The sequence below is a fragment of the Vanellus vanellus genome (assembly GCF_965231255.1).
Source record: "Vanellus vanellus genome assembly, chromosome: 1".
Taxonomy (NCBI): domain Eukaryota; kingdom Metazoa; phylum Chordata; class Aves; order Charadriiformes; family Charadriidae; genus Vanellus; species Vanellus vanellus.
The window spans coordinates 162512786-162656964 of NC_138905.1; the positions used below are offsets into that span (position 1 = coordinate 162512786).

Sequence of the window (144179 nt, forward strand, 5' to 3'; positions counted from 1 at the left end):
TTTGTTGAGTCGCTCACACCGAAATCACAAGAGATGCGTTTTTCCAAATGACTCGAGCTGTGTGCTGCCAGGGGGGTGGCAGGGAGCAGGGGACGGGCCTTTCACAGGCCCTACGGGTGCTGCTCCTGCTATCGATAAGCTGCAAGTTTCACGTCTGTTTTTATTCCAAGGGAGAGGGCGCGAGCTCGTGAGGTGCCGCGGAAATGGCTGTTGCGGAGGCCGTGTTCCCGCCCGTCAACCTCACCTCCAGCAACCAGAGCAGCTGCAACGTGCACAACCACCACTTCTCTGCCAAAGTCACCTTCTCCCTCTTCTACACCGCTCTGCTGCTGTTCGGCGCCTGCGGGAACATCCTGGCGCTCTGCATCACCTTCCAGCGCAGGAAGAAGAAACTCAACTCCACTGACCTCTACCTGGTGAACTTGGCCCTCTCTGATGCCCTCTTCACCCTGGCACTGCCGGGCAGGATCGCCTACTACATCTTGGAGTTTGACTGGCCCTTCGGGGACTGGTTCTGCCGGGTCACAGCCTTCATTTTCTACATGAACACCTATGTGGGCATCTACTTCATGACCTGCGTGAGCGTGGATCGCTACATCGCTGTGGTACGCACCAGGCACCCCGGCAGGATCCGGAAGATGAGCCGTGCCAGGGGCGTCTGTGTCCTCATCTGGTCCTTGGTGTTCCTGCAGACAGCGCCGCTGCTTCTGCGGCCCATGACGCGGAGGATGGGGGACAAGCTGACGTGCATGGAATACTTCAACTTCGAGGAGATCCCCAAGCTGCCCTATCTGCTCCTGGGGGCCTGCGTGCTCGGCTTCTTCCTGCCCGTGGGCATCATCTTGGTGTGTTACGTGAGGATCAACCTCAAGCTCTGTCAGACGGCCAAAGAGAACCCACTGACGGTGAAGAATGGGCACCACCGCCGAGCCTTCACTGTCATCCTGGTGGTATTGCTGGCTGTCCTTCTCTGCTTCAGCCCCTACCACCTCAACATCGTCCAGTTCATGGTCAGGAAGATCCTTTACCAGCCATCCTGCCGCGAGCAGCAAGCCTTCAAGATGTCCCTGCAAGTCACCGTGGCATTCATGAACCTCAACTGCTGCATCGACCCCATCATCTACTTCTTTGCCTTCCGGGGCTACAAGCGGAGGCTGCTCCGCATCTTCAGGAACAGCGGCTCCATGGCCACCTCCTCCACTGCCAAGACCCCCTCCGAGAGCAACAGCAACAGCCAGCCTCCTGGCTCCGTCTCTGTCTAGTGGTACGACCTCCTTGCTTTTGCTCCGGCCTGCAGCTTATGGACCATCCCCGACGGCAGGAGCTGGAGCCGGGCTGCAGAGCCGGACCAGCACCTCCAACAGGCTTCATCGCTCCCCTGCCTGGAGCTGGGGCCTCTCGCAAAGCCAACCCGACCAGGACACAGCCCCTGCCTGGCTCTGCACGCCTGGCTCTGTGCTCAGCACTGCTGGACCCGCTGTCCTGGAGCACGGAGGGACTCATTTTCATCCCAACCCCAGAGCAGGCAGCTCGTGCAACCACTCTGGCTGGCGAACACTGCTGGGGGTTTCCCAGCACTGCACCGCACCGGCCTCCCACGCCTGTCCTGCATCACTTGCGGGGCCGGTGGTGGCTGTTGGTAACCACTGTGCCTATCCCTGTCTCCCTGTTCCCATCCCCTGCGCTGCCCCCGGAGCGCTGGGGCAGTATCCCTGTGGGGCTTGGGGTGTCTGGCACGGAGCGCACAGACTCAGGGCATTTCAGGAACTGGCTGGGATGCTACTTCCATGCAGAAAGTCACCTACAGCTCTTTCCTGGCACTGACAAACGCAGCTCCGCTCTCCCCCTGCCCAGCATCCTGCTCCTGCGCCCGGGCACCGTGCGGGCCCGTGTGCGGTAAGCGCGGGGTGCGTGGAGACTGCTGGAAAAGCTGTTCTTCAAGGGAGGAGGACGAGGACATGAATCTGCAAAGCTCCCAGGAGTGCCGCTGCCTGCCTCAGCCACTTGGGTGGCTGCTCCTTCCCCAGGGTGCCCTTCCTCACAGCCGATGGCGCTGTGGTCACGCCGGGACCTCTCACCAGGAAGGGGATGCTGGGGCTGGCCTGGCTCGCAGCTTGGCTGGAAGGCTGCAAACCCGCCCTGAGGGCGAAACCTTCCCATCCCTCATTTACTTGAAAGGAGTGGAGGAAAGGGGACAAGGGGACAAGGACTGAGGGTGGCCTTATGTGACCTTGACTGACCTTTGCTTGAACCCAGCGCCCTGATGAGTCTGGGAGCATCGCTAAGGGCACGTTATGCGTGATGATCACCAGAGCGAGAGAAGGAGCCCTGAGACTGTTGGGTTCCCGTTGACGTTTGAGCCTGTGCAATGAGGAGAAAATTGGCAGGAGCGAGGACCTCCTTGGCTCTTTTCTGAAGTCACTGGGACTACGATAAAAAAACACACGTGGGATTTCCTGGGATGGCTGCTCTTACATTTGAGGTCGGAAGGGACAGAGACACTCACAGAGACATGAAGAGTAGAAAAAAAGCAGCTTTATTTTGCCAAAAAGTATAACTGAAGAAGTTTCATGAACTGACACTTTTGATTCTTACAAATCATTCTTTAAGATAATAACCTTTCTTTATGGCTAGAAAGTTAGTAATAGCGTCACGTGCAGCCCTTTACTGTTCAAATACGCATGAATGAGCTTTTGGGTGACGATGGTTTTACTTATGGTACGGGTAACTGTAGTATCCTGAAGGCTGACTATGAGGGATGCCTAAAATAATTCAAGTGGGAAAGGGACTCCAGTAGGTCCTTTCAGGAGGTTATCTGAGCCCTCCTCAAAGCAGGTCTAACCTCAGTGCTGTCCTGAAGAGTGCCTGTGTCCTAAAAAGCATGTTACAACGGACAAGGAGGAGCTGGTGTGCAATAATATTAGGATATAAATGGTGTGAACACCCTACAGGAGCCTGGCCTGGCTGGCAGGTGCTGTACAGTTCTGGTGCACTGTTAATTTACCAAAGAAGTGTTGGCTGGAAGGGACTTCTCTGCATCGTCTCATCTGACAGTTTACTCAAAGCAGGACTGTGGCTGGCACGATGTCAGGCTGGCCATGGCTTCGTCTAGCTCAGGCTTGGAAACTCCAGGCAAGGAGGTTCCCCCCACTGAGGTGACGGTTCCCATGCTGCATCGCCCTCCGGATGTAAACCTTTCCCCCACTCTTCAGTCTGAACCTCCCCATCCACAGCCGGCGGCTGTCGCCCCTAATATCACCCGCGTGTGCCAAGAACAGCTTGGCTCCGCCATCATCCCATTGCCATATGACTGTGGTGGGGGCTGCCAGGAGAGCCATGGTACGGAGCCACGGGTCTTGGGGTGAGCCTCCACCTGAATGCTGGATCTGCAGCGGTGGCCAACCCTCCTTCTCAACATCAAGGCGCAGAGATGCTCTACCAGGCTGGAGCCTACGGCAGAGGCAAAGACAAACACGTGATAAAGGCTTCTCGGGGAAAGAGGGAGTACATACACAGCCACACAAACATAAATGGGGGGCTCGGCGCAGCCTCCGCGGCGCAGCTCTGCACAGAAGAGAGGGGCAACGCCGGTTCCCGCCGAAAGAGGGAGCTGAAACCTTTACTTGGGGTTAAAAATAACGCCCACGAATCTAAAAAAACAAAACTAGATGCAGCTGGTGCTTCCCCCCCCCCTCCCCCCCCCATCTCCTGCCACATAGGAACACGGTGCATTCGAGAAGGAGGGTGGTTGTGAAGCGTACGGTGAGCACACGCCAGCGCGCCGGGATCCCCGATGGCGTTCCAGGTAGAGAGTTATTACTGCACGGTACACAGGTATTTCGTATTTCTTACTTCACCCTGGACTGCAGCCTATTGCCATACTGTCTTCTAAGAAGGGAAAAAAATCATTTTTATCCAAGGGCAGCAGGTACATTTCTTACGGTCACACACTACTACTGTTCCTGTGTACAGACTATATATGTCTGTGGTGCCAACTGAGATTTCCTTAGCAAACTCCTGCTGTGTGACCCTTGTGGCCCAAAACCTCTTGCAAGACAAACGCCTCTAACACTGTGTATTTCAGGTTTCCCCTCAGCTTCTGCGAAAGGGTGATCAGCTCATGCACAGAATCACAGAATGGTCAGGGTCGGAAGGGACCTCTGGAGATCATCTAGTCCAACCCCCCTGCCAGAGCAGGGTCACCTACAGCAGGTTGCACAGGACGGCATCCAGGCAGGTTTTGAGTGTCTCCAGAGTGGGAGACTCCACCACCTCTCTGAGCAGCTTGTGCCAGTGCTCTGCCACCCTCAAAGTAAAGAAGTTCCTCCTCATGTTTAGATGGAACTTCCTATGCTCAAGTTTGTGCCCGTTATCTCTTGTTCTATCCCTGGGCACCACTGAAAAATGACTGTTCCCATCCCCCTGGCACCCTCCCTTTAAGTATCTATAAGCATTGATAAGATCCCCCCTCAGTCTTCTTTCCTCCAGACTAAAAAGCCCCAAGTCTCTCAGCCTTTCCTCATAAGAAAGAAAGAAATCGCATGGAGTGCAGAAAGCGGGCAGAGTCTCTGCAGAGGACCTGCCTATCCGACAAGCCAGATCTTGATGGCGAGTGCATGGAGCTCGAACAGCACCGCCTCTTTCCCTTAGCAGTGGTTCCAAACTTCATGCTTTCAACTAAAAGCATACATTTCCAGGAGAGTGCTGGGGGACAACAGCTCCTAGCTGCAGTTAGACATCACCAGTTGGTAAACTCCCTGCGCTGTACAACACACCTCTTCAGCCTGTGCTTCAAATTGTCCTCAGTTGAAGCTATTGCATGTCGCGACATCCATCTTTGTAAGCCAGTAAAATATTGTCATGTAAAAATGCACGTATCTACTTAAAATAAAAGCTTCTCACTGCCAAGTAACAAGCCCCGGTGTGACTGTTCGGGCCAGGTGATGTGGGCAACTGTTTTCTTCTCGGAGGAGCACGCGTGCCTCTCCCCCCCCAAAAGCAACACCAATGCTCAGAAGCGATGAGAGGCGAGCTCTCCACCCACCTCCTTTACGCAGGACACTTGTTTCCCCAGGAAGGTGGTGTGCTCCCATGGCACCATGGAGATTTATAAATAACCTTGCATGGGAAGAGTGATGAGACCTGTGAGGAGCTGCGTCCTTTTTTGGAGTGGGTCTCTCTGCTGTTGGGATGGGGTGCCAGGAGACGAGTCAGGTTGGTAGGACTGACTGTGCTTTGAAAACCAGAAACATACGCTTTCTTGCATACTCTGCTGACTCCAGGGTTTGCTGCACCGCCGAGTCGCTTGGGATTACAGTTTTCTTTCTCACTTACATGTACCATCTCGTGCAAAACTGACCAAATAAAATGGCAGGATTCCTCTATCAGACACCCCTGGAAGAAGAGTGGCGTTTCAGTACAAGATTAGCCACGATATTGCCTATTTGCATTTTCTGCACAGAACCTCTCTGAATTCTTTCAAAACCGAACAAGGCACAATGTAACATCCCGTCCCCCTCCTCTCACCCTGTCTTTTCTTTCTGCCCTCTGCAGTCTATCTTCTACTTTGCTCCTTTTCTCTAAACCCTTTGTTCCACTCGGTTCCACCTCCCCAATCTCCCTCAAGTCCTCTCCTTTGCTAATCTTACATTTATGATCCCGACTTAACTCCAGGCCAAATCCTGCTTTTGGTTCAGCCTCAATCCTGAAATTTTTCACCCGCTTTTGAAGTACGTATATTCCTGCTTTCTCCAACGCTGCCGTTCAAGTTTGCAAACAGTCCTCCAGAAACACGCGTGAACCCAGCTAACTTATCGTTTCCTCTTAGAACTCTCCTTTGCAAAAAATCAAATGGCAGCAGCTGACCGACCCATATGCTGACATTCTCCCCAGTTGCACCCATTCATCACCAGGTGGTACTGTTCCTCTGCTCCCATCATCGGTTCCTTGTCTTAGATTTGGGCTGAAAACTATTGGTAGCACGTATCCTCCTTGAGTTTCAATTAAGAGCAGACTTTCTATGGTGAAAGCATCCTTTTATATATGGAAACAGGAGGAATGTAATCCTACCAAAAATCAAATGAAATCCAGTATGTCTTAAATAAGCACATATACAGTAAAATATGCATATATGTGTGCATATATAAACACATAAATGCTTGTGTGTTCATAGAATCAGAGAATGGTTTAGGTTGGAAAGGACCTTGAAAATCATCGAGTTCCAACCCCCCTGCCATGGGCAGGGACAGCTTCCACTAGACCAGGTTGCCCAAGGCCACATCCAGCCTGGCCTCGAACACCTCCAGGGATGGGGCCTCAACAACCTCTCTGGGCAACCTGTTCCAGTGCCTTACCACCCTCAAAGGGAAAAACTTCTTCCTAATGTTCAATCTGAACCTGCCCTCTTCCAGTTTATAGCCATTCCCCCTCGTCCTATCGCTACATGCCCTAGTAAAAAGTCCTTCCCCAGCTCTCCTGTAGGCCCCCTTTAGGGACTGGAAGGCCGCAATAAGATCTCCGCAGAGCCTTCTCTTCTCCAGGCTGAACAGCCCTGACTCTTTCAGCCTCTCCTCATAGGAGAGGTGCTCCAGCCCTTGGATCATCCTTGTGGCTCTCCTCTGGACACGCTCCAGCTGGTCCATGTCCTTCTTCTGTTGGGGACTCCAGAGCTGGATTCAGTACTCCAGGTGGGGTCTCACGAGAGTGGAGTAGAGGGGCAGAATCACCTCCTTTGACCTGGTGGCCATGCTTCTCCTGATGCAGCCCAGGATACGGTTGGCCTTCTGGGCTGCGATCGCACACTGCTGGGTCATGTTGAGCTTCTCGTCAATCAGCACCCCCAGGTCCTTCTCCTCAGGAGTGCCCTCCAGCCATTCCCTGCCGAGCCTGTATTTGTGCTTGGGATTGCCCCGACCCAGATGTAAGACCTTGCACTTGGTCTTGTTGAACTGCATGAGGTTGGCTTGGGCCCACCTCTCCAGCCTGTCCAGGTCCCTCTGGATGGCATCCCTCCCCTCCAGTGTGTCTACCTCCCCAAACAGCTCGGTATCATTGGCAAACTTGCTGAGGGTGCATTCGACCCCACTGTCCATGTTGTCGACAAAGACGTTGAACAGTACAGGCCCCAGTACCGACCCCTGAGGAACGCCACTCGTCACTGCTCTCCACTTGGACATCGAGCCGTTGACTGCAACTCTTTGAGCGTGACCGTCCAGCCAGTTCTTTATCCACCGAGTGGTCCATTTGTCAAATCCATGTCTCTTCAATTTAGAGACCAGGATATCGTGTGGGACAGTGTCAAACGCTTTGCACAAATCCAAGTAGATGACATCAGTTGGTCTTCCCTTGTCCACTGCCACTGTAAACCCTTCGTAGAAGGCCACCAAATTTGTCAGGCATGACTTGCCCTTGGTGAAGCCATGTTGGCTGTCACCAATCACCTCCTTTTTTTCTACGCGCCTCAGCAGAGTTTCCAGGAGGATCTGCTCCATCATCTTGCCAGGCACAGAGGTGAGACTGACTGGCCTGTAGTTCCCTGGGTCTTCCTTGTTTCCTTTTTTGAAAATAGGGATTATGTTTCCCCTTTTCCAGTCAGCAGGAACCTCGCCAGACCACCACGACTTCTCAAATATGATGGCTAGCGGCTTAGCGATCTCATCTGCTAGCTCCCTCAGGACCAGCAGATGTATCTCATCAGGTCCCATGGACTTGTGCACCTTCAGATTCCTCAGGTGGTCTCGCACTTGATCTTCATCTACAGTGGGTGGTTCTCCATTTTCCCAATCCTCGCCTTTGCATTCTGTGTCAAGGGTAGTGTGGCTGCATCTTTTGTCCTTGCCAGTGAAGACTGAAGCAAAAAAGTCATTGAGTACCTCAGCTCTGCCTCTGTTCTGGGTAACCAGTTCTTGTGTTTCCTTCTGGAGAGGGCCCACAGTTTCCCTAGTCTTTCTTTTCTCGCTGCCATACTTAAAGAAGGATTTTTTGTTTGTCTTAATGTCCCTGGCCAGATTTAATTCTATCTGGGCTTTAGCTTGTCTAACCCGATCCCTGGCTGCTCAAACTATTCCTCTGTATTCCTCCCAGGCTACCCAGCCCTGTTTCCACTCCCTATAGGCCTCCTTTTTCCTTTTGGTCATGTCCAGGAGCTCTTTGTTCATCCATGCAGGCCTCCTGGCTTTTCTGCCTTCCTTCCTCTTTGTAGGGATGCATTGTTCCTGAGCTTGGAGGAGGCAGTCCTTGAATATTAACCAACTTTCTTGGGCCCCTCTTCCCTCCAGCGCTTCATCCCATGGCACCGCACCAAGCAGATTCTTCAAGAGGCCAAAGTTAGCTCTCCCAAAGTCAAGGGTGGTCACCCTGCTGCGCACCTTCCTCAGTGCCTCAAGGATCTTGAACTCGACCATTTCATGGTCGCTACAGCCCAGGCTACCCTTGAGTTTGACACTGTCTACCAGTCCCTCCTTGGTAAGAACAAGGTCCAGCATAGCTCCTCTCCTCGTTGGCTCCTCAACCACTTGGAGAAGGAAGTTGTCCTCAATGCAATCCAAGAACCTCCTGGATTGTCTATGCCTGTCTGTGTTACCCTTCCAACAGATGTCGGGGTGGTTGAAGTCACCCATGAGAACCAGGGTCTGTGAATGTGATGCTGTCCCTATCTGTTTATAGAGGACTTCATCCACTTGGTCTTCTTGGTCAGGTGGCCTGTAGCAGACCCCTACTGTAATGCCCCCTGCTCCCGACTTCCCTTTAATCCCGACCCATGTGACTCTCCTAATTAAACAGTATTTAGACTCGTTTATATAAAATACTTAGGATTATGGCTACCCAGTTAAAGACAGCTAATCTCATTTAGGCTTTTCTTGTGGAAGAACACATGCAATAAATTAATTGCACTTATGTATCAAGAATCCCCATTGGTTGAAATTAATACTGTGCATTTATTTATCCTCAAACAGATGCAGTTCCCCTACAACATGGCAGCTGGAGTTCTGAGTATTTCAAATTTGTGTGCCTTTGCAACTGCATGTACTCCAAATACACGTCTTTGAGACATGGGAGTCTTTGAATACAGACTTTTAATTTTCTTCAACAAACTCTTTGCTCCAGTTAAATTCATCAAACGAACACAAATATTCTCACTCACTCTCTGTATATATACATATGCATACACACATATATATGCATATACATATATACGCACGCAAACAGGAGCCAAACATGTTGCCATTCGCCCTGTACCTTGCAATATGTTTTGCTTGCTTGTTCTTCTGTTTCACACAAAAATAACGAGACCTTTTCTCCATCACATGTTCACAAAGGCACTGACAAGTGTTAGATAGCGCAGGCTGATACATGAACCAACAGTGACAGTCTGTGTACTCACATGAGTAGCACGCAACCTTTAACACTTGTTTTGGGAGAGGAAAACTGTTTTGGTAGGTACGGAGCCCCATCATTTCTGCATCTCAGCAAAAAGTTAAGGCTGGAGAACCCGGTGGCTTATCAGGCAGGTTTCCACAAATACAAACCTCCCTGTGGGTGTATTTCAAAGTGTCACATAACCGTCTAGGAAAGTCCCCAATAAATTACTCCAATGTTGTCTCAAAAGACAACATTCCCAGTCTAGTAGACAAAATCTAATAGCAGAACTACTTTTACCTCAAAACACCAGATCTTAGCTTTACCAAAACCAGCATGAATTTCCTAGACACTTAAAATCCTCTCTGGAGAAAAGTATTCTGTATTCCCTCACTGCCTAAAAAATATTGTTGGGTCATACACAAAATAGAGACCATGTGATGAGACATTCAAAACCATATTGGACAAACACTGCGTAGGCTGTAAAAAACATGCTCCTCACATTCACAGAAATAGTCCATGAAAGTTTCACCGTCAAGTGGAAACCAATTTGTTTTCCAGCTCTAACATGTCAATCTTTCTTCTATGGTTCTTGCACGAAACAGGAACTGTGTTCAATGGCATCCGAGACCCCTCCTTTTACCACTTCTTTTTTTTTTTTTTTTTAATTGGAAATCACAACCCTGGAAGCATTTTCAGCACAAACCGTTCTCACGGATGTCAAGGGGAGTTTTCAACTGATATCACCAAGACCTGAATTTTACCCTTTATGTTTGACCACGTTTTGTGAAATGCCCAGCAAAATGGGGTTTTCCAAACAACTGTGACATTTGGATACCCCTTTCTCAGATAATAGTGAGAAAGGATTTAGACTTGGAGAATATCCACTTACATGTCCTCGATGCCACTCGACATGTTTTAAAATTCCAAGGAATAAATGCTCTTTCTGCTTGTCCCTAGAGCAGGGCAATGTCTGAAAGGGCAGAGGTCATATTTCATTTACCTTGGGCTAGGTGGACCTTTATTTCCTACAGACAAAATTTGACTTCTGAAGTAATTCACTAGTCTTTATTGCTATTTTTGAGAAAATATTTGTGAAGGAAGAATCTGTATGTTTCAAAATTAAAACCTGTACTTGTTTCAAAACATTTAACTAGTTTACAAATACAAATTATTGTAGGGCTTTTATTCTTACATACACCCTTTCCTTTGTAAGACAGCAGGTTTCCAGAGTTCTCTGGGTACAGAAATGCCTCTAGCCTACACACACACAGAACCACTCAGCTTCACACAAACAAAACCTTTCAATTAAAAAGCAGACCCAGCCTAAATAATGTGGTCATAGCAGCAAGCCAAACCCTGAAGGAGGTTATCAAAGCCCAGGAAAACACACAGTCATTCCAAAACCCCCTAATTTCACCCATTGGAAAATACTAAAAAATACATACAGGACATTGACTTTATTAAAAATTATGCCATGTGCCAAAAGGTGCACTAATTTGATGTCATTTCTGGGTAAGGAACTTAATGCCTGAAGGACTTTTTTCAGTTTTATCAGTCAATTAAAAGAAAAAAAAAAAAAAAAACAAACCGTATCTTCCTCTCCCTAAATCTTGTCCTGCAATTTCCAAGTATAATTTCCAGGCCAAGTGAGACTGTGCAGGTCAGTACTTTGGTACACACACATTCATCTGGATGTTCAAAACATCCTACTCTCTCCTGTATTCTTTCACCTCCTCCCCTTTGCATCTGCTATTGCTTTTGTTATGCTTTTGATGACCTATATCTTATTCTAAATATACGTATGTATTAAATATGCCTGCATGTATATAAATAGACACATACATACACACAATGTACAAACAAAAGTACGTACAGAAACATACATTCAATGCTTGAGATACGTGTAGATTGGTTTCATGGAGTCACAGTTTGGAATCTTGTATTACTTCAGCTTGGTTTTATAGTGATGTTCACCTCTCTCCAGCCCACCTCCTCAAACTCCAAAGGTGCTAATACTGAGCACTTCTGAGAGTCAAGCCAAGTAAGCTTATTTATCAATCTAAACTTCAAAACCAATATTGTATTACCTTGGTGTTAGAGTCCTGTTACCTCCTGTGTTAGCCTGAATCACCCTTAAGGTTAATATTCCAGTCTGTGATCAACAGTAAGTTGCTTCCGACAGTAAGGGTTCAGCAAATGCAGGGTCATCCACATCTCTGACAGTAGAAAACTAGAACTATATATATAAAAGTTAGCTTTTTGTCATTTTCTTTTAAGACAGTATGTAGCCCGCTCAAAAAATGAAACCAGCCCTTAGGACACTAAGCATACACCCATCGTTACATTCTGTGTGAATTAGACATGGAAGTCATTCAAATCATTTCAGTTCTGATCTTATTGTATCATTTGATTCACCTTTATTGCTTCTAGTGAATATCTTCATTACCTGTATCTGAACAGCAATTCACTCAATTTGTAAAAATTTAAATTTACAGTGGTCACTTACCACAGCTTGCAATATGCACATGAATTTTCTTGCACCCTATCTGTGTATTATGTGCTGAATGACAACTTTTATTTAAAAAGAAATTCAAGAAATAAAATATTACAGACATTAATAAAACTTTCTGAAGAATGACATAATAGTCCCATAAACCTTTACTGAGTTGAAAATGAAGTGATCTTCAAACCTCTTATTACTGTAATCAAAAATCAAGTACTGTAAAATAACATGTAAGCTAGGGAAATTAGGCTGGTAAATGAAGAAAATGCGATTTTTCTTGACAGGTAAATCTAGTTGTTGTGGTTGTTGGAGCTTCTTCTCCTACTCATTAAGTCTGATAATATGTGTAACAAGGATTTACAAGAAAAAAAACCCACCTACTTTATTTTTAAAATAAATTTAGGTGATATCCAGTAATATGTAGAAACTAAAGTTACTTTGAAAAGGATAACTAGATTAGAAACCACCAAGTGATCTGAAGGCTCGGGAACAGTTCACGTCATTCATTAACATCACTCTGAATCACCAGTCACACGGAGCCAGTTTCTTTTTTCTGACGCTCTTGCAGGGACGACCTTCATAAGTCTGTCCAGCAGGTGGCTTTGATCCCCTTTCAGACGTGTACAAACCCATCAAGTGAAGTCCCTTCACACAGAAAACCATCAGTGCTGCAGTAGAAAATTAGTGGCTACATTTAAGTCATTATTTGAAGCTCTCAGAGCTTCTAGAGCATCTCCCCTGGAAAATCCCATTTCCATAAGTCGTGCAACCTGGAAAAGAAATAACACCTCTTTAAAACCAGAGCTTTATTCACACTATGTGAGTGTTAGTCATGTTAACAGTGTCAGAGATCACTTTTCCACTGATCAGGCTGTTCAAAAGCTTACCTTTCCAGACAGTAAGCAAGCACAGCTACGCACCGCCACAAAGACTTATCTGGGACAGCATGCTTGAAAACATTTCCACAGACAAGAGATGACTGCTAGTTAATTCAAAACGCACTGTTTGCTGAAAATGCCACACCTGTATTTTCCTAGCTGGCCTAGTTTTGGAAAAAGATTAAAATAGAAAGTATGGCACCACACATGACAACTACAATCTAAATATTCTCAAAACAGTGTGAGTCAATGACATTTGATGGAAGAATTACCTGGAAAAGGGCATATTAAGACAGTGATTTTGGTAATCATTAATCACTTGACTGTCCCTCTTTATAATATCATGTACTCGGCACCTAACCTTTTTCCTCTGTGCTAACAGATACTCAAATTACCATACGTAAAAAGCAACGTAGGTATAACCAGATTTAATCTAAATTGACTAAATTCCAATCTGAAGTATATTTAACATATACAATTCTCAACTACGTATGACTGAAAATCACCATATAACTAATTCCATTTTATAGTTAATCTTCCAGAGAGGGGAAAAACAAGGCGTGGGAGGGGGGAGGAGGAGGGCAGCAGACAGCAGCACGTAAAATTAACTGTGGCCATCGGTAGCATAAAGCATTCCCCATCCTGCTCCAAATGGCCTGTGACCGGACACCACAGATCCTGAACCTTGAAGTTCTGGGCTACAGAAGCTGTCTGGGAGCTACCACTGCTCCTCTTCTGCTTGTACAGACTCTGCAGCAGCAGAACGCAGCTGAGCAGGAACGCATCAGAGGCTGTTTACATCTCAGGAGGCCTCTTCCCAGGGTGCAAGAGCAACGTGCGATAGTGTTGAAAGTACTTCAAATGCCTTTTAAAAGAAAGGTGCCATTAAAAGCAACCTCCCTTTCCTCTAAGACACCTCCAGAACTTTCAGGATTTTTCATCTTCTCTGCTTTGGCAGCTTACTGAGAAATACACTACTGCCAAATATGCCCAGAGGTGGGTGTCCCCATTCTCTTAATCTAAATACAATGTTACAAAATGTTTGAAAATGTTTGCCTTGGCTGTCACAGTATCAAATACAGTACCGATCATTTTGTGCATTTCCCTCTTTCCCCCCCTTACAACCCAATGTTGGTTTCTCACCTTCTTGTAGAGAGGAATGAATTGCTATGTTTGACACCGCTGCAACAATAGTGCAACTTCAAATAGGATGTCATAACCCGTAACTTTCTAAAGTTTCCTCTGTCTGATTTTTCATCTAAGACTCTGTTTCTTATGAGAAAAAGGGCACGCAGTGGAATAAAAGCTAACCACAGAAATAAATTTCAGAAGAAAGTTTTTTACTGTAGTTGCCATGAATTCTAACCTTAAGAAGTGGTGGATGGAATTGTAATGTTGCCAGTGAGCATCATGGGAAACAGACTGTAACAATAAAAAGCTCTTTTCATCTGAGTGTATTTTAACCACAGGAACTGAATCCAGCTCCAGGAAACAGAGATGTATACTGGTAACGGTAATTTAAGGTGCCAAAAAGCCCACAAGAAATGCAGAGATTTTTGTACCAAAAGCATTGCAACTGCTTGCAAATTTTAATCTGAAGAGTGGAAGAAAACCTTTTATTTCTGCCATTCTAAGACAGCTTGTGCAGGTATTAGCGTAGTACTGAGAAATCAAAGGTGCTTAGATTACTTTTTTCTTTGCAGGGTAACTAGACAGCATTGCAAATGACAGCAATCGGGTGAGCTGTACAACTTCAATGCATGAGGAGATATAAGCATATATTGCTTTCATAAATCTGGGCCTAAAGGCTTTGGGTAAGAATCCAGCACAAGTCAGACTAATAACCATTTCATTAGTTCCAGCCCAACAATAAAAGTTCCCACAAGCAGAATCTGTCAATACAACAAACAAACAAATCAACCCAGCAGGTAAACCTTTCATTCACCCCATACCTGGCACTGCGTGGCTTTCAGGCTGGCCAAAACTAAGTTTCTGTGTTTCTGGGTCTCAGAAGGTGTTCTTTTGTGGGGGGTTGTTTTGCTTTGGGTTGGTTTTTTTTTTTTGGTTTTTTTTTTTTTTGGTTGGGTTTTGTGCTTTTTTTTTGTTGTTTGTTTGGTTTTTTCTACTTTTTGGATGTACCCCAGCAGGTTTGCAGTTAAAACCACCAGTGCAGTTACAGTTTTGAACATTTTGAAAATAATCTAACACTGAAATAAAACTAGATATCAGATCATAGCAAAGATTTGTTTGGGATGATCTCATTTTAAACTAACTAGAAATGACAGCATGGTGCTACCAAGTGTTGATTTATCTCCCAGAAAAAAGGAAAGAAAAAATCACCCTTGAAAGCTACTCTCGTTCAAGGGTAGCAGAGACCTCAGACTGTAATATGGCCAAATGTAGCTGACTGCAGACAGGCTACAAGCTGGAGAACCTCGTTGCATGCAATAAATCCTGAATACAGAAATAAAACTAATCTTGAATTCTTAAATTTCCTATTAAATCATCCTCTCTTTTGAGAATAAAACTATCAACAAAAGTCTAAAAGACTACAACTATACAGTAAGTCTAAATGTCTAGTTGGTAGAAAAGACACAATCTTCTCTGTGGCATCAGTATGTGAAATCAGTGAACCCCATTATTGAGGGAAATATCCAAGTTTTACACCAAGTGTGTGTTGCAGTCTACAGCTGGCATAACATTTTTATTTCCAAAAAATTACATGACTGAATTGGAAACTTAAGCTGGAGACCTCAGTGAAAGAAAACTTGCATGTCTACAAGACAAATAATGAAATCTGTCATTCTTGCTTCTTTGAAACATTTATTTTATCAGATTTTAATAGCCCCCACTAGTGAAACTAATCTTTAAATACAAAAGACAGTTACACATAAAAGCAGAAACTCCCAAGTTTATCTGTAAGTCTGATTTAGATGGCAATGACAATTCGCTGTCTGTATTGTGACTGTTATCTGATATTCTAATTTATGCTGCTACAGAGAATGTTTAAGAAATTGTGTCAACAGATGATAAAATAACAGTAGAGGTAATTCCTAACCATTTTTTTAATGCTATTTTAAAATAGAGAAAAGTTTACCTGCTCTTCAGAAACCTCGGTAGGTGGAGGTGTGTCTTGTTCAGATGGGCGATGATCTTGATAATTTGCATTATGTCTATGACGTAAAGGAGGAAACAGTCTATTCCAGTTAATCATCCCACCCTGAAACCAGACATTGCTGTCAGACTTTGCAAAAAGAACTACAGATATTTTTAAAGACAAAGGTCATCCATCCCACATAATGTGAAAGGCAAAAGTTGAGTAAACTACATTTTAAAAAACAAAAACTGCTGCACAGTCTCTTATGAAGTCAAAACTGGGACTGGTTACTGCTTTATTAGTTATTAGAAGTAATCACTGTAAATTAAGGAAGAGTGCTAATAGGAGGAGGAAAGGATGTTTCACACCCATTGTGAAAGATTTGATTTAGTAGAGGGCTAGATTTCTGAGGCTGAAGGTGCTGCTCTCTCTGCCAAGAGGGATTTGCCTGGCAAGAGACGCAACAGCGGGTCCCGCAAGTGCTTTGCAAGACTGCCGCAGGAGTCAACCAGGGAAAAAAAAAATGAAAAAAAATAAGTTGAGGGGAAAAGCAAAAAAGGATTCTCAGTGCATCAGCAAAACCACATCAGGAAACTCGGAACAAGTCCAACCTTCAGGATTGTGATTTCCATGTAAGTCATTAATTCTGTGACATCAATGTGACTGTTACAGACACACAGACCACCTCACCTAACTTCTGCATATTCAATACCATTGCAAAATCTGGCCATATTCCAGTGTCAAAACATTTTGTAACTACATAGTAATAATACAGATACACAGCAGTAACGTATGGTATAAATCACAGAACTGAAACTTCCCTTCCAACAGCCAAGCTGCAAGTCTTGTAATAATAAGATGTTTACAACATAAAGTACAAATACTAAAGTACAAGCTTTATAATAAACCAGAAATAATCCACCTTCATTTTATCATCTTAAACAAACATTTTTTAAGGGATTTCGTATCACACCAAAACCACAGGCCCTGCAAGCAGGAAAGAAGGGCAAACCCCAAATCTCTCTTTTCTGTACAATTTGTTCAAACATCTTTTGCAGCTTGTATTGCCCTTTTCCTCCTCCCCTACTCCCTCTGTTACTATGGAGAAGATCTCCCCTCCCTTTCTGTATATATAGGACATGGACTTCCTTCCTCTAGTTGCTCTATTTTAGTTATATATTGTCGTTTCTCAGAAGACCTTCCTCTTAAGAGAGTTTTTTCTTTTCTCTCTCTGTGAAGGCTCTTCCTGCCTTTATGTACCCCTAGAGCATTAAACGCTGTCTGCTCAATCACAACAGCAGCAACTAAACCTGTTCCTAGACAAAAAAAAAAAATAATTTATTTAGTTTTCTTGCCCTTTCCTTTGTTTTCTTCCTTTCTCTCCAGAGTAGACCCAACCACCCCAGACACCACAGGGGGCAGTACAATAGCACATTTTAAAAACAAAGCATTTGGGGAGTCATGAGATTTGGAACGCTAGCTTGTAAAGTATCCCAGTTCCTTATATACTACAGCCCATTTTTCCCTGTGAAGATGTGCAATAGCTAGGAGTCATCATCGGTTTTCAAGACAATGTCCACTCTTAGTGATTTCGAATTTTAAAAAATGATTACGTATCTACATTTCTATTTTTTGCACGGTATACAACATTTGATTACAAGTCATGAGGTTTTAACCAAAAGATTCTGTATAACCTTGCGTTAGCCAAACAGCATAGTGTAGTAAAAAGGAGAAACATAGAGAGGGATCTCGGACCTACTGACACTACCGCACTACTCTGTGGTCTCGGAAAATCACAAGTCCTGTACTTCTCCATCTATAATTTCCCCCAGCTCAGAATTACTTTAAGTTTTAATTAATTAACTTTGAATTTCCAAAAGTCTACTAAGTTCTATAGTTCAGCAAGAACGCTGCACTAATGCTGCTTTGCCTGTTTTTATTCTTTTGAAAAGACCTGAGGGGGAGAAAATAATGCTTCCAAGGGTCATTCATATTAAATTGGCAAACTGAAAAATGCTTACAGGACTATGACGCATTTTTTTTGTCAGAAGTCATATAGAATAGTGTGCATGAAATATAAATTCTACAATAAATGAATTAATTTAGCAGTATTCCAGTGTATCTCGACTGAAATAAACACACTTTTCCAGCTGTGCCCTCAGCTTCACTACTGAACCAAACTATTCCAGTTTGGTTTGGCATCTTCTCTGTCATGTGCGTTGGCACATAACAATACGAAGAGACTTGTTTACCTCCTTACCCTAAACTGACAATGCATTTTAACTTAATGCATACAGAATGCATTACTTCAGTAGAAAAAAACGCAGATTCCTTACTAAGTTAACTATTTAGTTTCGAAGGTTTACAGCAGGTATCTTGATAAACTATAGATACAGACTGATGTATTCAGAAGAGTTCCATGTGAAGACTACTAACCCCTTCCCAGAAATAAGAAACTAGGCAAATTAGATCAAAATAGTTGTGAAGAGATTTTTTTCAGATGCCCTCAAAATATTTCAATTACCTTTGAAAACTGTGACAAACATCACCCGTCAGTTCTTAACTATATGAATGAAGTAACAATATCCAACATACAACAAGTATTAAAGGCTGAAACCCTTAATGGTATTTGAACACTGATGATTAAGACTAATCCTAACATTATGGTCCACTTCTCATCTGTATATTACCTTACAAACTGCACCAAAACCAGGCACATCAGGCTTCTTTACCTTGACTGTAAGAAAATTGTTTCCCCTCACAGACTTGCCTCTAACTACATGATGGACACGCACAAAGTCAGGCTCAAAAAAGCAGAGATTCAGGGAACTGCAGCAGGAACTATGAGACTGGTACTGGGGCCAATCCCATAGAATAAAGGTACGGAAGAATTAGGAAGTGTAGCTAATGTCTTGGATCCACAGAAGATGGAGAGCAAGGCTATGGATTTCCAGTATGGATGGTGACTGCGTAAAGACTTTCAGACAACCTTAACTATCACAGCAGAAATAATTTTAATTTGACCCAAAGCAAACAGCAAAAAATGTTTTAAACTAAGTAAACATTGCAGATTCCAGTTAAAAAAATGTGCAGAAGGAGATTTCCAGACCAGTATTCCACCTTGCTTATGGAAATTATTTTGCAGACCTCCCCTTTGTAATTTTATGACTGTGCTAACACACTTACGCTGTGAGAAGTCAGGAAGATTTCACATGAAGATATCCAATCTGACGAATTTATTTACGTGATGCCTCTAAACCATCTGAGAGTCCCTCCCGGGGAATCAACAAACAATATTTATGCATTTTAGAATATACTTGAGGCCTGCCACCAGCACCCACCAGCACAGATGAGCTCATACCCATCTCCTTAGCCTCCACAGGGGCCTTGTCTCAGGTAACACAGCTCTCTGGAATGGTTCAAAACAGAGGCAGAAAAGGAGACAATAATTAAGCAGTGAGGATGATCCAGGGTCCAGTATGTAAGCTCCTTTCCTGCGCAGCACCTTCAGTGATAACTGTCTGCCAGTTTAATCTGTTAAATGAAATCCAGGCAGTTCTTCCACGATTCTGGTTTGTTGTAAAAAGAATTAAGTTTAATACTAAGTGGTTTGGGGGCTGAGACTTAACATGACTCAGGACTAGGTAAGGAGGATTCATGAAACCTCTTACGTCCAGAGCCAGTCTTAACAACTGACAGACTCAGGCTATCTTGCACCTAGATTCTCTCAGGTGACATTTTTCTTGGTCCTGATCCTTAGTTGTCGGGGAGCAGCAAGAGCAAGTGCTGCTCCAAGAGGTTTCTGTCCACAACACAGTCTTCCACACGTCATCAGGAAAAACACTTGACAAAAAGACTGCTTCATTAATTAGTTGACTAGAAGGGTGATGAACAAACCTAAGAAAGGCCTATAAGCCTTTCCCTCTCCATTACTCCTAAGTTTGTAATTTTTTAATAGAAGAAAAATTCAGTTTCCTCTGGTTTTAGCAGTGCAAAGACTGGCTGAAGTGGTTGATTGTAAATTCTTTGTTACTGCCTGATAGGAGACAAAAATACCAAGGAGACCATTTTATTGGTCTCCAATAAATCACTACTAGAAATGGACTAGAAGAACACCAGGGATGTTGGAACATCTGTTACAGGAAGACAACAAACTAGTCACAAGTTTAGACAACCAAAGAATGAGATTTAAGAACAGACTGGATTAAAGAAATGGGAAAATGGCAGCTCTTCCTGACAGAAAAGGTTCTAAGGAAATGCCATATTGATGACTTATTCTTGGATAGCTGCCAGGGCTTTACGTACTGAAGTTGTGCCTTATGAGGTCACATCCTTGATGTCTTTTTTTTGGTTTGGGTTGTGGTTTGGTTTTGTTTGGTTTTTTTTTTTTTTTATGGTGTCTGGAACAATACTGTTTAGAAGGAAAGGAGTAGCCTCCTTCCCTACAGAATAAGGAAGAGATATTCATACCAGTCTAGAGCTAGTAAATGTCTCTGATTGTAGAGCTTGTTAAAACCCCAGTTATGCCATTTCTTTTCACGTAATCTCCTTCCTCTCTTTTTGAAAAGGCATCTCTACCTGCTTCCTATATATATACCTGCTCCATGGCATATTTTGTAAAAGCACTTCTTATCCAAAGCTTGACAATTAAGAATGTTGTATTATGGACAATTAACAAATATCCAGTTAAATAGCCGTCACATCTGCATGTATTTTAATTAGACTAATTTAAAAAGAAATGAAATAAAATGCTTCACAAAAGTCCTCTTGAAAGTGATGCATGTGGTTAAGATATTTTGATAATGTTATCTCATATATATGGTTAATGCCAACTTGCCATCTGTTTGCACAAACAGGAAGCACCTCCTGATATCTGTCCTGTTCACCTTTTCTTAACATAACAACCACAAAGAAAAAAAAAAAAAAAGGAAATTGCTTCGCATTTCACCTTTTAAAGTAACATTTTTAAAGTTTGCTACTATGCATAGGAGCCATTACTTAGTACAGACATAAATATTGTCTTGCTTCTTTCATATAAAGCTTCATTTAAAAAAATGCACTGAAAGCAAGAAACACATTTACTTTTCAGAGATAATTTTTTATACATATTATTGACTGCAAAGTACACATACTGATGATATAAACAAAGAAAAAGCATAACTATGAATGACACAACAATATCTCCTGCCCTGAACATTGCGTAAGACAGATCAGTGGCAATGGTGAAATCTCCAGTAGACTTATTCAAATGTCCAGCCTGCCTCTTTTCTGCAAGGACAAAACTTTTCATTTTTTTTTGGTTGGGCTTTTTTTTTTTTTTTTTCACTTTAATAACTTCCTTCTTTTGAAAGGGGGTAGAAAGGTAACAGTATTAGCGTTGTGAGCATCATTCTTAATGACGGAAAGAATTTTTCATCAAGTAAAGCACTCCAGCAATTTCTAATGATATTCCAATTTCCTCTGGAAATTTATCCTACAGACAAGTCTCTTCAGCCAAAAGTCTCTGTCTCCAACTCTTAGTTGTTGCATCCTGAACTTTGATGCCTGCACCGTCCCAGAGGAGCTCACGTGTCACAGAAGTTCAGAAATCCACATGTGGTCTTTTCTGAAGCCTGATCAGCTACTTCCTTTGAAATCTAGAAGGAACACCTTAATCTCGCTTCTGAAGATGCCTGAGAGACAATGGAAGGAATTTCAGCACAGGCATGATGCTTTCATAGTAGCAGAAGCAGAAATGCCAAGGGGCCGGCAGTATCTGCTCCTTGGAGGTGAGGTGGGAATGGCCGCTTCTGCTACAAGGGAGGTGCAGAGAGTTGTGAACGCTTCCTTGCATACTCATGCATACCCAAGCACTTGGCCTTGCAGACCACTGCTTGTCACACAACAGGAACGGGTGCTGTTATTTGACTCAGACACAGGACTGGCTGGCAGCAAGTGAAGAGCTGCGTAGGGGCTCCCAAAAACTGGCGGTTGGCTCAGAACACTGAAAGAGTTGGACTACTCTGCATTTAACCTGTTACAGTAAGGGTAAATACTTATTCTGTACCAAACTGTGCATCACAGTAACACTCACTTTTCAGCACTGTTGTGACGCAGTAATTCAGCCAGAAAGCGATGGATCACTGTGCCAAGAAAAAAGTTGAAAGATGGCATTTTTGAGAACTGATGTTATTAATTTTTCTAACGTTAGGGAAGTGTGGATCAGGATTCTCAGACTTTATTTGCACTAATAAGCGGGAATTTGGATCTTCCCTAGACAGTAAAGGCAGGTCTTCCACCACCTTTTCAAAGCACTTCCTTTTCCAACTTCCCAGCTTCACTCTTGCTCTTCATCCAAACTGGGCTCTTGCTGGCACTGTGACATCACAGATATGGTCATGGATACATCAGCTGTGAAAACGCATCAATGTCATGCTATTGGCAGTGGGGCTTGTCAGTTTTTCCCCACAGAAATCTCAGGTATATATTGGAAACTAAGTTCCCATTATTAGAAATGAATCTTTATAAGCGAGTGCATTCTCAGACGTGAAGCTGTCAACTGTAATCACCACCTGAATTGTAGAGCTGTTTTTATGTTGGGCACTCAACACTTGCTAAGTGAGATAATTGGTTTGCAAATGAGATAATCAGTATGTGAAATACTGAAGGCAGGTCCACCAGCATGAACACTAAGTGTGTAGTTGAAAAAATAACGTTAGCTCCATTTTAGACATTTTATACAAAACAGAGACAGTTCTAACCCTCTTTGGATGTTGACTGGTGACAGCGAACTGTTATTAAAGCATGATGATTAGATAATCCTTCAATTCACCTCCTGTGCACAAACCTTTTCAAAGAGGAATAAGTAGAGGCTGAAACAAAAGTGAGAAACCAGAGTTCCAAAATTGTTTTGATTTGACAAGCTGAGATAACAATCACTGGGCACAAAGACAACTCAAACCCAAATTCTCCAACATACTAGCATAAACAGATACTTGGGTATATAAAGGGCTAGTCTATGATGATGCAGGGGAAAAAACAGATTAGCATCCCATTTTGGGAGGTAAAGATTCAAGTTCTGTCTTAGGTTGCAAATAGGAGGGGCTTCCACTTGTTGACATCCCAAAGTCAATAAACAAGGTGTTTCAACCACTGCAACACTATTTGGCAAAACTTTTGTATCTATTGTGCCTCTTAAAATAGTGCATTAGGGAACAATTGGTGACCTGGACTGCAATTGTTATGTGCTAATATCAGAGTTCTAATCAGAAAACCTGAAGAGTGAGATGGACCACTTAATATCTGAACTACATGCTTCTTGGTTACTATTTCCATGCTATGGAAGATGACATAAGGAAGAAGAAATGGCCTCCCATCAAGACTCTTGCAGTGCAGACTGGAAAGACAACAGAAGCAGTCCTGGAATCCAATAACCGACCAGCCCCCAAGCTGGATGCTTTGTTTACCCCATGGTCAATGCTAGAAATCAACAGACAGGTACAGCTAAAAAGAAACTTGCCTTCTGTAAAAAGGAATTGATCAGGCAACAGAGAATTAAATACTCTGGAAATGCTTGGGGAGATTTGTACTCCAAGAGCTTTCTTATGGGGAACTACCTCAAGTTAAATTGTCAGAGGAAGAGAATATAGAACAATCACATAGGAGAATAAACACTCTATTTCTCAAAAAAAATATTTGCTTTGAAATATAAAATAGTATTGAGTCTGAACTCAAAGAACTTCTTTATCCTATTGTTACCCTACATATAGTTGTCTTTGGAGTCTATGGCAAGGTTGCTAAAGGCTGTTTCTATTCAGTTATGTCACAAAATCCCAAAGTAGCCTTAGATAACAGACTAGTTGGCATGGAAACCTAATTAGAGAAAAAGACTGCATAACACTTGGCTGAAAATCTCAGCCATTTATTCAGGTAAAGCAATCTGGTAGATTCCTTCTTGACAATAATATCTATGTATGTGGAACAATATGAACAAGCTGCTTCTATCCAAAGTCCTGGCTGTGACAGTAAGAGCTGATATGGACCCAGCAATGTATAAAGGTTGCAGGTGGTCTTCAAGGTTCACAATGTCTGTTTGAAGGACCTGTTGCTGGTAGTCAAACTTCTGAAATTGTTCAAGAAGACTTTCACAAAGTGGCATCTCTCAGTGCCAGTGGAAGAGCTAAAGAAAATGCTGAGGTCTGGTTCTTAAACTTCTTTGAGAGGGCAGAAATGGACTGCCTGGGAGTATATGCACCCAGGGATTTTTTTCTTCTACCATTGTGAATGAGGATAACACTCCTGAGGAGGAATTCTTGTGGCAGGAAAGTCTTTGCACCATTAATTATTTTTTTTTTTCCCCAAGGACAGGAGCTTACCACTTAGATATAACCAGAAAGTAAATCAGCAATCTAGTCTTACAGTCCTTAGTTGACAAAACGTGAAACTTGCACATTTCTCAGGATATGAGACTCCCCATAACAATAAAGACCCTCAGTATGCCTACTCACAGAGCACCTCTCCAGTGTCCCAGGAGAAAGACATCTAATGAATGAACAATTAAAGGAAGTCACATTGTTATAGAAGTCTGGTCTCTGCAAGTAGAAAAATCTTATATAGAGATACCATGTGATATGAATCAAAAAGAGAGTCTGGCCTCACTGAAAAGTAATGGCAGCTGGAATAGAAGAACAAAAAGACAGGAGGGAAAAGACAAAGTAAGCTTAAAGTGGAAGATGGGGCAGAAAAGAGCTAACGAAGTGAAGGTTTTCATATATGGCAGTAGACATCACATGTTTTGGAGCTACCTGGTAAAGCTCTTTTCTGAGCCAAGAAACATAAGAGAAACAAAGCAGCAGCCAATACAGTGTCTTTAACACAGCACAAATGAAGGAGTAAACGCCCTGTGGATACACAAAGCATTTTTTAAAGATGAAGGGACTGAGGTTCATAGATGCCGAATGGGCACTCATCTGAGTGCTCAAAGGAGAAGTGGTATTTAGTTGTCAACAGAAGGCACTGACCACCTTTTCTGCAACTTCCCACCACATTCCACATACTCATCTTTAGTGACTACAGTGTTGTCAACAATACCTAGGCATGAACTCCTCATTTATCTATTTGTAATTTGGTTATCTGCCAGACTCCCTCCAAGTTTCTCAACAGGAAGTGAACGTCAAGTTGACTCCCTGCTACCACACAGATGCAGCAGTTGCTTCCCTTTTCCCAGCGGGCCTTTCATTTGGGTTACAGAAAGATAAACTTTAGAAAAATGCTGAGAAACGAAAGAGATCAAGAAATAGAAAATTCAGGAGAGGAAGACCAAAAATATTCATTGATACTACAGTATCAAAAGGATAAAATAGTACCCAAAGACCTCAACTATGTCTTGTCTCAACGAGAAAAAGGCAAGAGGCATCTATCCCTAAAATCCTCTGAGCTTCATTATGCATCAGCAAATGATTACTGGTGGTGAGACACGATGGGAAAGAACTTCCCCTGAAGTGAAGAAGGAATTTTTACAGGAGCAAACACAAAGTATGGGAACAATGGAGATGAAGGAGAAGAGATTACGAAAATGTGGGAGGAAAATATCATAGCAGGGAATGAAAATATGAAAGTGATACGAAGGGGAAAAAGAAATCAGATTAATAGGAAAAAAAGAAAAACTGGATAAATTATTTAAATTATAAAAGAGGACAGACAAAAGAGTTGGAAAAAAAAGATCAAAGAAACTACAGGTGTAAAAGCAGGAACAAAACAGCAAGCTGATATTTTTTGAGGGAATGAATACATATGGCATGCATTTTATTCTGCTGCCTCAAAAGGTGCATGGAGGTGATGCTCAGTAATTCTCCATTTGTGGCAAGTTCATCATTTCTCAGGATTGTCCGTGGAAAAAAAAAAAAGAACAGAAAGTTTTCAATATGCACACTAGCATCTGTTTAAGGGCTGTATCCATGGCAACTAAAAACCAAGACAAAAATCAGTCACCATGTAACCACACACCCGAGAAACTAGCAACATAAGATTTTTTCAGTTTCTAACAACATATTCAGACACAGTACCACTGAACATTTAAGGGCTAAAATAAGGTACATCAGGTAATGAAGTTTGTGGTTTATGTTCAAATTCTACCACATACTCAATCTGCTCCTCGAAGTTATGGGTATCTGACAATCCAGCACTCACACCCCCAGCTTTGTGCTTCAGTCTTCTCCAGACCAGCACATTTCAGCTAGAGAAAGACTGGGAAAGATAAAGCTCAGAGTTGTCAGCAAAGAAATTCTGGGGAGGTGGTTGTTTTTTTTGTTTTGTTTTGTTTTGGGTTGGTTTTTTTTGTTGTTGTTGTTTTGGGGGTTTTTTGCAGAAAGCATCCAAAGTTAATTCTGCTTTGGATAAAAGAGCTCACTGAACAGCAGAAAAATAAAAGAGATAAAATTATTTACATTACAGTATCTTGGATACTATAGTATCCAAGTATTGTTTTACTACAGTAAAAACAACTCATGAAAAATGTTTTTTCTTCAGTTACTTTCCCTGGGTTTTAAATTTTTTTTTTTAAACTTTTACTCTTTTTGTGTTATCTTGCCTAACTTGTCTGGCTCACATTCCTCAGAATTTCTTGCAAAGACTTGAAGAATAAACTTACTATGAAAAGCATCTATTTAAGAAAGGGGCCTCCTTATGGCCAGAAGTTTCCCACATTGCACAGGCAACAGAGCACCGTTAAAACCACCTGTCATGTTCTCGTGTTCTCCTTCCATACACTACCAATACGCAGAGAACCTGCATTGTGTTTTCTCAAATGATGAACTGAAGAGTAAAGGAATGGGAGGAATGAGCAGAGCACCTTCTCAAGGGGCTACTAAACAAAATTGTTGCACTACAGCGTACAGAGGAAAGTTAAAGTTCATTTCCCTCGTCAAACAAAAGCAGGAGAGAAAATATAAATTTGTCTCACTTACAGCACATTACCTATGGAAAGCATATTGTGTATCCAGAAATCTGCACAACATTCTCCTGGAATATAATTCAAAGCCATATTTGATGACTGATACATACTTCACAGCTTTTACTATTTTCAGTTTCACAAAAAAACCCTCCCTAAGAAACTGATCTTCATTCCTTACCAGCTTCACTCCAACAGGTAAATTATCATCTAGATTCTGTAATATGATCTGTCCAGCTGCACTATCTTCAAATTATACCTTTCCAATTCTCTAAAGGCAAACCAACTGCCTGAGTACAACAACCCGGAAAACTGTTTTCAATTTTTGTAATCCTGAGATGGAAATCGGTCTGCTTTTCATTTTTACCACTATATCTCAACATTTGCAAATGATGCTTTTTATGATTTAGTCGATGGCCAGTAAATTCTGTGAGTGAATCATTAAAAAAAAGGCTGGTCAAAAGCTTTCGTGACACATCTTTTCTGAAGAGTGTCTCTGAAATGTTCATACATTGAGCTCATCGCCTTCCAATCACTGGTTTCACACTATTTCACTACTATTTTCACACTATTGAGTTAACTAAATGCTGCACTCAAGTTAAATGGCAAACACGAAGGTAACTTGAAAGTGTTTCAGCAACTTGTAAAGGGAAGCATCTTACTGACGTTCAAACAATGTTCATTTATTTTACTTAAACCCCTCCACCTTTTTTTAAAACTCTATTTGAAGTCAAACATGAAAAGATGTTTTTCCACTTTCATTGTTCATAGCCTAAGGAAAGGAGATGAAAAAGTTATCAACTCTTCTTTTATTATTTACCATTCTGAACTTATTTACTACTCCTTGCAATTAAAGATATATTCTAAAGATTGTCTTTTGTAACTGGAAATGGCTTCTTCCTCCTATCTGAAGAAACTTGGCTGCACTCTTCCCAGCAGCTTGTAGCCCAACAGACACTTTCAATTCATTTTCTATTACAACGGCAACATTCAAGAATTGAGTAACTGTTAGTTCAGTTCTTATATGAAATGTTCTAATGGGAATAGACAAAAGGAGATTAGGATCTTCTACCTGAAGAACAATTGAATCAGATCGAAATGTTAAGAAATCAAGGAAAACAGAATTATGTTAGCAGGGACTGGAAACAAGGATTCATCCTCCAGTTGTTGGTCAAAGCTTTATGCTTTCACACCTTTAATTCTGGCAACATATTAATGGTAGCGTAGCTATACCTACTTGCACCGCACTATCTCAAAGACAATGAGAACTTGTGTATCAGTAGAGCTGTGTTACAGGCAGAGGAAACTCAGTAAAGATCTCAAATTGGTAAGCTGCAATTAAATTATGAGCAATATATCTTCACAAAGAGCAACACAAGGCCTGTGTTGTCCACTAGGTTTGATAGAGTAGTAACACATACATCTAAGATACTAGAAAAAGTGAATTGAGACCCAATCTGCCTTGTTTTACTGCCCTACAATGCAAAGTATGTGAACATCTGCATTTGCTGGTTTGACTAAAACAGAGAAAATAAACAAGCTCTGCTATTCTATTCAATAAGGAAATAAAACAAGAGCATTAAATGTGGCAAACAGAAAGTCCCTGTGGTTGACCTCTGTAAGAAAGTTAGAGAATTTAATATCTGCACTTTCTTAAAAGAAACAAGCCTTATTCAAAGTACATCTGCAAACAAAGGAGTTACAAAGACAATTTTCAACCTCTCTGAAAAGGATGATAACAATACAAATACTCAGACCTCCTAACTTTCCGCAATGGCTCTTACTAAGGACCACCAACAGGCAATCACTTTATCTTTGAGCCTCATTTTCGGTAAAAGAATGCCAGAAGTGTTGATATCCTAACAGGATTGTCTGATATTCTGCTTACATCTTGTGAAGCAGTTTTAATACTATATAAAACACTTAAATGTAGCAGTATAAGTGTAGGAAAGGCTGATGGAGAAGAATAAAGAAATGCATTATTTTTAAGAAACAGGAGCCACAAAAGGCATATGAATCAAAAACGTATTTTTCCCATAACTTAATATAAGCCTTACAGAATGTATATCAATACCTGCTGCTGCCTTTGCCGCCTCATTTGGGCAACTTGAGACATCATGATTTGACGATCCAGTAACTCCATTCTCTGCTGCCTCTGAATGTCAACTGTTGCTCCCATTCCTACTCGAACTTCATTTGTTGGTTCCGCAGATGAGAAGATTGGTTCAAGAGTCCAAGAAAATATCTTTGCTACCCAGCTGGGTACACAAAGAATTCGATGAACTTTTAATATATTGCTATTGTAGCAAATCCCAGAAACCTAAAACCAAAAAATTAAAAGGTTAAAAAACCACACCCAAACCAAAAAACTTAAATACACCAAATCTACTTTGTATTTAGCTGCAGATAGCAGTTGGTCTTTCTGTTTTTTAAAGCACTTTTTATTGTATTGACCCAGAGTTCTCAGTCAAGAATCAGAGAAAGACTAGGGGATTTCTTTACTTCCAACTTCCCCACAACTACAGACTACTACTTGTCTAAATCTGTGTACTGCATTGCCTGTGACTCAGAAAGCTGCTTGGGGGTTTTTGTTTGTTTCAGAGTTTGAGCCCAAACCAAGCGACTCTTTCTCAAACATGTCAAAATTCAAACAAAATTTTCCTTTCTAGTCAGGGTACGCTGCATGCTGACCCGAGAAGATTAAGGCTTCCCTTGAGGATGCTGAAGCATTGTAAATAATCCTCAAAAAACCAACTCCCTTAAGGCTTCTGCCCCACCACCAAAGTCTCTCCTTCCAGTAAAAATAAACACAAACCATCTGATTTGAAGTTAAATCTAAGAGTATGCACAGACTTATTCCAAAAGGATCCCATCTACCTTCTAGGAGAAGAAAAAAAAAAAAGGTTCAAAACCCAGTTAATTAAAAACTGCAATATTGAAAAAGCCTTTGTGATGCATTTCTGCCACCTATAAGAAAAAAAAAAAATGTTCCCTGCACTCACAACTCATGCTTGCCTCGGGGCTTGATTTCATTTCAGATTCAGGAGGAGCAACAGAAATCCACAAGTCCCATAAATGATCTACAGTCATCACTCAACCACCATTTTAAATCCCATTGCGAAGCTCTAGCACTTGAGCCCGAAGTGGTCCAGCAGGAAGGCCAAAGTTCTTGCACAAATTCTGAGTCTGCCATTCTGCTTTATGCCACATTTCAGTATTTGTTGACTATTTATCATCTGTTATGCCACAAGATTTATGCTATGACAACAGAGTGAAATGAACAGGAAGAGATACGAACCCCAAACCATCTGTAAACATACCCAAACAATGCAATTATGCTAGAAACAATGTAGAAACTCCAAATCTGGGCTATTTATTTGGGGATATTTATTTTGTCTCACTGACATTTGTATAAACCTACCAAATGCATTGCTGCATATACAAAGGGAGACAGTATAGGAAAATACAACATTCTTTGGGAGGGGGCTATTTTTCAGACTATTTACAAGGTTATTGTTAATTGCCCAGTGAGATAATGAGACTTCTAGCAAAAATACATCCTGCTTTGGGAAACAGTGATTTTCATTTTATTCTACTTTCATTTTATGACTGCTGTCAGGGTTGGATGTAACACCAAATAAAGGCTACCATTCTAAAATGAGAAAGAACAGTTTTAAACTGCCCTAACCCCTTCAATCTTTTCATGCTATGAGGAAGGAGGTAAATGGGATGGGCTGAGAGTAAGGCCATAATCTGTGGCACCATAGTGAAGGCTGCCTTTAAGAAAAATTCTGTATTCAAAGAAAGGTCCTGACCAGACTCCAGGAATGACAGGGCTCTGGAACAGAAGCTTCTTCGTGACCTCAGAAATTCTTTCCTCAGCTCTAGTGAAACCGTTCCAGATGACTGTAAGCCCATGACCAAAACTTGTGCACATCAACTAGAAACTAAGATAGAACTATAATCGCCAAAGAGTAAGTGGAGGAAAATTCACATCACTTCTACAATTTATCTACTTTTGGTATGTAGTGTTTGAGGTATCTGCTTAGCAAGAAGGTCCCTCAGAAGCTAACCACCTGGCCCCACGAGAGTTATGTAGATAGGCTTCTCGATCAAGAAAACGTAGATTACAGGGCTACAGGAAGGTCACTTTTTTGGGAGGAACAATTACTGAACCAGGTTGCAAATATTATGTATACATTTAATCAGATGATTTCTTAGACACAAAACGCACAAGCAGCACCAGAACCTACAAATTATCTTCCCTCCTCCCATCTCATATCTTTAGGCTATGGAGCCAGGCCCCCTCTTTGGTCCCAGGGATTTTGCGTTACTGGTTGCACAGGTATAACCAGGCAGTGAAATGGTGATCCAGCTCAGAATACGCTGCCCAACATCACACCACGATCCCCTCACTTCTTCCAAATTTCCCTCCCAGATACTGCTCTCTGATACTCTTATCACCTACAGTCCTTTGTTAAGGTCTGATGTTTTCAGGACACCCTAAAACAGGTTCAAAAAGTCACAAGAACAAAACAAAGCAAGTGGTGATAGGAAAATCTACATCTCCCTGAATGTATGACAAATCTTGACACGTGTCTGAATACATTAACCACAAACAGAATCATTCTTTTATCAACTCAAGATAGAAAATACAGCAAAGAGATAGCAGCAGCATGTCTTTAGTGTCAGTATTTTGGGACTTGTTTGTCTCAGAAGGGAAAGTGTACCGCAAGCACCAACTAGTAACTGCATCAGTAGAAGCATTCCCATATTTTTCTAAGTAGAGACAGCTAGTCATAGAACTGTATAAACATTTAGGTTGGAAAAGACCCTTAAGATCATCAAGTCCAACTGTAATGCAACACTGCCAAGTCCACCACTAAACCATATCCCTAAGCACCACATCTACACGTCTTTTAAATACCTCCAGCAACGGTGACTCCACCACTCCCTTGTTCCAGGGCTTGATAACCCTTTTGGTGAAGAAATTTTTCCTAATATTCAATCTAAACCTTCCCTAGCACAACTTGAGGCCATTGACTCTTGTCCTATTTCGGACAAGAGACTGACATCCACCTTCTTACCACCTTTCAGGTAGTTGTAGAAAGCAAGTAATTCCAGAGCATTTAATCAGAAGAGAAGGCTTCATAAGGCTAAAAGTTTATGGACACTGCTAAAATGGAGAATGGCACATAGCACTGCGTGTGACTCATACATGTGGCTCCTACCTGTCTTCCTAGCTTTACTGAGTAGTATGCCTGGTCTATAGCCAATGCACCAGTTGCAGTGGGCTGTCTTCTCTCTCCTTGCTGCTCCTCAACAGCAGACTAGTGTCTTGGCCCTTCCTTATCCTGCCTTAGAGAGAAACTCATTGTGTAACTCAAACGTGTGGACTTCTGTGCTCACAGTGCAGGAGGTCACGAACTCTGACAATATAAAGTTCACAGTAAAATCTAAAATGAAAAGCACCTGGTGAGGGAACAAGACAAAACTGTGTGAGACTAGAAGAGAAGTATACTTCCTACATATAGTTGCCAAGAAACTTACTGTGGACCAGTAAGTGTCCAGAGCAATCGTGTGAGACTGCAGTTCTTCACAAGTATAAACAGATGGAACGATAGACTCAGCTGTGAAGAGCACAAAGTGTACACTGGCAATCCACCTTGTTACCTCTACATCTCTTAGGATTTCAGTGACACTCCCCTTCTTCTCTGCCTTGATTTACTACTCCAATTATAAAGCTCTTAGATGGAAGCATAAGAAACTTTAAACGCTGTGCTCAGTTGTAACAAAATTTCAAGAAGTTTCACTGAGTAAGGAAGAGATACCTATTTGCATATTTCCAATAAACCCAGAATGGAGACATTTGTAGTTAAAAAAAGGTCTTGTGATTCAGTCTGCTTTAGTGTCATACACCCATCTTAATGTCAAGTATTTTCAAAGAACTTCCTCTTTGGCTGGTTCATATGCAGGACTTGATATATATCGTCTTTAAAAAAACAAGAGTTTTGACAAAGTATAAAGTAACTTTTACACCATTTTTGTTACAGACACGCAGTGAATTTCTCACGTTTAGGAAAGTAAAACAACTTTGTTTATTCAATGAAGATAAGATGATCTCATTATATCCCAACTTCATCACTGTACATCAGGTTAAAGGGCTACTTTGCCCAAACAGACGAGCCTCCTGAGTATTCTGGGTTCTAAAAAGTCACCACAGAAAAATGCTGCAGTTAAGTTCACATTGTTAGAATGGAGAATTTTTGGCTGGCAACATAAGAAGTATCTTCACTGTTTTCTTGTCGTCACACTATCATAACCTACAACCTCATCAACCATATCATATCAGGCAAAATGCTAAGTAGAGGAAACAGAGTATGCTGGAAATTGTCTGGCATGCTGCAGAAAAAAGTGTGCTCATAGTTTTTCAGTTTCTTAACATCATGGCTTACTACTGGTCCTTCACATAGAGTTTCCTAAGCTCTTCCCACTCCTGTAGTAAGCCCAACTTCCTCTTCCCTTCCCTTATGTCCCTCCAAAGCTGTACAACTTTTTAGAAAAAGGAAGTAGCTGTAGTTTCTCTTTTAGATGAGGTAAACCAAACACGGAAGCTCATATTTTATATGACAAAGACACATATGCTCCACTACTAACTGAAATATTTAAAATCTCTGTACTTGATTAACACTAAAAAAAGAAAATCAAACAAAAAAACAGTAGGCAGATTGCTGTAGAAAATTATGTTGAAAATTATTTTGCCTAACGGTGACAACTTGACAGAATTAAATATCAGCAAATACTCAGTTATTTTGTTCTGAATAATTTAAACATATTCATCATGTGTATTCAAGACTGCTGTTTTCAGATATCAACAAACTGAAAACAAAAAGCAGTATTACTAAGATGAAGTGGCATTTTTATACCTATTTTATCTGCTTTATCCTTGGTCCGTTCTGAATTCTACACAACTAGAATCAAAACAAGGGGTTAAGGTTTGTGTTGAGATTCTGTACTTACCTTAATTAGACAAACACAGTTACAAACCAAAAGAGATCGTGTGAAAACCACCAATAAATAAAATCACTACACATGTACCTTCAACTTGTAGTTATAACCTCCAACGTAATTGTAACACAACAGATTATTTTGTTTGGGTTTTATTTGAGGAAATAGTCACTAACAGTATAAACAGCCTTTTGCAATAGTTAGCTTGACAGAAAAATAAGTTTATAATAACAATAATAATAAACTAATTCTCTTCAATTTCCTTCCTAGTTGACTGGGCTTACCAATTTCCCGGATTTTTTTTTTCTTTGGAGCCCATCAATGCTATCTTCAGTGGTCAGGTACAATCATTATTAGATCTCAATCATTCTTTGTGTATCTGCAAGTACCAGTGTACTTCTACTTCAGCACAGTACATCTATTCTTAACATGTACTTGTGACCTAAGGATAGGTTCCCTTGGGTCTCTGCTAGAGCTCTGCAGGCAATTGTCATCTTATTGTTAACCAAACCTCTTCACACAGAAGGTCATGATTAGATTTATCTGCCCCAGTGTAGACATCTAACTTTAAAGCCTACATATCAGCTGCTTGCTTAAAGTTTGTTTCATAGTCAACAGAGAGAAACGGGCACTGTTAAGATGTGACTCATCCTATGGCAGATATCTCCAAAGTACACACACAGCTGAATCACTCTCACGGATTCCCTCTCTAAACAATGGTAACATTGCAGCCATGATGGCATTTGTGTACAGGCTAGAAAAGCTTTATAGAAGCAATCTACCTCTGAAACAGCTGGCACAATTGACAAAGCAGACCAGATTTTGGGCACACAAACTCTTCCTCAGATCTGAGAGAAAAACTGAAAACTTTGAAGTGAAATACAGACAGAAAACTAAAATCCATTTTTCTACAGGATCTCAGAAGCTGTGGATATAGAAGAGAAAGTATCTTCTGACACATTATTACCCTCTCCCCTGCTTTACCACTACTTTCTTTCTCCTCCTTCCAGAACTGGAAATAGCTGCATCTCTCTCCTACCCAAACACTTACAACCTCACTTCCACACTAACATCCCGTGTATACCAGATGAATCAACTACTTTTCTTCCTAGATGCTTTACCTGATATAGGAGCAAGTGTTGTCAGCTTAGTCAGTTGTCATGTGTCTACACGTAGCTGTCTAGATATATGCAAGGTGTCTAAGCTTCCACCACAGAGGAGATCAAGTCAATACAGTCAGTAGAATGTAGACACTCATCTCAAATTAAGCCACCTACAGCCACTCGACTGAATATTGACCATTGCCCACATGCAGATACCTCATGTTAGTTTTGGGTGGGATTCAGCACATCTCCTAGCTTACATACGGGTACCTGCCCCTGTCCTAAAGTTAGGACAAAGAAACAATGCTTCTTTTTCATTCCCCAATCTCTGTTCTTCTATTGCTTTTCCATTTCTTATCTCAGACTATGCACTTCACAACCTATGTGCTGAGGTTGCCCAGAGAGGTGGTATGGAGATACTCAAAAGCCCTCTGGACTTAGTCCTGGGCAACCAGCTCTAGGTGGCCCTGCTTTAGCAGGGCGTTGGACTAGATGTCAACCTCAGTGATTCTATGATTCTGTGAACTGCCTTACTACTTGGACTTCTGCGGGCAGTATTACCAGCAAAGGGGAATCACATCAGTCACACGTAAAATATACGTTTTCATTTAGGAAGATACTTCAGCATATGCAGAATTTTTAATAAGTGAGTAGTCTCACTAGTATTAGCAATACTACTGATGCATATATTGTAAAACCAATGTCAAATATTCAAAAATTGCAAGTCAAGATCTGAAAAGTCACTAGCTAGATTCTCTTAAAATCATAAATGTTTTTTTGTTTTTTGTTTGTTGGTTTGGGTTTTTTTTTGTGGTGGTTTTTATTATTATTATTAAAAAAGTTTCCTTTGTTATTTCTAAGACTTTGAGATATTATTTTGGATTTTGAAGCAGTAGTTTGTCAAGGATTAAAAGCTTATTTTACTACTAGGAAAGCTGACATTCCCCCAAAACTCCTGACTCCTTGAGGACTTCAAGAAACACTAACAAGAGAAAGAAGAAAAAAAGAAAACAAATCAAAAGTCTTGGTAATACTTTCTGCACCTTTACAAACCGTCCCGAAAAAAAGCTGAGGTTATCCATATAATCCAAAGAGGACTAGTTCTTTAATTTGAACATTAGGTCTTGTAGTCGTATCCTGGTCAATATTTTCATTCACTTCTTTTGCCAATAAAATCTTTTGCTGCCGTATTTAGAACATAATCCACAGTAATGTGCAGTATGATCCAGCTGTAGAATAAAGACCTCTATAGCACTTTGTTACATGGGTAGGTGTGTGTATATAGGACCTTTGCTGACAGGTGAAACAGGACCCATGCAAGTCCTCTAGTGTGGAGCTTGAGCCTGAGCTAGAAAGCCCAGCCCACAAAGTAGGCACAGCAAGCACAGCTCTATACAGAGCAGCCCAGTGTATCTACAGAGCAACACCTGTCGGGTGTTTAATGGGATTTCCCAATGCTGTGGTCAATGACACCGGGTAATTAAAGACAAGACAACAGCAGGAAACCTTTAAATAATATACATTCTTAGATTTATTTAAATTTTCTTAGTTATCTTTTCTAAAAGTGATGTTTCTTGCCACCGAAAATGATAAAAATATGTTTCCCTGTGATCATCCAATGTTTCCTCAAAACTAAAGACTTAAATAAAACAAAAAAAATAAAAAAAATGAATGAGAAGGCTACAACATACTTATAAAACTAAAGTTTAAAAGATACCGTTATGAATACCCTCCCTTTTGTGTCAATTTTTCAAGTCAGAAATGCACCATGAAGTAGTCTATTATCAGGCATTTGGGTGAAAACAAGCTGAAAATGACAAAATAGCAATGAGAGTTTCTTTAAAGTACTATTAATGTTATTGTGAGTGTACTAGATTTTACTTCACGCAGTAACAATATTCAAAACAGTAACACATCTTTAAATTATTTCTTAATACTGTTTTATTTAAATTGCATACTTGTAATAAGTTTTGCCTTCACCATGGCTTTTCATAACTCCAAATTTAAAAGAATTAATTAAAAATACGATTTCAGTTACTGCAAATAATTAACTTCTATCTACCCTGAACTTCAATTCACTTTATAGCCAATACTTGGCTATAAATCAACAACACAAAAAACAATTAAGGCATAGGTTTCATCTATTTTTTTTAAATTATCCAAACTCATTCTGATTAGACGGAGCCTCTTCTGTGTCACCAAAGCACTACAACAAGACATTTAACTAGATGTAAGTAGACTTATCTGAATCACCATTTGTAATTACAAAATTACAATTACAAAGGATTCAAAGAATATCATACTTTGACATTGACTACAGATCTACATAAGACTAAATGTAAGACTGGAAAATGTCCTCCAGATTAACTGGGGGATGAAGAAGGACGCATGGCAGGACACAAATGTGAAAATAACTGCATGCTACATTATCAGGCTCTGATCAAAGATTCTCTTCAATAAAGTCAGCACATGTTTAATATTAATTTCAAGTATATAGAAGGGATATTTTAAGTGTGAATACTGCACTGGAGGGTAATACAAATGCTTCTGTATTCCCTTCATAACATTTTTAAAACCCAAAATAATTAAGAGTAAAGATTGTTTAAACTAACTTAAGGAAGATGTGGAAGAGGAATAACAACAACAAGAAAATCAGCAATTCTTAGGTCTGATCTGATATTAACCACACAGTGTTGTTTTTAAAACAAGAACTAAAAAAATGAAAGTCTGGTTTAAATAGTTTGCTCCCTAGCCCAGTCATGTCTCTTAAAAAGGCTGATCTATCATGGACAGCAATTCACTATAGCAAAACACCTCAGCCAAACAAATAGCAAACAGAAAGGATGAATAAAGTTCTTAAACAGAACCCAAAACAATCCAAAGTACACTCCTGAGCATTTAGCAAACAGGTATCTGTAATCTGTGTAAAACCAAGGTAGGAAATTAAAAATCATGAATAAGAAATAGAGCACTCAAATTCAGAACTGAAATTAAAACCAAGCACTCAACGCTCTCTGAACTTTCTATCTTAATCTTACTTAAGCCTTTAAAGTACATGCTATAGATTACGGATTCTCTACAGTTTTCCAATATCTAGAGTACAAAAAGCACAACTTTTCACACAACCTGAGAAAAGTAAATCACAGTGTAGTACAGAAACATTGCAGAAGGCATTGGTTTTGGCTTGGTGAAATCAGCAAAGTAAACAGGGTTTTAGAAACTTTAGTGTTTGTAAGGTTAAGAAAATTTCAATTTCCTGGAGTTTGAACTGAACTCTACACAAATTCAAGGCAGCTCACAGAAGAGCGGTTGAAGGAGCTGGGACTGTTTAGTTTGAGGAGGAGGAGGCTGAGAGGAGACCTCATCACTCTCTACAACTATTTGAAAGGACACCGTAGAGAGGTTGGTGCTGGTCTCTTCTCACAGGTAGTTAATGACAGAACAAGAGGGAATGGCTTCAAGCTCCAACAGGGTAGATTTAGACTGAACATTAGGAAAGAATTTTTCACAGAAAGCGTGGTCGGGCATTGGAATAGACTGCCCAGGGAGGTGGTTGAGTCACCATCCCTGGATGTGTTTAAGAGACGTTTAGATGTGGTGTTGAGGGATATGGTGTAGGGGAGAACTTTGTAGAGTAGGGTAGATGATCCCAAAGGTCTCTTCCAACCTAGACAATTCTATGATTCTATGACTTGGGACATTCCAAATTTTGAACTTTCTGCAATGCAGGTCACCTTGCAAACAAATAAACAAATGACACTAGATAAGAAGAAAGAACCTACAACACTAAAATCACAGAAAAGGCCTGAAAAATACCTTTCCCTGATGAAATATAGACCTAGCTCCGTGGTTAGCAGAAACCCTGGCATGTGATCTGTATGACGAAAACATTACACTAATGAGTGTAATGGAACAGGCTGCCCAGGGAGGTTGTGGAGTCCCCTTCTCTGGAGATTTTCAAGACCCGCCTGGATGCAGTCCTGAGTAATGTGCTCCAGGCAATCCTGCTTTAGCAGGGGAGTTGGACTAGATGATCTCTAGAGGTCCCTTCCAACTCAGAAAATTCTGTGATTCTGTGAGTGGAGGGAACCGCACGTCCCAGCAGGCATATCTCATCTGCTGGTACCAACCTGAGCTTACTTCTTGAAGCACGTAAGCTGTAGCTATGACTGAGTGAGCCTTGACACGCCCCTCAAATTTCAATCCTGCAAGAGTTTAGCAGTGAGAAATATAAGCTGAGAACTCAAGAGATTTTAAAGGAGGGGGAAAAAAGGGAGAGAAGATGGGCTGATATGTATGTGTCCGATGAAACACTGAAGTGCATACCACTTTCTAAGGTGTTTTGACTGTTTTAAAGAAAATAAATATTAGGGAAACTGTTTCTGGCCTTCACTAAACTGAGTGATATGCATGATACAGAAGCACTCCTGTAACCAAGTATTGAAAAAATTTTTGGCTTAAAGTCAAATAGAAATTGTATGACTTTCATGATACATCTGCATCTCTAATATGAAGTTTCCTAATCTTACAACATAAACCCCCCCTATCATAAGAAACAAATCTGGACTGTATGTACCAAGTCTGGTATATTCCTGGCAAAACAAATCACAATAAATGAAACCTGTCTCATAAATTATAAGAATAACAACATTACAGATTACCGATTAAATCAGGTTTGTGAATTTGTTTACAGTCTACTTCTTGATTCTCCATTTTTGTATTTAAACAGCATGTTTTACACAACATACCAGCAACTGAAATTACCAGGCTGATACTGACATACCAAAAGAACAATAATATTGAGAGGTACTCCAGTTTAATCTAGAGAGTAAAGAAGCTGCCTTTAAGAGTGTATTCCTGTGTTGATTCAAAATTAGAGATCTAGGAGGATATACCTTATGGCAAAGACAGACACAGCAGACTTTCTGTATTCCAGTAACAAAACACGTGCTGTAATCTCAATAACTGAGAACAGTCCAGCAACAAACTACAAATTGTCTAAAATCCCCTATCACCAGGCACATTACATCAATGTCTACCTGCATACAGAGACACACGGAAACACGTACACACACGCAAACACATTTCTGTAATGAGTGCATCGCTCAAAACCACTGAAAACAAGAACTCAAGGCAGTAGAATTTCCAGTTGCTCTACGCCCTGCATAGAATTCACAGGGAAGTCTAACAGCATTAGCAAGGATGAACACAGAATTCAATCTCCAGTGCCACATCTTACACCTGGAAAGTCAAGATCCCATCTACTGTAAGAGTGTTCATTGCACATTAAACTATAAATTGTGAGAATTTAAATAAACCTAAACTAGGAACCCGGTGAAGAGAAAGTGGAAACTGACAGTTCAGAAACTGTGCCGGCACCATCCATTTCAGTACTCCACATAAGCAGAAGTGCAACAAAAGCCAAATTGCAGAACAGAATCATATACAGTCATATGAATGTCTAAGTGATCTTCAGAGCTAAAAATATAGACAGTGACATGTCTAACAGGCAATAAACTAGTGACTAAGTATCACCTAGCTAACTTGGTGTTCATGCATTTACTCAGCTTTTTTGTACAAATACATGAAAATTTGACTCAATAAAGATATAGTGTGTTAGAAAATGTCAAGAGCAGTAAGAATTACAAAAATACATAAGTCGTGGGAATGACTTAACATTGATTTGACAACCTATACGTTTCTGTAATTGTACATATACATATGTTATCAAGTATCTACACTTACAGTGCTAAAATGTACCTTTATAGTGTTTCATATCCCTCTTCAGATTATTTAATATAATGTGAAACTTTACTCCTTTATCAAGTTTTCCCAAAAGATGCCAAATTATCATTTATAACAGAGGAGAAAAAGAGACTTCTTATTCACAGAAGCGTGACACATATGCTGTGCAAAAAATGGCTGAAATTCATGACAAACTTCTTTCCAAATTGTAGCACTTACTACAAAATGCTCTCCACCTGCTGCAGAAAAAACTGAGACTGAAAACACATCATCATTGATGATGACTTAATTCATGCTGACTGAAGCAATATGAAAACTTCAAATGATTTTTTAAGCTTTCCCGTGACACAGAGAAAGATCAATTTATTCCTATGGCCTTATACCTCTGTAAAACTCACTGTCAACCTGCAATTAAAAAAAAGGTCATTTATGAAAAAGCTGCTCTTTATAAGTCTGTATAACCAAGTATACATACAGTTCCTGCCACCAGGAAAGAGGGAGTTAAAATGTCTTTCCTTTTCTTTCCTCTCTCATGAACACCTGTTCAAAAGGAAGGGCTATTAAAAGAGCCAGGAGAGTAACAGGAAGGGTAGTGCGTTTGGAGGAAGTCACAGATCCTTAGGTGGGCACAGAGGCTTGGGCTGATCTCCAGGAAAGAGAAATCCTGGTTTGTTAGTTGCACTGTTTGCATCAATATTTATGGTCAGACCAAATTGCTGAGCAGACTCCACTATTTACTGCTCTGTCATTCCTGTTAGCTATCCTGCGAGCCTACAAAATACTTTGGAACAGTCAATGCAAATGGTAAGAGACCAAACTACTGAGTTAGAGCAGCAATGCGTAAAGTGTCAACAGGCATTTCACTCTGAGCTCACGGCAAATTCAATTTCTTTTAGCAAGGGCACAATTTAAGTTCTTAAGATTGCATCAACTTAACAATGAGCTTCTTTGGAAGAAGTGGCACTTTCACTGTTGGAAAAGCAGACAGTATTTTGGGCCAAGAAATCAGTCTGAGCTCCTAATTTCTAAGTCCGTAAAATTTTAAAAGCAGCTTATCAGTATCTAACAATCTGGAAGATTTAGTACAATCTGTTTTAGCACTAAGCGCCTTAGTACTAAGAACAGAGTCAGAAAGGAAAAAGACAGACCACATCGACTTTATCTGACTGGTGTGAAGAAGGTGATTTTGCATCCTTACTGCCATTATCATAGCAAGAAATGGCTATACTACAGATGTCCTAGGAGAACAGCAAAACATGAAAAATCCTCACAGCAAAGCTGTTAAAAGCTGCTTCCTGAAATAAAACCTTGAGGCTTGCTGGAAACTGGGAAAAAAGAAATAGGGTAAATATTTCTACCATTTCCTCAATAGTCTCATTGACAGTTGTGGGTCTAAAGCTATATCCATGGCAGTAAAATTAATTTTAGGGCATAAGAGAGCAGTGGCAGCCTGCAAACGTTAACCAGGACTTTTGCTGTCTGTCCATTTATCACCAGCCAGTCAGTGCTTTATACCTTTGGAAGTTAAAGATGAAAACTTTCTACTTACCGTTACAAATAAAAATATCACTCAGTACTTTCTGTTCTTTTTGAGTCCAAATATAATGCACTGATTGTATATATAACAGGGTGCTTTAAACAACACACAATTTTTAAAACAGTAAGACTTACCAATCCACTTAAGGCTAAAATCCAGATGTAAGAACCAGAGGTTAAGAGCTGGAAGACAAAAGCAGTGATTTAAAAATATAATTTTACATAGCTGTTGTTGTCTGAGCTACTACGTTGCAGTATTATATAGGCTACGTACTTATCATGACAATGGGAGAAGTCAGACATTTATTTCTGTGAAAATTCAGTTTAACATTAAAAAATATGTATTCCAGAAGTAGCAGAAATGGGAAAAACATAGGGATCCAACAATTGTTCTCCTTTTACAGAACAATACATTTTATTTTCATATAGCGTACCAAGTATAACAGGATGTCAGTTATAGGCTGCACACAAAAACAAGTCTGAAAGACAGACTGAAGCAAAGGAAATGACTCAGCAGCAACAGGAGGAGAGTTCCAAACGGGGCAGGCAGTGCAAGTGAAGCTCTCAAACGTGCAGTCAAGGACAGACTAAGCGTGAGCATCAAAATTAAAGAAATAAAGTTCTCACCCAGTGGTATATTTGTCGACATGAAATCACAGAAACAGGTCAGAGTGAAATTAAAAAACAAATCCTGATAAGCCAACAGGGCAGCCCATTGTTTTTGGTAAAGTTTGTGATTAATCACCCAGAGAAGTTTATTACCACCTGGAAAAATGGGCTGAAAATTATATTGCTACTGGTTTCTAAAATAGTTCTGCATGATGCCGACTGAATCATGAGAACACCTTCCCTCTACACTTCTGACTACGGAAAGAGTGACTTGAGATAAGGGCAGAGTTTACAAATGAGAAGAAGGCAAATGATTTTCCCCTCAGCCTCTGTGTGACGGCAGCAACGGTCTGTACGCAGCAGGGAAAGATCCAGCAAAGATACAGTGACTAGTAACAGCAGTGATCTGTATCGAAGGTGGTGCGTGTGTATGAAAGCCAAACGCAAAGGACATGATGGAAAAGAGCTCAGACAATATCATGGCCTTCTCAAAGACTGGAATAGCAGTGGTATTGATGGGTTTGGAAGAGAGAACACAAGATTTCTGTAAGATCAAGAAAATAAGGCGCTGGAGCAGAAATCAAAGGATTCCAAAGGCTGAACAGCAAAATGGATGAATGAAATGTTCATGTGGAGCACGACTCAATATTCTGAAACTGACCATTCATTCTAAAATACTCTCTACCACATTTCACATAACTATGGTGCTTTCCATTGCTCGTGCTACAGCTATTTTTCAGTCCCTGGAATATATAAGAATGAGTACAACTTCTCATAAGTTTGCACATCTCCTGTTTCATAATTCAGATTATGACATGAGCGTCCATTCATTTCTAGGCTGCTGGGGATTTTTTGTTGTTGTTTTTTTGAACAACTACTGCCTTTCTGTACCGAGTACCTGTATTTTCCCACTCATATTTAACATAATACTACATGATATTGCTGTGCTCTACATTACACTATTTTAAATTACCTGTAACATGGTAATGTGTGATATACAAACAATATTATTTCATATAAAAGTGGAATTCAGCCAAAACCTTGATCATTTACTGACAGTCTTACCATAGCAAAATACCTTTGAGCCCTAACAGACAAGGAGAAAATAAACAAGCCCAAGAATATAAGCAAAATAGAAAGGTGAAAGATACATATGCTTTAGCACCAGGTTCTGTTTTCCTCTATTTTCATCTAGTTCATTTCATTTACCAAAAAAAAAATAATTATAGAATTGTCTATTGTATTTTCCTGTGCAAGACAATCAAGACAGAAAACAACAGAAGAAGAGATCACTTGCCCGCCACTTCAGCATATAGAAATGCATACTAGCAACACATCTTTTTCAATATTTAATTGATGGGGCAGTCACTAGCTAAACCTATGTGGAATCATATGTGTGGAAGCATCAAAATTGATAGACGAACATACAGAAATACTAATGGTCACACTAGTAATTTATTAAAAGACGAACAAGCAAGTACATACCATACCTGTAAACCCAGTATATAGACCAATGTCTTGTTTGTGATAGAAAAGTGGCCTAATACTTGTGTCACCTGCACTCTTGGAATGGAGGAATAAAATGGTACAAACAGAGCAAACACAGGACCCAAGCTGCAAAAAAGAAAAATAGAGATGGTTAATGATAATGATAGTAGCATCAATAGTGTAAAACAATCAAAAGTAATTGATCCTAAGTACATAACAAAAAAAATGTAATACCACCTTTCAAGCAAAGGTCTTTTTTGGGAAGCAATAATTAGGTAACTTGCGGTGTTCAGGATAACAGGTTCGTTACCAAATAACGAACCGCTAGTCTTTGGCAAATACCCTTGCAAAGAGGAAAGAGGTGACAAAAAGTATTTTATTTCCAAATGTTTAGGACCAGAGGCAGGAGAAAAGGTGGCAACATATTTAGTCTATAGCAGACTGTTTCTATAAAATGCACCACACAGGGAACAGCAGCAGTCTCCCACAACAGAACAAAACTTCTTTGATCCAAGCAGACAAAGCATAAGGATTATATATATGCCAAAAGGTCATAGAAACCACTTCACTTATGAAGTTAAGCTTCATATTCGCCCGGGTTTAGGTGTCAGAGGATTGTCAACAGACTGCGGTATGGGAATACCAACAATTTGATTTAATTTCCCTTTGCCAGTGATTTCCATGGCTCTACAAATAACTTTTTACGGTCTTCACCTTAATCACAGCACAAGATGTTTATTAAGTTTCTAAAACCTTGTTGAAAGCAGTTTTGTAGAATTTAAAACTCAAGCATCTTTTACAATGACCAGATACCTAGATTGAAGTTGTGAACATAACTAGCGCGCTTCATATGCCCAGATACAAAACCTGTGTTCCTCGTGATAAAATATCCAGAAAACTAAACAACAGGAGAGGCCACAGCAGAACCAATGCCAAGGCATAGATATAGTAGATTCTAGAAGAAAAATACTTCCTGGGGTGGAGAAGGGGAAGAAAAAAAGGTCACTTTCAGGCAGAAACTACCTGCTCCACTGGTGGAGCTGCAGTGGCGGTGACCTCCAGGTAGCAAGCTGCAGGCAGGGGGAGGCTATCAGCAAAGTGCACATCTCCCCCAGCTGAACCCTTGCTCGTGGTTCTGTGCTGCCTTGTGTCCGACAGGCGCAGGATGCTGCATGGGGTAATTTTTCACTGCTCGCCAGCTTATCCAAACTTTCAAGAGTTGCAGTTTCCATAGGCCTTTACACGAAAGGGATCTTATTCTACCCAGCGGGAATTCTGCAAACAGCACAAACCAGGACCTAAATAACTTGAAGTGTTCACTCAAAAAACCATTTCCCTTCAGGAGGAGCTACTGATAGAAATAATACCATGTGAAATGATGGTCTGCATATTAAAACTTACACTTCCTGAATAACTGCTAAATGCAACACACACAGCTATGAAAAAAACCTTCTGAATATTGTTTTTACTCATTCAATGGGCTGTGGCTTAAGAGCATTTCATTATCATTTTGTTTGTTCCTTTTCACAGCTGGTGAAGGAACCAACTAGGGGAAGTGCACTACTGGACCTACTGTTTGTTAACAGAGAAGGTCTTGTGGGGGATGTAAAGGTTGGAGGTCGCCTTGGGCAGAGTGATCACGAAATGATAGAATTTTCAATTCTTGATCAAGTAAGGCGGGGAGCCAGCAGAACTGCCACCTTGGATTTCCGAAGGGCAGACTTTAGCCTGTTTAGGAGCATGGTTGAGAGTGTCCCTTGGGAGGCAGTTTTGAAGAGCAAAGGTGCCCAGGAAGGCTGGGCTTACTTCAAGCAGGTGCTCTTAAAAGCGCAGGAGAAGGCCATCCCCTTGTCTCGAAAAACAAGCAGACGGGGAAGACGACCAGCCTGGCTAAATAGAGAACTTTGGCTGGACCTCAGGAAAAAAAGAAAAGTTTACATTCTCTGGAAAAGGGGGTTGGCAACTTATGAGGACTATCAAGATATAACAAAGCTATGTAGGGGGAAAATGAGAAGGGCCAAAGCTCAATCAGAACTCAGCTTGGCCACTGCAGTTAAAGACAATAAGAAAAGGTTCTTTGAATATATCAATAGAAAAAGGAAGACTAGGGAAAATGTAGGCCCACTGGTGAATGAGACAGGTGCCCTAGTGGTGGAGGACGCAGAGAAGGCAGAGTTACTGAATGCCTTCTTTTCCTCGGTCTTCACTGCCAAAGCTATCCCTCATGAATCCCACACTCTGAAGGCAAAGGGGAAGGTCTGGAGAGTGGAAGATTTTCCCTCAGTTGAGGAGGACCGGGTCAGAGACCACTTGGCCAAGCTGGACATTCACAAGTCCATGGGCCCTGATGGCATGCATCCGCGAGTGCTGAGAGAGCTGGCGGATGTTATTGCTAGACCGCTCTCCATCGTCTTTGAACAGTTCTGGAGAACAGGAGAGGTGCATGAGGACTGGAGGAAGGCTGACATCACTCTGATCTTCAAAAAAGGCAAGAAGGAGGACCCAGGGAACTACAGACCAGTTAGTCTCACCTCTGTCCCTGGGAAGGTAATGGAGCGACTCATTCTGGATGTCATCTCCAAACATGTTGAGGAACAGGAAGTTATTGGAAGTGGTCAACATGGATTTACCAAGGGTAGATTGTGCTTGACCAATCTGATAGCTTTCTATGATGTTATAACTGGTTGGCTGGATGAGGGGAGAGTTGTGGATGTCATCTACCTTGACTTTAGCAAGGCTTTTGACACTGTCTCCCATGACATCCTCATTAGGAAGCTGAGGAAGTATGGGCTAGATGAGGTGACAGTGAGGTGGATTGAGAGTTCGCTGTGGGACAGAACTCAGAGGGTTGTGATCAGCGGCACAGAGTCTAGTTGGAGGCCTGTAACCAGTGGTGTCCCCCAGGGGTCAATACTTGGTCCAATTTTGTTCAATATATTCATTAATGACCTGGATGAGGGAACAGAGTCTATCCTCAGCAAGTTCGCTGATGATACCAAACTGGGTGGGGTGGCTGACACCCCAGAGGGCCGTGCTGCCATCCAGCGTGACCTGGACAGACTGGAGAGCTGGGCAGAGAAGAACCTCATAAGGTTCAACAAAACCAAGTGCAAGGTCCTGCACCTGGGGAGGAAAAATGCTAGGCACCAGTATAGGTTAGGGGCGGACCTGCTGGGAAGTAGCTTGGAGGAGAAGGATCTGGGGGTTGTGGTAGACAGTAAATTATCCATGGCCCAGCAATGTGCCCTTGTTGCCAAAAAGGCCAATGGAATCCTGGGCTGCATAGGGAAGAGTGTGGCCAGTAGGTCGAGGGAGGTCATTCTCCCCCTCTACTCTGCACTGGTGAGGCCACAACTGGAATACTGTGTCCAGTTTTGGGCTCCCCAGTTCAAGAGGGACAGGGAACTGCTGGAGCGAGTCCAGCGAAGAGCAACTAAGATGATTAAGGGATTGGAGCATCTCCCTTATGAGGAAAGGCTGAGAGAGATGGGACTCTTTAGCCTGGAGAAGAGAAGGCTGAGGGGAGAGCTTATTATGGCGTACAAGTATCTCAAGGGTGGGTTGAAGGAGGATGGAGCCAGGCTCTTTTCAATGGTTCCAAGTAACAGGATGAAGGGCAATGGGCACAAGTTAGAACACAGGAAGTTCCGTTCAAATACACGGAAACAGTTCTTTACGGTGAGGGTGACAGAGCACTGGCACAGGCTGCCCAGGGAGGTTGTGGAGTCCCCTTCCCTGGAGATTTTCAAGACCCGCCTGGATGCAGTCCTGAGTAATGTGCTCCAGGCAATCCTGCTTTAGCAGGGGAGTTGGACTAGATGATCTCTAGAGGTCCCTTCCAACTCTGGTAATTCTGTGATTCTGTGATTTGAAATTCAGCTTGCTGAAAAGCTTCCTCTCTGAGGACTTAAATACAGTTTAATTATAGAAATATTTTTACTATCATCTGTTTAACACACAGTCAGATGCACTTGAATGTCTAGAGAATGCTAACTCAGGAACTACTGAAAAATGTTCAATTTTACATACAATCCTTCTTACATAAACAAAAACCACCTGTATGAACACACACAACACATTCTTAAAATAAATTCACATTATTTAAGTTGTAGGAGTTGATAGGTACAGCTAGAAGGGTGCCACATACAAAAATAATTCTTCATCAGAAGTGTTCCATTGTAGACAATGTTCACTGAAGTAAATCAGGTTTTGTACGTTAAGAGACAAGAAAAACAAAGAAAAAGGTTCTTTCCCCATCTTAGAAAAGGAATTTTAAATTATTTCTTTCTACTCTTACCAAATGACCTGAGGGAGTAACAGAATTGTGGCACGCTTTTCAGGTTTTATACCTCCTCTGATAAATAGTGACTCAGACACAGATTTCACATGCAAGAGTGCCCTCAGTCATAAGATGGGAAAGTACAAAAAGGAATTTCCCATGACTGCAAGTGTGTTTTAAAAAGAGATTAGAGAATGTTAAAAGGTTCTTTAAATGTTAATATTCACCATTAATGTCAACAGAGGCCACAGAAAGCACCACTCCAGTCCAGGGTAGTGATCTGTGTAAATCAAAGTCCAGTGTCTGACACTGCTCAGTACCTGACAATCTAGAAGAGCCAGAGGAAACCTACTGATGGACCCTTTCTCCTAAAACAGTAAGTTCGTAAGCACCACAGGCATATGCCTCCAAAGACATCAGTTTTGGTTTTTTAGGCAGAGTTCACATAAATAGATATTACACAAATATCCATTCAGGTATCTTTTTTTTTTTAAATGTCAAAACTAGTGCCCTTCAAAATACTTTGTGAAACTCACTCCTACAGGTGAATCCATTGTGTGAAAAGTGATTCCTATTAATTTAAAACTTTCACCCTCAACTTTCATTATATAATTCTGTACTTCTACTCGGAAAATTTCAATTAATCTTTTCTGTTGCCTTCAGAATTTTTTATGTATTACTCATGCCTTGTTTTATAGTATCTATATAGAGATGCTGCTCATCTACAGTGGGTCTTTCAGAGAAGTTATCTATGAAACAATACTAGAATATGACTGACACATCAAGGGACAGCCAAAGGGTGGCTGAGGAAAATGTAGACCCACTGGCTGGTGGAAAAGGGGACCTAGTGACAAAGGACATGAAAAAGTGCAAGGTACTCTTTGCCTTTTTTGCCTCAGTTTTCACCGGTTAGTTTTTCCCTCAGGCCTCCCAGGGCCCTGAGCCTCCTGCAGGACTGGAGCAACACCTGCTGTAAAGGCAGACAGTTACGCAGCTCTTGAGCCTAACTGGCCATGCAGGGGTCAACGGGACCAGATGGGATGCACCTCAGGGTGCTGAGGGAGATGGCTGATCTTACTATCACTGAAACATCGTAGTGATAGAGCAGGTTCCTGATGGCTGGAAAAATGCAAATGTCACACCCATGCTCAAAGAGGGCAAGAAGAGGATTCAGGTAGTTACAAGCCTGTCCCTGGGCAAGTTATACAGCAAATTTCCTAGAAGACATTTCCAGCCACATGATGGACAAGGTGATTCCTAACAGCCCCTATGGATTTACCAAGGGTGACTCCGGTGCTGTGGACAAGGAAGGAGAAGGCAGCAAATGCTGTATGCTCTGACTTTACAATGGCCTTTGAGTCAGTCTCCTCTTGTGTCCTTGAAGAAAAACTGGGGAGACGAGGACTGGCTGGATAAGCATACTTGAGGGAAACTGGCTACACTGCTGGGACTCAAAGGGTTCTGACCAGCAGTATGAAGTCCAAGCAGAAGCCAGTTACTGGTAGTTTCCCTCAGGGATCCACACTGGGGCCAACACTATTTACTGTCTTTATTAACGACCTGGATGATGGGACAGAGCACACTCTCAGCAAGCGGGTGAAAGAGATCAAATTGGAGGGGGCAGCCAATACTTCGGAGAGCAGGGCTACACTCACATACTTCTTGATGGGCTGGGGAAATGGGCTGACAGGAACCTTAGGAAGTTCAAGAAAAGCAACTGTAGAGTCTTCTACCTGGGTCAGAGAAACCCTGTGCAATGGTATAGACTGGCTAGAAAACAGACTTGCAGAAAAGGAGCTGGAGAATCCTTTGAATGTTAAGTCAGCAGTCCGCCCTTGCAGGAAAGGCCAATTGCATACAGGGCTGCATTATCAAGAGTGTAGCCACCAGGCCAAGAGAAGTGATTGCTCAGCACTTCTGAGCCTGAAACTGAATCATTGTGTCCACTTTTGGGCTCCTCACTTCAAGAAAGGCATTGACACACTGGAGCAAGTCCAGCTGGGGGTAATGATGGTCCAGTACCATACCAGGTTGCCTAGAGCTAGAACCTACATCCTCAGTTACAGCCTGGACACACAGCCCTAAGTAACCTGTTCTTGTTGGACATGCTTTGAACCAGGGTTGAACTAGATGACTGCCAGAGGTCCTGTCAAACTTAAGCTACTCTCTTATTCTGTGAATAATCAAAGCCTTGTTCCCAAAGTTCATAATCACTAGAGGGATTTCTGTTCCTGTATTTCACGAGACAGGTACAAACATCCATCCATGTACTGTAAATAAAAGGACTCCTTCTTAACTCTTCTAATTAACTATTTGGTAACATACAATCAGATTCCACATCTACAAGTAGAAAACACTCTTACTGAAGGACTACTTCGGTTCTCTCTTTTTCTTCACTTCTCTCTTTTCCTCTTATTTTTGCTTTTCCCCCTCATCCCTTTTATCCTCCTTTCCTCTACTTTCTCTCCTCTTCCAGAGACATTCATCCCAGACCTTTGTTCATTATACTACAAGAGTATCAGGAACATCCTTTCAAGTGCCATGATTAACTTCTTCAGAAACTTGAGATGTCTGTGTGCAAAGAAGGTCCATAGACACAAATACATGCTGACTCTAAACTGAGTTTATGCCCACTTCATGTTTAGGAAGTTTATTTCAGGCATTAGAAAATAATATTTTCAAACAAACCAGAAAACTCTAAAACCTGAAAGATTAAATTCTAGAGTTTGAACGCTCTATATGGAGACCGTGTCCATCCCAAAGGTGCACTGTAATAGCAGGCTCTACAACAATTATATCCTCATTTCAAAGCGCATGTTAGATTTCAACTTCTGCAGTGAAAAACAAACACAGCAGACCAGATGGGAACATTCTACATCATATGTACTGACAAGATTGGTTTTGCACAGAGAAAAAAAACAACTGGAAGAAACAATAACCTTGAAAAAAATAAACCAGAGATGTAGAAACTACCAGTAGAGAAGAAACAGGGGCAAGCACTTCTCATAAGAGAAACCTGCTACTTAAAGTTTAAAAGAGCTAATATTAAATGCAGATTAAAATAAAACATTTTAACATTAGTAAAGATATGCACAAAATACAGAAAAAAAATGGTTCCAAAAATACATGAACAAACGGGTAGAAAGCTAAATGTTACTTCTGCAAAAATATCTGCTCTTGTCAATGGAAGTTCTGTGGGATTAAACTTGCAGAAATAACCTGTTATTTTATTCAGAATGACTCACTACACTTACTAACTGCGGTGCTGTATTTTTCTTCATTTAAGTTCTTCATAAAAACATTAACCTGACAAATTCACAACCACACATTTTTGGGGGGACTAAAAGTATCAGTTATAAAAGCAGCTGCAGATAATACAGAGCATGTAAACAGTGTGCTTGTAATTCAGGTTACTAAGTTACTTCAGTGCTCTGTGTTCCTACAGGCTGTCCAGACACTGCCATATTACACTTAAGGCGCAAGACTTTATTCTGAAAACATTAAACATTCTATATCACATCCCTTAAAATTAAGTAACTCCCTTCAATATGACCACCCTTAACAGCTGGGATCCTCTGCCTGATGAAGCCCAGGACTCAAAGGAACCATCTATTGCACCCAACATTTTCCTACACATAAGCATGCCTCACTGCCTGAGGCCTCTCAATACCAGCAAAAGCATTAGGGGACAGTACTCAACTCTCATGTATCTAATTGCCAATATTTCATAGGAATGCAAGAAGAAAGGAGAGAAAAAAAAAAAGAAGACAAACTTGAAGTTGGGCTGGAAAGCTGCCTGGCAGAAAAGGACCTGGGGGTGTTGGTGGACAGCCAGCTGAATATGAGCCAGCAGTGTGCCCAGGTGGCCAAGAAGGCCAACAGCATCCTGGCCTGTATCAGGAATAGTGTGGCCAGCAGGACTAGGGAAGTGATCATCCCCCCTGTACTTGGCACTGGTGAGGCCCCATCTCAAGTACTGCATCCAGTTTTGGGCCCCTCACTACAAGAAGGACATTGAGGTGTTGGAGCGTGTCCAGAGAAGGGCTACAAAGCTGGTGAGGGATCTGGAGGACAAATCTTATGAGGAATAACTGTGGGAACTGGGGCTGTTTAACCTGGAGAAGAGGAGACTGAGGGGACACCTTATCACCCTCTACAACTACCTGAAAGGAGGTTGTAGAGAGGTGGGGGCTGACCTCTTCTCCCTGGTGACAAGTGGTAGGATGAGAGGAAATGGGTTTAAGTCAGGGGAGGTTTAGATTGAATATTAGGAAACAGTTTTTCACTGAAAGGGTTATTAAACATTGGAATAGGCTGCCCAGTGAGGTGGTGGATTCACCTTCCCTGGAGGTGTTTAAAAAAAGGGTAGATGTGGTACTTAGGGACATGGTTTAGAAGTGGTTTTTGTCAGGGTAGGTCAATGGTTGGACTTGAGGATCTTACAGGTCCCTTCCAACCTCAGCAATTCTATGATTCTATGACTCTATATTGAGGGGAACAGAAAGATTCCTCCTGTCCATGGACATCTCAGCAGAATCATGGCAACTTTGGGTCCATTAAAATGAGACCAACCAACCGACCGGAAACTTTACAATCCCCTCATGAAGACAAAATCCAGACACCTACATCTCCTAAAAAAAGATTTAGTTTTTAATGCCCAGACCATCCAACGATTTATTCCATAAACTGCTCAGCTCCACTGTAAACCAGTTTCATGTTCTCTTCCCTTCCCATTGGTGAGCTAATCCATACCTTTCCTCTTCCTCTTCCGCTGGCTACAATCTTTCTTCCAATTTCCGTTTTAATTTATTCATCATTAATAAAATGCTAACATATGTAACCATTATTAACTGATCTTTTTAGAAAAAGTAAAGAATCTCATCTCCCCAAAACCTTTGCCGTGCAAAGCCAATTTACGGTACCTGACCATTTATATTCTACCAGCCTGCTGCGATACACAACATCAAATTTCTTCAGTTAGGCTTTCATAACATACTGCCCTCAGGCAAGCAATTACTGCAGACCATCAAAGAATTATTCAGCTTACAGCACTATGAAGATAATTATTTTTTTAAAATCAAGGCTCCTGTGCTTTATTTAATATATGATTAGCACGCTGCCACTCATGTGAAGGCCAAAGTATGGAGATACAGATAAAACTGAGGGAGCAATACAGGAATGGCTGGCCGAAGTCTGCACCACGATTGAGTACAGTATCACAGGGACAACTATTTATCCTTAACTGATCAGTTATTAATGTCAACTAGGTGTTACAGAGTTAGTTACCCCTGCTTACCTACTGACAGTTGCTGCTCTGCATCAGGTGTCTGCAGCATGTGATTGATGGTGACAGCTTACCGGGCAGGTTTTCTTTCATGGCTGATCGTATTAACCAAACCAGAGTTCAAGCTCAGCAAGAGCGAGGAGCTTACACCTTTCTAAAAGGCAGAGGCTCCTAGTGAGTCCCATACTCAGCTAAATCCAGCACAGACACTGCAGCTAGGCAGAAGACATATGAAGGCATGAGGAAACGTTGAAGGGATTTAGTTGGCGGAGTATTTTGTTGAGGAGGTACAGTTCAACAGCTTATTGAAATTTTTAGTGTCCCAAGTTCATCTAAGCTTGGGTGCTTAATTTCTTCTTCTTCATCGAGATTAACCTAACACATTTTATTTGGCCTCTGCAGAGCTACCATGACTCACTGGTGAGTCACCATTTACTGTTCCTCTAACTCAAGTCACTTGAGAAATCACATTTGTCGACAAAAAAAAGGCAGGATTCAGCTACAGGTTAGTTCTAGATACCCGACCTGTCTCCCAGAAAACAAAAGTAGTTAATTTTGGAAGGAAAGGCAGTTTTGCAGTTAAGAATCAGGCTGGGTGGATTCATTTTCTGGTTGATCCATAAACACCCTGTGTAATTCAGAGGATATTTCTTACCTTGTGTAGTAGCTTTCTAGATATGGAACTGTAAAGCTAAATCCAGTACCATTTGTAAACTGCCCAAATACAGTAGGGACTAAGTAAGCAGACAGAAAATAAATCATCACAGGCATCATAACATACTGGTCCAAATATTAACTGCACTGCTTTGATGTCACCATCTCCAAAAGTAACAAATTAGTATATTAATTTACATGTTGCTCTCCTTGCATGCCAAAAGCAAAACAGTAAGCTTTTGCACACAAATGGTAAACCCAAACATGTATCACCCTTTTTGATACACACCATTTCTCAGTTTAGATGTTCAAATCCTGGGACAGTCAAACAGATATTGGAGAAACAGCAGCTGTATAAGAACAGAAAACGAATAGCTAGAAGGATAAATACTATCATTTAGGTCAAGCAATTGACATCACATCATGCTAGGCTGGATTGGCAGCTAATACATCAGTGTGACTCAAAGGGTACAACCTAGTAATGCATCTTAATCAAAGGAAGGCAGTATTTTATCAGATCAGAGCAGGAAACGCATATTGGCATTATTTTACAATGGCAAGACTATTTTGAAACAAACATTTCCTTTAATATGAAGCTGTGGTACTAATGTCAGCCCTTGAGCAAAGACTACTACAAGCCTGTGTATCTCAAAATTTCCCATTTCTGCTACATAGAACAGGGAACCACATTGCAGCATTACTTTGTGTACATATGAAAAAAGTTCCCTGTGCAATTTCCTTTTAAACAGTCTTTAATTCTCATCACTTCATTTAAAGATAGTCTATTCTGTGATGAAGCTGAATAATTAGAAAATAATTCAAAAACAAGAAAGGAAAACATCCAGAATAAGACCAGTAAGTTCTCTCAAAGACTTTCTGAATCTGGTATTAGAAGATAAATGCCCCATAAAAACTGAGGACTGAGACCTTCAGCTCCCTGGCATCTAAGGGGAATCAAGCCATGTTTGCACTGGCAGTTCAGCAGCAGAAAAATCAGTGTATAGTGCCAACTAAATGCTCCAAGTAGGCACAAAAGTAGCTCACAAGGCTCTACTTCATTCTGCTACAGCAAAAACATTTCCCATAAGACAAGGTACATTTAGTAAAGTTTAACTTTGTCATTAGATCTGCATTTATTTTAGGCTTTCTGATGAGACGGATGTGTTAGCCGAGATCCTATCTCTGCACACATCCAACACTGCAACGTCAGTCGTGAACACACAGCCCTAACATTTCCGAAGAGGCATTCCACCCTCTGCATGGACTGGACCCACCAAAAATAGCATCATCATGCCCACTTGCTGGTTCTTTAAAATCAGGCCACTAAATGAGGCCACTTTAAAGATAAATAGTGCTTTGCAGTCATGAACGATCAGTATGAGTTTTTGGGGAAAATCCCAGGTAACTCTAAACCACAGCCTCTAAGAGCAAACGACAGGATTTTCCATCTATCTCTGATCTCCAAAACCCTCTTAACAAACACACAATTTAACTCTTACATCAACGTTCTTTACCCAGACACAAGGTTATTCCAGGTAACAATGAGTTACCTCACAATTTGACATCCCATTCCTTTCCTATTCCCTAGCCACCCATTCTTATCAATATCTTTTTAGGGGAATCAGATTTGTATTTTAAAAGCTTTTTATCTTTAATGTATTTACCTTACATTGTGCTATTATTATCATCATTATTATTATCCTTGCTCAAAATGCAATGAACAGCTTACAAAGGCACACATCCTCATTCATCTCTCAAGCCACCAGAGTTCTTCAACTCCCTCATATATTTTCAAAGGGCATTTCTGTAAAGCCTCATCATTACGATACTAAAACAGTGCTGGAAATGTATGCGGGCTGTCGAGACGCCTGTTTTTACACAGCATCTCGGTATGCCTCAGTTCTGAAGGCTTCTTGTGCTGCGTCAGATCTGATCAGTAAGAAGCAGTTTTAAAGCGTGTACTGATCATACAGCTCTTTGCTACAAACTAAATTTAAGTTATTTTTAAATGCAAATGGCATATAAACAAAGTTTTTCATGCAGGGATTTTAGCTGGTCAACAATTAGTCAAGTAAACCTCTGGGTAAAGTCCCTTCTATGAAAGTCAGTAATGCGTAACTTCAGGGGGGAGGGTTGTTTCTAATTACTCTCTTTGAACAGACTAATTGTAAAAGGATTAAAAATAGATGCTTTCACATCCCATAAAACAGTAGGCAGCAAATCAAGACCAGCATACAAACAAGGCTTTCTTTTTTTTTTATGCACTTGAAAAAAAACTACCCCTCCCACAAGACACTCACGTAATCACTCTTGAAAACAATGTGCAAGGGTAAACTTTTGCAGTCAAGCCGTCCTGCTAATGACCTTAGCTGCTCAGAGGATCCAAGAAGCTACAGATATGTAAGTACAGAAAAGAATGAACTTTTGTAAATTTTTTTTTCACTGAACAACAGCAAACAATTCTAGAAAGATTATTTCTTTTTCACATTATACTGAATATTTTCATGTGGTAGGGAGGATAAATCATCTTTGGATGGGAGAGACAAGGCTCGTGGAAGAAATTCATTGGTATTTATGTTCACATATTAATATGTCACCAGTTAATTTCTATTTAAAGGATCTGTTGACCCACAGCATCAACAAGTTATTTCAAGTCCTTTCTTATAATTCAGCCTTTCGACAGTCACAGGGAAACATTTGATAACTTAGACATTTTTTTTCGCAATATTCATTTAAATTATACTGATGCAGGAATAACTACTGTACAAGTAGTAAGGGAAGCACTGCAGTTTTTAAGTCATTCACTGAACCTCACGGAATACTTTAATAGTAAGAGAGCACCTTAAAAGAAATCCATACTATGTCCGTGAATGCACAGCTTGCTCTTTCACATGGGCTCCTTGTCTATGAAACAGCCTTTATTATAAATGCAAGAGGTCCTCAGTCACTCTTCTCACATGTAAATATTGCAACAGAATATCTTAAGAATTCGAAGTTTTATGAGTTAATTCTTGTTTTAACTTTTGACATGCAGTTGTTTCAAAGGTTTTAGAAGGAATTCTTTTTCTGAATCACTATCACCAAACATCCTTTTCCTTATTACTGATCTTCATGCCACAAAACTAGAGAAATATTACAAGTGATATGATTTTTATACATCTTCACAACTAAAAAGGATCCATTTTTCCTAATATACTGGCAAAACAAGATAAGACTGTTCAACAGACAATAACTCAACTATCATATATCTTAAACAGAGACTGCATGCATGCCTTTGAGCACTGAATACAAGAGGTCTGTCTAACATTTTCACGGCTCCTCCTGAAGAGACAAGGGAACTGAAAACTTATTTGTCAATTAGACTTTAAGAGCTCAAAACTCATCCATTTCTGTTTGAAAGATTAAGGAGTATGTATACATGTACTGAATAATAAATTTAAACTAGAGTTCTAAAGTTGCAATCCCTAAAATTAAAGAGTGTGCCTGCACAGGTTCCACATTACCCATAAAAAAAAAAATCATGTAGAAGTTGCGCATGTTTTCTAGTACTAAAATACAAATTGTTATTAGACCTCCCTTTTTTTTTTTTTCTTCTGCTTGAAGGAATGTAATTGTGAGTGGATCAGGTTTTTATTTTGTTTATTTACGATATTTTAGACTCTCTCCTTTTTTATATTTAGTACACTTATGAAAGTAAACTGAAGGGAGGTTAATCATCTCAGCATTAGCACAGCTCTTCACGTTAACACGCATCTTTGGCAGAAGATGATTTACGTTAGATAGTTCTCATACTTTACATAGAACGGATCACATTTGGAAAGAGAGATCTAACAGATAAGGCCAAGACATGTACACTTCAAGCGACTTCCACTTTTTCTTTAACTAGTTATGCAGCATTGCAACTCAGCTTCTTTATTTCCATTTCGGTTACTGTAGCTTCTATTATTTTTAAGCACCAAATAAAACTGTCATAGAGCTTTGCAAAACCTATAGTAATAGATAAGAGCAGGACCATAAAGATCCCACAGGGTGTGCATCTTCAAATTCTGTTAAGCACTGAAAGGATATTATAATTCTTCACAGCCATCATTAAGACCATTTCATTCATGAAATGCATACTTGGGATTGCCTGACGTGTGGCTTACAAATCTGGCTTTAGTACTCCAACAAATTTGGGTCTACACAAAGGAAGCACTAGCCTGGAAACTATCTCACCAAAATTAGCTGTGGGTTGCAACCTGAGGATTCAGTCTTCAGAAAATTAGGCCTGCTCATTGTCATTTAGGACACAAAACTCAACAGCTTTTGAAAAAAGGTAAATTAACATAATGTACTAGAAGTGCATGAGTGTTAAAGTATTAGAAAGAAACAGGAAGCGTTAGGACACGCCTGCCTCTTGCCTCAGCTTTTATAAAACCACAGGTAGTTCCCAAGCTGCCAATACACACACCTAGATATACAGGTATACGTTCTTTCTATATTAACAAAGCATTCTACTATGCAACTTAGCATGCACACTTTTTAACATATATAACTTAGTTGAATCAAGCCTTTTTCTCAAACAGAAAACACTCTATAATGAAAATCATTTGTATGGTAAATTAGAAATTCAAACAGGAAATATGACTGGTCAAGGTCAAAAGAAAACAATTAATTTTAGAGAGTAAAGAAAAAATAAACCTACACAATGAGAGCACTGCATATTTCTCATCTTATACTGTTTTTAAACTCTGTAAGACTTACACAGCTTATACCTACAGAGCACTGTAAACTCAGTAAATCCTCAGGTCAGGCGTTGCAGGGAAAGACAAGTCTCTTTCCCGACTAACCTTTTAATTAATTTATACTCTTTATGCATACACGAATAACATTATTCCCCAATACTGTTTGTTAAAGAAATATTGTTCATCCATCTCAAAGTGACTAAACCATACTACGTATAAAGCCCAGAAGAGATCTTTACAAAGATCTGGTGTGCCATCCCAAGATTTTAATTGGCATCCCTCTTAAATTAGATACTGGACAGATGGACCTTGGATTCATCTCCAAAGAATGAAAATTATGAAGAGAGACAGACAAATCACACATTAGGTTACAATACACAGTTAAAGCCTTTTACATGTTCCCTGTTCTGCTGTAAAGACAGATGGTACTCCTTCAGGAAAAGCAGGAGATGAGAAAAGGAAAACTCATTTAGCATACAGAGAGAGAGAGAGCTTTGTATCACATAATCAAACCCATGCAACCTAAGGGTGCAACACTGCAATTGCTGGCTCATAACTTAAGGACTTAAGGGCCAGTAACGTAGTAACCAAGGATGAGGAAAAGGCTGAGGTACTTAATGCTGTCTTTGCCTCAGTCTTCAGCAGCAGGACCAGTTGTTCCTTGAGTTCCCCGACCCCTGAGCTAGAATACAGGGATGGGGAGCAGAATGAAGCCCCTGTAATCCAAAGGGAAATGGTGAGGGACCTGCTTCAGCACCTGGAGGTGCACAAATCTATGGGGCCGGATGGGATCCATCCAAGGGTATGAAGGAGCTGGCGGAAGTGCTCACCAGGCCACTCTGCATCATTTAGGAACAGTCCTGGATAACCGGGGAGGTCCCAGCTGACTGGAGGTTGGCAAATGTGACACCCATCCATAAGAAGGGCCGGAAGGAGGATCCAGGGAACTACAGGCCAGTCAGTCTGACATTGGTGCCTGGGAAGGTCATGGAGCAGATCATCCTCAGTGCCATCACACGGCACATGCAAGAGAACAGGGTGATCAGGCCCAGTCAGCATGGGTTTGTGAAAGGCAGGTCATGCCTGTCAAACCTGATCTCCTTCTATGACAAGGTGACCCACTTAGTGGATGAGGGAAAAGCTGTGGATGTTATCTACCTGGATTTTTGCAAGGCTTTTGACACCGTTTCCCATAGCATTCTCCTGGAGAAACTGGCTGCTCAGGGCCTGGACAGGTGTACTCTTCGCTGGGTAAAAAACTGGCTGGATGGCCGTACCCAGAGAGTGGTGGTAAATGGAGTTAAATCCAGTTGGTGTCCAGTCACAAGTGGTGTCCCCCAGGGATCGGGGCTGAGGCCCGTTCTCTTTAATATCTTTATCAATGATCTGGATGAGGGGATCGAATGCACTCTCAGTAAGTTTGCAGATGACACTAAACTAGGGGGGCGTGTTGATCTGCTTGAGGGTAGATTGGCTCTGCAGAGGGATCTGGACAGGCTGGACAGATGGGCTGAGGCTAATGGTATGAGGTTCAACAAGGCCAAGTGTCGGGTCCTGCACTTGGGTCACAACAACCCCATGCAGCGCTACAGACTGGGGGCGGAGTGGCTCGAAAGCTGCCTGGCAGAAAAGGACCTGGGGGTGTTGGTGGACAGCCGGCTGAGTATGAGCCAGCAGTGTGCCCAGGCAGCCAAGAAGGCCAACACCATCCTGGCCTGCATCAGGAATAGTGTGGTGAGCCAGACTAGGGAAGTAATCATCCCCCTGTACTCGGCACTGGTGAGGCCTCACCTCGAGTACTGTGTTCAGTCTTGGGCCCCTCACTACAAGAAGGACATTGAGGTGTTGGAGCGTGTCCAGAGAAGGGCTACAAAGCTGGTGAAGGGTCTGGAGGACAAACCTTATGAGGAACGACTGAGGGATCTGGGGTTGTTTAGCCTGGAGAAGAGGAGGCTGAGGGGAGACCTTATCACCCTCTACAACTACCTGAAAGGAGGTTTTAGAGAGATGGGAGCTGACCTCCCTGGTGACAAGTGATAGGACAAGAGGAAACGGGTTCAAGTTATGTCAAGGCAGGTTTAGATTGAATATTAGGAAGCATTTTTTCACTGAAAGGGTTATTAAACATTGGAATAGGCTGCCCAGAGAGGTGGTGGATTCACCATCCCTGGAGGTGTTTAAGAAAAGGATAGATGAGGTGCTTAGGGACATGGTTTAGAAGTGGTGGTGTTTTTATCAGGGTAGGTTAACGGTTGGACTTGATGATCTTAAAGGTCCCTTTCAACCTCACTAATTCTATGATTCTATGACTATTATTGATAATAGTTATACATATGTAACATTATGATATTATATATAAAGCTCATGATACATGAACATCTCTATGAACCAGGGCTTTGGATTAATTAGTACTTCCAGACTGGAGCCACCATTCTGTTAATTAAACACCTTTGGCAGTGGGACTCTACTCTGAGCTGGGCTCTTGCATACTGCAGTATAAATGTAAAACAAATGAATAATACCAGTCAAACATTTTAACAGAAAAACAATCTCCTAAAACAACTTACTTTCCCTCTTTGATGAAATTACAAAATTATGTAGAAAGGCACCTGCACAGATTTCAGACATGCTAGATTTTGTAAGCAGCTTGACATGGTACTGTGAATGTTTTCCCCCGAGTCGATACTATTGCTATCAGGCATCAAGAAAGCACACAGAATAAATAAAAAGCTGGCTAACTAACAAATCTCATAAAGTAATTGGCTAAAGAAAAACTTTTTTCCACTGGTGGTCAAAAAGCAAATACAATGCGCTAAGACTTGATAATGGCAAGTGAGAGAACCGTAAAGAACAACCTGCCCAGGTTGCAAACCTGGGCATAATATTAAAATTCATCTCAAACTCTCCCAGGTGTAAGGTCCACCCAGATAGAAGCAGAGAGCACTGGCCATGCCCCTAGACTGGAGATATCCTAGGACACAGTGAATCTGAAAAGTACTCCAGGATCGTAATGAACTAACATCCCAAGCTCCCAGAGCAATGGTACACAACTACCCTGGATGCCTTATCAACAGAGCAGAAAAAGCAGGGATGAGTGGTGAGTATGCTTCCAGGTACAACGATACCAAGAGGCATCTGGTACCCCATCTCCTATGTGGGACTAGGCTGGGGTTAGAGCAGACATCACAGGACTACTTTGCCTTGTGGTGAGACATTTGGGAAGTTCACCTAGAATTGCCAAAACCATGGGATTGTATAAAGGGGAAATGTTCAACAAAAACAGCAACTGCAAATCAATTTTAGAGAAATTTAAATAAGAGACACACATTTTTTAACAGGGCGGTTGATTGACCAAAAAATACAGTAAAAATAGCTAATTTGCTTTCGCTTCACTCCAAACCAAGACCAAACAGCATTTTGGAAAACATGCTTTAAATGAAAAGTTAGTGGAATCCATACACAAATAACTAAAACAATAACATAACCTGGATTTTACAGGTGGTCACATTAAATGAGTAAGTAGTCTCTTTGCACTACAACTTTATAGGTCTGTGTTACTGAGCACTGTGTGTCTGCAGACTCAGGAAAAAGTAAAAACCTGAACAACTTTCTTCACAATACCAATATATAGGCAGAAATTTTAAATAATTTATGCCTTAAAATTTTGCATGTACCTCTATGCCAAAAAATTGTGGCAATGTTTTCTAAAATTATTAAATTGGTAAAGTAAATTAGTGTCTTTTTTTTTTTTTTCAAAGAGATACTTCAAAATACTATTTTTAGTAAACTCAGAAAGCTACTGGGGAGGGGTATTCAAGCCGACAATCTAGAAGAACAAATATTCTGGTAGTGATTCTAGAGGGTAGCTTCAATCTGGATTCATTACATTAAATGGTCATGTTTGCTTAAGATATTCAGTCACACAGCTCATTAAAATCAGTAAGAATCAAGTCCAGCTAGATTGAGGTTTGCAGCAGTAAGGAGGTAACATTCTCCATTTTTGCTCCAAGAATGCAAAACATGGGAAAAGTGCACAAAATGGGCCTGCTGTTGTTTTTTCAGTTACGTGCTGTAGAGGATGGCATATACTCTGTAAGTATAATAAGCTGATCACTAAGGATTGCTTCCAAGAAATAAACAGCAACCTGACACAAGGAATAGAAATCAAAGAAAAAGTCTTGGTTTACTTAATAGTCTAGACACCTTTTAGGAAGCAAGTATTTTTTTCAAATGCAGCCCTGTTCAAGATTGACAAGAAAAAGTGAAATACCTGCTGAGGTGAATGGAGTTCATCCAACAACAAGAGCTCAGATGTACAAAGTAGTTACTGTAGCTTAGGTGATGCACATTAAGTTGTCAGATGGTAGCAACTTTATCATGTTTGGGCCCCAAACCAGATACAGTATCTTGAGGTTTTTGTTTGGTTGGTTGGTTTGGTTGTTTGTTGGTGGGTTTTTTTAATTAAATATATTCAGGTAATATACCACCTAGACACTATGGTGACTGCTCAAAAATGCCCATACATACCTACACACAGAGAAAAACACTAATACTTATCTAGAGTATTATAAAACGTGCTCCCTACATTAACAGTCAAAATATTTGGGGGATAACAGAAAGAACGCTTTCCCCATCTACGGCTGACTCCCACAGCAAGCAGAAAAGCCCTCTGGCATCCTCTGTCAAGGAGCACAGGTTAGCTGATGTGCACACTGCCCTGGAAGGCCCATGAGCTGTGGTCCTCTGGTTTTCTTCTCATCTGTTTGTGGCAGGTTTATCCTGCCACGGAACTGCTCCCCGTGTATATCCATGCTAGCACCACGGAGAGACACACACTCTCCCTGCTAGGGCTCCTCAATACACCCTTTATGCAAGGGTGAACCTCCTAGTTTGAGCAACAAAAAGTTCTAGATTAATTTGTTACATTAAAGATCCGACTTCATAGCACAAAATTAGGAGTTTTATGAAATTCTACTCTCGATGTAAAAAAACCCAATTTCACTGAAATTACAGTTTTCCTAACCCATAGGTACACATTTGTATAACAGATGTACAACATTTTACAAACATTTATAGGAAGACAAATGGATGAACATGACATTATTTATGAACCAAGATTACTACAGATTTACAGTGAAAATAAAATGTCATTAATATTCTGTAGCTAATTACTGCAATAGAACTGTTTATCAAATATTAGATTATTCTTCTTCATATATGTTTAAGAAATGATTTTACCTAAATTTCAAGGAAGAGATGACTATAAGATAGATCACACTCCCAGCATGACAATAAGTACGCAGAGGCATTTAAGTAAGAGATTCTGATTGTGTGCCCACACAAACCCACACCATTTTTCTGTACAAAGCAGTCTGTTACACTTACTTAAAACAAGAGTCATCCTACATGCTCCTGTAAGGCAAAAGACGAAACAGGAGGAAAGTATACCAGAATTATCCTCAAGGTAATAACTACTGTATTAATCAAGCTTCAAACACACTAACACCAAGATACTGTGAAAGATGCGGAATTATCTAATACAGAATTACAGTCTTAAATTTGCACTACAGATGGAGTTATTGTTTACCAGCTTAATTCCCTTATTCAAACCATAAACTCCCACTTCAGATTTGACTTCCAATCCTGAATGCAGTATTCCCACCTCTTGACACATGGTACGTACTTCATGGGTATCAGAAATCACTCACCTGTCTTTCCTGCTGCCTGTGCAACACAGCAAATACAGACTTAATATCCTGTCTGGATGCTAAATTTATTCCTTAAACATATGTAATATAACTCATTTATGTATTTTAATACACATCATCCACTATCCGCAGGTTTACTGTTTACAGAGAACCTTATGCACCCCTGCTAACTTGGCCAGCACTCTGATCAGACTGGCTTATCACACAGTATGTGTTGCAGATACAGTAATTGTGAACAACGTGAAATAAGTAGGACAGTCTCCTCAAAACATGAAAGAAGATATTAACTTTTTAATGCTTTCACAAGTTAATAAAAGGATAATGAATACTTTCTAAAACGTGTAGCTCAAAGCCCTTAAAACTGAGAGGTGTTTTCTGGAATGACTTTTTAAATGCATAACAGGCTACAGTTATTTTTAAATATTATGTGTGGAAAGGTATATCCTCAGAAATAACCTAGACATTTTAAAGGTACCAGACAGACTTAAAACTCAGGTTACAAAAGCTTTTCTCTCCAAATAGTATTTTGCATTAAAGCAGAAGCAATCTTGTTCTGACTGCTGTTTTAATTCATACATGGTGCCTCTGAGAGACAACATTTTGCAAAACAGCTGCTTAAGGAGTAACGTTAGATGCCTTATCCTTTCTGACATTTATGCACTATGCAATTGTTGGGTAACAACACGCCTCAGAAATATTTTGCACTGGAAGCAATATCAACAGGATCGGGTCCTTTCTGTTTCTGAAATTCTGCTGAACCATTTTTTATATTTTTAAGTCCTCCAAATCACTGCCACTTTGCAGCTCTTTGATGCTACTTCTGACTGTGCAGGTTAAAAAATTTCTAAAATCTTCTAAATTGACAACGTGTAAAATATTTTAGCTGGGTTTTCTCTCTTTTGCAGCACCACTAAGACTGACTAAACTAGTAGTCTTAAGAATTTATATGAGTAACAATATTTGAATTCTATTCCAAAAGCCAATTCTTAAAACTAGTATTAAACAATCTGAATTATTACAAAGACAATATGATCAGAATGCTGAAAAATTTTAGTATCTCTAAACAAGTTAAACCATCACAATGTGAATTGTTAGAAACAAAAACTCCCTAAAAATTAACTGAAACACATTTAAAAGATTTTGTCTGCTTCTCTGGCCCTTGGGGACTTCATATGATACTTTATCACGTGGTTTCTTCAGACTCCTTTTTCCCCCTCAGATTGCTTTAAAGTCTCCCACCTCCTGACCATCTATAAACTTCATTTTCCAAATACATTAGATCCCTGGTTTATTATTTTGCCCCTGTTCTGATTTCTTTCAGGAGGGAAAGAACTGGGATCAAAACAGAAAAGCCAAAAAGAGCCATCTTTTTGTTTGTTTGTTTTCAGAAGGAGGCTTGAAAAGTATTTCACCATAATGAAGTTTCATTTCAATTTTTTTTACAATCTTGCTTTTTGCAATAGAGGTTGGCTGTTGTTATGCAGAAGAAGTTTATCTACATTTATTACAACACGTTCCTTTTTTTTTTTGTCACGTTAGGTCTACTGAGCTTCCTGCAATGACGGTGGTTACAGAAATGGACACTTTCACAGCTTCTCAGCCAAACAGTTCCACCTGTGACTTATATGAGCACAAAGATACAGCACGGATAATACTGTCTGTCTTCTACAGCTCCATCTTAATTCTTGGGGTGCTTGGAAACACCATTGCCCTCACCGTCATTTTTAAAAACAGAAAGAAGATCAACTCCACCACCCTCTATTCAATAAATCTCGTCTTCTCCGACCTCCTGTTCTGCATCGCCTTGCCTACAAGGATAGCCTACTACGCCCTGGGATTTCACTGGCCGTTTGGAGAAGCATTATGTCGAATAACTGCTCTCTTTTTCTATATTAACACCTACGCAGGTGTAAACTTCATGACTTGTTTGAGCATTGACAGGTTTTTCGCCGTTGTCCACCCCTTCCGATACAAGATCAGAAGGATTAAATACGCCAAGGGCATTTGTGTCTTTATCTGGTTTCTTGTATTTAGTCAAACTTTCCCATTACTCATACAACCCATGTCACAGGAAGAAAAAGACAGGACTACGTGTATGGAATATCCAAACTTTGAAAAAATAGCACATCTACCATTTATACTTCTTGCTGCCTGTTTAGTAGGGTACCTTATTCCCCTGGGGATTATACTATTTTGTTACTCTCAAATTAGCTGCAAACTTTTTCAAACGGCTAAGGAAAATCCACTGACTGAAAAATCGGGGATAAACAAAAAAGCCATCAATACAATCATATTTGTAATTATAGTGTTCATCATCTGCTTTACCCCTTATCATGTTGCAATCATACAACACATGATTAAGAAGCTTCAGAATGAACCCTCGTGCACTGAAAAGAAAATTTTCCAGAAGTCACTCCATTATACTGTGTTTCTGATGAATTTTAACTGCTGCCTAGATCCCTTCATCTATTTCTTTGCTTGCAAAGGATACAAGAGAACTGTTATGAAAATACTGAGAAGACAAGTGAGTGTATCAATTTCAAGCGCTGTCAGGTCACATCATGAAGAAAGCTCACGTGATGTGGGAGAAACACAAATGATGGTACTTGCAAAATCTTCCAATGGAAAGCTACCTGAAAAATAAAGTCTGTAGCATGCGGCAGTGAAGCAAGCTTAAAAATCCAGGGTCCACAGCAAAAACTCTTAGTGCTCCCTGTACAGCAGCTTAAAGTAAGATTCTGTTCCTCAGGATGTCAGGAAATCAAGGAGGGTCGTTGGACTGAAAAAGAATTGTCATAGGACAGCAGGAAAAATCAGCATTATAAATTTCCTAGCTGTATCATTTTGACTTATCTCATTATTTTTTCCAGGAAATATGAACCACTGTGAATGTTCAATTTCCATACTGCACATACATGTGCCTGCATGTTATTAACTCAAGCAAAGACTCAATTTACAGTTTAACTGGGTGACTGAGAAAGGACCTTACAGCTCAGCTTACAGTTCAGACTGACTACAACCAGAACATCTGAAAATTGTAAGACCTTTACCTGAGCTCCAATTACAGTGATGGTTTTGTTAGCCAAGTCACACAAGCAAAGGAATCAAACTTTAAGATAAAGTGGACAATTTCTGTACATGTTTGACCATGCCATGTGTTTAGTTTATAGCCCTTTGGAGATGAAACCGCATTTTATACTATTTGGCGTGTGAATGTCTTATTGGACAATTCACATAGATGACATTGTCAAATGTAATAGATGAAAAGTTAATGAACTGTTTGGTTCTCCCCAACACTGAATAACTCCCGTATGTTAAATCACTCATCTTTGCAAGGTGTATTATCTCTTTACTCCTTTTCCTAAAGGAAAACTTTTCTTTCTAGTGTGTATTGTAAAGAGTCTCTACTCTAGTTGTACATAAATTATTTATAAACACAAAAAATAAGTTGAAGCAAGAGACTGTAATATGAAAACTGCACCGTTTCAGTTAAAAGAGCAGTGATATGGGTTCCTCAGAACTTCTGCTGAATTCAGACATGGACACAAGACAAACTTTTCGAAACAAACATAAGTGTTCACAGTTGAAGTCACCAAAAAGTAATTTAATGGGTGTTGTAATTCTGACGGTGTGAGATGGCCACCTCTTTTTAAGCGGTGTTTACCTGGGAGATCAATAAATGAGAACAGCAGATTGGCTGGGAAAGAACAAGCTTTCCCATCACGCCTTCACACAGCGTATCTGGGATCCCTTTGGGAACAATGAAATTGGGCCAGCAAAGAGACCAAATGACTTAAACACATCCTGCTGGAATCGGCTCAATACCAGTTGAGCATCCAGGATGCAAGCCCTGGGTTCCTGCTGTCGTGCCCTTCCGTCATGTGTCAGTTTCCTTCCCTACTTTATTCCTGGCCCCCATGTCTCTTCTTTTGTCTTCTATCTTATTAATACGCCTTCACCTGCCAACACAACTTGGTAATTGCACCATGAGGTTGCGATGGAAAAGGAAAACTAAAAAGTGCCTGATAATTACTGGTAAAAGCAATGCCAGATGTCAGAATAAATGTTATTTATTGCAGCTGTATCTCTCTGGCATTGAGGCTGCAGCGGAAGTCAAACAAACATAGTTACACTTGTCATCTTCGCAGATCCTTCCTTCCTTGCGTGTTGACCTCTGCCTACCTGCAAACATGGAAGGGTCATATCTGAACAGCAGCACGGAAACATTAGATTAACAATTACTTTCTTATGGAAAAGAAAATGCAAAGCCTCCTATATTTCATACCACTTATTGTCAAAATCGAGTTTTTAATTGCAAAAGACACTATACAACTACAGAAAAGTCAAGTAAGAAAAATAATTTTTAACAAAAGTCATACTTAATTCTGTATGTTACAGCAGTTCTGTTCTTGTCAGCTTTTTTAATAAACTATTTCAAAATATTATTTAATAATTTGTTCCTTTGAGTAAGCAAATGATAGCCTGATAAAACCACAGACACACCACTCACGAATACCTAGAAGCTGTAGAAATAAAATATATGTATTATTAACATCACACCAGTACAAGCTCATTTTATTCTACTAATGTCTGGCTTTTTATTTTGATATGCATTTCATCCAACTGTGATTATAAAACCTTAAAGGCAAGAAGTCTTTTTATTATTTGTCTGTAAAATATAACTCAAATATTATTACAGCATCACATAATGCAGATATCTATTCTCTTGTAAGTGGAAACAAAGTGAAGATATGAATTGAAAATCTCTATCCCCGATTTCTCTTGTTAGGAATTCTGTTATTTTCAAATTTACACTTTTTTAAAGACCACATCAACATTCTCAAACAGCTAACTTTACATCCCAATACCGGTTTTGCTCTACTAAGCCTTAGAGTGTTGGTCCAGTTACATACGGGTTTGAGAAAAGCTATTTTTTTTTCTCCTTATTTTAGTATTTCTCAAATGCTGAAAAAAAACAATAAAATAAAAACCTTTAAAAGTTAAGATAAGCTCAGTTTCCTGACAAGAGTCCTAAAGGCACAGACACACAGACAGTGACAATTTATAGCTCTGGCAGCTGATGCCACTGCTTCCCCTCACTACTTGTCAGCACGCACTCACAGCTTGTGCACACTCGTATCAATGAGGAGCCTCTTTTCTGTGCGCTTATCTGAAACTACCAAAAGTAGCGGTGGTGGTTTCAGTTGGCCTGGGACACTACATTGAAGTTGCTTATAGAGCATCTGTCCAAATTCTTCTGCCAGCTGTGCTATGGGGCTGGTAGCCACCTCCAGAGAGATGGTAACAAGCTGCTGCATGGGAGCAACTGAGAGCAGTAATATTGAAAACTTACAGCTGTTCTCAAACAACTGCTTTTCTTCATGATGCTCTTACTCATTCATTGTGCTGGTACTCTTCCCCCAGTACTGTTTGTTGGAGTATTTTTACAATAGCAGTTGCCTGCAGCAGCACACCTCATGTCCCTCTCCTCCTGCATGTCGCACAGACATGAATAAAGGCGGTAAAACCATACCCGATATCTCTTTTCCTCTCCAACACTAAGTATATAACAAACATGTCTGTCTTAAAAGACATGAGCATGCCACGCCACACAACATGTGGCTGAAGCAGTATGAGCTTTGCAAAAGAAAAAGAGCTTTTGCTTTGGCAAAAAGCTTTTGACACATTCTAGGAAACCCCCCCTTCTACATGAAAGGCTGGGAAATGGTCATACAGATCCAGAGCTCACTCACCCTTTTCACACAGAAATAAAGCAGCTGACAAGTAGCAGCAGGTTCAAATGGTTTGCTCATTGTAAGGATCTGACTGAAGTTCTTCAGAGAAACTGGGTCTCTTTGGAGGGTGAAGTCTAGTCAGGATCTTAAGACCCGTGTGCATGACAAAATGATATAATATCTTTTAACTCTACACTTTGGAGTATAGGGCTAAGACAGTTGCTAAGAGGACTCCAACTAGACTACATGTCCACTGCTGATATCTCTCTCAAATCTTATCTGGTGGCAAATGTGACAGAGCACATACAGAAATAAAAACGATGGTACAAATGGTACATTTTGGCTATCTCTGTTCAAGTCCAGAAAAGAAAGTTGTATAGACATCTGTTGTTGAACACATGACAAAGTGAAGGTGCATCATGTGAAAAACCCCCAAACAGATACTCATTTTCAGCAAAAGAACATTTAGCGCCTTCACCTTTTCTTTCGCTGAGAACGTAAAACAAAGGACTACTACTGTAAGGGCTTAGACGGGTTCCTTCAGCCACCTTGGGCTTGAGACATTGAAGCCTAACTGAAAGTGTGGAGATAAAGAACACAATCTCCTGTGGCTTACAGTGCCAGCAGAAGAGGACAGGTATTCCCCAAGGCATTGCTGCCTGACTCTTGGCTGCAGCCCTGAAAGCTATGCGGATGAGGAACCTGTTAGCAACATGGTCACCTCCTAGCAAAGGACAGTAACAGCAACTGTCTGAAGTTGTGAAGATGCTACCACAAATAACACAATTCCTGGAGGTGGTTAATGACTCCTCTTAAATCAGCAAGCTCATAAGTAGAAAGAAAAAAATGGAGGGGTTTGTGTTTTGGTTTTTTTTTTGGAAACAGACGTTGCGGTAAAGACTAACATTGTTCACTCAAAAGCTTACAGGTAAGCAAGGAACAAACAGATTCCAAGAAAACAATGAGACAGCCTGCAACATAAGAAAAATAGGGTGCAGCTGAAGAGAAGAGCTTTGCCTTACATGACCAGTTTTGGAGGAACTGAAAAGCAGCGACGTACTCTGTCTCTTCTGTCTCCACATTTGTAGTACAGAGCAGGGGAAGAACTCAAGACAAAATAAGGTTTGTATCTTAGCAGTATCCCACTGTGCTGGCTTAATACAGGCAAGGTCAATGGACACCAAAAATCACTAGAAAAACATCAAATTCACCTGAGTGAAATATTTCCTAACACAATCTTGTCTAAGCCACAGCCTGCAGACTACAGCTATGGTACAAAATGAACTCAGCCAAGCTGCAACCTTTTTGTGAAGAAAACCAGGGCAATTGCTGTTTGTGTAGTAAATGCTTATACATATTTCCTTAATTTTTGCCCCTCCCCATCCCCTCAGAATACTGTCTTGGCTTCCTGCAATGTCTAACTTCAGACTTCCTGAGGCAGATGTCTCATCTTTGCACATGACAGTCCTCAATCAATTTTTCTTCCATCAGCGTGCCTGGTCCCTTTTTGAACTCAGATAAAATGCCTGAGCCTGCAGCATCTTGCAGCAAGAAGTTCCACAGTCTAACTACCCATGGTGTGTAGAGCCATTTTCTTTCGCTTGTGACACCTGTTAGTTTCATTTGAAGTCCCCTGCTTCATGTACCAGAAATGAGCAAACACAGCGATTCCCTATTTACCCTGTCCGCATTACTCATGATTTTACAGACCTACATCAAATCCCTTTCCTCCAAGTCATCTAGTCTCTTCTCCTATGAACAGTCAAATCAAAACTGTTCACCACTTCATCCAAACTGTAGAGAGGGGAAGGAAAGAAATTAAGTGCAAGGAAAGAATGCAAATCCAACTGTGTTCGAGCTGGATGGCAGAAGAGAACAGGGTATCTCTATACATGGGGAGATCAACAGTGTACTGATTTACTTTTCCCACCACAGTAGATACAGTTAAGTCTCAAAATCGGGATCTTGCCTCATGACTTCCAAATTTGAATAACCTTGTTGAGATGCATTAAATAAAGAACAACAGGGCTGGAAAAATGGTCTCCCAGGAACCTCATGAAGTTCAGCAAAGTCAAATGTGAAGTCCTGCATCTGAGATGGAATAACCCCACACAACAGTGGGGCACAGGCTGGGCACTGCCTGGCTAGAAAGCAGCTTGGCATTAAAAAGGTCTGAGGTCCTGATGGACAACAAGTTCAAGAGGAGTCAGTAATGTGACCTCATAGCCAAATATGTATGGGACTGTGTTGGAATCAATGTTGAGGCAAGTGATCTTTACCCTCCACTCAGTACTTGTGAGATCACACCTGGAATCCTTATACCCAGTTTTGGGCTTCCCAATACAAGAAAGATACTGATATACTGGAACACGTCCAGCAGAGTACTGGATGAAGGGGCAAAAAGCACAGCACGTGCTGCTGTAGCATACAGGAGGAGAGGTGGAATAAGCTGAGATGGTTCAGCCTGGAGAGAGAAGAATGAGAGAAAATGTTATCGCTCTCTTCAACTGCCTAATGCGGAGAGGTACAGAAAAGATGGCAACACACAGTAATGGGCATGAGTTGCAGCAAGGAACAATTAAACATTATGAGACATTTTTTTCATCATGAGGTTAGTCAGACGCTGGTAAAAGTTACACAGAAAGCGTGTGAAATCTCTCTCCTGAGAGATACTGAAAACTTGACTGGACATAGTCCTGATTAAATTGGCACTACCAGGGTCGGACAAAACAATCTCCAGAGGCTCCTTTCAACCTGCGTCCTTCTATGGCTAAGAAATTTGGTCAAAACTTTGATTAAGTTAGACAAGAAAGCAACACGAAACTCAGTGGCCTTGCAGTAAAACTAGCAAATAATAGAACTTTAAAATCTTCTAGTGTTGTCCTCTATTTAAGTCCTTATCAAAATGCTGTAAAATAAAGAAAGGTCAAGACATAGCCTAGACTTCTTTCCAAAAAGCTGCATTCATTTTTCCTCAGTGCAAAAATATGAGTTTCTCCTCTTCCTCTTTTCTTTTCCTCAGTTGTGACAGATGTTGTGCAAAGGGCTTAACTAAAAAAAGCAAGTTTTGCACCTGTTCTGAAGGCAGCAACATTTGTGGTTATCCTATCCTCTCCAGAAAAGTATACATTGTCTTATACCAAGCACAAGGAGAGCTATGTTCCTCCCTCTAATAAGCTAGACTTAGCAGTTTCATCCTTCCTGTGGCACGTAACTTTCGAGGGAAGTTGTGGTTACTTAGCAGAAGGCACTCCGCGGCAGCCTACTTTAAATATAGAGATGCTGAAAACTGATTATTCTCAACTTACTAGCCTACAAAGCCGCCAGATAATGTTTTATCAACAGCTGCTGATACTAAGGGCCTAAGAACTTGATGAAACCTTAATATCACAACTTCTAAGCATGGAAAATTACAGCAATTCTCTCATTGTCCCCAGTTGAACAGGAAGAGATGAAGCACCCCTGCCAGCTGCACATGTGAGGCATTTTTGACAAAAAGAGACAACGGAAGACTCCTGACAAGTATCAAAGAGAACTCCAAGACAATTCTTTTTTTGTCCTTCAAAGAATAAATACAGTGTATTCACAATGCCAGCTATTTGAAACAGCTAAATACCCAACGGAATCTTACTCCTTCACTCAGATGAGTGCAAACGAACTATTTTAAATGTGTCAGGGCTAGCTACTAGGATAGACATATAATAATGTTATTTATACTAAGAGGCATAGAGGGCAAAGCTTCACATTCATATCCCCAATACTTCACAACATCTCACAATCTCTCCCAGTGACTTTGTTCTAAACAGCAACCAACATAAATGATCAGACAGGACATCTAGAAAGAGGCTGGCAAGAAGATAACACGTTGCACATCACTATTAAAAATAGTATCTCAGTTCTGTGGAAAGAAAATAATAATAATAATAATAATAATAAAGCCATCTGAAACTACTGACATAACAGATTACATTGTATTAATTTCATTAAACAAAGGACCTTTCCTCTTTAACTTTTCTTAACCCACAAGCTAGAGCAGAAGCTCTAAAATGAGCATGCTTGGATACCACCACCAGCAAGCAAAACTAGTGACCACAAATGCCAGTGATGACTGCAAAATGAGCAGCTTACAACTCTGAGCACAGCCAGGCCATCTCTTTGCCCCTCTTTGCTTTTCTCTGGCACTGTTCCAGCCATTTGGCTAGCACCCGCATCCCATGCCCTTGGCCATAAGGAGTACCTCCATACCTACATACAGCAGGGAGAGTTGTCCACAGCCAGGCAAACCTACAGAGGCCAGGCTCAAGGCTGAGGGCAACTAGCTGAGGACCACCATAGATGGAGAGCCTAGGGTCAGGAAAACACCTCCTATTGTCTGAACTGATTTTACTGCCTCTGTAAAAGGTCTCTTTACGTTTCCTCCACCACAAGTGGCAGTTGATCGTGGAAAAATTAATTCCCCTGGCCACCACCTTCCTAATAGCATGGTTGCTGGTGCTGTGGAGGCACTTACTGTACAGCTTCCCTCTCCATTCAAGCAGTAAAGCACCACATTGCCATCATATATCCCTTTGCAGTGCTTCTTGTGCTGCAACTGGCAAATTCCTGCTGAAATTAAATGATTAATGATCAGAATTGCAATTTAAAAATGTCTATAAAAAATTTTTAGAACAGATATCAATAAAGAGTAACATAACATATTTTAACTACAGATGAAGTCTCCTTGTCATATGGCCTAGATAAGGTCTTCACAACTTCAAAAAAAAAAAAAGTAAAAAGAAAGAAAAGAGTGGTATTTATCTTTAAGGCTTTAATCAGTTCTTCTAAGACTGAGCAATCTTTATTGGTTAATCTACATTCTCTGTCAAAATAGCTACAATTAGCAAGGCATAAAGACAGTAAACTTGAATTCTGAAATTACTTCTCAGAAATCAGATTCTAGTGCTCTTTCACAAGGTGCCATTTTCTTGTCACAAACAAAAACAGGAAACAAGTGAGCCTCACTGGCCACAGACACGTTGGTGGCAGAAATTTTTGCTACTTTCTTTTCACAGTTTTACCCAACTTTGTCAGCATCTCAAAAAAAGTCTAAGAAAATAAGAACTATGATTTACACTCTATCTAATTGGACAATGGAACTCAACTGCTCACAACAGGACTCTTCCACACACAGGACAACGACAGCAGTGGCCAAGTGGGAGAGGAAGAATGTCAGGGCGTACCAGCAAGACACAAGAACTGTAGAGCACCTCAGAACCTTTTATAAAGGAAATTTTCAGTGACCTTTGCTTAGAACAGCAATACTTCTTCGACTCATAAGAAATCAGAAAATCACCAATACTTTGAACCAAAATGTTTGCAATTACAGAATTTATCTTATCAATAATGATTTGTTTATCTACTGTAGTAGTTAGCGTTGGATGACTATTCTGCGACGAGTTAGTGATCCACATAACCACTAATTGAGGTGTATGCCTCTGTATCATGGATACTGTGTGACTACTACTTAATCAAGGCATATCTAATTAATGGTATGATTAATCAATGCATAATTACTCTATGTGTTGTCAATGAACATTTAATCTTAAGTATACATATAGTGTATTGTCTCATTCATGTGAATTATCATACACAACAGTTCTGGGACTGCAGCTTTATTAATGAGATAAGAATACGACAGTACATTGTTCAAGGGAGTCTTAAAAGCTAAGTCCTCACTCCCACCGTGGATGGGATCTGCGCTGTGTGCTGACCCTGACCAGAGGTACAGTCAATGCTGTAACATCTCGGGGTTCCCAGCATCAGAAGAGATGTAAGATTTCCTAACTTGCTATTGGCTTTTCTGGGCTATTAATTAATAGTTATCTGCCTTGCAAGTGTTTGTGCCTTTCTTATTGGGATCCAGAAAGAATTCTCCTCCCCTTGGTACAAAACACTTAGTATTTTATTTACCACTTTTCCAATTGCCGACATGACTAGGATAAAAGATGAGTCATAATTCTTTTCTCCAAAAGAAAAAGCATTCTTTCAAATAAAGATGACCAAAGTGGCTATGTTAAAAAACCCCTTGAACTAATGAATTTTTGTTATAAGTAGAATGAAAGTAGACAAAATTAATGATAAGGCTTAGCAGAGAATAAGAAAGGAAAAAAAAAAAGCAAGCAAATTACTAGTCATGGGGAGCATAACAGTGAGCCATCCTAAAATCTGTGAGAGAGAATCAAGCAGTGCTTGATTCTCTTCTTTGAGAACTGTAATCAAGCAGTGGTTGTACAAAACCAAGGAATTAAAATATGAATTTGAAAAAACTCCCACCATTTAGGGTGTTTAGGATGGCAACAAACACAAAAAAATACATCAACCAATTAACACTACACGAACTTGGGAAAAAAGGCTAAACATTTTTAGTGATTTCTGTGCTCCATACATAAAAGCTGAAATGTTAGTGTCAAGAAAACCACAAATACCTCAGGAGCTAAACAAATTTGTGTTTTATTTGTTCAAAACAAACTGGTGAATTAAAAATATCCCTTAATTTGAAAATTTAGATTTTTCTATTTGAGTCCTCTTATCTGTGCTTCCCCAAAACGACTTTTTGGCCTTTGGTAACAACACCAAGCAAATGAAACACTGGGCAACATCACAGTTTGCTATTCCCATTTTGCTTCAGTTTTAACTTAATATTTTACGACAGGCATAAAGCAAAGATTACCATCAGAAAAGTTAAAATTCTATTGAAACAAACATTTTCCACTCTTAATAGCTACCTCCCTCCCAGAGAAACTGTCTGTATGAAGAAGATATCTGATTGAAATTTTAAATTATTTTTAAAAAGTGTAGTATTGCAGACAAAAATAGTGTCTGTTTTTATTTTTAAAAGTTTTTTAGAAATACAGAGGATAGTAATCAATTTATCTTTCTGCTCTTTCAATTTAATTTTTAAAAGTTCACAACGTTGGTACAAAGTAACTCTTGGTAGCATCACCTCACCTCCTACCCCCGCCAACTCAACCCAAACTTCATTACCGTTTCTGTTTCCTCAGACATAAGAAGAATAATGGGAATCGCCACATCAAAGCATGTTTCTCTGTAATTTGCTACCCTGATTCTCATAGATAAATACTAAATCACTCAGAGAGATGCAACATCTCATAATAATATGCCTATCGTGCAGTTTCTTTGTAACAACTACTGCTTCTTCTAATAGCCCTTGTTAAAAACTATCCAGTACAGAAATCCAATTACAGCTCATTTATCTTTAAAAAGGGTTAAGGCAGCTGGCAATATTTAGCCAAGCTGGCAAAGACACATGTAACGTTTACCTCCATAAGCTGCTTACAGAATACTGACTGCAGAGGTTAATCCTGCTGCAGGGCAGGGCAGCTTCTCTCCCCTTAAATAAAAACACATTTCCAATCTGCATAATTACACTTAGTTCACAGATCTCTGATAATGGCATGCTTGGTACTTTCCACTTAATAAAAGCAATTAAAAAAGGTAAGTGTGAAAGTGGTGACAGCCTACAACTCCAAATGCCACTTAGTACTGTCTGAATTTGAAAGGGGCAGCTCATCCCAGGGAAGCTCCTTCAAAGGTGTACCACTTTGCTTTCAGATGCATTCAACCCCTGGTAACTTTTTGTCAACTCCCACTGCTTTCATCTTCTTAAATAATGCTACCCAAATGTGTATTTTGTGTGCGTGCATGTGTGCCTATCTGAGAGGTGCAATAGCAGATAGACTTCACATCCCAATTGCAATGCAGAGGCAAGTATCTTAACTACTGTGAAAATGGAGCATAGCCCCATTTGAAAAACACCCTCAAAATCCTCAGCAAATCCTGACACCAAGTAAGAAACAGCTGATTATCCATTTGTTATTATAGTCTGATATCTCAGATGGTGCAGCTTTGTACAGGGCAGAACATTTGGCTGATAATGACTTTCTGGTTTCTGCTTACAGTTATTGAAATCAGGGCTCGGTGTGATAAACTGTGGAGAACCCCAGTTCAGAGGTTATAGTCTTCTGCCCCATCTGCCCCCCGCCCCATCTTGGTGGAGGTTATTGACTCTACGGCAACACGTGCCTTAACCTCAAGCACCCAAACCTGGGTTGAAGCAATTAACTGTGAATCTTGTGGTACAGAGTAAGGGAAGGAGAAAGACCCGTTTCTGCCTTCCAGCTACATGTTCCCATTGCTTTCCTCGTTCTGATGCTGCCGTTCAACCACCCAGAAGTAAACAGGTTTAAAAACTTAAGCCAGTGGGAAACGATCCCTGCAAAAATATATATATTCTATTTTTAAACATCATTTTATCTCCCTATAACCGCTGCCTGTGTAGGAAGTCAGATGACTTGCACAGCAAGTGGTAGATAGAAAAGTACAGGCTGGGGCCAAGCGCTTGCTCGTAAGCGGCAGCCTGTGCTTCAACTGGCTCAGCCCCGCTATAAAACTGCACCTTCAGCAGGTGAAGCAAAGCCACATGCCTGTTTTGAATGAGCACAGCTCTTTCCATCAGTCAAACACAAGGCAGAGCCCTCAGTCCAGAGCATGGAAGCCTCAAGTCCCCTTACACTGATTCTCACTTTGCATTTGTTAAGATTATTTTTTTGTCTACCATTATTCTATCAATTCTGCCCCATGTATTAAGATCTTCACAGTTCTCTCAAAACTCTAAATATGCTAGAGCTCGTTTTCTGATCCTGTCCCCTTACTCTTTAATCTCTTTTCACAATCACTACTATAGTAAACAGAAATTACTTTAATTGAGTTTATTTGTCCCAAGATTTTTTGGGATGGAATAAATAATTCACAGTCTGGAAGTACATAACTTAAGGGCAATGACTTCGCTTAAGAATACCAGTAAGGTAGGCTCCTGACTGTCTACTTCCCTTGTTGGTTTAACATACTATGGAAGGAGTGAAGCACACTTTGTCCTTCCCATTTGCCCACCTCACACTTCCAACATAAAGAAGAGGTTCAGAAGTAGACAAGAAGATGGAGGTATACATATAGACAACACATCCCAATCTTCAGTTATAAGCAAGCCGTCCTTCTTTTCCTTTGAATGAATATTTGTATGAACATTCACCAGGATTATTGTAAACACTCACCTCTCTTAACTGCAGCCCAAAGAATTTACTTGAAGAAGGAACATAGTGCTCAGGTTAAGAGAGATCAGACCGCGCAACAGCTACTGCAAATGCTGTCTCACACCTGCAGCCAAATCACCACTTTCACTAAGGTGTAAATAAAACTCCAGTTTTTATTTCTGGAGTGAAAATATTCCCTAATGATTCCACTGTGGACACCGAGGCTCATGCCTGGTGTTTACCCCTAGCTGACTTGTCGCAGAGTCTGCTGTTCTCTATGACAGTCAGTACAGAAACAGTTACTGCGCTGAAGAAAGAAACGCTCCTGAACGACCTTTACAAATACAAAAAAAAAGAAAATGTTTTTGACATCCAGGAGGTACAGAGATGCCCCAGTTCTAGAAATATGAGGGTTTAGAAGAAACACTAGCAGGCTGATTTTCTGACAAGTGACGTATGAGTCTGGGTTGAATTCTAAGGAGAATCTTAAAAAGAAAAGAGGGGAAGCACAGGATGTTACACTGCTTCAGCCACACAGGCTTGAACCTTCTTTCACACTTCTGGCAGAACACACAGCTACCAAAACATTATCTTCATCAAAAGGTGAAAAGAGCTGGTGACCACAGGCTCAGAGAGCTGTAGTGTGAGGAAAGGCAGCACCAAATTAACATCCCATTATGGAAAAGAATTATTAAGCAAAGGCAAAACAAACCAACTCACCTGTCTCATCAAGCCCTTGAAAAAACCCATGGTGACAATTGATAGAAAAGCTCTCCACAGAAGAGCACGGAGATCACTGCTGTGTATCCCTTTATGGAACCCATTTTATTTTCTTAAATGTACAAGACACATAAGTAAAAATTTAAAAAAAAAAGAACAAAATTTTTAAACTACAAAAAGGTATTTGTCTCACACCACCGGGAAAATCAGTTCATTTAAGAAATGCAAGAGAATAAGTGCTTCTTCTTGATTGACTGTTTCTTACCAGGGTTTAGTGGATGTGCTTTTCCAATCCCAAAAGGCATCCCAAGGCTGAAAAGCATTGACAAAACACAAAGAAGCAGATGCGAGGTGACTGCATTGTTAGCTGAGAGAGTCTTGAATGAAAGCTGCCTCTCAGAAAGAGTGGTGCCATCACAACCAACTCCTCTGCATCCTGACCAATCTCTCTGTATTGTCAGAAAACTGGAAAAGGTGGCCTCATGTCTGATGGGCTCCAGAACAGAGGAAAACATTTTTTTAAAATAGCCCTGAGAAATCATGACAGATTTCCTCCTTGTGACACACCTGACTTAAGCGCTCAAAACCCCACTTGATAATTTGCCAATAAGTAAAGTAAGTTCCACCAAATGATCAACATCCCTAATCAAAGCAAGAGGGTGGTATGTCACCCTCCATGTCTGCGTAGCACACCATGGTACTATCAGCTATCACTGTTTGGACAAGTTCAACCTTGATGGACAAAAAGATCACCTAGCCCACCTTGTCTGAAGCTGTTGCATGTCTGGTGCACAGACAGGGAAACTCAAGACACAAGGTCTCTGTTCCTCCAAAGGTATCAGAGAAGATTCCTGGTTTAGGTAATAAAGTCTGTGACTACATACCCGATAATGGTTGAAGACAAAAGGCTAAAATCCTGTGGGTGTGTGTCTTACCACCACTGTGCACTCTCTCAAACTATGCCTATGTGCAAGGCGAGAAACAAGCGGAGTGGGCATACTGCCAAGAGGCTCACAGAAGCTACGCAAGTCTAGAGCAATACAGAATCAAAGAATCATTCTGGTTGGAAAAGACCTCTAAGATCATCAAGTCCAACTGTAAACCCAGCCCTGCCAAGTTACCACTAAACCATGTCCCTAAGCACCACACCTGCATGCTTTTCAAATACCTCCAGGGATGGAGACTCAATCACTTCCCTGGGCAGCCTCTTCCAATGCTTCACAACCCTTTTGGTGAAGAAATTTTTTCTAATATCCAACCTAAACCTCCACTGGCACAACTTGAGGCCATTCCCTCTTGTACTATTGCCTGTTCTTGGGGTATACATCCCAGCCTGAGTAAAGTGTCCTCCAAGCCTGGACAGTTATAGCCTGGAAGCAATCAAACTCATGTTTCTATGAGGGTCAGTTGAGCCTTTTACAATCCTTATGAATCTAAAGAGTAGAGAGCTATCTAGCAGTTGTTAGGGAACTTGACACTTATTCTGGTAATGTGCCATTCAGGAGCCACTCAAGAAGTGTGGGCAACTTCATTTAGCATAGACACTTCAAGAGGCCCTTGAGAAACATATAACCTCAAAAGTGGAACCTTATACTGGGAACGGTCCAACTAATCTAATATAAATATTTCCATTGTGCAGACTTTTCACCTTAGATAAAATACATTTGATCAGTAGTGATCCAGGACCCTGGTGTGTTATACACCTGAATTCAGAGAGTCATGTTTTCATTTGCTTTTGAATGTGGTTAGTTTAGTAGCCATCCTTACCTCATGTGAGAAATATTTTCTTTTTAAAGTGTGTAAGTCCTACCTGAACTTAGGGCTCCCATAACTTCACCCATTTCATGTTTCTGGTGTAAAAGTGCAGAGAGACGCACAGGGTAGCATCAGCCTCCCAGAACCATTTGCACGGACAAGTCTGGCTATGTGACAACTGCCTGTGCTGGGGAGGGAGAGGTGGGCACCACAGGCGAATAAGAGCTTCAGCCTTTCCTATCAGCTTCTAACATCCAATCCCACACTGTGCTACAGGTTCCCATGTTTCAATGCAGAAATCCTGCTTCTCTCCACTCTCCTGATCCTACATACCATGCACATCACCCAGTCCACACCTAAGCAACCTAAGGGTACTTATCTCATCATGTGCTTAAATCAGCAAGGAGCTGGGAGGGAAGACCCTCTTCAGTGCATCACGCAATGCTTGGGCAGAGCGGAGCCAAAGGATGGCAATTTATGACCTACGTAAGAATTTACAACCTACATTGCAAAGCATGTAGGCTATTTTTGTCTCATTTATTATGACCTATTTTCATGGTAGAGACAGTAAGTTGGAACTAACTACTAAAACGTAATTCATATATTCGCTGTTCAAGATTTTGAGTGCACTTCTGTAGAACAGTCTAGTAATTGGCTACTCCTCAGCCCTCCTCTACAGTAAATATTATTCATTATTTTTGACTGAGCCATTTTTTAAACTATTTTTGAATTCTTGGTTAAAAAAAAAAAAAAATTAAAAAAAATCAAATCTCTTCCCATAACTTACCATGTTATAATTAGTACATCGTAACAGACATCATAGACATGTCTTCAAAGGCTAAGGACTGGTAAAGACAGGTTTTAATGTTCACCTTATTTACACAGTTTGGTTTACTTCACAATACTTGAAAACTAAAATGCTTCCCACAATTTTTTTTTTTTTTTTTTTTTGTGTCAACACACCATTCACACTTTCTGTTGATTTGTGGCTGTAGCTCATCTTTTTTTTTTTTTTTCCCCAAGAGAGTTCTGTAAGTATTCTAAGGCTCAAGTTGCTGGCAGGAAATTGTTTAGCTTGTTCATGACAAAACAGAAACAAAAGAGAAAAGCTGTAGCAGAGAAGTGATTTCTTTGCAAAAAATACTTCCCCATTAAGACCACCATATAACCCTTTTTCACAACTAAAGACCAAGGTGCCTGAAGCAAAGTGATGACTCAACAAAAGGAGTGTATTTGGTAAGCATAAAATAAAAGCAAAGAGGAAATTTTAAAAGAAAGTCATACCAAAAAATCTTGTTATTTATCCAGAAAGTCTGCAAAATTCTTTGACTCTGAAAAAGAAACGTCCTAATTTCTTAATTCTTTAGTGAAGCATCATCATTCACTTTTTAAATAACTACATGCAGTCTTCTGTTTCATGTAAATTTGTTTTTTAAAGTCTCAATCATACAACTATGCCTTCTCAGAAAACCACTGAACTTACTGAATCAACTTGTGTCCATCACTTTGGTAAATCAAGAGGAGTTTCAAGCATCAAGCATCAGTCACTGCAAGACCTCCTTTATGAAGTTACTCAGTTATGCTCCTCCTCTGTGTCCTAAGAGAGCAATCATGCACTCTTCATTTTGCAAAAAGACATGACAGACACCGTATCTCCTCATACTAAGTACTTCTCCAACTGCTTTGAAGAATTATTGATCCATTTTTCTTTCTTTTTCCTCCACACCGATCAAATAATTAGCTGCCCTAAAAATATGAGGAGAGGTAAGAGACATAGACCATCGCTGGAATAGAGGCAGTTCATTCCGTGATGGAGGGGGATATTTTATCCCTTATATGAAAAGATACCAGACCCTTAAAACAAAAATGTTGTAGCAATCCATGCTGATAGCAGAACTTCTACAGATAGGAGACAACTGACGTTTCTAGGAGGTAATGACTACTTTGAAACTGTTTTCCTTCAGATGAAGTAACATGGGGCACCACTAACAGTAAGCCAATTTGCAAACAATAGCTGAAATTATCATTTGTACAGAGTTGTTTGGCACAGACATCTACAATTAGATGCAGGATTTCCTTTTAAATTCCAAAGGGACTTCCACATCCCTGTCTTCCTTTACTATGATTGAACATAAGGAACAAACAAGGTGTTGCTATTTCCTGAAAGAGGAAGAGAAGGGGATAAAAAACCCAAAAGCTGCCACTAAAGACAGAAAGAAAAGCTGACTTTCTTAGAGTGGATCATCTCCATGTAGACTGAAAACAACCTTCAAGGGTCAACTATTAAGCTAAAGAGGAGGCCCCCTACTCCCACATAGGAAAGAAGGCGTTGTTTATTTTCATGGAATAATTTAATCATAAAACTTTTAGAACGCAAACACTCACTCCAGAAAAAATGAAGTGCTGTGGTAAGAAAGTCGTTGCTATTTTGTCTTATTTTGATAGAGACATATCAGACAAATGAAACAACAAAATTGGGACTCAGTAGCGTTAAAAACACAGGGTTGCTTAATTTTTAATTTTAGTTTTTATCCTTCTGTTATATGATAAAGCCAGAAGAATGGCAAATGTTGTTTCCAGTCTTTCTTCTCCTTCCCCCATTAAGTGTCTTCTAATTCTTCGCTTTTCCAGGGTAAATTCAGACTATACACAGAAATGAACTGTTTGCTTACAACTCAGAATTGTACCTTATTGTTCAAAAATAGATGCAAGTAAGAGACCTGTATGAACTGTAACTCTGAGCAACAACAGGATTTGTGGTTCTACAACTACAGGAATGATCAAAGGTTCCACGCCATGCAGTACCTCCCTTCCACTGGGGAGTCAAAGTGGTTTTCACTCTTCATAATCAGTTTACCTGTACATGTGACTAAGTGATGCAGGTGTATAAAGGAACGACCCTGTGATACTCGTTTTCTGCTGTTCCAAAGCTCTGTTGCTATGCTAGTGAAAGATCCGTAGATGGCAGCATTGATGCAGTAATAAATCTTCACCACAGCAGAGCTCAAAACGCATTTCACAAAACTGTTTCTTATCGGAGGCTAAGCCCCACGTTCAGATGTTTGAGATCTTAGCACCGGGCAGTATAAGCATTGGGTCAGGAATTGTCTGGCAGTAAAGAGAAGTCAGATTCCCCATCACTACTAAAAGATACTACACCAAGCACCTACCCAATAACCATGACAGTTTAGGCCCATCATCTTGGAAACAAGCTATGTCATCTAGGCAGGAATGAGCGCTGTGAGCCATGGGCTGCTGGTATAATTCTCACAGTTACCTCCGTATGTTCAAATTAGAAAGAAGAAGGAATACAGAGATATCTCACATCCCTCCACCTTTATCACCCACCCTCCCTCCACTGCACCTTAATCAAAACAAGCTGTGCACTTCCTCCCATTTCTGCAGTTTGGGCAAGTACTATGAATTTGGTGTCCCACATCACCACACAGCACAGAGCTAAGTTACAAGCAAACAAAAGCAATATCCCAGATGTTCTGGGACAAAAATAAAAATGCACTGACAGCCAGTATGATTCGAAGGCAAATGTTGGAACTATCAGAGAATTAGTCCCTGTTTAGCTTCACTGGCTCATCCTCTCTTAAAGCTGTCTTTACCAAAACAGTGTCTACATAAGGAAACTTGCTGCTTAAATTGCTGAAATTCAAATCTATGGCCTGCCTTATTCTGCTAGGCTTGCGGTCATGATAAAGTTCAGGAGTTTAAGCCCCTTCCCTTTAAAGTGCACGGATGTGTGTAAAATACATATATATTTTTTTGTAGTTTAGAATCATAGAATAGTTTGGGTCAGAAAGGACCTTCAAAGGTCCTCTAGTCCAACCTTCCCCTGCAATAAGCAGGGACATCTTCACCTAGATCAGGTTGCTCAGAGCCCCATCCAACCTGACCTTGAGTGTTTCCAGGAAGGAGGTATCTACCACCTCAACTGGGCAACCTGTTCCAGTGTTTCACCACCCTCATTGGAAAAAATTTCTTCCTTATACCTAGCCTGAACCTATCTCCTTTTAGTATGGAACAATTGCCCCTCTACCGCAACAGGCCCTGCTAAAAAGTTTGTCCCCATCTTTCCTGTAGGCCCCCTTTAAGTACTTTAACAGTTTGTCAGAAAGTATGGAGTCCTCTGACAGGATGTAGCACTGTGCCTAGTTGAGATGTGATGAAAAAGGTGTTAAGGGCCTTTATTTCTTGCCTTTCCAAGTCTAAAGGGTAACTGCATTTCGAAGAACAGAAACGAATGGCACTCTGATAATCAGCGTTCATGAAGCAGTTGGGTAGTATGCCTCCCTTGGTATTTTTCACATAGCAGAGACAGCACAAAGGGATATGCCAGAATGCCATGTCTGTATGTCAGGTGCAAAGAGAGTGACTTCTCTGAAATAACCTGCTTGCAGCCAGCTCTGCTGCCTTCCTTTGCCAGCTCACAGCATCAGCTGGCCTTGTGTCAGTGTTCAGGTGCACTGAGCATATTCACACTCAACTTTACCTCCATTTCCCTCCAAGGACAGTGCTGAGCCTACATACCAAGCAACCCTGCCCTCAGAGATCTGAACTAAACAGACACACTGCTATGTGGCAGGAATTGAACTGCTTTGTCCCAGTCTGTATTGTGCCAACGCCTTTACCATCTTGAATGCTCCCTCTCATGTCAGCTCAAGTCTACCACAGCACACCAAGTTTCACAACCTCAACACTTCATTGTGTTTGTTAATCTGCACAGCCCCCTCTTACTTCAGGAACTTTTCTTTAAACACTTCACTGGCATGCTAAACCTTATGTATAATTTTTTAATTATTTAATTTTTGATTACTTAGGCTAGTAACTGAGCAGAAGCTGTTCGAGCTCCTGAACTCTGGAGGAGTCAAAATTATCGTCCCTACTTCTGTGCTAGAATTCAAAAGAATCTGAGTATAAGCAGCTCCCAATAAAGACATTTCTCTTGAAACATTAACTCTATCCCTGGGAGGCATATCAAGTTTCAGAACAGTACTCCTACGCACCTGAGACTTTTAAGAGCAGTTTAATAGCAAAAATATCACACAACACATACTTAGTAAGGAAAGGGTATTTGAAGAAGCTCTCCTAGGCCCTTCCAAACTGTAACAACTAACTCATTGCATAGCTCCTGACAATGCATGCAAATTTAAAAAAGAAAAGAAAAAAAGCTGAGTATTCATGCAGGTTTTAAACAACTATGAAATATTTGTCAAGAGAAATCTGTACTTTTTGGAAAAAAAAAAAAAAAGCTGCTTCCCAACACAACAGAACACAGGTGGAAAGCGGAACACAGACACAGTGTTTTAAGAAATCTGACAAAGGCAATGCATGTTCATCAACAAGCATGGAGTTGTGCTGGTATTTGCCACTGGACTACATATATTCTGAGATTGCTGCTATGTAACAAACCACTGTCTCTAGTCCACTACCCCACTCTCAGACATCTTAGAGACGCAACTTTCATTTCAGTTAATTTTTGAAGTATCGCTTTTTTCAAAGGCCGATGCTGCTGAACAGATGAACTACAGGCCAGATGCACTGTATTTTTTTAGGGTATTTAGTGACACAGAGTGTGTCCTGGCTGTACAAGAGGAGGAGGGAAAAAAAAGCAAAAACCCCAGGAGAAACATGGAATGTCAATTTCATTATTGATTTTTTTTTAAAGGCAAAAATCAGGAACTCCCTTCCTCAAACCATACCAAATCCTAGCAAAACACAGAAGAGAAAGCAAAATGTCACAGTAATTAGGACATCAAGTATGGCTAACTAGGCTGCAGTTCTCTTAAGCTGCTCTGTTTCCCATTCCTTCATCTCTGTTGCACACAGCATTTATACTCACTCACAGGTTGAGGCATAGGAGAGGAAGGACAACTATGCCATGATGCAGCCTGAGTAACACACATATGGCAAAACTAGAAACAACTGCAGTAAAGTTTATGCATTCAATGTCATGACAACTTTTAACCAGTAGTCAATTCTTAAACCTTCACTATGGTACAACACAATATGGAAATAAAAAATGAAGGACAGTTTCATCAAGTTTGAGAACAGTAACCCAAACCTGCATGTGAACTCAGCCACAACAGCAAGCTGGTAATTTAACAAACTGACACATGGGAAAGTCACCTCCTGCACCACTGGCACACTGGGCCACGCAAGAAGCTCCAGTTCTTTCTTTTCAATAGGTCCAAATGCTGGAAATTTCGGAAGGAGAAGGAGAACACAAGCTCAAGCCTGCTCCTTACCAAACTACAGCAGAGGATGATCCTTCTGCCCCTCTGCATGCAGAACTTCTCTGTATCAGCTGGACAAAGCTTACATTAGACAGTAAGTGAACAGGCAAAACATACTTTTCTGTATCGTGACTAAGCCACTGAAAGACCTGGCAATACATTACCCCTGCAAAAGCAACAGCATGAAGACAATCCCTTCAGTGCTGCACTTCCACACTGTCGCAAGTGATCAAGCTCATTTCTTCTAAGGTTTACTGCCAGTTAGTGAAGGCACCGTAATAGACCCCACGTGCACTCTGCCTTATCCTCCAACATAAAGTACATTGGCTTAGCTTTTAACTACTCAAAAACGGCTTTAACTCAACATAATGCAACTAAAATGAACTTCTTTACTCCCTGAACTTCAGAATAGCAAAAAAAGACCCTGGAGGGAACTGAGCATTTATTTCAGTAAAAGCTGGAGAGGTGGAAGTACTTACCCATCTGAGGGAAACCAATGCAAGACACTCATCTCTACTGATATAACAGTACAGAAGGAGAAGAAAACAAAGAGAGTCAGGTGCTTCCTATAACAGAAACCAAAGCGCCAGGGGAATGCAGCACAGCAGAGCAGCCCACTGCCTCTCACAAACCACAGTCAGTGCAACTTTTCACTGGGGTGTTCACATCCAAATGTCTATCACCCTGCAGCTGCAGCCAGCCTGAGCACCTAAACAAGAACAAGCACATGCTTGCTGGCTGTGCAAACACTTCTTTTCAGCACACGGCTGCCAGCCAGAGCTGCCCCTCCACGCTCAGGGGGAAGGCCTTCCAGCTTGTTAGCAGCAGAGCAGTTGGGCTCCTTACCAGGCAGACTGTGAAAAGCCTGAATGAATGCAGAACATACTGACATGTATATGCTATGGCAAACCAGCTGGACAGCTAACATGTCCCTAAACTCAACTGGGCTGCTGTTATCCACCTATGTAAACTGCTAAGCTAGAAGCGTGACTTGATTCCAGCTGCTCTCACAAGGCACGACCTCCCCTGCAGGGCCGAGACATCAGCCACCCTCTTCAGACAAAATGAGACACAGCTAGAAAGCCTTACCCTCCCAACCCTCCCCAAGACAACGACAAGCCAAGAGGCTGTTCACTGCATACGGCTTTTCTGATCCCAGCCTCAACATCTGCCTGGTTTCCATCCAAATCCAGAACTACTTTTGTACTCCCTCTTTAGCTAAGGGGAGTATTTGCTTGGTTTTGGTACATTCATAGCACAATTCAGGTGGGAAAGGGACCTCCAGGCTTCTGTACATTATTTTTCCTAAAATAAAGTGCTCTTGCCTAGGAGAGTTCAAAAGCCTAATTATTCTCTTCCAGAAGCCACAAACCTCTTTTTTAAACCTTTTAAAAATATGTATGTCACTGAATTTCAATGAGCTTTCACTAAACTTAAGAACAGTATGAGTGACTCATCCTGCTGGATCATGCTCCAGAGTTGTCTTGCTAATGATAAAGCCACTGAAGAGTTTTCAACACTGGTTAGTCCGTTTAAGATACTCCTTAATCCTGAAATATTAAGCACTTTTAAACAGATTTATATTTCTACAGGATAGTTTGGGTAGGATTTGCAGTTCATTGCATTTAAGCAGTCTTTGGAAAGATCACAAAAATAAGTTTGGTATTAGTTCACCAGAATACGAAAGACCAAATATTTAAATATATTATTAATCTACACACTGAAACCCATACCCATGTCCCTCCCTGTGATTACTTCACCCATCACACTGACCTATGACCTACGCACTACCACAAACCCATTCACCTGAGATAATTTTTGTGAAAAATACCCTCTGTGCTGGGGTCATGTACTTTATCGTTAGCACTAAGTGAGGATCACCTACCTACATTACTCTTACAGTCAGCGAAGAAAGGCATCCCCAGAAACAAACCTAATTCTGGCTACATCTGAACTGCGGGACTGTTGCTTCTGGCACCATGTGCACATTCTGGCAAATTCTTGACTACGTGCTAGAAGACCAAAATATTACTGTTCCCTTCCTCAACACACATCTCTACTTAATTTGGGGGAAAAAAAATGGAGGCCACAAGAGGTAACAAACTGCCCATAGTATGCTTCAATGTCCCAAAGACTGATGGTCAGAGAACTGAAGCTAGTGAGCGCTCCACAGAGAATTTGGAAGGATCTCCTTCTCTGAATGGCTCTTTCAAAGGTTGGATCGTTTTTTGAGCTGACAAAGAGAAAACGTAGGAAATTAGCCTTCTTCACCTATTAGCCTTTGTAAATACTCTCATCCTGTCAAAGATGTCTATTGCAGCAAGACAGTTCAGAGATTTTACTCCATTTTAATAAAGGCTAAGACCTCTCTTCATACAGCATTTTTCTGCAAAGCTCTTAAATAGGCATGTTGTTATTTTAGACAGCAAATAAAATACAGAAACTTTACTGTTGTGTTAGTAAAATACAGTAAGTACAGGCATAAACGAAGACGTATTCAAGTGAATCAAACTTCTCATTTCAAACGTAGCGAGTTTCTGTCACTTTCAGACTGACTACTGTCCAAGGCATACGTAAATAAAATGGGGATTTCCACAAAAAACAGACTATGCTTTACAGAAAATACATTTACATTGTGCTTATTAGAAACTTTTGCATAACCAAGACGCATACTCTTGCAGATACCTTTGCATGTAAATATCAACCAAGAAAATGCTTTTGTTATATGACAAACACTTAAAAATGTATTTTAAAAAGATACATAGTACAACAACCGAGCTTGACCACACTGCAAATATTATAAAAGCTTGCCTGTTCAAAGGTACTAGAGATGTCAGTTCACAGACAACGCACATATGTGAAATATCAGCAAGATACTTTTAATTACGACCAATAAAAGTTCAGAACTAGCTAGATTGCGTCATTGTTTCCTGCCTGTGAAGAGGAGCTATTTTAGCAAAGTGAAGCTGAGACGAGAAGAGGAAGTCTAAACCTTCTACAGATTTGGGGCTATGAAAGGAGCATCTCTGAAGAAACTCTGTAGCGCACAAAAGGTAAGGAACAATCCATTATGCTATGCCAACAAAGTAACTTGGATGTTTATGTATGTTGTTAAGATAGACTTCTTTCTTCAGAAGGTGAACATGGGCATTTATTCTAGAACTAATTAAAAGAAATGTAATTCTTTAATGCACTTTCAAAGTATCAGCAGCATTCTATAAATAACATTTAAAGCAAAACAACTGTATTTGTAAAAGCATAGTACCATAAATACTGCTGTTCAGGATTTTAACAATAAATTTTAAAATACACAATAATGAAAAGCATTGGTAAGTATGTTATTGCTAAAGGAAAAATGTTTGTTTTCATTAAATCCAAGAGAAGATCTTGTTGCTTGATCTCTCTGTGCTTTACCAAAAGCCATGTCCTCCTCAGGGAAATGTGAGCAAATGTAAGGGAAAGCCAAAGAAAAAAAAAAGGGGATTGGGAAGAGAGAGGCACACACAATCCTTTAAATGGAGACACTGCTGCCTAACTCATAGGAAGAATCCGGAGGAAAAGATTTAATTCTGGTTTTGTTCTGAAAGTCTTTGTTCTTGTACACAGCACCTAGATGGGCTTCACAATTCACATTAGACATTCAGGACATTAGCTATCATTAAAAAAATAAAACAGATTGATAAAACATACGGACCAACATAACAGTAATCATTTAGAATTACCACAGACAGACATCTGGAAACCAGTGACTCCAGGGGCTCTTCAGCAAGCGCTTTAATCAATACTAGTAAGTAAGTGTTCCCATTATGAAAAATGGCAACTAGGGCAAAACCATTCACCCAGAGGCACCCAAAGATCCACCTGAGCTGACCTGGGAGATATCAACCTGAACTCCATGGAGCCAAGTACTGATGAAAAAGCAGAACATCTGTATTCGTGTATAAATGCAGATAGGTAAACTACACACTTAAAAAACCCCAACTCATTATTTCTTACCTACATAAATGTTGAATTTTAGATTCTTAAAAATTAAATCTAGGGGAAATACCTAATTATAACACTGACATGCATTTAAACCCACAAAGTTTGCAAACATTGTTTTCAAAAACTAAACCAAAAAAACCCTTTTTGTTACAGTAGATCCATTCTTTGATATATCTCGAAACTGTCACAAACTTGAAACAATGAGCAAACAAGGCATGGAACCACAGGTTTTCCTGATAGAAGCTCACGCCAGATTCAGCTTCCCCTCTTCCTATCAACATCAGCCTGCCTATTATTTTGGAAACAGGACCTGACCAGAAACAATTATAGTCACTGTAAGTCAAAAGGAGAGAAGAGCAAAACCAACCCCAAAGTCCATGCTGTTTATTAACATTCATCTATAAAAAGTGAATTCTTCTACCTATCCTATACATGACTACTCAATTCACCTGCTAAATCAGTCAGGATCTTGAGATATACACTATGTCATACACAACCACTAGCAAGAGAGAAAAAAACAGAACAAAGAAAAAAAAAAAGGAGAGAAAAAAATGTGCACGGGTGGGGTGCGTGTGTGTTAAGCAATATTTGAAAAATTTTATGCAACAGTAATGAAAGTGGGACAGCATGCCAGATAATATTTCAACTGTGCTACAAGCATGTGCTGCTCAAATTTTCTTTCAAGCATATGCCATCTACCTTTCAATAAGGTCTGCTACCATGTTTTATTTTTTTTATTTTTAGGCTTCTTCACACAATGAGGTATTTTAAATGCATTCATACAGATGCCCTTCAAATCTCTTATTTGTCAGTATTATATGCATAGCTTTTCCCATACAAAACATAAATTCTGTTACATGTTCTAATGACCTCATCTGATCAGAAAGCACACCTTTTTGTTTTGTACAGCTAAAAAAAGAAAATCTTGAGAGAACAGTTTAGGGATAGATACTTGTACATGTAATTTTTTTTTTTATCTCTAAACTGGAGAATTGTAAGAAAATCAAAAGTCCAAACTCTATATTTCAAGGCAGAAACTAACCTGAAGAAAGATTTAATAGGTCATACTTAAGTTGGTTATTCCATGGATACTCTTCTCAAAAGCAGCTGATTTTTGCCAGTGTCAAACCAGGATGCCAAACACGGGTTCAATCCACTATGTATTCCTATACCACTGAAAAAAGTACCCGATAACATTACAGTGAAAGCATAAACCAGAGAAGCAGCAACAATAAGCTTTTATTTACTGCATTCTACACTTCTGGAGATAAGACACACAGGAACTATGCACTCTTCTGCTCTTGAGAACAGTTATGGTGCCTAACTGATACTGTAGAAGTTACTTGACTGTCCATCACAAGCAAGCAGATCAAACAAACAACTAACTCTTTCCTCCTACTACTATTCACAAAGCTGCCACAGGGCTGGGTACAGGGCCAAAGAGGAAAACCCTCCCATGCAAAGTCGTGAAACTGTGACCACAGCAAGAGCCAGGAAAGCGGGGGGGAGTGTGGGTTAACCAAAGCACCCATGCAAATGCCAGGTGAGGTCTGCTATCCTCTAACGGCTCCAGAGTAAACCAAAGATAATATCTTTCAGCTCTTGTCACCTGAGTCTGCATAATGACGTTCCAGATGTTCAACTCCTATGACCAATAAGCTGAGAGAAGAAACCCAACTGTGCTCTGGGGCAGCTGGGTACCAGACAGCAACTTTTTCCCAAAAAAAAACCCTGTTCACACAGGACCTTATTGGAGACTGTGCCACTTCCCATCTTTTTTACTGTTTTAAATAGAAAGTTTATCAATCTATTCATCTCATTCATAAGTCAAGTGGTTGGTTCTGACACCCTGGGATTAAATACTGTATTAGAAGCTACATAGCTATTATGACAGCTTTTTAATGTGTTTTATGAGCAACAGCATGGACCTATTCTTTGGGAGCTAAGTAGTTCCTACACAGATAAAATGCAAAGTCAATACTTCACTTTGCATATCCAAATGTCACTACATGCCATGCTCACTTATTTCTTTTCGTAACTAGTTTTACTCATTAATTTTTCATCAGGGACAACTTGAAGAAATATTTTCTTTAGAAAATAGCTCTCTTACCTCAGTTACACCTGTTTCAATCTAATTATCAGCTACAGAAGCACACTCAAAGTAGATGGTCAGTCTTGACTTTTTGATTCCTTATATAAGAAATCTCTTAAGTAATTAAAAATATTTAATTAAAACTAGCTTATAAATACTATTTATCACAAGTCTGACAGTACACGTACTTCCTTCAAAGTTCAATAATGTATTTGTAGTCAGAAAAAGCAACAAAGCGAGCACATTTTCACAGCTAAACAATACAATCTCATCACGAAAACCCATCTTATAACAAACTTCTTGTTTGTTTTTAAAGAAAGTTTTTACTTGCCTATGAATAACTTTTCATATTGTATCTATTTTCAGGGTATTTATGGAGTTCAACAACTATTCCTAAATTCAATTAAAATATGATGCCTGGAAATCACCACCCTGAAGAATACAGGATTGCATCACTGGTCTTCTACAGTTTTGTATTTGCAGTGGGATTGTTGGTGAATGCCACTGCACTATGGGTTTTCAGCTGCACTACCAAGAAGAGGACAACAATAACTGTATATATGATGAATGTGGCATTACTTGACATAATTTTTATATTTTCCTTGCCTTTTCGGATAGTCTACCATGGGAACGAAACATGGCCTTTCGGAGATACATTCTGTCGTATTATCAGTGCTTTCACTGTATTTTACCCAGCCATTGCCCTGTGGTTGCTCACTTTTATAAGCGTAGACAGATTTATGGCTATTGTCCAGCCCAAACATGTCAAAGAACTGAAAAATACAAAAAAAGCTGTGCTGGCTTGCACTGGAATCTGGGTAATGACCCTTGCAACAACATCCCCATTGCTGTTTTTACAATCTGATCCAGACAAAGCCTCGAATTTCACCACCTGCCTGAAAATGCTTGATATCATCCATTTAAAGGAAGTAAATACATTGAACTTTTCTCGCTTGATTTTTTTCTTTTTGATCCCCTTGTTTATCATGATGGGGTGTTACCTAGTCATTATTTACAATTTTATCCGCGGCAAGACTTCCAAACTGAAGCCTAAGGCCAAGGAGAGATCCATAAGAATTATAGTTACTCTGATTGCTCAAGTACTCATCTGCTTTGTACCGTTCCACATTTGCTTCGCCTTCCTGATGTTGCAGCATGAAGATATAACTTACAATCCCTGGGCGGCCTTTACCACCTTTCTCATGAATCTCAGTACATGCTTGGATGTTATACTGTACTATATTGTTTCTAAACAATTTCAGGCGAGAGTCATCAGTGTAATCCTTTATCGCAATTACCTCCGAAGCGTGCGCAGGAAAAGTTTTCGAACTGGAAGTGTAAGATCACTCACTAATATCAACAGTGAAATGATATAGAAAGAGGAAAAAAAAGTCAGGGGACTGTTATAATGTAAACAAGTGATTCTTTTTCTGAATTCTAGCATTTTTACTACACTGAGGAATGTTCTATAGCCAGAAGAGAGATATATTTGTTGCACTGTAAATATGATAGAAGCAGAATAATTGCACCTCTTTATATTTGCTCAACAGCTCTTGTAACTAAAACCTAGTATCAGCGGTAAACTTTCCAATGCTTTTGTCATCTCAAAAGACTATGAATATTGCCAGACATGAAATAGTGACTATTAGTATAATAAAACAGACAACACTGAAGAATTATGATGCAAAGCATAATTTTTTATGCACAACCGCACACTCCAGTAACTACTATATATCCCACACCTCTAAAATTAGCTTCATTCTCTCAAGATCAATGTTAGCATGATCTACAGAGAAATGTAGGTAACATTTATATTTCATTCAATTAAAAATTTCTTTGATGCAGATTTCTTTGTAACTGACAACATTCTGCAGTCATAGATAAAAATAGTATCAAAAGGTATAATAGTCAAATTGTTCATTAGTTCCCTGTTGGTGTGATGTGCACATTTATTACACCCTACTCTTGCACAAAGTATCTTTTTACACAGATGAAAATAGTGAATTTGTCCAGACACACTAGCAGCCTATGTCCAAGCTACAAACTTCAAGGCAGCAAACATCATGAAGAACTGCAGTACTACTCAAGCTTTCAACTCCTTTTGAATACTCATACATTACAAAAAAATATATCTTTATAATGTCAAACGCATGCTTTTTCTTCCTTATTAAATCAGCCTTTAAGAGACACACTAAAAAAGCAGAAGTAGAAAAAAAAAAAAGCCTAGTATGGTGTTCAGCATTAAAAGTCTCGCCCCAAGAGCTTTTATTATTACCTCAGGGTATGCAACACATGGAAACTCAAGCCTGTATGAGGCTGGTCTCACTTGTCAGAAGCTTAACCACAAAGGCTCTGCAAGCTCTAAAGATCTACAGTAACGTGTACAACTCTTACAAAGTGCAGAAATCTCAAATATAGATTATGTGAAACCAAACCACTAAGTACCTTAAAGCTTTAAAAGCTTCAGATACAAGCACTAAATGGAGTAACATGCTAGAGCACTCAATTTTTGAAACACAAGCAAATGGAATACCAGTATGAAATGCATAGAACTGCATATGCATCTAAAATTTAACAAAGATATGAATTACAGTTGTGCTGTCTTTGTGATTTAAGAAAGAAATCAGCACCAACCTGATTTCAGTTTTCAGATTTACCAAATTGAACAAAACCAAATACGGCAGTAATTTGTGCACTGCAAGTCATGTTTCAAATCATGCTGATAGTGGAAATAGGACTAACAGAATGGAAAGTTATCATTACATGGATACATTGTAAATTAATTAACCACAGATCATAGCTAGGAGATGAGTGTTTGAAAAGATAATAGTTGTGCCAAAAACATTTACACTGTAGTTCAAAAGAGGATTAAATCTGATTTGAAGGGTTACATGAAGAAAGATTTTTTTTTATATTAAAATCTGCACAAATTAATCCCTTGAAACCAATCCATTAGGAGCTACTTACAAACCAGAAGGCAAGCTGTTGATGGTGATGTCAAATATATACTGAGCGATTTCTACAAGGAGAAGATCAAACAAAGCTGAGAGCATCCAAGCACCCAATAAAAAGGACTGGAAAGAAAAAGTTAAATTTTAATTAATTCAACAGTTTAAAAACAAGGTTTTCATGTATCTCTAAATAAAAGAAAAAACAAGAAAACCACTATACTAGTTCAATTAAGACAAATAAAATCTTTAGCACAACATAATTCCACATCTATGCGTCTAGATACTGAAGAACGAAGAGTTAGATTTGTTACCAAAATTAAATTCTATGGGTCTGATAACATTCAAGTGATACATCTGCAAACTTTAATTAGAATAATCCACTGACTGCAAGATATTATCAATAGAAATTTAGATTTATGGAAACCAAATTATTTTTAAAACCCTTTAACATAAATTTCTATAAAAAAATGTTAGTAATAAAACTGCAGTATTAATCCAAGACTATAAGACTCTAAACAGCATAGAAAACAGTTTCTGTTAAAAAAAAAATATAAATGGAACTTACTGAAAATTTTCTGCTCCCATATCTTCTTTCAAATATTCTAAAGTTGTAAATGAGCAGACTGCTGCAGAATGTGTCTTTCAAATCAAGACATATTGTTCTCCCACATACAAGTCTCCAAATCTAGAAGGTTAAAGATCATCACGTTAAGTCTCTCTTCCTTCAAGGAAATTCTTTACAGAATTTGTGCTCAGAGTGAGTATAATACTGAATTCAGACAACAGGAATGCAGTACATTTAAGGAGGTAAATAAAGACAGTAGAATGTTACGGAGAGTTCAAGAAGTCTGTTTAAAAATAAAATATTTTCAAGGAAGAGGTCTACCTGTTAAAATAAATCTACAATCGAAATGAAGTAAAATACATTTTTACATCCCTAATTCACATTTACAAATAAAAATAGAAAACACAACCCTAGTAAATTGTAGAATTACCAAAAAAACACAATTTTTGAAGTGACCTCCAGATATCACCTAGTTGAGTATACTGCTCTAAGCAGGTCTAATCAGATCAGCTTGATCAGGGGCCATGTCAAGTGATCACCTCCAAGGATGGAGATTCTGCAACCTCCCCAGGCAACCTGTGCCAGTGTTTGGCCAAACCCATCATTTAAAAAAACTAAATAAAATCTTTACATCTAAGCAGAACTTCTGATGCTCCACATTGTATCCACTACCTCTTGCACTACCTCAGTGCACCTCCAAGCAGACTTTGGCTCCAACTTTGTTACAGCTTCTGATCAGGCACTCGTCTACAGCAATAAGGTGTCTCCTCTTTGCCTTCTCGAGGCTGGACAGACCAAGTTCTCTCAGCCTCTCCTTGTATGTCACATGCTCCAACCCTCTGGCTGTCCTGGTGGACACTCCAGCGTGTTCATATCTTTCTTATACTGAGGATCCCAGAACTGGGCACTTGTGAAACCACATCCAGAGCACTGTGTCAACTAAAGGAGGAGGGTCACTGGCCTCAACCTACTGGCCACAATCTCAGTAATACAGTCCAGGAGATGACTGGCCTTCTCAGCTGCAAGAGTGCACTGTTGACGCCTGTTGTCCACCAAGATCCCCAAGTCCTTCTCTGCAAAGCTATTTCCCAAGCACTTGCCCCCCACCCCCGAGCCTGCACTGTTGCAGCCTGAGGCTATTCCATTCCAGAAGCAGGACATACCAATTCATGAAGTTCCCGTCAGCCTATTTCTTGGGCTTGCCAAGGTCTCTCTTAATAGCAGCCCTGCCTTCCAACATATTGACCATTCCCACCAATTTTGGGTCACCCACAAACTTGCTTAAAGTGCACTCCATCCCATCATCCAGGTCACTAATTAAGACATTAAATAGTACTGGTCTTTGAGGGGCCCTCCCCTAAATAACACCTGCCAATTGGACTTTGCACTAATGACCATAACTCCATTGAGAATCCAGCCAATTTTCCACCCATCTTCTTGTCTGGTCATTCAGTACACACCTCACCAATTTGGCTTCAAGGACATATTGGGAGACAGGGTTGAAGGCCCTGCTAAAGTCAAGGTATGCAAAATCCACTGACTCCCCGCTATCTGCAGCACCACTTGCCTCATGGAAGAAAGCAACCAGCTGGTCAGGCATGCTTTCATAGAATCATAGAATGATTGAGGTAGGACCCCTGGAGATCATCTAGTTTGACATCCTCACTCAAAATAAAGTCAACTACAGCAGGATGTTAACTGACCATGTCCAGTCTGGTTTTGAATATCTCCCAAAGATGGAGACAACACAACTTCTCCGGGGAAATTGTTCCTCTGTTCCATCAGTCTTACAGTATAAAAGCTTTTTCTTTAAATGGAATTTCTTATATTTCAATTTGTGCTCATTGCTTCTTGTCCTTTCACTGGGCCTGGCTCCCTCTTCTTTGCTCCCTCCCATCAGGTATTTACACACACTGGTTAGATCCACCCTAAGCCTTCTCTTCTCCAGGCTAAGCAGTCTCAGCTCTCTCAGTCTCTCCTCATATGCCAAATGCTCCAGCCGCTGACCATACTAGTGGCCCTACACTGCACTCTCTGCAGTATGTCAAGGTCTATCTTGTACTCAGGAGCCCAGCACAAGGGACACCACTCCAGATGCAGTCTCACTGAGGTTGAGTAGAGGGGAAGGATCGCCACACCAGGCCTCCTTGTGAGGTTTTTCCTAATGCAGCCCAGGATGATGTTGGCCTTTTTAGCCACAATGCTGCATTGCTGGCTCATGTTCAACTTAGTCCCCACTAGGACTCCCAGGGCCTTTTCGATAAAGCTGATTTCCAGCTGGTCAGACCCAGCTTGTACAGGTGCATGGTGTTACTCCTCTCCAGGGGCCGGACTTTGCATTTGCCTTTGCTGAACTTCATAAGGTTCCTGTTGATCCTTTTCTCCCCTCTGAATGGCAGCAGAACCAACTGGTGTATCAACTACTCATTCAAGTTTTACATCACCCACAGGCTTGTTGAGAGTACACTCTGTCCTTCTGTCCAGGTCATGAATGAAGACACTAAACAGTACTGATCCTCATATTCATCCCTGGTGTACACCACGAAAGACTGGCCTCCAGCTGGACTTTGTACCACTGATCACAACACTGTGAGTTCAGCCAGGCTTCAATCCACTTCACTGCCCACTTATCTCATCTGTACTTCATCAGTTTGTCTGAGGATGTTATGGGAGACAGTGTAAAAAAAACTATACTAAGGTCAAAATAAACAACATCCACTTTTCTCCACTCACTCACCAAGACTGTTATCTACCTCATCATAGAAGGCTATCAGGTTAGTCAAGAGATCCACTTCATAAAACTGTGCTGACTACGCCCAGTCACTTTTTTGTTCTTTGTATGTCTGAAAATGATTTCTAGGAGGACTTGTTTCATCACCTTCCCAGAGATCGAGATGATGCTGACTGGCCTGTAGCTCCCCAATCTCCTTTCTTGCCTCTCCTGAAGACAGGAATGACATCTGCTTTCTTCCAGTCCTCAGGAACCTTCCTTGATTGCAACGACCTTTCAGAGATAATCTAGAGTGGCCTCACAGTGACACAAGCCAACTCCTTCAAAACTTGTGGGTGTACACCACCAGGTCCCATGAACTTGTGTATGTCCAGTTAGTTTAAATGTTCCCTAGCCAGATCCTCCTTCACTGAGTTTAAGCCTTTGTTGCTCCAGACTCGTACTGATCTCAGGGACCCGGGACTGCTGAAAATAAGTGTTACTAGTAAGGAACAAAGGCAATGCAAGCGCTGGATACCTCAGCCTTTTCCATGTTTTGTCTCCAGGTCCCCATTCCCATGAAGCAGCCGGTCTACATTTTCCTTAGTCTTCCTTTCGCTGATACTCCTGTAAAGGCTTTTCTTGTTGCCCTTCACATCTTTCGTCAGATCCAACTTCAGGTGGGCTTTGCCTTTCCTCATCCATCCCCGCATGCTCAGTGTCTCCACATTCCTCCTTAGCCATCTGATCTGCTTCACCTCGTGTCCTCCATTTTTATGTTTGAGTTTAGTCAGGAGCTCCTCATTCATCCATGCATGCATCCTGACACCTTTGCTTGACTTCCTACACACTAGATGAGCCATTCTTGAGCTGGGAGGACATGATCCTTGAAAGCCAACCAGATCTGCTGTTGCATTCTTTTTTTCTGGAACCAAATCGCATAGGAATCTTCTGAGCAGATTCCTGAACGCTCTCCTGAAGTCCAGGGTTACAATCCTGCAATTTGCCTTGTCCCCTCCTCACAGGACCCTGAACTTCACCATCTCATAATCACTGCAACCAAGGCTGCCCCTGATCTTCACTTGCCCAACCAGTTCTTCCTCCTTCTTTGTAAGTACGAGGTCCAGACACAACATCTCCCCTCATCAGCTCCTCGATCATCTGTGTTAGGATGTTGCTATCAATGCACTCCAAAAACCTCCTGGACTGCTGGACTGCTGGTGCCCTGCTGGTGCCTTCCCACCACGTATCAGGATGGTTAAAGCCCTCCATGAGGGACAGGGCCTGAAATAGTGAGGTTTCTTCCAGGTATATGAGGAAGGCCTCATCTGCTTCTTCATAATCATGTGGCCTGTAGCAAACATCACCACCAAGTTGGCTGTGTTGGTCTGCCCCCTAATCCTGACCCATAAACTCTCAACTTCCTCATGTCCCAAGGACTCTGTGCAGTCCTGCTGCTCTTTCTCATAAAAAGCAATTCCCTGCCTTGTCTGTCCTTCCTAAGGAGCTTGTATCTGCCTGTTGCAGCACTCCCATCACGTGAGTTAACCTATCACATCTCTGTGACCCCAGGAAGATCATAGCCCTGTAATGGCATATGACCTCTAATTCCTCTTATTTGTTCCCTATGTAGCATGCACTAGTGTACTGACACTTCTGAGAGGCACCCAGTCATGCTGATTTCCCAGAAAACATATGGGAGTGTTCCACATAATGCTGTCCTGCATGCACTTCCTTATTTATGTGCATATACTTGAAGTAGGTCCCATTCAGTCTCGTTTTGTTGATTACAAGATCCCTTCTGTTCACATCACCCTGTAGCCTTAGCTGGATAACCCAGTCCACTGCCTGCTCACTGGACTGTGGGTTGTCACCTCCTTCCTGTGTTGCTGCTGTCTTAAAGCCCTCCTCACTAAGTTGGCCAGCCTGTTAGCAAAAATGCTTTTGTCCCACTTGGTTAGGTGGATCCCATCTCTTCCAAGTAGTCCTCAGTCCTCGGAGAGCACAACCCTGTTGCTGCCACCAGCTGTGCAACCAATTGTGACCCGCAGGATCTGTCCACTTCACCTAGGTTGGCTGCTCCCAGTCACCTTTGTGTCCTGCATGTGTTCAAGAAATGGCTTCTAAAAAGATTTGCTCCATGATCTTCCTTGGGACCAAGGTAAGGCTGAGTGGCCTGATGTTACCTGGATTTTCCTTCCTGCCCTTCCTGAAGAAGGCTGTGACATTGGCCTTTCTTCTGCTGAGACCTTTCAAAGATGCTAGAGAAAGTTCTCACAATTACACTTCCGGCTTCTTTGGCACCCTCAGAGGCAACCCGTCTGGTCCCATTAACTTGTGTGTGTATACTTGGTTTAAGTGCTCCCTGTCTCTATTTTCCCAATGGTAGATACTGCTTCACTCTCACTGACTCTGCTGAGAGGATAAGGGACTTTGGAGGCCTGAACGCTAAACATACTAGTACAAACCAATAAATATGTCTGCCCGAATACATCAGGCTTTTGCATGTTCCTTGTCACCTAGGTCCCCTGCCACAATAAGGACTGGGCCCACACTCTCCTTAAGACTTTCTTTTGCTGCAGATGTATTTACAGAAACCTTCCTTGCTGCCCTTTATCTCCCTCACTAGTTTCCAGCTCATCTTTGGCTCTCCCTATTCCATTTCTTAAGCCACAGCCTGCTAGGCATTCTCCCCTCCGTGGAAGTCCAAGTAAGTGCCAACACACTACCTGAGCCTTACGTTTCTCAAGGTCTTTAGACCTCAAATGATGCTTCTGCCTCTAACTTCCCCAGCATACCAAAGGACTGAACAAGAAGAAAGAAGTGGGACCTCACCATTCTAGCTGTCCCACGTGAACATGCCCCATGTTAAAACTTAGCCTGTAGCATTAGCACCACCCTTCCTGAAGTCCAAACTGGCACGGCTGTGACATTGCAGCTGAACATTTCATGATGCACATTAAGTGAACAGCCCTCACATAGACTATGGAAGGCTTCTAAGCCTAATTGCTCTTTACTTTAGGCAGCTGTCCTGGTTTGACCTCAAACCAGGACACCAGCTTAAAAAAATACATAGGTCTAATGTAAACAAGATCTTCATTTTACACACAGCATCTTCCCTGCTTTTGATGGTCCCCTTTATGGAGACAAAGATCTTTTAGTTTTGAACAGTATATATTTTGCCTTCCGAATCAAATGTAGTCTTCTACAACTGCACGCTTTATTTCCTATGCTCTCTACCAGCTTTAACAAGTGTTAATATCCAACATCCAAAAATGTCTGTTCGGCCTCTGGAAAAATTCCATTCCATTAAACTCATCCTCACAGATAAATTTATTCTAAATAAATTTTCTTTTAAGTGTTCTCATTTGAATATTAGCATCAGACAGGTGTTAAACGATCTGCTCTCCCTGATCTTAGGGGTTCACAATCATATAGTATATAGCTTACTCCAAAGGCTATGACAATAAATGAAACAGCAATTTCAAGAAAGAAAAAAACCCAAACCCACAAATTCCCCAAAGCACCACAATAGAAGTATCATAGCTTCTACAGATACTTGCAAACGTTTATGCTTAAGACACAGTAAAGATGGTTTATTTGAATAAAACACAGCTACTACTGTTTTTCAGCAGATCAAACAAATGGAAAGAGAGGACTCTTTAGAAGGGAAATTGCAAAAGAAACAAACAAGCAAACAAACTCCAAGCCCACAAAATTTCCATTTAAAACTTGAATAGTTTCTTAGACTTTCTCCTCCCCCTCCCCAAACACTTGATTGTAACACTTTTAAAAGGCAGACATTAATTTTTGTATTTTTTCTGCACAGCATTAGCAAGACACTTGGAAAATACGAGCAGTGCTCTTGAAGAGCTCTAATCTACATCATTACAATAAAGCTCTTGTTATTGACAAGAAAGATCAAAGACAATGCAATAGCGTAGAGAAACACTAGTTAGATCTAATAATCTTTTAAGGCTTACAGGCTACTGTTGGCATCCTCAAAGACATTAAGTTGACTACATATTTTTTTTCTGATGTAACTGTAAAACATGCGGGGTAAGATAATTACAGAGGCATTTGCTGACCCTTCTCTGTTGAGCAGTAGTATGGCATTTCCAAAAAAGAAAAAAAACCCCAAACCAACAAATCCCCACAAAACTTATCTAATCACCTCCAAGTGCATTATTTTGACAATTACAACTGATAATAGAGAATTCTTAATTAGGCTGAGAACAAAACCTTACAAGTTGCAATACCTGAAAGATAAAGCATCTCAGTTTGAACTGGGAATAAGGAAGAAATGTCTAGTAAGATAATTAAACAATTCAGCACATTACTGAGGAGCATGGCAAATACCCCCATCTTTAAAATCTTCATATTAGAAGCAGCAGTTCTCTTCAACAGGCAAATTTTAGTTTCCCACAACTAACTACAGCAGAAGTTACAGGGTGCAAGTTATGGCCTCTGTTGTTAAAATAAATCATATATAATCAGAGTACCTGATCACAATAGCCCTCTTCAGCTTCAAACACTAAGCACAATAGGATATTGACATTCATATCAAAATACTTATATTATTACATGGGTTAAATCACACTTCATTCACAGTGAGCTTCCAAATGCCAGTGGCTGGAAAGAAAAATTATACAAACCCAACCATTTCTCAGACAAAAGAAAGAAGTGAAAAGCTATGTTGATAGTTTCAGATCAGTTTTTCCAGACAGTGGCCTACTGGGGTGATATAAAAAAAAAAAAAGGTAAGAACAAGCTGGTCTTCAACAGTGAACAAAGGGAAAGAACCAGAGGAGAAACAGACTGGCAGGGGTGAAAAAAAAAATCACATAGAAGACCATAGTTTGCAGTCTCTTTCCACACAAAATGAACAAACTCTTACCTGAAATTCCTCTTTTATAGCCTGTAGGTTATATGCAAAGAACTTCTGATAATGTTGGAAGAGCAGAGTCAATAGAATCGAGATAGCACTTGGGACTAATAACAGACTCTTTGACAAAGGTGCTTTATCTTAAAGACAAAAAACCAAACAAACAAAAAAGCCATCTTAGAGAAAAATTTAAAAAGTGACATATTTAAACAGGTGATTGGAAAGGTAGTACCACCTTGACTTTTTATCTGAACAAATTCCCAAGTTCTCAACAACTTCCATATAGATAGGAAAAACACACCAACCAAAGGAAGCCTTTGGAGATATTAATGACAGTTAAATATCAATCAGACCTTTGGTTTTCAACATTCTCTCACAAAATTAATTGTTTGGCTGTAATTAAACCTAAGTTCCCTGCACCTATAGAGGTCACGCCCTGCTATGCAGCCCTCCTAAAGCTGAATCACATTTCAGGATATAAAACAATCACTCTTTTTCGCTAGCAAAATATACATGCACATCTAGTTAAAACAAATACCTGTTTCCTTTGCATTAGGGATTAAGATTAGCTTTTATTCCAGAGGCTATAAAGCAGGAACTACCTGAATAAATGTCCTGAATAAACTGTCTTTCTCTTCACTGCACTTGGATCCACCGTTCAAAGAAACATATTTAAGTCAATTTACATGACATTCATCTTCCTTCCATTCATTCATTACAATTATTAATAGAGAAACTAATAAAATCAGGACATTTGTGAAATCAGAACTTCTTTTCCCCTGGTAGCATAACTTTCAGAAAGGGCACTCGGAAGAAAGCAAGCAGAGAACAGAGAAATCTGCAATACACATTTACTAAAAACTGTCAAGTGGAAGACCCAGCAGAAGTACACCCAGCAATTCATCCTAAATTGTTGGTGTAGTTGATGCAACAAAACACAAACTCTTGCCCAACAATTCAAGCCAATACAGAAACTCTGAAATATTATTTCTTCTATGACTTTTCCCCTTTTCACACATGCAACTTTAATTACATCTAACTCCTTTCCAAGCATCCCAGTTATAGCACAGAACCTACTCATTTTTGGACAACTGCTTTTTTGCAGGGTATTATGAAATCTGTAGCACTGTTGTCATTTTTCTCAAATAACAAAAGGAGCAATAAGACTACTTTAAAAGTACTAATGGGAAGTAAAGAGCAAGAGCAAAGGAAGTACAAAAGTGCATTAAAAAAGTGTAATGTGAGAAATACTTAGTATGCATCCAGACAAACTGACTACCATAAACGATTCTGTCAACATCTGCTGCACACCAGAACAGTGAACTGCTAGAAAAGAAAGATGGTAATAGGCACCAAAGCCAGGATTCTAATCATGGCACAATCCCACTGCCATCGAAAATAGGGTTCTTACTACATAATTTAAGCATTATCCTCATCCAAGTACTAACTGATGACATCAAGAAGAACTTTGGTGGGCACTGTTAGCTGTTCTCAGTTCACAACACCTTGAAGTCTGCAGTCTTCTGATGTTCACCATGTGAAGAAAACATCTCTTCCCATGAGTATCGTAATGTAAACTTGTACTTAAAACTCCTCTTTCAGTCAACAATCTATACCTTTGAGTTCATTATTTACACTCGCTTCCCTTCCTTCATTTAAGCAACTAATGCCGTGAAAAACTATCCTTTTATAGAAATTAGGCAGTGATTTGGACTGAAACAGGTTGATGTTAATCCACTAACCATAAGCTCCACTTTTATGATTAGGTTTTCTCTGAGAGACGTATCAGGAGAGCAGAAAGCCTCGATGATTTTTTTTTTATGCAAGAAAATTATCCACCTTTCAATTTAATATCTTTCTTTAGATTTTTTTTTTGCTCTCCAAAAATAAGGTCTATAGACTTTAGATGACCATTTTTTTAATTATTCATTCCTCTGATTTAGTTGGATGCTTCAAAAGAGTCTGAAGCCATAAGAGTACTGGAAGAACACTGGGGGAAAAAAGAAGCTGAAGCCGCCTGACTGTTATTGTGCACACAATGCACACACATATTCACTTGAAACCTCAGCCAGTGCTCCTTTAGTTAAGTTAACTTAACTTAGTTAAATCAACATTTCTTAACGTGAAAAGGGTCAGTTTTATAACCAGAATACAACAGATATTTGAAAGCATAGCCTAAATGAGAACAATAGCAGTAGTCACAACAGTAGACATTTCTGAAAGTTTGATAAAACTTGCTATTTTACTATCAAATACATTTACATTATTTCATGAGTTTAAATAGATTTTTACAAGACCTCATTAATCCTGTAATAATTTTCACTTAAGTATCCTGTTACCAAAAAAAAACGTGACAAGCAAATCACTAGATTTCCCACCATGACTATATATTTATATATAGGCTTAATATTTATATTTTACTGTAGTTTTCATATCATTAGATCATTTTTACATTGCAGGTAATACACACTTGAACTACTTTAGCTTATCAAGTTCATTCCTAATTTGAATGTGTTCAAAAATAACCAATCAACAGAACCTTATCTGTTTTCTCCAAAAGTGTGAACACACATTTTTATTATGAGTCTCCTTTCAGCTTAGACACTTTAAACCTTGTTATAGAGGAAAAGTACTTACTTCTATGCACGTCACCAAGTGAAAAACCACAGAAGTAACTAACCCATTAATGTGACAGTCACCCACAGGGAACATCACATGAGTAACGGAAACTTCTACTCTCAAGCTTCTCAAAAGGTCACCATAGTTGACAAGTTTATTTTTGTCCCATAAACTTGAGAAAGATAAACTCTTCCAGATAAATAACACATCACCTGAAATGTTTTTTTCCAAGTGTTTCACTGTACAATGCAGTAGTCTGCTTTACCCCTCAACAGCACACAGGTCCTTATCAAAGACCACTGTGAGGTCACCAGTGAAGGAGCAACCCTCTCACTGCTGTGGAATGCCTCAACCAGTAAGACCGAAACATGACTAACACATCCCAGATACTGCACAATCGAGCATTCTCACACCCAAGTCAAATTCCTTACTTAGAATGTAAAGTTAGAAAGCAAAATTCTAGTCCAATGGATTTGCAACTGTGTGCAGGATGAAAACATGTACTACTAACCTATACTGGGCACCACTGTCTACTGGCAACACCAATGTAAATGTGCAAGGAAGAAAAAAACACAGTGCCTCTATATCGCGTAAAGAAAGTAGAATGAAAGGATAAACTCTCATTTTGACCCTGAAGAGTTAAAATAAATCAAACACTATCTTCAAAGACCTTGGAATAAATTTGCAATCCCAAAGTACTCCTTAACTGGCATTTCTTTCAAACAACAGGCAGTAATAGCAATGGTGCTGCACACATACTGAATTTCCATCTAAGTGAACAGAGTGATTTTGTAATTACCAGCAAAACAAGCACATGCTATGACAAAGGGCAAATAACTAGCTTCTGCTACAGATCTTTGCTTCCCTCTGCTGCAATGGAGAAGTTCTCCCCAAAACTGCCCTCATTAGCTCACAGGCAAATGTCCCAACCATTGTACTACCACTGTGCAATGTGAGGATGATCCTAAAACACAACATGATTGAGAAAACCACCTATAAGTCCTCACGTTCCACCCCTACGCTCATTACAAAGCCCATGAATCCTTTTCTTCCACAACCTACCACTTTTTTGGCTGCCAATACCCCTTTTGAAGTACAGAGTTAAGGAATAGATGTGCTTGTCTGTCACAAGCAGAGGGGGAGTTTTATGGCACAACTGCTCAGGTAGTTGCAGCTTCAGAAGCCCGCACTGCATTAATCAGAAGAACATGAAAGCTGTGATAGTAGCAACAGCCTCAGTTTTTGAAATTTTCTTGTTCCCTGCTTGTTTACCACTCCCAGGTGGTGTTTACCGCTCCCAGGTGGAGTTTCTAAAAGGTTTCTAAAAGGAACATGTGAAAAGAAATAGAAAACAGAACAGGTTGAAGTTAACAAAAATGCTCACCTTGTTGAACAACCTCTTCTTCCTCCCAACCGCAGATCATATTACCATATTGCTATTAGTATATATGCTTTCGGAAATATCAGGTATGGCTACACCACACCACCAGATGGAAAGCCCTGCACTAGCTTGAAATGAGCTAGCTCTGCAGCAGCAGCAGCATAGCCATGTTTTTGTGGCATTCTATGCATGGTTAGTTGAACTGATGTGGCTATGCTGCTCCCAGGACTCAAGCTAATATTTTGAACCAGGCTGCACTGTGGCATGCTGATGTACAAGCTAATTTGTTTTTCCATATAGTACTGTACTGCGTAATATCGTTATGCACAGAAGTCTGATATATTCAACACATACTTCATTTTTCTTTCAGTTATACCACAAAGCATCAACTTACATACCTTTATTATTTTCCTGACGCCTGTGCACAACACAATTCAGTCTTGCAGGTTAGGCAAGCAGATGAGCACAGCGTTCCCTCCTTGCCTTGGGGATTTTTAACAAATTGCTAGCATTGCACTACAAGGTTCACAGAGAGGTAGAAGTATAAATTCCATTTGCGGAAATGCTTACATGCAAGTTCAAAGGTCTCCACTCCCTACTACTACATGAAGTAGCTTGTGTGTAGTAGGCAAAGTAGTCAAATATTTTCCAGATGTAGCAAGTAGACAGACTTTAAAACACGGACTCAGATTTTACCTTAATAAAGACTAGCTCTAATAGGTTTTCCTACTATACTCATGTGAAGTATTGCACATAGCATGAAGAATACCGGGAAGGGGTATTACAATGTCTGCAGAAAAGTTTGGTGTTGGTCTTACAGGTTTAAGTTGTTGGAAAGGCCTTGGTGTCTTATAATGGAAAGCCTTTTGCATATCATACTTCACTCCTGGGATGCAGCATGTTGGAGAACAAGCAGCAAATATAGCTAAGCAGCACTACAGTAAATCCACCAGCCAGCTCAGCATCAGTCTTCATGCACTCATGCTAGCTGTTGCAGAGCCACTGAAGTGTTTCAACAGCGTTCTTCATGAGACTGGAGTTGCTGGCAGACTGCAACACAAGAAACTAGTCTGGGTTCGGCACCACAGCCCACTTCCCAAGCCCTTCCTGAAAGCCAGGTGGTGCAGCGTGCTTCCTGAACATACTGCAATGTTGTTTTACAAGTCAACTCAACTGGGTTAGCATTTTGCATACGCCCATGCTCTGCAATTGGCTTTTTTTTTTTCCCCCAGAACATACCAGCTCTTCCAATATTCCAGATAACAGAAACAGTTTCCCTTAACAAGAGCAAGCTGCCTTTGTCCTTTTAAATGGTGTTCTTCCTTGCTTCCTGACTTCCATATCTCATAGTTGTAATACGTACCAGGTATAGCTATTTTTATATCTCCTCATCCAAAATCATGTGTGTCATACACTGAGTAGGTGTGTTATCAACTCTCAACAGCGTTATCATCTGCTACACCTGATACTGCCTGTCAGAAACCCAGTATATCACTGCTAGCAAAGGACCTACGTGTCTGAACTGGCTCACATGCACCCAGAGCCGGACTGTTTGTTTTCTGGAGGAGTTTGCTTTTATATATCTGCTTCTTATAACATCACTTTTCAAGAACCCCTCTGCCTATGCATGTGATTTTAAAGAGTACTGAACAGGAGAAGCAGGAGGGAGAATTTATACCTAGAACCCCTTAAACTAGAATACAAAATATTAAAGAAACACTTTATGTAAGAACTCTTAACTGCAGTGCTCAAAGTCGGGAGACATCTCCTTAAAAGGCACATGGACAAAGGCCAAGGACTTCACCACAGAGCCCAGCTATTCAAGCATTATTTATGATAAAGTCTAATTTCAATAGAAGCAGTCAAACTTAATGAGGAATACCTGAAGCTGAATCTATGGTAAAGAACTTACAAGTTGTGAATATTCCCTGGATGAAGATAATATCATTCATCTCACTGAACTACGGAGCCAGAATGTGAAATGAACTTCTCTGTGTAGCCACATATCATAGTGTAGCATCTGCTGGCACTCATAGTACAGAGATGATCCATAAAGTTAGCTCGAGGTAAGTAATACAGAAATAGTTTGTACTTGTCAATAACTCTGAAAAATATTGTTTGTTCAGCTTAGCAGGGGTATATTTAGCAGAAACAAAATTTGGCCATCAACCAAGCAAAGATCTACGTAACAAAAAAAGAACCAGAGGCTCTATCTATGGCTAGATCTAGATGATGTTTTATAGGACTATTTTATCAACTGACACTAAATAATGCAACAACAACCTTACCCTGGATGAAGAACAATCAAGACAGCTACAGTAGATAAGCAGACTTCAGAAAAGTTTAGCTGAGCTAAACTTACGTCAGTAGTAGTATGTCAGGGCCACTTGATAATACAAAACTAAAATGCATTCAGATTAAACAAACCCGACTGTATGCTTGGTCTAGAAATTTGAAATTGCAGCTACTCATTAATTTGCACAGATACATAGCTGAACTCCTTTTACTGATGAAATTAAAATACTCAAGTTTTTCATTTACTCACTAGCACTCAGGATTTTGTTCATGCATGCAGCCAAAGATATTCCCAAATAAATGTTACAAATAAATTGTGCTAAAAGGAAGCCACAGTGTCCTCCTCCCACATTCCCTAGAAACATTGTATCAGTATACTGCTAACTGGCATCAGCCTACCGAAGTTCAGTCACCTCTTCTGCAACATTTTGTCATATTAAATGATCAGAATATTAATTATTTAACAAGTATTTAATTTTAACAAGCACACAGGCTTTTTATTTGAATTATAAGTTGTCTTCTCTTAAGTACATACCATGTCTGTGACATAACAAAAAGCAGAATTGATTATAGGGTCAATCGAAGTTTCATGAATTTTTACAGCAAGAGGAATAACATACGATGAAACATGCCCAAAACTAAATATTCTAATTAAATTATTCTACACGATGAGTGTCAAAGACCAGTTTAAAACACATATTTAGTAAACGGCTTGAAAATATCCTAATTGCATCAGTCTCCCTATAGTTTAAAAGAAGAGTTTTGTTTTCATCAAAACATCAAGAGATGAGAGAAGCGGCCTAGAAACACTGAGAAGACAGGATGCAAGAAGAGGAAAAGGGACTAATGGAGTACCAGTCAGAAAGAGACAGGCTTTGTAGGACTTGGATTATGAATTCTATCTATGTACTGCATCCAATAAAACATAAGGATTCTTGAGTTATTTCTCTCATTCAGACCTCTACTGACAACACAGACTATTAAATTAATCTTTATATTGTTTCTACAATCTGCTGGAATTATATCATGTAGTCCACTGTTATTTATTTTGACTTATTCTACAATTAGAAGAAATAATAAACAAAGAATTTAAAGAACATTGATAATAATATCCTCATCCAAGATCCTATCACCCTTCATTAGATTAATATTACCAGATGGAGCAAAAAGTTTATAACCAGCTGCAACTGCTACCACTAAGAGCCACTGGTTACTCTCTTTCAGAAAAGTATCAAATGCAACTTCAAGAATTAACTAACCAGAAGAATTGACAAGAAACAAAATACTCCAAGTGCATTAATTATTTAGGTTCTGATAAGAAGTTTCAAAAGCAAAAAAGTTTTTTAAAAAGGTGAGCAGGTCAAAACCAGACTTGCTTCTAGAAAACCAGGCACAAGGGTGTCTCTGGCACCCTTCTTAAAACACCTAAGCAGCCCAGTAAAAAAATCACGTTACCAAAATGTAGTAGAACCCTGGGGCCATTTGTTGTTTGTTTGTTTGTTTTGCCATTGCTAAAGAGAGGAATTATGCAGAAAGGGACAAAACAAGGCAAAAAAAATACAGTAACCTGTGACATTTTTACCACCACATCAATGTCTAAAAGCTTTAATCTACTAGAACTATCATCAACAACTGGGTCACTTTTTAAAATAACCTAAGATACACATGGCTAAAAATAGTTTAATGTTACTAATTTTCACAAAATGGTATTGTGATATGGCTTAAACTAAACTTTATGGATGTTAAGAAGTCTGACAGAGATGGCACACCACACTACAGGAGCCCTCAGTCTGACCTGGCACAATCATTCTTACTGTTGTTGAACCAGGTGTCTGGTTATTTTATCTCAGGTCTCTGATACAGGTTCATTTATCCACCATTGCCCTTGACAGTATTATGGTCATTGCCCTTCTGCTAGAGGTTACTGCTCCCAAGACCCAGGGGCAAAACAGAACATGGATGCACACATACACTTCCCTGATGGTACCTCAGGCACTGATTCATTAACTGCCTAAACCATCAGATTCTGCATATCAGTGACTGAATCCTATTATACCCACTGCTACTGCAGCAGACACTTTGCTACAAAGGCAGAAACAAAAGCCTCAGGGCACAGGGACATCTTAAACTGCCACAGTTGTGCACCAGGTGAGCATATGTCACTGCCACCTAAATCCCTGCCTCTACTAGAGTTTGTCAGTGCACCTGTACCAGCCAAGTCTTACTGTGAAAAATTACTTTAGGTCAACAGGTGAGTTCAGTAAAAGTGTAGGTTGTACCATTTTCCCAGAAAAAATAAGTAAACAAATAAATAAACAACGGTAAAATATTTACTTTTTTTGCAGAATGGCATCTTCTCTAGTTTCTTCTCCTAGCACAAATGTGTTTCTTACGACTACAATTTTCCACTTACGGACCTATCTTGGAAAAAAATTTTAAACACTGACCTTGACCCTCCACCCATTCAGCCACACAAGGATACTTTTCACCCCACCTTCTTTCTCACAGAATGATACACAGCCACATGCCACTAAGAGGTTGTTCTTCGACAGTATCTATTACTGGGTGAAAAAAAAGCAAAAAAAAAACCCTAAAAAAACCCAGGAGCTGCTAATCAAGGACAGTGTTATCAGACCCATCTGCAAAAATACTTCCCCTCCCCTTCCCCCCTCTTCATTTGGATGAACACGGGTACAACTAAACACCCCTTTTTAAACGCTAGACTCATTCCTCCCTAGTCGGAGGGTGCTTCCACGCTCAGACGTGGATTTTACGTGAGGCACGCCGTTAGTCAGCAAAGTTTCGGGCTTCTCGCGTCGTCCCAGTCTGCCCTCAGCGCTCCGGCGCCAAAGTCCACGCCGCGGCCGGCCCGGCTCTCCTTCCCCGCCAAGCACCGACCGCGGCGGGTTCTTTGTGCCGTGAAACAGCCTCCGAGGCTGCCCCCCTCCACACCTGGGACGTTCGCTGAAGGGGGAAGGAGGCCAGCGGCTCCCTCAGGGCAGGCGGCGGCAGCGCCTCGCCCAGGCCGGGCGGCGGCAGCGGGTCCGCAACACCACCCCACCATTACACACCCCCTCCCGCAGGTCCCTCATGGCGGCGCCCCCGTCCCCGTCCCGTCCCATCCCGCGGCGGAGAGGGGCCGGGCCACCCGCGGCGGAGGAGAGGCCGACACACCCCTCTCCCGCCGCCGCCACCGCCCTTTCCCCGGCTCCGCGTCCTCCCAGCTACTCACAGAGCCCGTTGGAGCCGGTGCTGGTGAACATGGCGCCGGCCCAACCGCGGCGGGCGCCGCTGGCGGAACACACACACACACCCCTACACACACACACTCCACCCCCCCCCCCCCTCCCCGGTCCTCAGAGGCCGGGCAGACCCCGAGGAACCGCGGCGGGCCGGGGACGGCGCGGCTAAGGCGGCCGCGATGGGCCAAACGCCGCCGTTCAGCCGAGCGGCCGGCGCCCCCTGCCGGGCCCGGCGGGCGAGCGGGAGGGGAGGGGGGTGGCGGGGCCCGGTAACGGGCCCCGCCGCCTCCCTCCCCTCCCGCTCGCCCGCCGGGTTCGCTGCCAGGCAGCGGGATCGCCACCGGGCCCTATAGACGGAATTAATTGCGTTAATTAACGCGGGGTAAGGCCGAGGGCAGCGCCTGGTGGCGAGTCCTGTCAGAGGGCGCGCGCGGGCCCTGAGGCAGCGGCGGGGACGGGCGCTTCGGCGCTGGGGTGTGGGAGGTAAAACATAACGCCGGTCTGCGTATGCTGTAGGTAATTAATTGCTCTTGTCTTTGTGAACGCGATTTAAATTGGAAATGCGCAGCTGCCGCGGGGAAGCCTGACTCGTCAGGCTTCGGGAAAATGCGACACCCGAGGGTGACCCTAATTTTGGGAGCACAGGAAGGTAAGAGCCGATGTAGGAGCGCTCGGCACAGCTAACGGACGTTCAGTGGAGCCCGGAGAGCTTCTCGGATGATCAAATGGAGGTGTCTACTTTAGGATGAAATGAATCGCTCCCTGGACTCCACCGACTGTATCCGCAGGGAGCTGTTACGGTGAGTGAGACAGCCAGCTCTCTACCAGCATGGCAGACACCACGTACGAGATGAGCCAAATTCCCGAGGTCACTGTGGTGCGGTATAATTCTACCATTCCGCGATAAGGCTGAGAGTATTCAGGCACCAAATTTCAATGACGTTTTCCAGTCCATGTAGAAATGAGAGTTCGCGGAGATAAGTCATGGTAGGCATTTAGAAGGTGATGATGCTCTGCCCCACATTACAGAAGTGAATGTTGGGAAGCGACAGGACGAGGTTTTTGCACTCGACAGACGTTTGGGCCTTGGAGTCACGTTTAGTGTACCGCAGTAGAAGCCTGAGAACAGATGTGACTTGTCAGCTAGGTGACAATTTTTAGACAGGGGACCAATAGTAAAATCTTTTTAGGTCGATCATAAATTTTTTAGATTCCATAAACTTTTCTTACATAACACCAAATACGAATATGCCTTTTAATAATTACATTCAAATGCAACTATCCTGAATGCAAAGATCCTGAATCTTTTTAAACAAAATCTCTTAATGTTGTCAAGGGGACATAAAAAGACCTTAGCTTGGGTCCACAAAGACTTAAGCAAAGTTCAGCATATCAGTATGTAATTTTAAAGCGTCCAGCTCCCAGCGCTAATTTCAGATTTCTGTTGCTCGCTTGTCCTCCCTGTACAGGGCCTGCAGTCAGGCAGGTAGGAATGGGATTCAGAGTCGGCTCGCAGAGCAGGAGGTATGCCTAAACTAGCCAGAAGGAAGAAACCAAACAATGGTGCATCGAAAATCCCGACTGTGTCCCAGGCCGAGGTTCTTTCCTCAGCAAAGAATCAAAATTGGATTCACGGCACAAAACCCATCATGTACGTTGTGTCTTTGGCTAAAGACACCAGGCTTACTCTTTGCTGTTAAAGCACAGCTGGAAGAAGTGATTTGCTACAGAAATTCTCCCTCTTCCTTTCAAATGCAAATGGCTCTGGCTGCTGTGTGTTATGTATGCGAACTCTGTCTTGCCCGTATGCTGCTGAATGCGCATAACTACATAAGCCACTGGCAACCCTCATTTCTAAGGAAAGAGAAGGTAAATAATGAGGTGCAAAGCTTGTAACAGTTCGGTGTGAAACCTCATTGGATGCCCCCTGAAGCTTTAGGGATCTAATGAGGCACTCATGGATTGATTAATTAATCGCCATTCTGGACTTCTTTGACCAAACTCCATTTAAAGTAATTAAGCCTTTTTGTGGATCTGGCTTTCAGATAGGTGAGGATAAAACCGTAAAACTTTTCCAGCATTGCCTGTGTAATAGGCTTAGGATTGCTGTTTTAATGCTAACGATAAAGCTTGCTTTTATTTCTTCTCACAGTCACACAGAATGGAATGACAGAACAGTCATTCATTTAGAGGTTTACAGTCCTGACAGCCCAGAACTAGTGTTCTTCTGTTTTATAAGCTCAGTTTTGAAAATTTCCCTAGACTGATGTCCTACAAGGTAATCATATTAGAGGGATTCTTCTCTGCAACGCTGAGTGCTGGAATTGGGTTGAAGTCAGAATTATTAAACATACCGGAGACTTATGCATGCGTTTTGCTGAGTAAGGATGCAGTTGGGCAAATATTTAAGAGCTATTTTGAAAGCAGCTCTGTGGACTTATCACTGACAGATACAGCAAAACTGAGTAAGTAGCAATAGTTGGCAAGCTTCTCACAACAATATACTGAACTACTTGCAGATTTTTCAGTACTGCTGGGATATTTGTTTGCCACTATCTTATGTAAGTATATACAAATTTATTACTGAATCTATGAAACATCTAATGATATCCCTTGTTTCAAAAAAGATTTATTAAGTTAATTTTTCTGGGATTAGATAAGATACACTATGTGTTTTTGAGAAACTACATCCCCCACACTAATAGTTATAATTTCACATACTGATTGAATGGTAGAGGAAATGTAGGTTTTACCCCCAGATACAGTGCCAAGCAGAGAGCTTTTTATCCCAACACTGTCGGTGTCAACTGGTAGCTTGTCATAAGAATTATGCAAATTATTTGCATTATTTAAATATACAGTGTTGTCCACTTTGGAGTCAAATGAAATCATCAGTCCTCATGCTTGCCTTGGAACATATCCCAGAATAGGAAGGCTAGCACTTATCTACTAATCTACTCAGAACAAGCTTAGAAGGCTTTGACACTGCTCAAATGTCAGCTTAAATATCTCCATTTGTTTATTACACCTAGTTGGTGGGGTCAATTTGGTATGTTCAAAATAAAGTTATATCTAAATTTTGTGCTCAGAAGAAGATCCTAGGAGACTGGAATTTATATTTCTATCTGTTTTCTGACATTATTAGGTTGCTTTCTTCTCTGAACTTGTGATATTTTTCAACCAACTCTTAATTACTAATTAATCTCTAACAGTCAGATGTTCCACTGCCACATAGACTGAAGGAGAGTGGCAAAGTAAAATGGTGGAAATGTAACACGTCGCTCAAGAATTTTCTGTCTTAACTCAGTGCGGGTTAAGGATTCTGCAGGTTAATGGCAGGTGGTCTATGTCTCTGACGTCTGGGGATTCCGTGGCATTCATAGCAGCACCTGCAGCTATTACAGCTACCTGAAATGTTAGCAGATACCTGAAAAGAGGTTAATGTTAAACTTAATGATTTCAGTAACTTCTCCCGACAGTTTCCAACCCTTGTCTTCAGTTACAGAAGACTATAAAGAAGAAAGCTGTGCACCATACATACCCTACAGAGGAGACTTCTGTGGCAGCGCAGCTTGCTGATAGCAGCTTGAGTGGGAACAGGAGGAAGGGCAGAAGGCAGAGATTCACAGGGCTGAAATCAGATGGGTTGGTCCTGTGCCTTTCCAAAATTAAACAATTTCTCTCACTCCCTCAGAAGTGAATAAAACTTTGTATTGCAGCAAACCTGCTGTCCTCTTGAACTGTAGTGGGTTCATTTTATTACAAAAAAATATATTTTTTTACTATAGCAAGAAGATATAGAATGTTTTCTAGATTAGTTCTTTTCATGTAGAGCTGGTAGACTTACAGTTAATGTGAGGAACGATGGAGTGGCCAAAGGAGGAACTTTTAGGTGTTTCTTAAGTTCTAAAGAAGTGTCCAAAGGAAGGCAATCTAGTGGAAAAAATAGCAATAGGATTGGGTTTTATCTGGGTTTTTTTGCAATTGATTTTGCATCACACTTACAAAAAAATGTAAAGAGGGCTCAAAAGTTTTGCATTTGCTTTAGCCATTTCAATGAGATTTTTTGCAAAATTTTAAACTGTGTTGAGCCTGAGCTCCATATCACATCTAGTAATACGAATACGTGAATAACTATGGCTTCAATAACTCAAATATAATTCAAACAGTACTATCTTGTTTTTCATCTAGAACCCCAGAGTGGGAGGCAGTCACGGTACAGAGTGTTGAAGGGACTAGCCCATCTGGAGCTGAGCCAAGCCACCAGCTGGTGGCCACCGCCAGCCATGAGCTCCCGCTCTTTGCATTGCTCACCTCCATCCCCAGCCAGGGCCTTTTCACACCTACTTCATTGCTGGGTCCCTCTCAGCCTTAACCACCTTCCAACATCAGTCCCTGTTTCGTCCCAGCAAGTCACCCTCCGGATTCATGCCGTGTCTCTCAAATGCAGGTGAGAGGAAAACAACAGTGCGGTATGTCTTCCAGAGATGCATGGAGGAAGCGCAAGAAAAAACGTGCTTGCCTGGATCTGTGGAGACAACCTTGCTTTCTTTGCATTGTGTCTTTGTGGACTGAACATACACAGTGACAGTTCTACACTGAATGTCTTCACCACCGCTTCCCTTTTAACAGCCGAGGACGTGATGCTAAGCACTGACACCACATGCACCCAGACATTGGCATCTCTGGGTTCCGGGGCAGCACCAAGCACTTGATCAGCAGCTTTGTCTTTAAATACTTGTAAAACACTCCCTTAAAGTTGTTGTCTTTAAATTCTGTGTCACAGGAGCCAGGCTATTTCAATGAAGGTTGAGATCCTGTGAAAAACAAGACCATATGGTAGCATAACCAGGAACTAGATCCTAATGCAAACACATTAGGTAAATGAGTTTAAGATAGGCAAATTGACTCTGATGTTTCGTAATTATTGATTTTGATCTCAGTTTTTATGTTTAGTGTTCATGTTCCATTTGACTTAGGTGAGACCTCGTTCTTGTGAGAATTAAAAATACAGTGGTTCAGCTGCCCTTGGCTGAGCAGCTGTCACTGGATTTTAGATCACTTATCTGAAGGGCATTAATTTACTACAAGGTAAATTGCAAAGCATCAGTAAGCATCAATAAAATGATGAGATTTAAGCATAGGGCTCAGAAGACCCAATTAAGGAATCCATTAGGAGGGTAAAATACTATGTATAGCGTTGCATAATGCAACTTGCTTTGCATATCTGTACTCTTTTATGCATCCCAGAGATCAAGCACTATTTCTATTTCAGACTGAATTTATGTCAAACAATAACTTTGTGATCTGGAGTATATGCTAAATTACCCAAGATAACTATCAGCGATGGGAAAAAAACTTAAGCCATTAAGATGCAGAAAACAAGTTGCATTGTTTCATCCGGGTATGGCTGTGCTGAAATTGCCTATTCTGAAAATTAGATCTTAGAAGATACTTACAGGGGTATTCAAAGGATTTTTTTCTCCCTGATACCTGTCGATATTTCTCAGATACCCTCCTCCTCTTGCTTCACATCTGTATTGTAGTCTTATCTGTGTATCTCCATGCAGTGCGAAGGTCATTAATTGCCTGTATTTACACTCAGAGGCAAATCTGTGTTGAAGGGAATACATGGCCACCCACATCATGATGTTATCAGGCAATAGCCTAACACTGCTAACAGATAAAAAAAATTATAAAGCCCTAAGCAGTTCTGCCCAAATGTCATTATCCTGTTTGTATTTGATTTAAATTCAAGCATGAAGGAATAGTCTTGTTTTTTTCTCCATAACTAATTACCCATACCAAAGGTTGTTTGTGTTCTTATAATTTTATTGCAATACAATGATCCCTCGGAAGAACTTGTACAAAGTTAAAAGTACTTGCACGATATTTGTAATAGAAGTATGTAGGCTTCCAGGAAATAAGCATTCCCAGGGTTTCTTTTTTCCTCTAAAAATACTAGTAATGGCAAAGCTGGGTGCCAAAAAATCTATATCATACAAAAGTGTAAAATTTTGCCCAGCTGTGGCCTTTAAATTGCCATCAGAAAGCTAAACTGGTTTTCATTATCAGAAAGAGGAATTGTTGTAAAAACAAAATCAGTGTCTCAATAAATCACATTTAAATACAGCAGAGCTATTAGAAACACAAAAAATATGGCTTATTTCAATTATTTTTGATCCTATGCAATCCTTTTTCCAGTGTGGGCCATTTTCTGTTTGCTGCTACAAGCACCATTATGCTAGGGAGATTTCTCAAACGAAGGATTAGATCTAGTCTAAAACCGAAATATAAAACTAATTAAATGCAAAAGCCGGCATTCTTACTGTTCCCCTAGCTCCCTTCTCTGCACGTAGGAAGTATTTCTTGTTTTTCTTGCTCACTGCAGTTTAATATACTTCAATATTTTTTAAAATAGAGTAGTTTATAAATGACAGATTTGAAGATATCTATCTGAAATAGATGGCTAGTACTTGATCTCTAGCATGCGTAGAAGAGTACAGAGAGGCGAAGTATGTTGCATTATGCAATGCTATACATAATATTTTGCCCTCCTAATGGATTCCTTAATTGGGTCTTCTGAGCTCTGTGCTTAAATCTCATAATTTTATTGATGCTGACTGATGTTTCACAGTACTTTATAAATTGGGGTTGAGGGGAACTACAAAAATCAGTGTTCGTGGTGCTGGTTGTAGCAGAAATCAGTGCCGGCAGCAAAGAAATCTCTCCTGGCATGAAAATGATGTTCTGGACCTGCCCTTGGCTGCCATTTCGGGCTCTTCCTCTCCTCACCCGGGAGGTGGGACAGTCTTATTTTCGGGTCAGCCGGCACAACGGCGAGGGCGGTTTTCCACTGAGCTCCCAGGACAGACTTTACCGGGGGTGTTAAACCAGAGAAACGAGCACCGACACTTTGGACCATCATCATTTTTGAAGCAAACCCCCAAATGCCTGGATGCTGAAGCTTTCGGGGGATATTTGTGTGCTGCCTTCAGCCTGGACAGACCAGCCCGGGCTCCATGCCTCTGTGCTCCTGGGCGGCTTGGTGGCTCCTCTCCAGCAAATGCGCCCGCGGCTGGGGGAAACGAGACAGCAAGCGGGAATTCATTGGGAGGAGAGGAGGAACTGGAAGGCCTTGTTTGAAAGGGGTGTCTAAACCGCAACATTAATCTTTTTTATTGTTACAGGTGCATGCTGGAGCTCTTGCCACAAACTCCTCTGGGGCCATGGCCAATCGGCTGCACCAGGCGGCTGGAGTCCAGCGACGTCTTACCTGCTCCTATACTTGTCTGGAAGTTGCACTAGAGGTTGCATTAAGGCCATTTTTGACAGGTTAACCATGCCAAGAAATAAAATCAGGTCATACTAAAACTCAAGTTTATTGTTTTGTCCCTACTGTAAACTAAGTTAGCAAGCTTTTCAAGTAGGGGAAAAATACACCAGCAAAGTCAATAAGCTCATTTGTACATACAAGACCTGTGTTCACTGCATCAGAAAGTACTTTCTGACATTTTGCTATGGCTTTGATTACAGATTTCAGTGCGGTTAGTATTTCCACAATGGCGCAGCTGGGATCTCAATAACAAATGATTGAAAGATATTATCCATCATTATGAGCAAGAACTGGTACGTTTGTATCTACAGGAGAAGCAGCTTGCAGGCTGAATTCAGCATCAGTAATCTGGCAAGCAACACATACGTTCCGGGGCCAAAATGAAACTTTTGTACCCTAGGCTGCATTTAGATATTATAAAAGGAATTTTGCTTACTTGTAGGTAAATTTGTTTTCATCTGAAGGTCATGGTGTAAAAGGATAGACACAATGTCCAGAAAAAGCACTGACTTGGGGCTTAAGTACTGGCATTTGATGCAACGCTTGAGAAGTGTCAGTACATTGCACTGTAAAACAGGATGGGAAAAAAAAAAAGCAACAAAAAAAAGACCGTCTCTGCCCCAGATGTTTTACAGCCTGATTCACAGCGCCCTGAATGCAACGGCGAGAGTTCTGTTGTGTTTTCAGCGGGGTTTGGCTCAGAAGGGTGCACTTTAAACTTCCAAACCGCAGACAGTAGAGCAGCGAGCCGGGGCAGATGGAAAGTGCTGGTCACAGCCGGGCTGATTCAGGGAACAGATGGGCTCTGCTGCGCTCACGCCTTGTTCGGAGAGGGGAGCGGGAGGATGCACAGCGAACATCGAGTGGGAGGCCGGCTGCCTTCTGCTCGACGTGGATGGTGATGGCATGAAAGAAGATATTCAGGCGAGAAGGAAAAGAGAGAGAGGAAGGGAGTGGCGGAGGGGAAGGCTGGGTGGAATGTGCGGAATTAGCACGGGGTGGAGCAAGAGACAGGGGAAAAAAAACCCAGGCGCTCTTGGGGTTATGCAACTTGGCAGGTTTTAAATCTGCTACTGACAGAGGAGGGATCCATAAAAAGCTCTGAGGAGGAGATGTGGCAAGGGGGATTGACAAGAAAGGTGACACCGATGGGATGGAGCCCAGGTGGCCTGTGCACGGCGACATGATGACTTAAAAAAAAAAAAAAAAAAGAAAGAAAAAATCAAAGAGTAAATGAGAAAATGAGATAAAGAAAAATTGTAAAAGAAGAGTTGCTGAATTATCTTGAAGAATTCTGGTTGTCTTGTATGTTATGTCCATAGAGTTTCTTTTTCTTTAAGTTTATGCAATGAAAGGGTTTTCTGAGCTGCACTGTCTAGCTGGGATGTCCTGTATCCTGAGTACCCTCGTGTTCCACATAAGGTACAAGAGAGGTACAGAAAATGTCCTCCCTCTGCAAAATCCAAATGTTATAGGACCTTCTGAGCGTGCGTGTGTGTAGACAACACACGGCTAAACACTCCAATTAATGTGCAGGTAAGTAACTTCCTTGGGGAGGGCTCGTCAATAAATATTCTGTGTATGTGCACATACGCAACCACAGTACACACAATCCATAATCCATGAGCTAAACTGAGGAGGTGCTGGGAGGCCAGCTGAGGAGGTCAGGGTGCTGCTCCAGCAAAAAAAAAAAAACAACCCACAGTTTGAAAAGTCATGTTGTCTAATATTGGCGCTCCTGTCATGGAAAATGCTTTATGGAAAGCCGGGCAGATCATCAGGTGGCTATTCTGTAGTAATCAAAAGTAAGGACACATGCAAAAAAGCCACATCAGCAGCCTCAGCCTAAGAGAATGAACCCTGATACCAGCAGAAAATGGGAAGAGATCTAATTGTGCTATGTGGAACAAATCCTCCTATAATTCAAAACTCAATTATATAGACTTTGAACTGAAATTTGATGACTCACCAGTGTTTTGGTGATTACTACAAGCACTCTTAAGGAAGTTTCAAAGTTCTTTGCAAGTAAAAGGCTAATACTTTCTAAATCCAGGGAGTATGCAACCTGGCTTCTCCCTTCTCTGAAAGAAGCTCAAGGAAGAAAATCAATAAGTGGATCACTTCGTTCAAATGGCATTGTGTAACCACCTACGGTAAGAATTTAGGGTGAGGCCTGAGAAACACTTCATCGAGATGGAAAATTAGAAAGGGTGTGTGTCTTTCATCACGTATTGTATTTCTTCATTTTGTCTTGCTGATATAGTAACAACGAAGATCATCTCAGACATAGCCATAAGTAACAAGGCATTGGCCTGGATTCAAGATAAGAGTGTTTTAGACCTTTAAGAACAGAACTGAGATCCGAATGGGTAGTAGATTACTCACTGCTGAATGAAGACCTTCAAGGATTTAATGAGTGCGTGGAAAAAAAATCAGGTGGTGCTTCTCAGTGGACAGAGGTAAAGGTGGAGGTGCAGTATTCCCTCTTTTCCTGTGTTGTCACGTCCAGCAGGAAAGCCACTATTCATGAGGAACCAACAGAGAGTATCATCAAAACCCAGGTACTAATATTGCCTTGGCTAGACCGCAGCAATTATGATCCCTCTGTCAGCACCCTGTCTGACTTTCCCACGGATCCAGGGAACGGAGATTATAATATACTTACACATAACAATTTAGTCAGGCAAAAACTGTAAGGAACTCTAGATTTTGGGCTGTCTGCTTGAGGACATGATTAAACAACGGTTGTTCTTGTCTCCTACAAAGGTTTATTGACCAATAACCCTGCCCCCTTAAATCACAGTGTACAAATGAGTGTCTGGTCTTCTATTCACGGTATGATAAAAAAAATGGGGTAGCCTGTCTGCTAAATCACTTCTACGCTTAGGAATATTTGCTGACAGATGTACTGCTTTCATAACCAAACTGTCTCTTGACCCAACAGGGATTATTTTGTCTCTTCCTTGCTGCGGGAGTGCTCATAATTTGATGGATTGATTCTGAACGTTCCCGCTGCCCGAGCGTGAGGGAGCTGGCTGCCCCTACAGCTTTGCCACAGTTTCTTTGCACAGGTACCTAGTCTTTCAACCAGCCATGCCGCTTTATGGCAAGACAGGAGCCTAATTAAATTATGTGGGCTCAAAAGACTGAAAATGGAGGTGTGGCCTCATATGCTGTGTGACAAAAGCGCCAGGGGCCAAATGCCTCATCCACCCTCTTCCTATGTTAAGTGACCTTTTCTTAAGGCTTGTCTCTGTGCGGCAAGTCTTGTGCAATAGGTATGAAACACAATTAGAGCTTAATAACTATTTAATAGATGCCCTCTGCGTGGACTTTCCTATTTTGCAAGAAAAGATGTCTTGAGGTTTAGCATAACCCAACACAGAATAACTTTTGCGCACAAAACACCAGTAAGAGACTCGATGCTATCACTCGGTACACAGCATCTTTCTAGCACTTGTTGTTCGAGGCTTTTCCTTCATGTAAACACGTTTGGTGGAATTTTTCATGACTTGTGCTCACCAACCAGCAATATTTATTTCTCTCAGACACTTTTCATCAATCCTAACTAGAATGTATGCTGAAGTGGTGGACGAGCAGTCTCAAACAAATGATTTATAATCTCACTGACCACGCATAAACAGAGAAGGACTTATACAGGGATTCAGAAACAATAAACTCAGGAGTGACTTATTTCCTTTTCTGTTTTGACCATTCCTCGTGTAGTCAAGTACTCAAAAACTATGCAAAGGTAAAGGTTTGATTCTCCTTTCACATTCATGTGAATTCAGATTCAAGCTTTATATATATATTTGTACATGCATATATTTTGCTCATCACAGCTGACAGCCCTGGAGCGTGGAATTATTTGTCTGGAGTACATGTACGAACAGGCTGGTAGCAACGTGTGTTTCAGTACCCGCCTTTGCCATTCTGCCTCAGCACCGGAGAGAGAGGCTGCAAGATGAAAAAGTAGCCCAGATGTATTAGAGCACCCTGTAATTTTATTATAAGACTTGCTATATTTTGTGGTCTTCTTTTAACCCCACAGACTGAAATTCAGAGATTTTCTGAGAATCTCTGCTTTCGTTTTTCCAAAGGAAAAGCTTTGAGGTCTTGACATTGAAAATCGTGATGCAAGTTTGCCACAGACATTCAGAAGGAAAACACCACAAATCATAAAAGGCACTTTATTATCTGGGGTGGCTGACTCGTGCTTTGGGAAATGCAATTTGCAGTATTGTGTAGTGTCACTTCTGCCCTACTTCACCTATGCAATCACTTGTACCAAAAAAACAATTATAAAGCATTACTACTCTTATTTTGTAATATGCTCTGCTCCCTGGTCCAGACCAGCTACGCAAAGGATTGGGCAATAGTCCTGCTGTGTTTTCTTGAACTTCTTGGGTGATCTTAAAACACAGCTAGCCAACATGGCTCTTCTTTGGGGAGATCAGAAGGAGTCAGAGGCAGCAGGTCAGGTAGTGATTAATTTTAAGAAATGGATTGAGCCTCTGTATGTTCAGAATAGTTGAAAGCATACAGAATCTCTATGCTCAGACTTTACGTTCACATCTCCAGGTATTTTGGGATGTATCATCTAGCCATTGTCCTGGTGGGCACAGCTGACATCCCTATTGATATTTGCCTCTTCTTCAACAGAGACAGAGGGGCAAGAATTCTTCAGAAACAATGAAGCAATTTGAGTTGGATAAAATGTCAAAAGGATGAGGTATTTTTAAACAAACCCACCAACCCCAGATGATAAAATACTACATGGCTGGAATGGAGAGCAGAATCATTCATGACACAGAAAATGAAACAATAAAACACATATAACAAAAGTGGCCAACAGTTTCCTCAATGCGTAAGCAAGATTGCTTTCAACGCAGCCGTTCTCTCCCCATGCCAAAATGAATTTCAGAGTTGAAAGTCTCATGTTTCATGGTTACAAGAAAATTTGATGCAGATCCTTAGACGGATTAAGTCAATCTAGCTCCATCCATTCATCCCCTTGAACCAAAATCAGTTTGTTGCAGTTGAGGATCTGGCTTCCTCCTCCTCCACAACTGAGCACAGATACAGCTTCCTCTTACCCCTTTATATAGAAGCATCTCACTTAAAAAATGTGTGAGTTTCTTTTAACTGTGTTAAAGTTCATTTTGTTTAAGCATGTGGTTCTCTTGCCTGAACACAGTATATGCAGCTATAATTTTTTGTGACTAATTTGCCCTCATAGTTGTGGGCGATTAAATGGCTTTCCATATTTGGTTGGCAGAGAGGTAAGCACCTTTAAATATACTGTAATTGGGCTTTGGTTGTAGTTTTTTTTTTTTTTTTTTGTCTAGCCTTGTTAAAAGCTTAGTTAACACCTTTCTTGGAGCTGACCTCGTGAACATGCAAATGAAAAGCTTCTCTGAGTTGTTTTGTAAAGCACAGCTAATTAATACAGTGAAGTGCAGCTGCGCTAAGTAGGAGAATCACAGCTCATAAATAAAGATAAGAAAATTATAAGAGGTGTGACTGACATGTATGTGATTACCTGCTTGGGAGACACCCTGATCTGGAAGAACCAGAAGAGATTTGGGAGGCAGGAAATCCTGTGTCGTAATTCTCATCCCACCAATGACTCCTGTTGCCGTAGGCAAGTTGCCCTGCCTCTCCTTCCCCAAACAGCAGTCACCCAATGACAGTCAGGACTTATTGACAGAATAGACAAAGTACCTGAAACACTTAAAGTGTGATTTAGGTACTGATGAATATAACATGGCACAACTATTGTCCCAAATTAAAATTTTCTCACACCGTTCTCCATATCCTGTTCAGAAGCAAGGAAACGGAGACTCATCACTTCTCAGGGGTTGCTCCTTGAAAGTTAAATGAATTGGAATTTTGTTATTTTAACGTAATGGATGACAAAGCAGATTGCTAAAAGGGCATCGTCACAGTAAGGTGAGTGATCCTGAAGAGAGTGCTCCCAAAGGGCTGCCGATAGCACAGAATCAAGCTTGTGTGTTTCCTTCAGCCAGGAATAAGAAATCAGTGTCAATCTTTAAAAAAAAAAAAAAAGTCTCAGTTCTTGATAATTAATTATGAATAAATCTGATGTTATAACTCTATGTTAATCCAGAATTTTACTCAAGAGCAATGTTTATAAAAGGATCTCAACTCCTGTTTTGTAACATCTCACTCCTACAATAGACAGAGGAAAAAATATCTGAAGATGGGGAAATCCAAGAGGAAGTTAACTGGAGGCTGAGTCAACACTGTAACCATGCAGTCAGAGGGCAGACGGAAAATCCTGAAATGCGCACATCTGCTTCAGTGAGCTTTGCTGATCCAGATCCAGATGCGTTTAGACAGACAGGGGAGATTCCAGCCATCTCCACAGTGTTCCTCAATATTCAGATCCCACCGTGTAGGAGGTGTCTTACAAACACAGCTAGAACATCTGTGTTTTCCCATGTTACACGCTGACTGCCAATTTTTAATACCAGTGTGTTTATATTGTCTCATTTGGTAACATATATGCTGTACATTTATAAAAATTTAAGTTATTTACCCACCTTGAGCCTGAACAAATCACCTTTCTAACCTGTTAGGGGATAGCATGGGTCTGGTGAGAGGATCCCTGCGTGAGTTCCTTCCGGGCTATAGCCACAAATGCACGGGCTTTTAGGGCACAGGAAGAGGAGCGAACCCTGTTCAGATTCCTCCTAGGACAGTCTGTAGATCCTTTCTCTTTTCGGTATATTTAATTCAAGGAGGATTCTTACCTCCACCAAATTAACGTAATTAATTTAGGCCAAGTCACCTTGCGTACATGCTAGATAGACCACGGCACTGTGGCTTCTCTAGCCTCTATACCTCTGTAACATCCATTCACAAAGAAGTCCTGTATTTCCTGTTAGGGTGGATAACTGCACCCTTACAAGGCGGGGAAACTGAAATAGGTTGACCTCTTTCATACTTTGCTGTTCTGAGTCATCGCTGAGCAAACACACACTGTTGTAAAGAAAAGAAACTTAAGAAAAATGTCTGAGCGGGACAGTGGAGCTGCATGTTGGTCCACGAGTGCTCAAAACATCTGGGAATGTAGGGGATAAGTGGGGATGTTTTTGACCTTCATCTGGGAGGAGAAATCAGAGAGGTGCCAGTAAAAAGTCAGGCTAATGAAAGGTATTTGGGCTTTTTTGTTACAAAATTTATTTTGCCTGGGTACTTGGAAGATAATGACTGTAACAATACTACAACCGCAGCAAAATGGACACCAGCCAGGTCCTAGTTTTGTTTCTGGCAAGCAGCCAAAGCACTTAATACGTTTGATAGTGTTTTGTGAAACCAGGCAGATAAGAGAGTATTACAGAACGTGAAAATGTAAAAGTGAATTGAAGCATAGAAGAAAGCTATTTTCATCAGAAGGCAGACAAAGGGCAAAAGGCTGGAGAAGGTTGCCTGGCCTAGGGCTGACTGTTTTGAATAGTTGACTTGGACGAGGCAAGACTATTTGAATCTGGAAGATAAGATTCAGAATTGGAGAGCTGGAAGACTTGGGTTAAATGTTAACAAAACAACTAGAATTTGTGAAAGAAAGGAAGTTACCTAGCCCAGCTGGAACGTACAAGAGGAAGGATAATTGCCTTGCACGGATGCCAACACAGAGATTTCAGAGCTCTCCAACAGAAAAGCCCAGAAGCAGAAAGACAAGCACAGAGCAAATTTCAAATCTCTTAAGAAAAGAAAAGAAAAGAAAAGAAAAGAAAAGAAAAGAAAAGAAAAGAAAAGAAAAGAAAAGAAAAGAAAAGAAAAGAAAAGAAAAGAAAAGAAAAGAAAAGAAAAGAAAAGAAGTAATAATAAGGAGCCATACACATTGCAACAAACAACATGAGCCAACACAATGTCTGGCATGGGGATGTTCGTGTAAGATCTGCACAGGATTACATCACTCTGCGAGATCTTGCCAGCAGGAGCAGGTTGTGCCCAGCAGGCTCAGAGGGATGACAGCAGCCCCACCAGCTCAGAGGAATGCTTTGTACGGGCACTGACGGCACAGTACAGCGCGCCAGGGGAACGAACGGGTGAGCGAAGCAAGGAAGGAAAGAAGGAAGCATTGTTCAGAGAACAAACGGGATATTTGCGCTCAGGTGTGCAAGCCGGCATGGTGCCAAAGGCCACTGGTGCTCAGGAAAATCTACAGCAGCAAAAGGCTGGCAAGGGAGAAAAAAACCCTGTTCTCGCTCTGGCTCGCTGATCGTCAGTAACAGGGGTGCACAACCTTCAGGAGAGCGATCTGGTAGAGACTGAGGCAGGACTATGGGACGGTTGTAGGCAACCTGAAGTCCCTCTCTGTGCAATACAGACTGCAAACACTGAAAGGCTTTAAGCAGGAGAGCACCAGCATGTCTTTTCATTTTTGCTGTTTGCTCTGTCTCCAGGTGAATCGGGAGCCGAGCTAGTTGAAGGGAAACGTTCAGAGACACCTTAGTAAGACTCTGGTCACAGATTCCTGGAGACAAGTATTTAGCACTGCTCGCTGCAGGTGGCTTTGCAAGCATCTGCAAAGCTGGGGGTGAGCGAGAGGGCTGGCATCCAGGGACCGAATCCCAAAATAGTAAAACTACAGATTACCTCGAGCAAGAGGGGAATGCAAGAAAACCTGCCTTGAGAAAGGTGCCTTTGTCAAGGTTCGTGAGGCTACAGAAACAGTGGCGGGCCCAAGCCCTCAGTGTGAGACTCATCAGTCAGGGCTAGGATTGCTGCGGACTTTACAGGACCTCTGGCATTGCTCTATGCAAGATGTGTCTTTTCCTGTCTTTTCATCCACTCTCGGGGACTATCTGTAAGCAGCCTCGGCACTTAAATGGATAAACCGTACACAAGTCATATCTCCAGTACTGCACTCAGCCAACCTGGTGTGTGTGCATTGTGGGTCTGACCCATGCAGCCTTCCAGCATCTGAAGGGCACCTACAAGAAGGAGAGAGAGGACTTTTTACTAGGGCATGTAGTGATAGGATGAGAGAGAATGGCTTCAAACTGGAAGAGGGTAGATTTAGATTAAACATTAGGAAGAAATTTTTCACTCTGAGGGTGGTGAGGCACTGGAACAAATTGCCCAGAGAAGTTGTGGAGGTCCCATCCTTGGAAATGTTCAAGGCCAGGTTGGATGGGGCTCTGAGAAACGTGGTCTAGTGGGAGGTGTCCCTGCCCATGGCAGGGGGGTTGGAACTAGATGGTCTTTAAGGCCTCTTCCAACCTAAACCATTCTATGATTCTATGCAGGTGCTGCAGTTAGATGCACTGTGGCCACACAGGGTGGTTCTCCATCCCATGGCACTCAGTTGCCCAGATTCAATCTTCATGCATGCTGTGTAGGCAATCCATGTATGCTACAAGGCAGAGTGAAGGCCTTCACTATGCTGCCTCAAGCCTCCAAAATCTTTATGACACCCTTGAGTACAAAGCTGAGCTCACACTGTGTTCATGGTGGTGGAAAATAAGTTTTTCATCCAGTTTTGGCACTTTCAGTGAAAGTCAAGACTTTTCCCTCAGAAAGTGTAGGATCATGAGGGGCTGTGAAAACATAACAGATGCCTCTCAGCCCCCATCTTGTCACCTTCCACTAGTTCTGGACTTTTCTTTTTGGGCCTAAAGTATGTTACTAGAAGAGTCAGCTCTGAATTTCAATGAAGGCGGCCTTTCTGGTAAGTATTACATTGCCTTGGGGGACAGAGAAAATCCAGGGTCTCATGACAGCATTTGAGTATGCAATATTTGCAATATTTCAGTTAAACCTGCTTATCCCCGTTTCTAGCTGTCTTGAAGTTCCACAAAAATCACTTTCTTTCACATCTTTACCTACTTTCCTAAACTTTGTCTCACCCCAGGAAAGTAAGACTTCAAACACATGCTGTAAGGGTTTTCAGTGGAGATAGAAGAAAAATAATTCAAGGATATGCCAGAACTATTCCCTGAAGGATAGAAGGGGAAGCTTTAAGAGGTTATCCACGATAACCTCAGGTCAAGCTGAGGCATTTTATGGCTGAGCCTCAGCTCATCCTCCCAGAGCACAGGCAGAGCTCTGTGTGCCCGTCCAAGCTCTGCCACCAGCCTGCATTTGCAGAGCAGGTAGGAGGAGTTTTGATACCCACTTAGGAGATATTAGTCCTTAGCAAAGCCTCTCATGTCAGACGCCAGTGCTTTGGGAACATCTTGCAGTCATTACGTAGGCTATCTGTTACTCAGCGACAAGCCATTAGACAACTGTGCGTTACCACCAGGAACAGAACATTTCTGTTAATGTTTCTTCTTAATGGAGAAAAAAGTAGTGGTAACAGTTTGAGAAGTGACACCCACGCGAAGCTGAAAATCCCCTTCTTTCCTAGTGCCACAGATTCCTCCAGCTATGGGATCCTCTACTGTAGGGGAAGCCAAATGATGATTCAGCCTGCGCTGTGTACTGATATTGTTCAGGGTGGGAGCGCAAGCCCCCGCTGGCATCACCAGTGAGTTCATGTGCACCAGAATCTGCGGGGGAGAGTTTTTCAAAGACTCACAGTTACCGCAAGAAAAACAAAACATCTTTCCCCACCCCCCCCCGACCATATCTGGTTGTGGATGTGGTCAGCCCCGGGTTCTGTCCTAGTGTTGCCTGACACAAAACTATCTGTCCCACGAAGCCCTGTCTAAACTCATGCTATCGAAAGTATGATAGCAAACATTTTAAAACACAGTTACTTTTAAATCTGTGACATGCCCTCGGACTCTGTTGGATCAAGTGCTGACAGAGTCAAGGACCTGGAGGTGGGATTTCTAGCTTTTTTTTTTTCTTCTCTCTCTTTTTACTATTTCAGTCACCTCATAGTATCTGAGCTGCAAACCAAAGCAGATGTGATTATCTCAGCTGTCACTGGGACGGAAGTGGTATTGTAGATAGGATCCAGACCACATAGCACTTTAAAGATCCAATTGCAATACGCCGATATACAAATAGCGACAAATAGGAAACCACTGCAGCCTTTCAAGCATCAATGCAAAGCTTTCACAGGGACTATCACCATTATCAGCTATTTCATTCATACCTCTGAGTACTGTCTTAGGTAGAGTGTGCTGCGAAAGCTCCTTCCCAAAGCTGCGTGTTCAGCTTTAATGAGAAAAGGAAATGGTAGGCAGAAATAAAGTAATTGAACTGCCACGGTTATGGCAACCCTAAGAGTGGCCGAATCAATGAGAAGGGAAAAGCATATTATGGGTGATGCAGACTTTCTAAAAGAAGAATGTTATTGAGAGGGGCAAGGTTAGAAAATCATCATTAAAACTAGATTTAAAGGTATAAGCAAAGACTCACTCAGCCTGAAAGAAATTATCTTCACACAATTAAGCATATACTTAACTGGCCTTCTTATACCACTTAGCTTACACTTAAACAGTTTTCCAGTACAAGTAGTAGTTGTTCTTATCACAGCAGATGTTCTCCGAAATTTTGTGTCAGCATCCATTGGAGGAAAATCAACCTGTCTATGGAAAACAGTTCCTTTTACAAAATCATAGGGCTTCTGATATCTAGAACAATTATACAAGACATATGGTTTTGCCTATTGTTGTATATTCATAAGTGACTGATACCCACAGCACACCACCTGTAGGTAAAATACTGCCTGAATGGTTAATGAAGTTTATATTTGCAGATACACTATCATAAAGTGAAGTCTGATTCTGCTAGCAATTCCAATACCCTAACTTTACATCTTTTTAGGATTATTACCATATTTTCCAACAAATATTTTTATTTCAAGGGGACTTTTCAGGGACCAAGGTGCTTCTTGATGTGAGCAGAACTGGCAACACTTTTAAGGTAAACTTCAATAGTAAACAAATCACTGAACTTGCCAGATTTCTCTGAATATTATATGATGTTTGATTTATTTATGTAATAACTTATAGGAATTTATTTTTACATGCTATGTTCAAAACTGTAAGCTTGAATTCTACTAAGTCTTTGATATATTTATTAGAACCAGAACTAGTTACGAATAGGGATAAGTCATTCTTTGACGCTTCCATTGCAAGCTTATCTGCAACAGACTGTATTATATAAACTCCCAAGTTTCAATTTTTCAGTCAAATAATTGAAGTACATGTAATATACTTCAGAGCCTAATGTTACTAAACTGTGCAAAATCTGTTAACAATCCACAGAATCCTATTAATGCAAATACTACCACAGGTAATTCATGGGTAATTTCCCCTCCTTTTTGTTTTTCTTTTTCTTTATAAAATAAATGAAATACAGACACCTGATCTAATGAAGCCCCAACAAAGACTATATGGTGAGGGTTGTTTGTTTGTGTGTATTTCTGAGTATAAAACAGAAGGTTTATTCCATTCTGCATCTCCGAATGAAAATTACAATCAAATATATTTTGAAGTGCCAAAGGAAATTACTACTCAGGAAAAGTTCAGATCGCAGTCCTGTGTTTGTCCTGTAAAGGGCACAGGTTACATGCACTGCACTGACCCCACTGACACAGCTGTATTGACTGGAGGACCCATCCCATGATGTGAGGATAGCTCAACCTCCATGACCAACTAAACCTTAATCTTTTTGCAATGGCAAAGGAAATTGCAAGAAGAAACTTAGATTCTTCTGCATTGGGGAGGCACAACTGTGGAAAACTCATAGATGGAAAGCCATCCTGATTTTAAAAAGTTTTACATTTAATTTTGATTGCATGGTGCAAGCATAACCCATCAGTATCCTTGCCAAAGTTCCAGTTTTATACTTTCACCCTCCCTCAGGCTGCAGCTTGAGAGAGAATCTCATACAAGACAGTTGTGGGGAGGAAAGTTAGGTGTTTAAAAGATGGATAGCCATATCTATACCAGTTGCATTAAACTTCCTTTAGTGCTGATGGCTGAAAAGAGACACCTCCAAAGAGCAATTCATCTCACTCTAAGGTAAATGGCTGAAGTAGATCAAATGAACTGCCCTCTGGAGATACTTGTCGCTGTCCTTTATCTATATAGCAGGCTTTAGGCAACTATTTAGGTGGTGAGATGCACTCCGACTTCAATGTCTACATTGTTTTGAAAACAAAACTGAGCCATTTAGGCCCTCTTCATGTGGAAGTCCCACACAAAGCCTTTGGTGGCATCCCGGGGTTACTGGAAATTTTCAGCTTCCCCAAGACTGCAGCGGTACCTCTCCAGGACTCAGTGTAAACCCAAACAACCTGACACCCACCCTAGCACACACCTCCTGGCTATTGCTGTAGCCAAAATGGTCTGTGCTGCTGTCTCAGGGTATTCTCATGGGCCATGATGGGGCCATTCTGCCAACTCTTTGCCACCTGAAAAGTAATCTTATGATGATAAAAATCATAAGCATAAAGGGCTATGTTACACATTTGTGTGAAGACAGCTCACATAGGCTGTGGTAGAAACCAGTATCTGAAGTTCAGGTTTTGCAGTATCCAGCTGTTACTGCAGGCTTTTCCTTAACGTTTTTCACCAACATACCATGTCTGTCACAGCCCATGGTGTTCCTCTTCCATTGAGTGCCGCAGAGCACATCAACTTTTCCACACTAGAGCTTACACCACTGTTGCCACTCCTGGAGCTGATATGAGTACCTCTTAAGAGAAGTTTGGTCTATGGAAAAGCTACAGGGTCGGGAGAACTGGCTGGAAACAACATGCTGTGATAGCAGCTGGTGGCCAAGGAGAGCTGGTGGGCACGATATTGTTGCAGGGCATCCCCGCATGGGTGCTCACACCTGTGTTCGAGGAGCTGACTGTTAGGTTTCATTAGCTCCTCCGGCTGCGGGAACAAAATACTCTTTTGAGTGGAAGGCACAGATTCAGTTTTCTAGAACACCTGCTTACACTGCTCTTTAAATCAGAGTTATTCACTCCTTTCAGTCTAAATTGACACAGACTTATGGTCAAGGGAACAGTTAATTTTTGAAGGAGAAGGTGACATAGGACAGTAGTTTTTCACAGGCCTGATCTCAAACAATTTTTTTTTTTTTCTGTTTGATGAATTTGCTCTTTTTTTAGCTCATAGTTATTGGACCTATAACCATTTACCTTGGTTCACTGCAGCTTTATAAAACCCAGTATGATGTACTTTAAAAAAAATGGACTAAATTCAGATTTCAAGTTCATTTTAGCAGCAAGCAAAATGTTTGGCTTGCAAAACATGCCTTTCAGTAGGCTGAATGTGTTTCCGTGCTAGGAGTTTCCAGGAAACTCTTAGGTTACAATTACAAGAAGTTAAAACTGCAGCAGCAGAATTGTTAACTGGAAGTCAGAATTTCCTTTACACCATTCCTCTTATGCTTAGTCCTAACTGGACATCACTTAATGAGCTGGCTTAAATATGGTCTTTTCTGTTACATTGTTTTGGTATTTGTGTGATTTATTATTTTTTTTATCCTAACCTCTAATTATTTGTTCTTTGGTCTGGTTCTTTTACCTTATATTGTATTATCTACTTAAACCAGCATTTTCTAACAACCCTTCCAGTTTAGGAGACTCAATCCTTTAAATTTATTCAGGATATACCCAATTTTTAAAAGAGGTTAAAGACATTTTCTGTAGTCCTTTCCAGGCTTCCTATTTACATGGTCAGAAATTCAAAGAAGAATGTAAGCACGAAAGTCTGTGATAAGAACAATAAAAACAGTGTTTGCTCTAAGGAACAAAACTGAAGCAAACCACAAACTAAAGGAAGAGAAGGAAAAAAGGTAATAGCTGGATTCAGTTGCAAGAAAGACACAGTTTTTTTCCTTAAAAAAAAATTTAGACAATGAGAAATTATGACAAGCAGAGCATAATATAAAACCTGAAGAAAGAAATGGAAGCATGATTTAACAAGGCTCAGCATCTAGGAATGACACTGCAAGGCAGATGGTATCCCAAACAGATCCCTGTTCCGCAAACTCAGATGACCCCTTTTCTTAAAATTAAGATGCAAGGAGATGACCCTGAGAAAGTGAGAAAGCGAGGAAAGACAGGGCTGGAATGCTGGCTAAGTGAGCCACAGGGACAGAGGACAGTTTGTTTGAGCCTATCTGTCTGTTATTTGAACATAGATCTGAATGATGGTAAGGACTGAAGACCTATTTTTCACTGTCCAACATATTACGGATTTCTTTGCAAGATAAATGCAAAGCTTGTTAAAAGCAGTAGCATTTGTATTTAGTCAGATTTTACTGTTATCACAGGATTGAGCAACGATGCTGAGAAATGGAAACAAAATTTGCATCAGAAGAAATGACACAAAAGGCTTTATGTTTGTTTACTTATTATATATGCAAAATATAAAAATGTTTATATGGTTGTTTGTATAGCAAATGTGAGGTTTACAGACGGTTTGTCACTGCTGCAGCCACTGGAATGTGCCAGCAAATCTGTGGTCCCGTGTCTCCTTACAGCTGCTTTTATATTTGGAGTATAAGCCATGTTAGCTTCTGAAGGATTTATCAGTTTAGAGGACAGCTGTGGAGCGTTTAGGAAAGACCCTAAGGACACCACGGCTCCAAAATAAATCTGTGTTTGGCTACTCCAACTTCTGACACATGAGACTTTTCTACGAAAAGACTTCCAACGGAGGAGACAGAGCCTCCCAGGGATCTCCTGCAATTTCTTCCTCACTCTACACCACAGGCTTTGAAGGCTTCTTTCTGTGAGTTTTTCTCATCCAACAGGAAAAAGAAGATAATATGTAGGTGGATGGAGGAATGGGTGGAATATGCTTTATTAAAAGACATTTAAAACATTCCAGGACATACTCTTTTCTACGAGAAAAAACTATGTTAGTCACATTGTTTAATAAGCTTCTGGAAGGCTCTTAGATGTTATGGTTGCTACAGATAATACCACACAGAACAAGGTAGCTGTAGCTTGCAAACAGACAACAACCTGATCATTTTATTGACAACTTATTTTGCTCCCACATGAAATTAAAATTAAATGTAAGGACTGTTTGGTAGTTTTTGGAAGACCGAAGGGTAAAATCCAAGTGATGTAAATCCTCTGTAGTGAGCAACACCAGTTCTGAACATAAATTTCTTTTCCTTTTTTTGAAAAGGAAATTTTTTTTTTGAAACAACATAAATACATATTAAAGGTCATATCAGGAGAACCTAGGACATCAAGTCTAAAATGACCTTTTTCCCTCGTCCTTGCAAAGGAAATCTGACAAATGCTCATGAGCTTCCATTCATCATGTTTCATAGGAAAATAGGAGACAGTAGGCATCTTGAACCGGTCTGTATTGATTCATGCACAGGGATCCTCCTCCAAGACCACTGTGCTTAATAGCTAAGCATACTCCAACTGTCCTTCTAAGAAATCTGAGTTTTATCCTAAGTCACATTGGTCATTGGTGACATTTGAAAGGTTTCAAATACCCATTTAAATCATTATTTTGATTAGGAGATACTGCTTTTAGGTAGTATTGAACCAGGTTATGAATTCCAAATTCTGTCGTATAGTCCAGGATTGACTATTAAGTATATATCTTTATTTCTTGGAAAGGTGTCTGACTTTTGCCCTTTCATTCTGTACTAGTCGTGATAATTTCAGCATTCTGTTTTACAATTTTCTTATTTACACCACATCCACAAATTCACTCTTGCAGCTGTTCCTCATGTGATTATTTCTAGTAGTTTCATTGTGGTTACCCATGTGAATAAGGCTTATTGTTGTGGTATACCATCATAGGCTACAAATATGCAAAAATTATAACGGGATAGGAAACTCTCAATCCCTTCAAATAATTTCTTTTGGTTTTGGATATGTATTCTTTTTTGGTTTTGGTTGGGTCTTTTTTGTTTTGTTTTAAAATTGCCCTGCAGCTATTTAAAAATAGCTTTAGGAAGTTTAAAAACTGCTTCCACTGATTTACTTTAAGTAAGTCAACCACAGGATAGCAAGCAGTTTCAAAATCTGCCAAACCTTCAGCCAGTAGCAATTATGCAGTTATTTTTATTAGCTGCATATTGTATAAAATATAAATATCTATAAAATAAAATATTGTATAGATGAATCTATTTTATGGCAGTGTATGACATTTACTTGTGACAGTATAACTACTATGAGTATTATAAACGACAGTCAGATGAACTTGCAAGGAAGAAAGCATAGGAACCAAAGTCCAGTGTTTTGGACTATATACTCATACTGGAGAAACAAGTTCCTAAATATACTGCTGCAACGGATACTGGACAAGCATGCACTATACAAAAAAAATCTGTTTTCCTTTTCTTGTGAACAGCATATGGTGAAAACTGTTCCTGGTGCCAGCAAAGATCTCTACTGCATCAGTTACTCTGCCATGGAGATAAGAACTATGAGCTTTTGGACTCACATACAGTGTAAACAATCACCGCTTGATCACTTTGTTGAATACAGCTCACATCCTATTACTTATTTCTCAGCTCGTGTCTTGGAACTGTGTCTAAACTGACCTCAAAACAAGGAACATTTATCCAAATTCTTTGTGTGAAGATGTTGCCTACTCAGAATGAAAGAAATGTGAGCTATGCCAAATTAAGGGAATGAGCAGCCAAGTCAATAACGGAGGATTTGTAGTCATAAACACTACTTTGAATTACAGTGTCTGCAGGAGACCTTGTCCGTACTTTCATGTGTTAGGAGGTTATCAGCCATCTTCTCCATGCTGCTCTTAGTTTAGAGCAGGTGGGGAGTCACAAATATTAACACTGCAAGAAATATATTACTGGTTTGTGTAGTAAGGCATGTAGACTCATAATAATAAATATTGTACCTGAACACTGAAGAATTGAAACACCAGAATCATTCTGCAGTTTCAACGGAAACATCTTTGACAACATCAAGATAGACTGATTACAGATAAAAAATCCGGGAATCAGCATGTGGTCTGGCTTAGCTGGAAATCTCCATCACTACTGAGCAGAAAAATCCTCCTGTAAAGGTTACCACAACCCTTATGCTGACAATAAAAGGTGTGTCCCATGGTATGCACTGAAGCCCCTGCTGGTGGTCATGACATGACATGAGGCCTCTCTTAAAAGTGAACAGCAACCCTAGACAGCGGTTCAATGATAGCTGTGAAAATAAACATTTAAAAGCGTAGAAGTTAAACTCTAAATATTTTAAATGAATCGGAGTTAATTGGTACAAAACCTGATGCATCCATTTTCACTTTTGTTAAATGTAGCCTTCATTACCTCAGTTTAATGCAAACTAAACTGAGTTTGGACAAACCTAAATAATCTAAAACAAATTCAGAGTAGCTATTCAGAAGTTCTGCATCACTTTCCTATCAGGTTTAAAAACACAAATCTGTTGTAATCCATTGAAAAAAGAAGAAAATTATGTGGAATTGTGCTCACATTACATGATTAACTCCCCAAAAGTTGATACTAATACTCACAGGTAAGCTCTTACAACTAACACTGAACACATATTATCCCTAAAGCCTGAATTAAACTGATTAATTAACTGATAAACTGAAAGAAGTGTCATAATTGACTTATGAGTCAGTGGAAAAGACAGGAAGTGAATTACTCCGTATTCTCCTGAACTTGCACAGGAATTTATTTACATAGAAATATAGTTGCCCTAGTTGGAGTTTAGCCAGGGCATGAAAAGTAACACTACCACCACTTTAAAAAAAAAAAAAAAAAAAAGCTATATTTGTGCCATGCCTCAATGCAGAGAAAGATTTAGTAGCTTATATTAATCCTGCAATACCTCTGCTGAACATGAGAAATATAATTGGAAAAATGAGCTTTTAGAATTGCACCTAGAAAGATTACAGAACATGTACTTGGTCCTTCCTCAAGTTTCTATTGGCAGGGTTACAATAATTAAGCCTAAAACATGGGGTTACACTGAAACTCATTACGTCATTCTGCAAAGTAGGTAATGTGTGCAGTTTTATGAACAGCAACATGCTGGAAGTTACTGAGAAACTTCCACTACATCTTCCTGCCCTTCACCACATGATATACCCAGATTTCCAGCCGAGGAATAAAACAGAATATTTTTTGCACTTTCATTTATGAGCAATAGAGACACACATACACATACATGCTCTTTCTTATTAATATAATCAAAGTAATTTATTGTGTATCCGCTCAGTGGAAATACACATTTCCTCTACCTTACACTAAATAGCCAGTTTCAGGTACGTGAATTTAAGATAAATGAAAGACTGTAGACCTGTGGACACCATCTGATAAAAAATGATGTTATGTTAAGAATACACATTATGGATTTAATGGGGTGTATCAGTGTTGTATAATCAAAGTAATTTGTAAATGTTTCTACATTTCTGTACATAAACTTTGGCACACAGTTATATTCCACTGGAAAAAGTAACAACAACAACAACAAACCACCCCCAAACCTAAAAGCTGCTATTCAGAAACACCTCTCTGTGCTGCTTGCATAGTATTTAGAAGGACAGATCAGCTGTATCTGGGAAAAAGCCAGTCTTAGCCAGATGCAGAAAAAACACTCAATTATTCCTTTTGGGCACGGGGAGAATTTTAAAAAGGAGCTCAAATGAACCTTCTCCAATACATCATTGAATGGGTTAGCATGCTTGAAGATGCTAAGAAAGCCATCCATCAGTGGTATTGTTTTACTTTAATTTTTACAAGTATACAGAACTAGTAGCTCATTTAAAAATAAAATAGAAAATAAAATAGTGATAAAATGCTATCAAAATGTAGCTTTCAGTGCTTCTGCCTTTTAGAGCACAAAAAAAGCAATGCATCTTGTCTGGATTTTAAGATCCAGTTCTAAGTTGTTTATTATCTGTAAAACCTCCAGACTGTCTGCATATCTAATGTTTAGTGAGTACTCCCTTGCTTCCTCTATTCTTCTAGCACTTACTCCGACCACATGATTTGTTACAATTTGGTGGCCATTAGCTCATCAGCTCTTTTCCGAACTGAATGGATTTGCAGACTAGAAAGTTTATGATGATCATCTAGCCTGACCTCCACAGCAATACAAGCCAAGAAATTTTATAACTTGAATTTTGCTTTGAGTCTATAATTTGAGGGATGACTTAGAGCCCAGGATTTAGAAAAGATATTAAATCTTAATTTAGAATTTGGAAGATGGGTCCTTAGGGATATTACACCAAACAACTCCTCTTGTGGCTAAAAGAAAAGGATCTTGTGCTTATTCTGAGTATAATTTCACCTGCCAGTTACTGATACTCACTGTCACCTTACCTGACAGATTAGAAAATTTGAAATTTTCTTCTCTTGCAAATCCTAGTACGTTATGATCAAGCTTTTGTATAAGCTAAACAGATGCTTCTTCAGTCTCTCACTGCAAGGCAGATTCTCCTGGCTTTCCCAGTTTGTCAATCACTTGTGCTAAAATGCAATACCACTACTTCAGTAATAGTTTGGTGAATACTGTATATAACAAAAGCATTATTACTACTTCTTAATATTCCTCTGCTTTTACATCTAACATTTGTACCATAAGCAGGAATCTTTTTGAGATTAGTGTCTTTTTGAGACACTATAACTCCTCTATATTTTGACTTAATAGTCTTTGTACTTAGATGCCTTTCCAGTCACCTGTATTCAAATAAGCAGTGCAGTAAGTCCCATTCAGTCCCCTCTAACCCCCCCCAAAAAGCAGGCTCTGCTTCAGAAGTAACATAAATATTTATGTCTGCATCTATGTTATTAGTGATTATTTTGTGTTTTCTTTACAAAAGTTAATAAAGATTATGAATAGGATTGGAATAAAACCAAATCCTTGTTGTACTTTGCCAAACAGGTCTCCATTCAATGATGATTTTTAAGATATAATTACTTTTCAGATCTGCTGGGTAATTTTTTTTCTTCAGATAAATATATGTTGCAAGTTTTGTATAAAAATATTTTTAAATAGAATATTGGCACTAAATAGAATATTGCATAATGTCTTCATAGAAGCTCAAAAGCATATAGTTACCTATAGTTACCAGGTGAAATACTAATCCCATTAAACAGCAGGCCTAAATTCCAGCCAATTCTGCTGATTAGAAACTCAATAATTCTCTAATTCCTAGATGTGATTCTTACATTTGACCTTCATGATCTTGCCAAAGGTTCTTGTCATGTTATTTTAGTTCAAATAACCTTTTGCTTTACATTTCTAATGGGCACCCATTCAGTTTCTTTCTTTCATTTCTGGAATGAATATAGACAGGTTGATTATCACTGGGAATGATTCAGAATCCCATAAAATTCCAGGACATGACTTAGTTGATGCTCGTAAGTTTGAAAGTTTTTACTTTTACCTGTTGCTATTTAGCATCCATACTAAGTAATGATTGAATAATATGTGCAATTACATCCATAAAGTATTACTGCATTATCCAGGTTTTTATCAAATAAAGGGAAAAAAATGCTTTTGTACATCAGCATTGTTACTGAAAATTGAAATATTTCAAAGTAGCAAGGAAACCAGGCCACTGCCAAGATTTTTTTCTTTCTCGATCCTGACATTTTAAAAAACATAGTGCCCTTGTCCTTTAGGCAACAAGCCAAGACTTTTCATTCATTTATTTAGCTAGTATTAATCATTCTCATTGTTTCACAACTGCTAGCTTATAATTTCTTTTTATCGGCTTCCATATTTTTCCTTTTGTTTTATACACATTTTAA

At 40.6% G+C, this 144179-nt stretch overlaps 4 protein-coding genes and 1 long non-coding RNA gene across 5 annotated transcripts; 4 read left to right on the top strand and 1 right to left on the bottom strand.

The window, feature by feature from the left end:
- Positions 1 to 203: 203 nt before the first annotated feature.
- LOC309675567 (G-protein coupled receptor 183-like) lies at positions 204 to 1262 on the top strand (the record flags this gene model as incomplete). The annotated part of the gene is made up of 1 exon (XM_082487894.1): positions 204 to 1262. One exon carries the CDS (start codon positions 204 to 206, stop codon positions 1260 to 1262), a length of 1059 nt encoding a protein of 352 aa, XP_082344020.1.
- A 10448-nt stretch (positions 1263 to 11710) lies between these two features.
- Positions 11711 to 115213, bottom strand: UBAC2 (UBA domain containing 2). The gene is made up of 9 exons (XM_082493980.1): positions 115162 to 115213; positions 105647 to 105774; positions 98040 to 98159; positions 97491 to 97597; positions 44257 to 44380; positions 42293 to 42340; positions 28840 to 29085; positions 15839 to 15961; positions 11711 to 12633 (listed from the first exon to the last, which is right to left on the bottom strand). Exons 1-9 carry the CDS (start codon positions 115190 to 115192, stop codon positions 12526 to 12528), a joined length of 1035 nt encoding a protein of 344 aa, XP_082350106.1. The 5' UTR covers positions 115193 to 115213; the 3' UTR covers positions 11711 to 12525.
- LOC309671702 (G-protein coupled receptor 183-like) lies at positions 56831 to 67547 on the top strand (the record flags this gene model as incomplete). The annotated part of the gene is made up of 2 exons (XM_082482991.1): positions 56831 to 56871; positions 66443 to 67547. 2 exons carry the CDS (start codon positions 56831 to 56833, stop codon positions 67545 to 67547), a joined length of 1146 nt encoding a protein of 381 aa, XP_082339117.1.
- GPR18 (G protein-coupled receptor 18) lies at positions 94934 to 95899 on the top strand (the record flags this gene model as incomplete). Its single annotated transcript, XM_082498434.1, has 1 exon — positions 94934 to 95899. One exon carries the CDS (start codon positions 94934 to 94936, stop codon positions 95897 to 95899), a length of 966 nt encoding a protein of 321 aa, XP_082354560.1.
- A 276-nt stretch (positions 115214 to 115489) lies between the features above and the next one.
- LOC309680125 lies at positions 115490 to 116757 on the top strand. The gene is made up of 4 exons (XR_014269877.1): positions 115490 to 115553; positions 115688 to 115820; positions 115916 to 115971; positions 116641 to 116757. It is a non-coding gene; the product is annotated as an uncharacterized lncRNA (long non-coding RNA).
- Positions 116758 to 144179: the final 27422 nt, after the last annotated feature.

Bases quoted from the DNA above. Each gene is read 5' to 3' on its own strand.
- UBAC2 (XM_082493980.1), bottom strand. From the start codon at position 115,192: ATGTTCACCAGCACCGGCTCCAACGGGCTCT. The intron at 42,341-44,256 runs GTATGGTATGTA...TTTGTCTTCCAG, and splicing joins TCTATATACTGGGTTTACAG to CTCTTAACCTCTGGTTCTTA. The intron at 12,634-15,838 runs GTAAACTTTTCT...TTTCTTTTCCAG, and splicing joins CCGAGGTTTCTGAAGAGCAG to GTTGCACGACTTATGGAAAT.